Below are 139,067 nucleotides of genomic sequence, written 5' to 3'. Positions count from 1 at the left end.
CTACCATGATGTTTATATGCCATCCCAACTGTTTATAAGTTCATTGCTGTCAGGATGAACATAACATAGAAAACTTTATCGTGATGCAAAACTTTTGCAGCCATATGAATGTTTCAATGGTGGTCGCTTAATTCCCGCTATTTTATCTTGTGTGGTCCACTTGAGTTTTAAATCGACCTCATTTTTTTGGCCGCTTACTCTAAAATGATCTTGTAAAGTAGATGGAGGGGTTGAATTCCTCACTAAGTATCAAGGTGGCCTATACTTCCCTTGGGTGAGAACTTCCTGACTCATGTTTTCAGGAGGAAATCCCATGAATTCTACAAATCCTGATTGGGTTGAGGAAAGCCCTTCCTAATCTAACCTACTCCACGTCCAAAATCCAATGTTGAAAACCCGCAATAAACCAAACAAAGATGATTTTTCAAACTAAGGGATTTAAAGTTTCATCCCACTTAATACCATCTAATCCATGCGCACAATGTCAATCCTTACCAGTGGTACAGCTTCCAAAGGATCTTAAAGATGGGAGCATAGAAACCTTTCAGTTTATATAACAAGTGGTGGGATCTTCCAACCTGGTGCTCTTTTACTTAATGGTCCATCCAGTACAAGAATCAACAAAAGCATGGTCTGGATTACTGGAGCATGGGGCCCACACCCCAGAACTGAAAATGTGCGTGTACAATGCAATGCCCTTTGCACCGGGTCATGTACCGATGTAAATGTATTGGGCTGGACCTGTAGTTGCATACTCCTAAAAAGGCCCAGACCAGACCATCATATCGAGGGTTAGCAATGGGCCGAGCGCCCTGGGTTTGTTGGCTGGGCTTGGGCCATAAACATCGCCTGGGCTTGAAATCAAAACCCAGGCCTATGATGAATGGTCTTGCCCGTCTGTTGTCCAAATCAAATCATTAAGCTAGACCGACCTTAGCCCATACGTTGCCACACCTATTCCCATCAACCATTGGGTGGGGTCAGTATTTGGATGGTCGGTCGACTTAGCCCAGACCGCTTTAGGTTGGGCGGTCCAGATTCATGTTGTGGGCTCATGGGTTGGGCTTGGACCATCTATCCCAACCCATTTTCGCATTATAGTAATTAGTAAAATTATTCAAGGAGGGATTATGGGATTCTCAGCCATGAGTTTGTATGATTATGGTGGATATCAGGATCATCTGGACCATTGATATGGTGGGCCCACATGGATGAAAGATTCTTGAAGTCACATTAACAGGACAATCCTAGACTTTTAGTTTGCAAATTAACAATTAGGATAGAAACTAAATCAACGATCTACACTGGACAAAGAAAGCAAAGATTAAATGGCTGCAATCATCCAACTTAAAAGTCCTTAAGGATTCCCCCATCTACTGTGGCCCATCATATCAATGGTCTAGATCTATGAAACTAGACCCCACTTGATCATACTCAAGGCTAGATTACATATGCTAATCTTGAGACTTAAGCTTCATATAATCAGGAGCCAACATTTCCAAGGGGTTGGTTGGCACCTTAGATTCTGTCCTTTTGGAATTGGAATCTAATTACAAGGCCAGTTTTCAAACTTGACCAAAATTCAATTCATACGAGAATTCAATTCCTAGTTTTAAGTCATGATTCTTTTTTAAAAGCTCGCTTGAAAGTTCTTGAAAATCTAAATCCAATTTTAGATTGCCAAACAGAACTCATACTACAAAACTCTCAATAAAAGAATTAGATTCCTAAGTAATTCTTAAATTCCTAATTACCAAACAACCCCATAAATTACCAGTCGAGAGCCATTCCTCTGCCAGTCATTGTAAAATAAGCTTATCCTACAATGGCTCTTTATGGGCCTGCTGTGGTGTTTGTAGTATCCTCCTGAAAGTTGGACGCTCCGAAAATTCAAGCCAATCTAACCATCATGTGGGCTATAATTTGAATTTGAAAATATTTAGATGGTTGTCCATTGTTTTATTTGGTGTGGCCCACCTTATAATTGAATGGGAGCTATTTTGGGAACTGGCTATCATCATGGTGTAGCTCACTTAATGCACGTAGGTGGGCCTCAAACAGGCAATAGTGAGTAAACAGGTGAACTAGCTTCACAAGGACTTGCAGAGGAATGACCCTGAAACTTATTAAAATTAAAAAAACCCACCTTGATAATCACAATTAGAAATTTCTAACACTAGAATACAATTACAAAATTATCCTCAACCAAATTTACAAATGACAGTCATGTCCCAAAAGTTGGTTTTTAGACATTTTTAGGCCTTATATAATACCATTTTTACATTTCCTTTTTTGAGCAATGAAGATGTGAGTCCTCTAAAAATGGGTAAGGCCATCCGTATCTTTGGCCATTTTTGCATTGGAAAAGGCTTTGATACTCTGGCAGGCTATGATGGCTCATGATCACGCCCTTGGAAGTTGCACATGTTGCATGTACACGTAATTAAAATGAACCATCCAAACCACATGCCCCACTTTAGATTGATCAAAGCCAAATAATTGAACCTAACTAATTTCCTAACTGGCTTATTGGTGGACATCTAGTTGACGGTTAAAATGAAAAACAGTCAAGGGTCCAAATTCAGCAAATGAAAGCTTGTTAATCTGAGGTCAGGATCGCTCAATTTATGTGATTTTAGGGCTATGACCTACTTACATGATCATCAGCATCATCCTATATATCATCTTCAGAACTTATCTAATCTTGATGTGGGCAATGTTATATAAAGAAAAGTGCTCATTTGCTATATGTTAAAATATAAGAGATTATATTTTGAAAATTATAACTTATTTATTTTATTTAAAATAATAGATATATATATATATATATATAGATATATATATATATATATATATATATATATATATATATATATATATATAAAGCTCTTAACATATACACATCTTAACTAAAAATGAAATATCGTAGTCTAGTGATATTACTTTGATAACCTGTTTGGATGGAGCTTGTATCACAATACTTCATAATAAAATTCTGCTCATTGTGTTTGGATTGTTTGCAGATTATTTCATCCTTTCAATTGAAAATTTGCAACTCTCAATTTAAAATTTCCCCATAAGTTACCAAAAGGCCTCACCTATCAGATTGTAAATTTGCTACTGTATTATCTCACGCACATCTATTAGATATTGGACATGTTTGGGATCAGAGATTTGATTTAGAACATTTGTTTATTGTTAATAGGCAAAAACAATGCTCATGAAATCCATGAATTTCTAACTTAATTATTGAATAGCAAACTTCAAGACTGCCAAATTCTAGGACTACTATTCTCTAGAGCTCACCCAAGACTTGGGTTATTACATTTGTAGAGGGGCCACTTTTTATAAAATGAATTTAATATAGACGAACAAACATCAAGATACACGGGAAGATGAAGATCTTTCCCCACGTATAAATCTCACTAAGTAAAAGTTACTATCCACATTCTCCTCTGGTTTAAATCTTAAAATAAGAATTGTCCTAAGAATAATATTTTATTATTATAATATATTTCTAAAAGATCTTCATGAGAATATTTTAACATTAAACGAGAGGGAAAGGAGTATTCTTCTAGTTGGTGATATTAATACGTGACAAAGGGTCTTCATGTGTATCATGATGTTTGTTCCTGTATAACATCAAGGCCCACCTGTTGAATGGACTTGCTATATGTTTGGGTTTGAACATTTACAATGTCAGACCTAGTGATGAACTGCCCGTAGTTTGCACCTGTCAGCTGTACGTGGTAACATGCATCAGTGATGGGGTGTACATGACTGCCTTTCGAAAAAATTAAAATTAAAATAAAGAGGTTCCAATTTATCTGGTTTATAGTCACAATTCAATTCAGTGGTGCATCTAAACATCAAATAGCGATTTCGACCATAGTTTATTAGCTAGCTATATAGGAAGTTTATTCCATCCATGACATAATCCTTTAAGTGGAAAAAACCATAATTTAAAAACCTGGAAATTTGAGTCGATCGTCCAGTTTGGTCAGGTGAGATAAACATTGGTTAAGAATAGGAGTGGCAATGGACGGGTTGACCCGTGGGCCAACTGGCCCAACCAGTTAATGGGTAGTGGGTCTGGCTCAGTCTAGAAATGTGACCCATTTATGTAAATGGGCTGGTTGAACCCTCCTAACCTGACCTGACCATAGAGGTTACCTATGGTAAGGCCGGACCACTTCATCCAACCTTAGGCAAAGCCCAAAACAAAAAAAAAGAAGAGAAGTATAGATGAATTGTTTTTACATGTATAAGTATGCCTTAGCTACCCGACCCCAATTAATTGGGAAAAGGCTTCGATGATGATGGCTAATGCCTTTTTTAGGTTGTGGATTGCATTAGTGTCATAATCCATTCTTAAATCTAAGTTGGATTGTGGTTGGTTGGGTTGAGCTTGATTAATTTTTAAGCTCGGGTCAGGTTAGAGGGTAATGGGTCATGGGTCAGGTTTGGGAAAGACTTCTTGACCCATTTATTAAATGAGCGGGGCTTGGGCTAACCAACCAGACCTATTACCAACATAGGTAAGAAAAACACAAACATACCAGATGGCCTGTTGGTAGACGCTGTTGTCTTTCTTGTGCAAACCCACTTTATGAGTTTTGCGGATTCTGATTCCCTTGCCTCTTAAGGCCTGTTTGGATACCACCAAATAAGTTACTTTTTTTTTTCTCACTTACACCAGTAGATAAGTAACTTATTTGAGGTAAGTAAGTTTGGTTTAAGATCAATTATAAATAACTTTTTTTACTTAAAGGTGCTTAATCACTTTAGCTTAATAAGTAAATTAAAATGAAGATAGGTGATCCAGGGACCGTGGCATTGAAAGGTTGAGCAGGGCAGTTCAGCACTAGTGCTCGTCTCCATCCATCGTTATTTGAATTAAAATTTCTAAAATATGGGCTTCAGTTACATGTATCATGAGCCAAAAATTATGCTTATTCTGGGAATGTGCTGAGTTCACCCATGCCTGTGTATCAAGCGTCATTTTCGGCCAGAGCATCAAACAACTCTTCTTTTCCAAAGGTGATCAAAATTCATTAGCTTGCAAATCATATGATTCTCTTTTTTGAGTTCTGATAAATTTTAACATAATTTCAATAATTTCATGTGTGAGTGGGAAGTTGATACGGTGGATCTGCAAGGACTTGAATACAGTAGAGCCATCTCTCTACAGTATACTTGGCAGCTTGGTTTATCAATCATGACGGTCCATCTCGTGGGCCCTACTATGGGTGGCAAATAACTAAAGATACACACGAATCAGATGATCCTAACCATCTCATCATTTGAGTGATGGAAAGTGTCGAAAAGTGAGAGCTAGGCTTGCTGGTGGGTGAGATTCTGGAATATCAACTGCCCATGCACGTACCCCACTAGTTTGGAGTACTATACTGATTTGCACGTCACCCTGCCACGTGTACTGTAGATAGGCTGAGATTGGTCTGCCATATTCGGGTTCTTCCGGCTCTACCATGTCCCATGTGAGTGACCCACATGCATATTGCCTTCATGCTGGATTCCCGTATAGATTACGTTATCTTAAGTTATTTTTAATGTTTTGATTACCTTCATGCACATGTTATTATATACATGTACGTACACATGCACAAATGCATGCATCTGATGGACTTGCATGCTTTCACAATCGGACCTGGGCAATAGGTTAGTGGGTGTTAACCAAACTGTCTGTATATCCATGTCATATATATATATATATATATAATTTTAGTGTGTGATCCCAAACCTTAAGAAGATCCAACTCTCAGGTAGACCATACCACTAAAAATAGTGATGAATGATCATTAAAAACTTTTCGTAGGCCACAAAAGTTTTGGATCAAGCTGATTTTTGTATTTTCCCTTCATCCGGATCTTCTTGACATTATCAAAAGGTTGGATTGGAAATAAACATTAGGAAAACCTTACAGGCTCTTTGGAATTTTTTATGGTGAGACCCTCAATTACCACCGTTTCCCCTAGGTGTGGTCCACTTGATATTGGGATCTGCATAATTTTTGAAACCCAGTCTAGAATGGGCTGGAAAAACGGATGTATGGCTTGGATATATGTACAAAAGATCATTAAGGTGGGCTCCACCGTAAGGGTAACACCCACTAAGGTGTTACCGGGGTAACACCTCATCTGCTCTCAACCACGTGGGCTTCAGACAAAAACCAACAACAGATGTTCTAAGAAAGAGGTGAGTCTGGTAGACCTAATCTGGTTTAATGCCAGCAACTTAAAGATGGATTTTTTTCTTTTTTCTTTTTTCTTTTTCCCTTACATGTCAGCCCAAGAAATATTTGATGCAACTAATATATGTACAGTCCCGATTGATCAATTGGACTGTCCAAGTGCAGCGATGCAACCGAGAGCATTAAAGCTTTCAGTGCTCTGGGAGAGTGCTGGATATTTCACTTTAATATAAGTTTAAAACTTCATGGTATAAACTGTTATTGGTTCCTGCGCCTTCTCTTTATATGATAATTTGCCTTTTGGCATGTGTTTATGATGTACTTTTGTTACCAAAACTGTCACTGAAATTGCTAGTCTATCTTTGTCCCTATTCCTAGTGACAAATATTATTGAGAGTTTCAAAATCTTATGAAATTTTGAAATATTCATCAAACAATATTATCCTATTTTCAAAACCTTATCTGCTTTGAGTTCATCACCTTTTAATCATGAATTTATCCTGATCTTAACATGACTTTTATAAGGTGGGTCTACATGATCAATAGCTTAGATTAATTAAAGAGGAAATCGAACACTTGATCTTCTACTCTAATACCATGTTAAAGAACCAATTGCTCTAAAAGCTCAAGGTGTATGTATGATATATTAATGTATATTCTCTTGCCTATTTATTGCTCCTGGGATTCAAACACTTGACCTTCTCACTCTAATACCATATCAAATAACCAATTTATCTAAAAGCTAGAGTCCTCATAGGATGGCATGAACATACTATACAAGAGTTATAATAGGCGGAACTACGTGCTCCAACCGTTTTCTTCTATTTGAATTGAATTTCCAAAGCCTTCTTTTGTTCCGTTATATTCTGACTTAATTAATATCCAACCATTTATACCTATATTTTTAAATCGTTATTAATTTGTAATAAACATTATTTAATATTTTATTTTCAAGGTATCTCGAGAAAAAACATCAAAATTTGAAATTCTAGTATTATTAACGTAGCCATACTATGATATCATACGGCATTTTAAAAATCGAAAAACTCTCTTATATTTACTTATGGATCACTGCACCTTTTAGCATGGCTGTTATCAACCCACATTACGTGTTTTCACACCTGTTGCCTACTCTCCTGTTTTTTGGTTAGCACGTTAGTACACTCACCCAACTGTTAGTACACAGCCCACATGTTGCCTATTCTCTTTAACTAGATAAGGTCAGAAATAATATTTAAAATTTTCTACCTGTCCATGACTATTTCTTTTTGTCATTTATATATGTCCAGCTAGCACAACACAAGTACTACATGAGGGTGTATTTTTCGTAGTTTTAAAATGCAGAAGCTTATTTAGGAATACTTTAAAAGGTAGCTAAGGCCAATTTGGGTATAGGCCAAAAGGGCCTTTTTATTTTTTATTTTTTTTAATAAAAGAAAGCTCAAATGTTACTTTAATATTTGAAACTGTGTATTTTGTTCTCCAAAGACCTAATAATCCCTCCACCAACCAGAGTGCTTGGGAAGAGCTCTTTGAGCAGTGAAATTATCTTAATGCCTATTGTAACAATTTCCTTTAGAAAGTGGTGAAGTAGAGAATTGAGGGGCCCACATGATAATTTTACAATATCCAACCCTTCCAATGATGTGATTTGCAATGATGTTACGAAGAAACGAAAATTTTCATCAATCTAAGTATAATGTGAGCCACACCAAAAACAATAATACGCATAGCCTAAAAACATTAAAATGTGCATGCAGCTCTTTTGATGATTCGATCGGAAAGATTTATGGTCAGTCTGTTTATTATTGTGGGTAAGATGTCGTGCAATATGTGTGGTCCCTACAATTTTCTAACTTTGTAACTAAAAAAAAAAAAAAAAAAAAACAAACAAAAACAAAAAAACAATATATAAGAGTATACTTTGGTAACGACCATTCTCAAAAAGTACTATGGAAGCATTTTGATATTTGGAAAGATTCTTTGGTAAATTTGTGATTTATGTTGAGGGTGAGCCCCCACCTAGATGATAATTCATCCAAGGTGAGGCACACCATGATGTATGGGTTTTATTTATGCCTGTCATTCATTTTTTCATCATTTTCGGATATAAACCCAAATATGAGGTAGATTCAATGCTCAAGTGGACCACAAAGTGGGAATTGAACTCCCTCCATTAAAAATTTCTTGTGAACCGTTGAAGTTTTGGTGGCCCCCACAAAGTCCTGCCACCATGGTGGCGATGGTCGGTAATCCGCAGCCGGATTTTCATGTCTACTCGCGTGGCGCGCCAACTGCACTTCTCTACGCTGATATATACTTGGGTTCTTCGAATGTCTCTCCCACTCTATCATCTAAATCATTCCTTAAAACTTATAGCTCTCCCATTTGCAGGAATCTCTTCCAAGCTTCCATATCTCATCTTCTTACAGTCTAAGATCTTAGACGGCCCATCAATCACGGAGTTCATTTTAAGCAGATATGTTTGATTTCTACACAGTATCAAGTAAGCTATCTTGCATGAATTTCAATTGCAGATTGCAGAGATTGTACATGAACATCACTAAGTTCATGTGTGACTCTATACACATCGCTGATAATCTAAAATCGTAATAAACCCATGTGAAATATTCATGATTTGAATATGTATCTGAGATTACATTCAAGTGTACTGCAACAGATAGAACAAATATCCAAGAGTAGGACTTACAGCTGGTTAAGGAAAGGTTGTCTTGTTTACATGTATATGAGGTGGGCACTTAGCAAAATCCAAAATCCTAGTTGGTCCAGATTGACGATGATCGTCGCTTTCGTGGCCCGGTAGTGGGTTCCGGTTGCCAGTACTGTATCTTACTGGAAAATTATTTTGTGGGGAAGTTGGATTAAGTTAGTTGCTAGTTTTCATTTGAGTCTAGTGTTTTGTATTTGCATGAAATGCAGTTAGAGCATGTTGAAATCTTTTACATAGTTATATCATAGCTGGAATGAGAAATGCTACACAGCTTCATAAGTTCTGTGAAGTATTGTCCCTGTCATGCATGTAGAAAATGTTGATGTGGTGGGCCTGATGGAACACAGCAATCAGCAGCCTTAAATCATGGATGACCTTCTATTTCTATTTTTGATAATCTCAACAGCTGTACATGTAATCCTGTAAAAAAGGAATCATTTGCCACTATGGAGTTGGGGGGATTTGAGGGCATTTCAAATTCCCCGGTTGTTTGGCAGCATAAAGTAACCAAGGGTTTCAAATTCACAGGGTTTCAAATCCATGGTGAGAGCTTGGATTACATCTAAAATCTTTTCAAGAGTTGCATGTGTGTCACGGACTATTATTCTATTGGGCACATGACGACCCACTAATGATATCCCAAAACAATTAGATTATCAACTGCATCACTATAATTACTTTAATATTATGATCAGCACCATCCAAACATTGTCTATGTAAATTAACGGTTAAAAATCGTTGGTTAGTCACGTGGAGATGACATTGTGCTTTTGGCCCATCCGAGACTTAGAATTTTGTCATTTTCGAGCAAACTATATATTTTAGTGGGCTTATTACAACCATTGTGTCAAACATTACATGCATCACTGATTAGAGATATTAAAGTTGATTTAGTAATTAATTTCAAACCCCCGTAAATATACCATACATAGCTACTTTTGGATTAAAGTTGATTCCTGAATCAATGGTGCCAAAGACAAAAGGAGGATTTCAAATCCAAGGGGTTCCAAATCCACGCTCCCAAATAGGCCTGATTGATCCAAAACCTCTGCGGCTCACAAGAAGTTTTTAATGGTGGGAGTTCAATCCCCACTGTGTGGTCCACTTGAGTCTTGGATCTGCCTTATTTTTTTGGTTCATATCCTAAAATTATCTGGAAAAATGTATGGACAGTGTAAATAAAACTCATACTCTACTTTGGCTAGTAAACAAACCTTTGAGGTATCAAACAATGCCATAATGATGTGAATCTATGTTTTTGCTACTGGAAAAATGCTTACTTCTTTTCCAATTTTCTTTGAATAATAGAAAATTTTGTTGCTATCTCCAGTTATAAGGGAATTGATATCTACACCCACACTCATTGATAGATGCACCCTTTCTCTTTTGCTTTTAGTAATACCATTGCAAAGTTGTACCACAGTCCACAGTATTACAAAAAGAAGAAAGATTTATCAAGGATCTTTCATGCCAATGGATTTAGTAAACCATGTTTAGGGGAAAAAAAAAAAAAAGTCCAGCTATTACGGCTGTCTACGGGCCGTGCTTGGGTGGGACCGAGGCCTGTCCAAGCCCAGCCCATGAAGTAAAACCTAGGCCCAGGCTTGTGACGGGTCAAAAGAAACACTCCTAGCCTTGCTAGAATAGTTACACAAGGCCTCTGCAGGAGGCCAACGTCCCACTTTTGTGCAAAAGATCTGGGCTGTTCATTAAGTGACCCACCACGCATGATATATGAAAAAAATGCCCTTCGAACCGTATATGGCCAAGCTGGGCTGGGTCAATAGGCTCTTGGGCATATAGTCCGAACCCAGACTATAATAAACAGTAAAATTTATGACTGGGCCTCGACTACGGCTTGTATTTCAGTCAAGCCCAACCCAATTGCACTAGGCCCAGAAGCCCGTAGGCCAGCCTGGCCTATTGACAACCCTAAGTACAATCACAAGGGAAACATTGACGTACTGAAAATGCTTGAAAGGAATTGTTGTTGAGTTGTGAACGGGCGAGGCTTGGTGAGGTGCCCAGCTCATTTATTTCTGTGAACCTTGGGCTCGGACTATGCCTGCGATCCATGGAAACATAGCCACGTCCCAATAGAAGATGCCCTTACATCTAGCCTTGTGTATGGTCCATTTGGGCCTACAATGGGCCCACATATTCCATTAGCCTAAATTCAAGCCAAGGTCCTGATTACAATGGACGTAGGTGAGAACCAGCCGGTCCCGCCCCACCTGTTTCTATTTTGGGCTAAACTACTATGAGCATTTTCCACCATTTCCTCAATGACAGTGACTCATTCACCGGACATGCAGATCACCGGTGGGCCATTGCATGAGCTCCATTGTTGAAGAAGCATATCCCAAGTGCCACACTGATTGGACTTTCTTCACCATTCATTAAGAAGAATTCAATCAGCAGTCCAAATCAGTAGCTTAAGATCATCAGATCAGTGCCATTTGGGCAGTCTACATCGACATACAGTGAGTCACCGCCTGCCACTCAAGAAATGGTGGAACATGTACATAGTAGCACAGTCCTTCATTGAATGTTTCTAGTCAGTAACAAGAGCCATGATCAATCACTTTCTTGTGTTTAAACAGTTTTCATTTTGATCAATCACATTCCAATATGTAATTCACCCATGACAGATTCGAATCAAATCAAACAGATATAACAAACCCAGAAATATTTATGAAAAAAAAAAAAAAAAAGAGGAAAAGAAAAGATCATGCTATTAAACGGTGATTCGTTGAGGAGCTTACAGCATTTTCATTTTTTGGCAGAATTCCAATCTCTTCGACATTGGCTAACATGGCCGCTGTTAAGCTCGCCCTGTTTCTGGAAAGAACTAGTTGTATTTCTCCAGCTCGCATTCCTTGGTAGCTCATTCATCCAATTCCTACAGAAAAGAATCAATGTACCCCGCAAACAGAGATCAGCATTCAAGGAAAATGAAGCACAGAATCATGCGGCCAAGAAGCATTCACTGTTCAGCTTGAATGTTAGTTTCACATACAAAGCCAGCATTGTCTGCTGTTCACTGCCATTGGCAATACACCTGCTGATACCACTGTTGCTGCTATTGGTAGGCAATGGTCAGCGCCGTTGCGGATCTTCACGATTAGTTCTTTCAGCAGAAATAGCACAAGCACTGTCGTGGTTGGTTACATTAGTTGAGGTTTTGAATTTTCAGAAAACAAGATCTGTTATGCTTCCTTGGATTATTCGAGTGTGGTAGGTCTGCAGCTTCTTCCAGTCAGTGATCCATGCAGCTATTGATTTCCATGCAATTCTCACACACCATGGATTCCCAGGCAAAACCGAATATGCTGATTTTCTCAGTATGCTTGCATGCACCTACCTATTGGGTATTTCTATCAGAGGAACAACAGGCATTAGCTTCTCTTCAAGCAGCATCACAGACCCGCTTCTGTATGCTTCTGCAGAAAAGCGAGCAGAAGGCAAAGTGCAATCCACATATGGAAGAGCGACTCTCCTACAACTCGTCACCTTCTCCTGGCTCAATCCACTGTTTGTCATTGGTAGAAAGAAGCCTCTTGAACAGGATGAGATACCAGATGTTGATATCAAAGACTACGCTGAATTCCTCTCCAACGCATTTGATGCTGAACTGAAAAGGACCAAAGAAGGAGACGGCCAACAGACTCCATCTATCTACAAAACCATCTACCTGTTTATTAGAAAGAAGGCGGCAATCAACGCAGCTTTTGCGGTGGTCCATGCAAGCGCCTCCTACGTCGGTCCTTACCTGATCAACGACTTTGTGAAGTTCCTAAGTGAGAAGAAGCAGCGCAGCTTACAAGGTGGTTACGTTCTGGCCCTTGCATTCCTAAGTGCCAAGATGGTCGAGACAGTCGCACAGAGGCAATGGATTTTTGGCGCCCGGCAGTTGGGTCTGTGCCTAAGAGCAGCTCTTATATCCCACATTTACAAGAAGGGCCTACATCTATTAAGCCGATCACGGCAAAGCCATACGAGCGGAGAGATCATCAACTACATGAGCGTCGACATCCAACAGGTCACTGACTTCATCTGGATGCTGCCGATAGAGATTTCACTCACAATCTATATTCCCCACATGAATTTGGGCCTCGGGTCTTTGGCGGGATTGGCGGCAACAGCGTTGGTCATGACCTGCAATGTGCCGATTACCAGGATACAGAAAAGACTGCAGTCGAAGATCATGGAAGCAAAAGACGAGCACATGAAAGCCACATCGGAGGTTCTCAGGAACATGAAGACTCTGAAACTTCAAGCCCGGGACACCCGATACCTCCACAAGCTCAAAAGCTTGAGGAAGATCGAGTCCCACTGGCTGTGGAAATCGTTGCGGCTGTCGGCAATCTCAGCGTTCATTTTCTGGGGGTCACCCGCGTTCATTTCAGTTGTGACATTTGGTGCTTGTATGCTGATGGGCATCCCACTTACGGCCGGGAGAGTGTTATCTGCACTGGCAACATTCAGAATGCTACAAGATCCAATTTTCAATCTCCCAGACTTACTGTCCGTTTTCGAATAGGCAAAAGTTTCAGTCGATCGAGATGCGGCGTATCTCCAAGAAGATGAAATCCAATCTGATGCAGTTGAGTTCGTACCAAGGAACGAAACAGAGTTTGAAGTCGAGATCGATAGTGGGGAATTCAGCTGGGACGTGGACTCAAGAAACCCGACGCTTAGCGGATTGCAGTTGAAGATCAAGAGGGGAATGAAGGTGGCAGTCTGTGGAACTGTTGGTTCAGGAAAATCCAGTCTGATTGCATGCATACTCAGAGAAATACCGAAACTTTCAGGGACCGTGAAAATCAGCGGCACCAAAGCTTATGTTCCTCAGTCCCCGTGGATACTGACAGGCAATGTTAGAGAAAATATCACCTTCGGAAACCCGTTCAACAGCGACAAGTACAATAAAACGATCCAGGCATGTGCCTTGACCAAGGATTTTGAGCTCTTCTCCTGTGGGGACCTGACGGAGATCGGAGAAAGGGGCATTAACATGAGTAGTGGCCAAAAACAGAGGATACAAATTGCACGGGCCATTTACCAAGATGCTGATATATACCTTCTCGATGACCCTTTCAGTGCTGTGGATGCTCGTACAGGCAGACAACTATTTGAGGTTGGTTTCTTCTTCTTTGAGACGATTCCAACATGGAAATGCTTTTCTTCTTCTTTGAGACGATTCCAACATGGAAATGCTCACAAGCAATAGAATTCAAAATAGAATCGAAGTTGAAAATTAAGGAGAGCTTGAGGTTCTAGCTTGATTCTACAAACCTCCTTGTAGACCAATGAGCTACTTGTAGCAACTCCCAAGAAGAGCCAAACAAGTTGATGTAGGACAGGTCATGGATGACACATGAAGCCTAGGATTGCATGAATTTGGGCCATAAGGGCCCTAGGCAAAAACAGCCTAAACGTGCACTATAGCTTATGGTGGTTGTAACTTTGCAGCCGATCATCAGATTAGAATGCATAGTTTTTGAAAAGCAATCGAGGAGCTCTACATCTTAGCCAATCAACCCAGGTTCATTGGCACCCGAATGGCTTCACAAAATTCAATCTTTTCAACTGTCAAATTTGAGTCTGAAGTTAAAAATTACTGTTTTTAGTTAGTTTGTTTTTGCACTTTTCAGGGTTTTAAGAGTCAAGTTCTAGTCCAAATTCTTTGTTTCATCCATATAAGAGTTTCTCATGAGAACCCAAATGATAAAATGAAATGGAAAATAAAAAATTTCCATCCATTTGGCATGAATCATTTCAATGAATGTAAGTTCTAAACTTTCAGAAGGTCTAGCGCTTGTCGACTTTCGTATAATTTCTATGTACTATGTATATAATGAAAATTTACAATTATGTAAAACCACATGATCATGGAGCCTACCACTATCCATCATTTTCTACATGGTTCTTCCTACTTGGCATACGGAAAAAAAATATATAAAAAAATCCACTTTCCACTTGATGTCTTTCCTAAACTTGGGTGAAATAAAAATTCCAACTGATCTTATGATAAATATACAGTTTGGCATTTTAAGTGAATGCAGCATCTCATCAAGATAGAGAATGTTGTGTGTACAATAAGGCATATATTTGTTATGCAGGACTGCCTGATGGGGATTCTAACGGACAAGACTCCACTGTATGTTACCCACCAAGTTGAGTTTCTTCCAGCAGCAGACCTCATTCTGGTATGTACGATCTCTTGTATTTAGCTTTGCACCTGTTTGATTGATTGCCGATCTCTTAGGATAACAGAATGATGTTCGATACTCCACAAGTAAAATGCATGACGTTATTGCAACCTATGTTTGTATGGCTCAAAGTTCTAATTATCACAGTCTAGAATCTAAGGTGGCAAAATCAAACAGTTAAGGGCTTGTTTGGTTGCTCAGCTGAACTGAATTGCAATTCCATGCATCAATCCCTTATTACGAGTTGGGTGGGGCTAGACCCAGTTGATTTTTCCCCCCGCTTATTGAATTGACTGATTGAAAATAAGCTCAATTGAGCATCCAAACACAGCCTTTCTAACTGAAGAGTACATAACTGATTAGGACAGAAGCTTTTCTTCAACAGGTAATGGAAAATGGAAGGATCCCACAGGCGGGTAAGTTCGAAGAGCTTCTACGACAGAATATAGGATTCGAGGTGTTAGTTGGTGCACACAGCCAAGTGCTAGAATCAATTATCACAACTGAAAATTCAAGTAGAACATTCCAAGAACCCAAAATAAAGACAACAGAATCCTCAAACGAAAATGAATCTGATGCGGAAGCTGCATTGGAGACCCAAATTGAGAACTAGAGATCATGGATGAATCGCGTAGAATAATGCAAGACGAAGAAAGAGAGAAAGGGAGCATAGGCAAGGAGGTTTACAGGGCTTATTTGACTGCGATGCGGGGTGGTGCTTTGGTTCCGATAATACTCATAGCACAGTCAATGTTCCAGATATTACAGATAGCAAGCAACTACTGGATGGCGTGGGCTTCTCCTACTACAACAGGGACGGCACCGACGATGAAGATGAGCATTGTTTTTCTTGTGCATATACTTCTCTCGGTTGGAAGTTCGCTGTGTGTACTCGTCCGATCAATGCTAGTAGCAATAACCAGCCTTCTTACTTCACAAAAGTTCTTCAGCAACATGCTTCATAGCATCCTCCGTGCACCGATGTCTTTCTTCGATTCTACACCAACTGGAAGGATCTTAAACAGGGTTAGCATATGTATAAATCCCCAAAAAAGACAAGTCACATATGAAAGTAAAATTACATTACAATACTATTCAAATACAATAATTATTATTTAAAATATTACTATGGACATGTTGAGGAATCTGACTTCTATGTATAAGGGTGTGTTTGGATTGAGGGTAAACGAAGGAAAACTAAGAAAACCATACAGTTTTCCTTTGATGTGATTCCTCTGTTTGAGAAACAAAAAGAGAGAATTAAATTGATTTCCATTCCACGCCAAGGGAGTAAAACCTTCTTTTTTCCTTCAAAAAGTAAAGTGGTGGGAGAAGAGGTTTCCTTCTAATGTGATGTTTTAATGAAAAAATTGGAGGGATAAATGTTTCCTTTGAAAAATTGCAACCCAAACACTAGAAATGCAAAGGAAAAGCATTTTCTAAGACTTTTTTTTTTGGTAAGAATACAAATGAATAATGTTTCCTTTCCCAAGCACTGATGTCAATTTATCATCCGCTTATGTAACACTCTTACTTTCCCTTTCCTTCCCCTAGTTTACCCCAATCTAAACGCACCCTACCATGTCTGGCACTCCACACCTGTGCCTAACATCGACGCATGTGTTCATGTCCAAATGACATAAATGTATGGCATGTATGCATGTGTCTGGAGAGAGAGACAGAGAGAGAGATACCGATAGAGAGAGAGAGAGAGAGAGAGAGAGAGAGAGAGAGAGAAGAAAGAATTAAGTTCAGATTATCTGTAGCCTTTTAACAGTCTTACTCACAGGCGTCTACAGACCAAAGCGTACTAGATTTGGAAATGGCGAACAGGTTGGGTTGGTGTGTTTTCTCGATAATACAGCTTCTGGGGATTATTGCAGTCATGTCGCAGGTAGCACGGCAAGTTTTTGCCATATTCTTTCCCGTGATGGCGATCTGCTTATGGTGCCAAGTAAGATACTGATGTTCTAGGATAGTGATCTTGTTTGGTGATTATTACAAAATATCTGCAATCTAAGATTTGATTATGGTCATTGCAGCGATACTATATACCAACTGCCAGAGAGTTGGCCCGCTTATCTGGAATTCAAAGGGTTCCTATCCTTCACCATTTCGCGGAATCACTTTCCGGAGCTGCAACCATCAAGGCATTTGGCCATGAAGAACGTTTCATCTATACAAACCTTGGCCTTATAGACAACCACTCAAGGCCATGGTTCCACAATGTTTTGGCAATGGAATGGCTTTCCTTTAGATTAAACCTGTTATCGAATTTCGTTTTTGCATTTTCGTTGGTTTTGCTCGTGAACCTCCCTGATGGAATCATTAACCCAAGTGAGTTTTGAATACAAGTTTTAGTCTGTGTTTGGATGCAATATTCAATTCAATTGCAGCTGTTAGTTCGACAAAGCAGAAATTGCCAAATTGTAGTTGCATTTCTCAGTACTAAAATTTCTGTGTCTGCACTCTAAATTGCAATTACATTACCTTCAAAATGGACTAGAAAGAAGTGTAACCGCAATTCAGGGCACACCCACAACACAGGTTCAAGGCAATGTCTTATTTCCTCCTGATTTAACTAAAAGTTCACAATTCAAATTTGGTTGTGCATCCAAACACACCCTTTAGAATCCCCCTAAGAAATTGTTCCTGATAATATATGAGAAAATCCCAGGATATCTGATCAGAAATCTTGTGGTATACAGGCATCGCAGGGTTGGCGGTGATGTACGGACTGACTCTGAACGTGCAGCAAGCCTATGTTATCTGGAATATATGCAACATGGAGAATAAAATTATTTCCGTCGAAAGGATCCTACAATATTCGAGAATTAAAAGCGAAGCTCCTTTAGTGATTGAAGAATGTAGACCACCAAACAACTGGCCTACAATTGGAACAATATGCTTCAGAAACTTACAGGTATGGCCTCTAAACACATCCATTTGTAGGAAATCTGAGCTGTATATCAGGTGGGCTCCACCTTGAACTGTCCCACAAACACTAACATGCGCTAAACCGAAATCATAAAATTGCATCATGTGACCATCCATGACGGATTCATGTTCTATATCATTTAACACGAGTTTGATTGTGCTACAGATCAAGTATGCTGAACAATTGCCGTCTGTTTTGAAAAATATTACATGCACATTTCCAGGAAAGAAAAAGGTGGGAGTTGTAGGACCGACTGGAAGCGGGAAATCTACTCTCATACAGGCTATATTCTGCATCATGGAACCTACGGAAGGGAGCATTGTGATCGATGATGTGGACATCTGCAAGATAGGCCTTCATGACCTGAGATCAAGACTCAGCATCATACCACAAGACCCAACAATGTTCGAGGGAACCGTGAGAGGAAACCTCAACCCATTAGGGGAATACTCTGACATTGAAGTATGGGAGGTAAGTCTTCTAGATTCACCGCAACAATTTCAAATAACTACTTCCTTACAAATATACATTGAGTAGAACTCATGACTTGGGATTGGCTCATTTGGATTCGAAAACTAACACAATTAATACATGCGAATATACATATATACAATGGCATTGGCATACAAAAGTACTGCAGAATGAGCAAAAACTGCACGAGGAAATGCCTAATTGGATATGAAGAAGTTGATAAGAGGAATTATACAGACACACAAGATTCCCCCTCATGTGGGTCCCATCCCATGGTTCGGAGGTCCAAACCATTGATCTGATGGGACTTAGAGTGGGATACAACCCTTTGATATTTTGCATTTTCTCCATTGAATGTGGACAGTTGCAGTATTTTCTTGTGTATGCTAATGGAAGGGTTGTCATCATTCGATCTTGGTGATTTACATGACATCCCTTATCCATGATGAGGGTTCACCACATAAGCGGTTCGGATCACTGGGCCATGGGACCCACATGCAGGGTATCCTGTGAGTCAGCAGGCTGTAAGTTTATGATGAAAATAATTACTCCATCCATAAAAGTTTTTTAAAAAATCTATCTATTTTGCTAATTTTTTAACAAGTACAAACAGTGATTTTCTAATAAAATCACCCAAATCTGACAGGCCTGCACAATATAATTTGAAATTCTGGGCACCCAAGAGCTTATTCTTTTAAGATCTTGATATGATACTGCCAAGAGCTTATTTGTTTAAGATCTTGGTATGAGACTAATTACATTGGTGGCTTGTTACAACTATTCAGGTGCTGGATAAATGTCAGCTTGGTGATTTGGTGCGCGAAAAGGAAAAGAAGCTGGATTCATCAGGTAGGGATAATACACCATACTCTAGTGTATAGAATGATGCAAGTTACTGAGTTCTCAAGCTATTTTTAAGTTCAAAGTTGCTGACAGATAGCTTACTTACAGTGGTCGAAAACGGACAAAATTGGAGTGTCGGCCAGCGGCAGCTGTTCTGTCTTGGAAGAGCCTTGCTGAAGAGAAGCAGCATTCTTAACCTTGATGAAGCAACTGCCTCTGTAGACTCTGCGACTGATGGTGTTATACAGCAGATCGTTCGTCCGGAGTTCAATGATCAGACGGTGGTAACCATAGCACATAGAATCCACACGGTTATAGACAGTGATCTTGTTCTCGTTCTCAGTGAAGGTATGGATCTTATAAGGCATTCTGCAATGGAAATTACCATGTATCTAGACTTTAGAAGTCTATGATCCAGTTCAAATTCTTTGAACCTTACTAATGTGGGGCCCACCCAAGTGATCCTACATTTGATCAGCAAAGAACATTGGATAAGAGGAATCCACCACAGATTGCTCATGAATTAAGGATAACTATGATTAGATAGTTACAGACATGCAATAAGGCCATGCAAAAGGATAGTAAGATCTTACAATCCATTTTGTAGGCTCTTGTTTGAATGGATTTGATCAGCCAATCGTGGTGAGATTGGGGCCATGCAACATCCACAGTGGACTCCTATCTAATGGCACCATGATAATAGTTGGGTCCATCTGGCCCTATAAGGTAGAAAGAATTTGCATTGGATCTATGACTCCCTACAAACCTATAGCCCATGGTTCGGTGATCCAGACCATTGACTTGATAGGCCCCACCGTGGATAGGGGATCCTCCAAAAACTCCCAGGTTGGATGAACATAAGCTTTCGACCTATCGCCTGCAAATAGACATTAGAGAGATAAAATACAGCAATAGCCCATGATCAATAGAACATAGACAAAGGACTGAAGGGTTTGTACCATCCAACCTGGAGATTTTCTCGAGCACCCATCGGATCAACAGCCTGCATAATTGAACCATGGGCCCTATAATTCACATATACAATGATTCTACATGATTTTGATTTAAAATCAATGTCATATGAGCAGGGCGGATTCTGGAATACGACACGCTGGTGAAACTGCTTGAACAAGAGGATTCATCCTTCTCAAAGCTTATAAGGGAGTACGCCTTAAGATCGCAGAACTTCAATAGCTTAGCGACTTCACAAAACACAACTAGCATACCTTAAAGCCTATATAAGAATTTCGGGACACCACGGCGAAGGCATTTGATAGCATCTGGCCCAGCAGTGGGGAACGCCATTTGGTATGATCCGTTCAATTCAATTTTGATGCCAGCTACCATGATCTCCCGGGTTGACTACTCAAGATCAACGTTGGCTTTGGGAGAAGAAGATCATATTTCATCGTATCTCTTCAGTTAGGAAATATCTTGACCGTTTTGAAAATGTAGCGTTTTGTCTATGAGACCAGAAGGACAATGAAATTCGAAATCATGCATGACCATGAAACTTGTTTCTTTTTTTAGTGCAGTAGATTGGCTCTAGTAATTCCAAACTAATAAATTGCGGGAATTCAATTCAGAGCACTCTCCATTACAGAAATGTTCTATTCGAAGACCGTATCTTATTTTCACAATAATCAGAGAATACGCGGCATTGATTACAATGCAAATTCTCCAATGTAAAAGGCGGTATCCTATCTTATTTTGAATTCTGTCGAAATCAGATTGCAATTGTATTGATATGCTTTTCTGTTCTGATTGCTACCACAAACTCCTAATACACTTCTACTCTATGAGGAAGCATAGAAAAAATTCCTACTGAAAAACTGCTAAAAACAGCAAAGATATGAACAATTTGAGGATTATTTCAAACTAGAATGAATCTCCTCAAACATTGAATTACCTTAAGCTCAGGGAAATAGAATTCTTGTGTTTGGATGCAGCATTGAAAGGAAATGTGTTTCTGTAGCAAGGAAGTGCCTCTTAAATTGTAGTTACATGCCTTTCCAGTTTCAAGTCCAACCTGAACATGTATTGAATACTCAACGACTCAAACTGACTCATTCTGTGCTGAGTTGAGCTGGGACACGGCCAAGTGGGGAGGGGGGTAACTCATCCAAGTCAGGCCGAGTTGGGCATCTTTCAATGGTGACTCATGGTGCCAACTGGATCGGTGTAACAAAAAGTCCGAGTCAACTCGAACAAATCATCAAGCCATGTTCCCTTCAAGTAACACAATTGCAATTTGGAGCCAACTCCCTCAATATGAATACTAAGGATGATAACTCCAATTGAGTTATTTTTCAATCGCAATTCAATTGAATAGTGCGTCCAAACGCAGCCTTAAACAAAAAGTTAAAACTGGATACAAGTAGAAGAAAGAAAGAAAAGAAAATCTGAAATTTCTACCTAAAACAAAATTCAGTATTGCTCAGGTTGGAGATATAGAAGAGCAATGACACAGTAGAAATTCTTCTCATCTAGTCTCTGCCCACATCCAATGTGGGCCACTGGTGGCCCTTCCTAAATCCATCATACATGCCCTTGATCAGATGGCATGTATTATAGTTTGTGGTGATTTGGGGCCATGTGCAATCCACGGAAGATACTTCCTATCCAACGGCTATTGGTGATCATAGTGGGCCACCTGACCCATTGAACAAGAGTCTGGATCCTCTATTTCTAGCAAACAGGGATTGTCGGTTCCCTGCATTTTGATTGGGCCATGTCATCCCTGATGACGTCTGTGCTGTAGCCTTTCAAAAAAAATACAGCTATTATCAAAAGAAAAAAGAAAAAAATAATAACAGAGAGAGAGAGAGAGAGAGAGAGAGAGAGAGAGCCGTTTCCCCTTCTCTCACCAACCCCTCTTCTCCCATTTTGATTTCCCATACCTCCTCTCCCAACTTCTCTCGCATCATTTTTCACATTTGTGAGTTGAGCTTCGGGTGCATTGACATTTCTTCCTCAGGTAAGGGTTTATTTAATGATTTGCATTGTTTTACTGTTAAATGGTTTCAAAGATGAGTGAGTAGTGATATTGGTTTGGAAGTGGCTCAATTTTTGTATGTCTGACTCGTATCATCCATTAGCCCTTCACGTGATTCTCCCTCCATGGATGTAAATACCCCCAACACTCCCATCCAATCTTCTCTTTTTCTTTTTCTTTCATATTCTCTCTATATGTTAGCCCTGCCCCACAAGCTCTCCCGCTACAGTCCCTCCCTTTTGAATATTTCATCCTCTGATGGACTGTCATGGTTGATAAACATGCACATACAAATCCTATGATCCACCACTCTTTAATTAAATAGGCCATAAGTATGGGATTTACTACTGTAGGACATTTGTTTGTCAAAATTTCACTGCTAACTATTCTCTATTTTGGGTTAGAGCATCATCTTAGTGTAATCATTTCATTTTAATTTTTTGTATGATCCACCTAATGTGGGATCTACTACTTGGACAGTTCAATTTGTTGCGTTTGCGCCCATGTTCATGTACAAACTTGTGTTTCCTGTTGGTGTTTGTAGTTCGTACTCACATGAGAAGTCGGTGTTTGTAGGCCATTGATGAAATGTTTAAGATCAATGAGATGTCTGAGATCTCCCCATTCCAAAGATTTTTTTTAATGCAGCCCCACGTGGATAACAGAACAGCCCAAAGATTCCTACCATTCCAATATTTAGGTGGGCCACAACAATCAATTTAGTGGGTTTAGGCATGATTTATATTGTTCCTAATGCTCTAACCAACCTGAGTTCCACATTTGTCTGAGTTTGTAGGGTCACGCATTATTATTTAAGACATGGCATTAGTACATGTGCTTCATGGAAGTTTAATGACATGTAGTCCGAGCTATCATGAACATGGCAAGTATGTCCACCAGACAGTTGACAATGACTTAGACAGGTAATAACAGGAAAACTGAAGTGTTTTGATGCTCTCAATCAGTGTTTTAAGTATCAACAATATCGGCCGATAAATCTTGTATCCCACCTGTGCAATACGAAACCCACAAGTAGTGGGATATATCCCACATGTTCAATTCGGTGAGCATTTTCGATTTTTGATCCCTTTTTCCTATAAATCACGTTAAATCAATGTCAAATTATTTCAAAACCATGATTTTTTCATGTTTTGCATGAAAAACCATGGATTGGGAGCTTCAATTTTAAGATGTGGAGGAGATGGGCCGAGTTGAGGAAAATTGAAAAAAAATCAAAATTTCCAATTTCTCGCAAATCGGTGCAATAATTGTGTCCAAACATGCATGTAACCTGATCTAGTGATTCTTCTTTTGAACGCATTACTTGTGTTTCCAGACGTATTCTTACATTTATAAATTATATGAATAGACTTTGAATATACGTGCATCAATTCAGTTAGACAACACATAGATTAGGACCCCATACAAAGAAAACCTATTATGTGCACTTGTTTTTTTGTAGTGTTTTGATTTATAAGTGTGTATTGATGTCTTTTTTAACAATCACTGAAGTTTCATTGAAAATTTCGACCAAATTCCTAATGTTTCCCCATGTTTCCAACAACAACGATACATTACGTGATACAACTGATATATCCCATGCGATAACCGATATGTATCTGTATCCCAAGGGTGCGATACGTAATGCGATACCGATATTTCGAACATCACTCTCAATCTTATTTATGAGCAATTGATAAGATATGTTTAAACAAATGTGAGTTCACATATGGTTGAGCCTTTATAGGGCCCGTTTAATGTGTGTATCAAATATGCCACCTCATGTTCAGGATGTGGCCTAAATGTTAGCAATTGGTTCATTGTACAGTAGGCATACACTCGTGCAAATCCAAATGGCCAAATTTAGATGCAAATCTAGATGGAGCACATCTTGTATCTAGTCAGCATCCAAATTTAATGGGTGAAGTCAAGATAGTTAGGATCTACCTACCAATGTTATTCTCAGCCTATGCTTCGTCCACTTTCGGTCCATTATTTGGATGATTTTGGTCAGTCTGCATGCATTGCTTGTGCATGGTGGGTGATTTGCCACGATTTAGTGAATTGGGGCAAATGCAAAACTTACATCTACTGATGTTTGCAATTCTCATTCTTCTTACGTAAAAATGTGCCTTGTACAAATAATAGAAGGGAGAAATCACTCGGTCATCTTACTTGGAATTTCATCAGCCTCTTTCTCACTAGAATTTCATAGGCTACCATGTACAACACCATGCCGATCTAAACAAATATAAGCCATTTGATCAATGGTCTTTGAGTATGATAATGAGATTTTTATTGAATTGTATTGCGCGTTACAATTTTGATGCTTTACCATATTCTCTTTTGTTGAATGGAATGTATGCATGTTAATGGAATTATATTTAGTATTTAACATGGTCTTCTTATTTGTTGCTTTTTACAAAAATTGGAGGGTCTGTAGTCTGCTCTAGAGGTTTGGATGGTGTTTGCATCCAATGCCATCGTTTACTCCATCTTACCTAGCAAGCAAGTGTTGGAGCCAAACGCCTAATCGAATGGTTGGCAGCTGCTGGAGGTGGTCTGCTATTATTAATGTTAAGGCGAACCATTGGTGATCATTGTTGGTTGTTGATGCATTGGCGCTATTTTTGTTTGTATTTATCAGAGTGGCTATGCACAAATGTAAAGACAAGGATCTAGCTAGCTAGGAGACGGGTCAGTTTCATTCCTTCTTTACTCAGTCTCTTGTGAGTCTGGATCTTATGTTCCTAGGAAATACATGTTCACAACAAAAAGGAAAGTAAACTAGTTTCTAAAAAAGAAAAAGGAAAGGAAATTAGTTTCTAAAAACAGATTAAGAAAGTTTCTAAAAACAAATTAGGAAAGTTTCTATCCTAGAATTAGAAAGTAAATTAGTTTCTAAAAACAGAAAAGGAAAGTTTCTAAACCTAGAAATAGAAAGCTAAGTTAATTTGTAAAATAATTCAGAAAAAACCCTTACCTAAAAATAGAAAGTAGAAAAACCCTAATCTTAAACTAATTCCAAAACTAGTTAATCTTAGAAAAACGCAACCGTTAGTCCCCGACAACGGAGCCAAAAACTTCTTCACAACCCCAAGTGTAGGGTCGCGATGTAGTAATAATCTCATTGAGACCAAGGTCGAATCCACAGGGACTAATCTCGTGTATATTCTGAAAGCAACTAGGAGTAGAACTAGAAGAAGATGTAAATCTAAATCTGGAATTAAAGGGAGTAATTGTAAAGTGTGTAATTAGAAACTTAAGAAATTCAAAGGTGGGAACTATGGTTTCCAAGGATCCACTTGTAGCAATCAGGGAAATCTATTACTTGATTCAAGGACACAACTGGAATCGAAGTCCTATCCTATCTAATTGGAAGATATCTCAATAAAACCAAACCTGAACTTCCCTTGACCTAATTCTCAATGGATGAGAGTCATGAGGATTGAAGTGATTCCATCACCTAGCCATGCCCTGGAGACAATGGCAAACAACAAAATATACCAATTCCCACAATCAATCATAAGAGAATTATGAAGATTAAAAGGGATTCCATCATCCCACCATGCCCAAGGGACGATGGTGAACAACAGGATTTCCTAATTTCACAATCTCAAAGCTTGAAAAGAAGATACTCAAAGCTATTACAGATCTATTGTAATTTGAGTCGCAACAAACCATTAAAAACTGAAAGTATTCCTTATAATCAAACTAGAATCAAAGAGAGTTCAACATAAACATGAATCAAAGCAATAGAAACATCTCATTATGCCACAAGCTTCACCTCTTAGCCCTAACTAAGAGGTTTAACCAACCGTAAACATGATTGGACTAAGGTCTCTTAAGAAAAACATGAAAACAACTAAGGAAAAAGAAGAAAAATTCTTGGCGACAACTTCTCCACCCTTTTGCTCCACTCTTTAAATCCTATAAGATACCTAGGAACATCCTAGGGAGTCCTATTTACAGTTGTGGAACTCCAACTTTAGCACCTAGTTGGAAAACTCTAGAAACTGCCTCAAATTTACACAATTTGCTAAAATAGACTTCACTCTGCGCAATTTTCCAAAATAGACTTCACTCTGCGCAATTTCACAAAATGAACTAGAGTTTCAGAATATGCTTTTTCACGACGATTTTAGGATTCCCTTTCTTCACTTCAAATCTTTGATTCTCTTCATTCCTCACTTGGTTTTCTTGGATCTTTGGCATGTAAATTCTTCAATCTTGGTCTCCTAAGATCCATCCCTTGCCTTGGTAATTCTTGAGCATCAAATCGATGCTTTTAGCACCATTTTCAATTCAAGCTCTTAAATTCACCTTGCAACACAAATATGAGTGATTCTCTTCATTCCTCACTTGGTTTTCTTGGATATTTGGCATGTAAATTCTTCAATCTTGGTCTCCTAAGATCCATCCCTTGCCTTGGTAATTCTTGAGCATCAAATCGATGCTTTTAGCACCATTTTCAATTCAAGCTCTTAAATTCACCTTGCAACACAAATATGAGTAAAATAGAACATTAAGCATTATCATGTTCATAAAACCAAGATATAAATGGGGGATAATATGCAACATTTGACCCTTAACAATACAAAACCCATGTTCCCCGGTTTCTTATTCAATTTCCAAAAAGAAAAAAGAAAAAGGGAAAAGAAATCTCTACTTCTCTCATTTCCCTCACTGCAAGGTTCGAGCATCTTCGACAACATCCACAACAAGGTTGTTTTCATTCTTCTTCCTTTTCCATCTCTTCCTTTATTTCTAGGAAACTATTAATAACCTGTTTTGAATGAGCACTCAAAAAAAAAAAAAAAAACCCACTCTCCTTCCATTTATATTTAATACCCACATCACAACCATTGCTTTTCAAGTCCCAAAAGATCATTTAAGATTCTCCTCTTTTGTGATTTCCTCTCTGTATTGCTCTACCTCTTCTTCTTCTTCTTCTTCTTCTTCAAGTTCTTTAAAAGAGGAATTCAAGGTCGCGTTCTCTTGTAGCGAGTGCTTGCAGTCAGGTGCTCCTCTCCCTTTCTCACTTGTTCTTGATTTTTGTTTTTTCTGCATCTAGGTATTGGTTGTCATGATGATATTTTGGTTTCTGCCATCTAGGTTTTATGAATTTTTTGTTCTTTTCGTCTAGGTTTTCTATAATTTGCATTTTTGTAAGGGAACTTTTTTCTTCCAGAAGTAATGATAATTTTAATGAAGAAAAAATGAAAATAGTATGAATAATCTAAGCCACAAAGGCCCCATCCAACCATACAATCATGGCTATCTATCAAGTGACTCAAATATCATATATAGAAAAATAAAAGAAAATGAAAAACAAATTAAACATGGACGGAAAATACATTTAGACGGATCCCTCTCTATCTATAGGTTTTTTTTTTTTCCAGGTTTCTGTGGATTGATATCTACACCACCATGATTAATCTACAAACCCACATTTTGTATTTTGGGTATTGAAAATGGTATGCATTTGTACAATTTCAGTACCAAAATGAGAAATTGATTGTACTAAAATCAATGTGGGATGGATGCAAATAGTTGCTCCATTTTCCTCTTTTATTGATTTGTGATGTTATGTGAGCGTATATATTAGTCTTTTTGTGCATGTATTATTATTTGATATTAAATAGACTTGGAGTGTATGTGATTTGTATAGGTTGAGTCAATTTTCTTAACTCTCGCATTTCTCTCACACATAAAATAGGGCTCGAGTCCCAGTCTCTATGGAATTGAATAACATAAAACAAAATTGAAGATTGTAGTGCTCTAGACCTGTTGCATCATAATTTCTCTCCCTCTCTCTCATCCATTCAAATGTGTGTATGATAGTCATACATTCAATAACCTTTCAAACCACCATTTTTCAAACACCACCAAATCACACTACCTTGAAACTAAATGAGAGAGAGAGAGAGAGAGAGAGAGAGAGAGAGAGAGAGAGAGAGAGAAGAGGGGCATCTTGAAGGGCCTTTGTTTTGTTTATTGACATTTTTGCCATTGGAGAGGGAACCCTACATATTGTTGGTGCGAGCATCGCATGATCTAGAAGCATGCTTCTCTTTTTCTTTCCTTTGCTTTCTACATGTCTAAAAATGGTTCTTTAGATCAGATGGATTGATGTTTTCTTGTTCTTCCACATTTTTATATCCTTTTGGTTTCCAATTATTTTATTAAAAAATATTATATGCATGGTGTATCGTAGAGGCCATTACGTAAAGGTAACAGTGGCAACCGTTACATGTTACAAGGTCGTAATGGCCGTAACAGCCATCATGGAAAAAAAAAATGACCTGTAACCATCGTTAATGGCTCGTTACACCCTCTGTAAAGGCTGTAACAAACCTGTAACGGTTTGTTATGGGGCAAATACAGGTTTTTCATATTTTCTTCAACTTTAAGGGGCAAATACAGGTCTTTCGGGTTTTTTCTTTTCAATAAAAAAGAGACCATAATGGCCGTTACAGGGGCCGTAACAGTCGTTATGACCCTTATCATAAAGGTAATAGTGACGGTCACTATGGCTACCATTACCATTACGAAATACCTTGATTATGTGATATTTTTTCCATGTGATATTTTTTCCCATAAATTTGGTAGTACCACCCTCACGAGAGTAATGTGGTTGTGATAGTGTTTGATTAATAGCCATAAGGCCTTCTTGATCCTAGTCATTTGCGGTGGAGATGCATTTTGTGATAGAAGCAAATTACAATGGCCAAATTATCCCTGTTGGGGTGGAGATATCGATTTAAGGGTTGAAGATGATAAACACTAAAAAATTTACGCATCTATTTTTTAAGCAATAAGAACAAAAATTTATTGAAAAAAGAGGGCGAAGCCAGAATATATAGACATGAAAACCTATACAAACACCCCAAGAACTTTTATAGCTCAACCCAAGTGGCCAAGAATTGATCAACGACCTTCGTGGCCACTGCCCATTCTCTTACTTGAGATTTCGCTACCCTAAACACCTCCTCTACTCATCCCAAGCGATTTCTGGATGTTCTATTGTTCTTTTCCAACCATAAGAACCATATACCCGCCAACACCACAAGCCGCCACACCTTTCGACCCACATTCCTGGTCACCCGTCATGCCACATAAAGAAGAATTGACTGATTGATTTAGGTGAGGCCCACATTATGCCAAAGAGGTTGTAGAACCAATGCCATGTCTAACTCGCAAAGGTGCAATGAATAAAAAGATGGTCCACCATTTCCTCATTCTGAAAGCACATAACACAGACATTTGAGAGAACCATATCTATTTTCCTGAGGTTATCAACCGTCAGAACCTTGCTGCACCCAACTAACCAAGCAAAAGCCGCCACCTTTGAAGGCATACCATAATGCCACACTTGGGCGGACAGGCTTATACCATTACTTGTATCCCCTCCCTCCAAGTACCTATAGAATGATCTTATTGAAATTTTCCCGGATCTATCTTTGCACCACACCAACGAGTCCGCTTCTAATAGCACCGGCCTTACCTTATTAAGCAAGGCCAGCAAAGCCACTAGCTCCTTAACCTATTCATCATATAAATTCCTTCTACAAGGTGGGGACAAAATGCAAACATCCCCTAGTATCGAGCAGCACTTCGCCACTAGCATCCCCTCCCCCAAAGCAACTAAAGCCAACGTCGGAAATACCTCCCCAATTTTTGCTCCCCCACCCAAACATCTTCCCAAAACTTGATTTTCAGCCCATCCCCCAAGGAGAAACCAACACCTTCCCACACCTTGTTCCTCAACTGGGCAAACCACTTTCCACACCAAGGAAGCCCTATACAAAGATGAGGACCAAGTCAACTAACCCCCTTCTTCCACCCCATACTTCCTTTCCACTACTTCTTTCCATAAGGAGTTCTCCTCTACCCCAAAATCTCCACACCCATTTTCCTATCGAAGCATCATTAATTGTAGCCAAATTTCTCAAACCTTCGCCACCTAGTTCCCATGGCTTACAAACCTCCTCCCACTTCATAAGCTGAAACTTGTGTTTTTCTTCCGCTTATGCATCAATGTTAACCTTTCTATCTACCTAATATGTCTAATTTTTGTTTTGAGGATTGAAATTAAGTACATAAATGTAATTACCTTCCCCACCATCCATGTTGAGGAACTCGGCTCCAATATATAGTAAGTATTACTTCAAAGTTGACCTAGAATGGAATCTAGCTTGGATTTGCTAGAATATGTGCCAATCTGCCTTATTACAATTTACAATAGCCAAAGACCTTAGCTTTTTATTAAGGGTTGCCTTTCAATGATTGAAACTATTTGTTTGATGTTTCTCACATTGTATGGAGGATGAAGAACAAATAAAAAAACTCTCTTTGGATTATTTTAACCCTTTGATGTTTTGGCTCTTTTGCTTTGAATATGGATGGTTTGGGGTGAAGTAATTCAAAATTTAGACATAACTCGAAGCATTTTTTTTCTTATGTTATCATTTATTTTTTCTCTCATCATTTATGTCTTATAAACATAAGTGTGCAGATAAGACTTAAGTATTTTCTCTATGTGGCAATTTGTATGATAAATAATTCTAACAAGAAGACTGTTTAAAAATGTGCATTGAACTGGAAACTTTGGAAAAACACACAAATCCTTTAAAAGGAGTATCTACTATTGCTTTAATATGTTCATCCTTCAAGTTTAGTTTCTTAATAAAATTATAAAACTTTGATGGAGCATATCTAGTAGTATAATTGACATTTTGTGATTGAACGATCTCTTCCTGCATTCAATGAGAAACAATCACAATGAGTTCATTCCATACTTTTTTACCCATTGCATCTTAGATCATTTTAAATTTGATCAACATTATCCGAGAGAAGGAGACATAACTCAACCATGTCATACTAAATATGGCTTCAATAAGATGTCATAATACGATAATATACTTTTGTATTCATCAATATTGTGTCTAGATATATAGTTATATTGATGTATTTATCTCTATCAGGTTATTAAAGATAAAAGCCCTACAAACAAGGATAGCCACCTACTACCTCCCACTATAAGTGCTTTATATCCTTCTTTTTTTTTTTAACCTATTATGTGATCAGTAACTGATTTCACACTTGATTATATAAGTCATTGTTGTAATTGGCATATAAGAGACATCAAATACAATCAAAGAGATACGTCGGTGGTTGGATAAATACATTAAATTGAATAGAGTAAAAGAACTTTAGATCTTCAACTTTCTTTCTTTTGAAAAATTCCAATAGATCTTTAGCATCAAATTTTTTGATAACAGTGCCTGAGTTTACCCCTGATTCAAGTTGTGAAGCCAACATATCTACCTCTGATGCCCCACACGTAAGTCTGTCACCGCATGCGCATCAGCAGGTTCTAACATGTGTCTCGAATTGGCAAGTGCTTCGCTTTCTAATGTCAAGGCGTCTTATACGCCAATTCTACGAAGTTCCTCACCCGTGCCTCCTGAAGAACACGTTTCACCCCTTTTGCTTAATAATCACATATCTTCTATCAGGTGGCCTTCCTTGCCTATTTCAAATCGTCAAGAGATAGGTCAAGCGTCTTCTTTCTCCTCTTCCCCCATCGCACCCTCAATCTCTAATGCCCTCCCGATAGTGGCTATCGATGACTCAACATGTCGTGGGGAGGGGGAGTCCCATGCTTCGGTCTCCTCTTCTGCAAAACAAATTTGCGTCAGATAGAATGGCATCGAGGTGGCATGGAATTTTTCGCGGATGCCCTTGACGTCTCCCCTCTTCAGGCGGCTGAAGATATTCCTCATCAAGACAAGACCTCTCCCATCCCCTTCTTTATCGATGAGGTCCCATCGATGTCCAAGGCGCTATTAGAGGCAAAGATCAATTGGTATAAAGACATGCTTAGCCGTGTGGGAAAATCTATCGACCTAACCTTTGGTGCTCAAGACGACAATGTTTGGACCTTTATGAAATTTGTAGAGGATAGAAGCAATCTCAAACAAGGGGAGGTGAGTAAAGATCAATCGAAACCAAAATTCCCAAAGGGGTGGAGAGAACTTCTCAGCCTAGAAAGCTCGGTGAATTATGATTATCCTAGAAGCAACGGCGAAGCCCAAAAGGGCAAGGGTCTCAGACAAGTTTGCCAATGAAGGTTCTATGTTGGAATATCAGGGGGTTGGGCTCCCCCGATAAACATCGACAGATCAAAGAAGTATACGACAAGTACAAAATTCAAATTTTGGCTTTGCAAGAGACCAAGTTAGACGCGTTCAATGATATCAAGTTGCGCTCTATCTGGGGGATTGAGAATGCAGGTTGGGCATCCTTAAATGCTAAAGGCATGGCGGGTGGAGTGTTGGTCGCATGAAACAAGGTCTTCTGGGAGGTTGAGAGACCATATTGGGTCATTTTCAGTCTCGGTTTGCTTCAGGGACAAGTCTACGCAATTCAGGAGGCTGAGAGACCAATCTTCTCATGTCAAACAGCGACATATTAACCTAAGGAAATATATTTTGTGCTCCTGCCATCCCTAAGGTATTTCTCGACTCTTAAAGACTTAATCACAAGAGCAATGAGCTTGGTAGGTCATGCCACACGCATTGATATGGTTTGGAAGCCGTGTACACCAGGGGAGCTCTTAGGCAATTTGGGGTTGGATGTTGATTGTCAACATGGACTTCAAAATGTTGGTTGGTTTAGCTGAGCTTCTCCTCATAAGATTTTTCAATTTGTTGTCCCATATACTCAATAGAGAAGAGCACAACAATCAAGAGAAGGTGACAGGAATAAAAAATAAAAAAATCAATCCATGGACAAATAAGGACTTGAATGATGCTTTTCCGTACTTGGAAAATCCTATGTCGACATGGATGTGGGACCATAAATTAGTGGGTCCATTTCATTCAGGGGAATTCAAACTAATCCCAAGGAACAACAAAGCAAAACCACCCAATTAAAGGCAAGGAGAAAGAAATCATTTTTCAATTGGCAATGAACAATCAGTTTAAAGAAGAGGCAATGATCTAACCATAATGATGCAGAGGCAGAAAAACTGAAAAAAATTAACCCGATGCCTTTAACCTTATTCTTAAGGGTTTACTGTTAAGAATAGCCTGATGCCAATCTGGAATATTGTCTGATGCCTGATCTCTACTTGGATGATATTTGGATGAAAATGACATCATCAATCAACCTTTTAGATGCCTACCGTTGAAACATTCATGAGCGGCCCATGAATCCGGAATGTCGTCTATTGTCTGTTTTATCGTCCATTAGATGATGTCCGCTAATCAGCCAGTTACCATCATCTTTTTAGCAGATTTTTTAGTTAAAGCACATGATAGGGCCCAAGATTTATGGCTTGGTTTAAGTTAATTTTCATATAGGTATCTGTTTTAACCCTTTTTTTACTAACTAACATTAATGTAAAATTCAATAATCATTTTTGCAGGTTCACAGATGTATGTAAGGCTCCAATACACTTTCCATGATGTAAAACTAGAAGTAATGTGAAGTCTTTTTTCCAAGAGAGTGTTGGTGTTATTGGGTTATTAATGCAGGGGCATTTTCACACCGAGCTCTAGTGGGTTGACCTGTGGGATGCAGGGGCACACTCGGGGTGGGTGGCTTGTGTGAGGTGGTACCCATGTGATGTGGGGCCCACGAGGAGGGTTCAGCCGAGGTCCTAACCCATGGGATGTGGGGCATGGGCTATGAGATAAAGGGATTGATTCGCCATGCTCTATCAGTTTGAGCTTTTAGAGCAAGTGGTTAGTTGTCCTGCATCAGTTATGTGGACGAATGTCTTCATAATTGTATTCACTCACTCTTCCCTTTCTTAGTTGTTTCTGTTTGAAGGCTTAGTCTAACATTAGCTAAGCTGTTCTTATTATAGTGTGTTTTTTGTAACTCATTAACATTAGCAAAATGAATTAATTCAATTCTCAAACTTTTTCTTTTAGGGCTTGTTTGTTTAGAATGAAACCAAAACGAGGAAATGGAAAACCCCAAATGGGTTCTTGAAACTTGGAAACTTGACATCAGGAATGGGGGAGGAAGAAGAAGAAGATTCCCTTATTGTTGTTTGTTTTACAAATCATGTTAAAAGGTTAATGGTCAAAAGGCAAGAGCTGTATCTCCTTGTTTTTTGAGGAAAAGCTAGGAAAAGGAAATTGAGTTCCCCATCTTTTCTTGTGAAACAGAGGCAACTGTTGCATGGGGGGAATTCGTATTCTTTTAACTGGTATTTCAGAGTTTTCTCTCAAAACAAATAGGCATTTATGGAATTCTGAATATTGGCAGCTTTTGTGATTCATCACCATAAGTAGACCTCACATGTTGAGAACTGGTTTCTTGATATATGCTGAAGTAAATAAGATTGCTGGATCAAGTTGAATGTTCTAAATAGAGATGATCTTATGTAGACTATTACCTGAAGAAGAAGAGGGATTGACGAGAGACGATCCGACTCAAAAACAAATTGCTTCCAGAGTAGAACCGTTGATTGGATTACCCGATTTTTTATTTTTTTTTTTTTATTTTGAACGGGCCGTACTGATCATGGGCTTTTGATCTTGTTCAAGGGCATTGTGGCTGTGTGGGGTTCACAGAGATGTCCTTGTCAAATCCACTCCGTCCATATGTCTGGAAAGGCCACAATAGGGTAGGATTCTAAAAATCAGTTAGAACCAAAACTCACGTAGGCCACACCAATACAACAGTGGGAACAGCAACGTTCACCGTTGAAACTTTCCTGGAGTTGAACATGATGTTTATATATGCCATCCAAACCGTTCATATAATTATTACCACTCAGATAAATCGTAGGAACAAATATCATTCTGATAGAGAACTTCTGTCACCACCGGGCGTTCAATCCCCACTGTTTTGTGTGGTATGGCCCATATGAGTTTTCAGAATCCTGTCCTATTGAGGTCTTTCAAAACAGATGGACGGAGTGGATTTTTCATGGACATCTCTATGGGCCCCACACAGCTCCGGGTACAGATATATCTCTGTGGTAACTGGCAATGAAAGCGGATTGCGTACTGAGTAAATTCTGTGGGGTCCACCGTGATTTATTTATTTTATCCACTCCGTCCATCCATTTTAAAAGATAGTTTTAGGGCTTGAACCTAAAAGAGAAATATATCCAAATCTCAAGTGGAACACACCATAGGAAACAGTGTGAATTGAACATCTACCGTTGAAAATTTCTTGGGGGCCATAGAAGTTTTGGATAAAGCTTCTATTTGTGTTTTCCCTTCATCCATGTCTTTGTGATCTTATGAACAGGTTGGATGAGAAATAAACATCACTGTGGGCCCTAGAAAGGTTTCAACGGTGGAAGTCATTATTCCAACTGTTTCCAATGGTATGGTCCACTTGATCTTTGCGTATGCTTTCATTTTGATCTCAACCCCTAAAATAAGATGGAAAAACGGATGGACGGCGTGGATGTACCAGATACATTCACTGTCGGCCCAACAGAGTTTACTCAGTACGATAAGAGCGTACTGGGTAACTCAGTACGCAATCCGATTTCACTGGCAATCCGCTCCCCCGTGGTGGACATAAATGGACGGTTTAAACGAAACGCTTGCGCGACTACGCGCAGGCACGTGGGTGTGACTATTCGGTGACGTGGATTAAGGACTTCATGTGTATGAGATCTACCCCGTCCATCAGGTGTGCCACCTTGTGTTTAGACCGGGCCCCTAAAATCAGGCCGATTCAAAAGTCAGGTGGACTACACCAAAGGCAACAGTTGAGATGGGAAATCCTACCGTTAAAATCATCCACAGTGTGTGGGGTCGACAGCGGTGTGCATATGCCATCCAATCCATCCATCTGACCCACCACACCAGTATGAATGGATTCCCCCAAAATGAACACATTCCAAGACTCGTGTGGTCCACACCACGTGCATATAGAGTTCTTAAGCATGACTTTACATTGTTCCATATAGTATGGCCCACCTAAGTCTTCGCCTCTTGGACTTATTTTTGAGATCTATGGTGAAATGTCGCAGTGCACCTGGTCAAATAAGAATTATTTTAATAAGTTTTTTAAAGATCTATTTTAATGATTTTTTTTATTCTAAAAATTATATTTTCAAAATAAATAAATAAATACTTTTACTTGAAATAAGTATATTTAGTAAAACCTTCTAATAAGTTTTTATAGGTAGTTGATGTCACAACCTGACCCATAACTCAAGTGGCATGTTGAGTGAAAATATCTTGTTTTAACGGTTGAGGTCTTGGTATCGATTAAAAGGTAGTTAATGTCATTATTAAAAATTATAATGACTTCATTATAAAACTTAAAAGCAACCCAAATAATTATTTTAGTGGATCTTACCATAGATAAACATGGTATCGATTAAAAGGTAGTTAATGTCATTATTAAAAATTATAATAACTTCATTATAAAACTTAAAAGCAACCCAAATAATTATTTTAGTAGATCTTACCATAGATAAACATGCTGATGGTTACAATCTTCATGTTGTAAAACATTTGGGCCACCCATTATGATCATACATTAGATGTGGTCCTGTGAATTATATATTGTATGGAGCCCACCTTAGATGTGGTCCTTTGAATTATATATTGTATGGAGCCTTTGAAGCAGACCATTCATCATTAATGGCAAACCTTTCATGTGGACCTCCGTTATGTGGGGCCCACATTGATGTAAGTTGTCCATCAAGTGAGGCCAGCATCAATGCTAATTGCCCTTTATATGAGGCTACTCAATGTCTACTATCCATCACTCATTACACTGAGTTCACGTTTGATGTGTTCATAGAATAGGCCTTACCTTTATAGCCACCATATGGGGCCCACTTTTTATAGTCACCATTTATTGTGTGGGACACACCTTTTATGTGAATCATCCATCATATTGGGCAACTTTAGATATAAGTTGTCCATCATGCGAGACCTTGGATGTAAATCCTTCATTAGGTAAGGTCCACTTGATGTGGATTAACAATCACGAGGGGTCACACTTTGATGCAGTAATCCATGTCCATTATGTGAGCCCACCTTATTAATTTGATAACCTGTTTGGATGGAGCTTGTATCACAATATTTCAAAATAAGATTCTGCTCAATGTGTTTGGATCATGAGAAGATTATTTCATTCCTTCAGTTGAAAATTTGCAACTCCCAATTAAAGATTTCCCCTTGAGTTAACAAAATGGCCTCAACCATCAGATTTCAAATTTGCAACTGTATTATCTCAACCATTCATGGCCACATCTATTAGATATTGGACTTATTTGGGATCAGAGATTCGATTTAGAACGTTTGTTGATTGGTAATGGTCAGCAACAAATGCTTGCAAAATCCAGGGATTTCTTAGTTATTGAATAGCAAAACTTCAGGAATTCCAGCTGCCCAGTCCAAAATTTCTCCAGTATGAATTTACAAACTCTATATTTCCATTTCTCTAAACCCAAACAAGCATTGGCAGTTTTGCAACTATAGTATCTATGTATGCCTTCACTAAACCCACACGCATGTACAGAGCAGGTCACATGCATGCCACACATGTACTAGCATGGCCCATTGATGCTAGATCCAAACCATTCATCAAAGGGATACCACTATTTAGATTTCACCCAAGAATTAGTTTGGTCCACTATTTAACAAAATGAATTAAGGCTGAAAATCCATGGCCAAAATTTTCTTACCCGTCGAATTGTTTCTAACATTCATAGAAGAACAAACAACAAGATACCTGTGAAGATACTCTTGCAGGAGTCAAATCTCACAAAGTAGAAAATTACTCTTTACCTTTTCCTCTTGTTTAAATCTAAAAATAGGAACCGCACTAAGAATTATATTTTATTATTACAATATATTTCGAAAAGGATAATCTTCTACTCGGTGACATTGACATTGACATTATTACAATATTGGAAAAGAATAACCTCCACATGTATCTTGACGTTTCTTCCTCTATAACAACATGGCCCACCTGCTTAATGGACTAGCTATATGTTTGGGCTTGAACATTTACAATGCCGGACCTAGTAATGGACCACCTGTAATTTGCACCTGTCAGCCGTGGAAGCACATGTGATGGGACGTACATGACTGCTTTCGATAAAAAAAAAAATTAATAATAATAATAATAAAGAGGTTCCAATTCATCAGGCTAATAGTCATAATTCAATTCAATTCACCATGCTAATAATCATAATTCAATTCATTAGTGCATCTATGCATTATATAGAAATTTGGACCATAGTTTATTAGCTATATATGACTTGGTCTATCCATAACATGATTCATCATCAACCTTCTCATCATAATAGGCGCTTCGAGTGAAAAAGACTATAATTTAAAAACCCGGAACTTGACTCAGACATCCAGTTTGGTCAGGTGGACTCAGTGACTCAATTCAACTTGACTCCATGTGTTTAATAATTAGACTAAAAATAATATTTAACTAGAAATGGATATTTAGAATAGTACAAGTATAAACATTGGTTAAGGATAAGGTTGGCAATGGGTTGGGTCGACCTGTGGGTCAACCGGCTCAAATCACTTTTGAGGTGGGTTCAGACCAAGCTAAATGAGTAGTGGGTCAAGCTCAGGCAAAAGTGTGACCCATTTCAGTAAATAGGCCGGTTGAACCCCACCCAACCCGGCCTGACCATAGAGATTCTGACCCAAAATCCAAAACAAAATAAAGAAGAAAAGTATAGATGAATTGTTTTTACATATATAAGTATGCCGCTACCTGACCTGAATTAGTTGGGAAAAGCCTTAGATGATGACGGCGAATGCCTTAGCTAGGTTGTGCATAGCCCTAGTGTCATAATCTATTCTTAAATCTAAGTTGGATTGTGGTTGGTTTGGTTGGGATGGGCTTGATGAATTTTTAAGCTCAGGTCGGGCCAGAGGCTTGTGGATCATGGATCCTGGGTTGGGCCCATTTAGTAAATGGGTCGGGCTTTGGCAAACCCAACCTGATTCAACCTCAGCCATTGCCAACCCTAGGTAAGAAAAACACACCCATACCAGATGGCCTATTTGATAGATGATGCTGTCTGTCTGGGTTAGATCACTAAGTTCTAGAACTATGTAGAGTGGCAGATAGTGTAATCAGCCATATGCACGCAAACAAGTACTTTCAGTTTTCACATGGTATACATGTATTGATGGACAACAGTACAAACCATTCCCAACTAAGTATTAAAATTGGCCGTACATGATTGATTTAGCAAACCATGCACCCATGATCCGAACCGTCCAAAACTTCGGCCATGCTGCACTTTTGTGTACATACCCAGTATCAGATTGAACGGGGACGAACAGAACCTCTAACTGACAAATACGACTCAATGCCAACTCAGCAGTTAACAGTTAAGCATGGAAGCAAAGTAGGCCCAGTAAAAATGTTTAGGAATTTTCATTTTGCTTATTTATACTGCATTAGATTAATAATCGCAATCTGATTTGATTGTGCATCCAAACACGTCCTGAATGTTATATAAAATCGCTGCCAACATGGGTTCTCTAGATTTACAAAAGAGAATTTGCTAGCAGCCCCTCATGCACTTTCATACATAGCACAAGTGTAGGTGATAGGTTCTGATGGTTTAACCCATAGAATTAGATGACATCTACACGGCGAAGAACAGAAGGATGACTTTCGGACACAATCAATGATTTAGATCATTTATACGCGACCTGACCTAATTAATAATAAATATCAATTAATTATTTTTTTCTTAGATTCTCTTACATGGGTTGCATTAGGAGGGAATGCCCATCTTTTTACAATGCCAAGGATGAAGAGATTTAAGTAGAGGTTGAACAAAAACATTTGATTTCTCATCTTACCCCAATCTTCTTTAATTTGAATTTGAATTTTAAGAAAAAAGGAGGTGGAAAATGAAATATCCAATTGAGAATATTCTGAGGTTTAATCCCGTGAGACTTATCCATTGCTGTTGCCCATAAGTGGGCTGCAGAGGCCATTCCAACACCAGGTTGGAAAGCATATGGAAGATCTAATTGTAGTGGACAAGGTGGGCCCCACCATGAAGATGACCACCTGAAAAAGGTTGGTCCCATTAAGAAGAATAGTTTAAATACATTTATTTGTGCCGTCATTGTGGGGGCCACTTTAGGATGGCATCTGTGATGCGCACAAAGGCTCACATGGGGCAAACAAACCTTTATTGATAATGTGTGCAAGATATACATAGGTGCTGACTGTGGGGCCCACCGTGATGTATGGTCCTTACATTCACGCCGTCCATCTATTTTGCCAGCTCATTTTAGGGCATTATCCCAAAATTTGAAGCAGATCCAAATTTCAAGTGGACCACACCACAGGAAAAATAGTGATGATTAACTATTAAAAACTTCTTGTGGGCCACGGAAGCTTTGGACAAAGCTGATATTTGTGTGGTCCCTTCAACCCACCCAATCTTTGTGGCCCCAAGAAGTTTTTAATGGTTTCAATCACCAATGCTCCTTGTGCTGTGACCCACCTAAGAATTGGATCTACTTACATTTTTTGGATCATGCCTTAAATGAGCTGTCAAAATGGATGGAACGCATAGTTGTAAAGCGCATACATCATGGTGGGCCCCACCGACCACAGTGGATCCGGAAATCCAACGAAAGCCTCACCCGATCTAATTTTGGACCAAAGGTCCATACATGTCTTAGGATATCTCAGTCAATAGTGCCAAAAAGAAAGCTTTCACTCTCATGTAGGAATCTACAGCATGTTCCAAGTTCTGTAGCCCTCTTTAGTTGGAAAGGAATTTCCAACAACATGAGAGATGAAAGTCAAATCAATACGGCCCATTTCACCAGCACCACTACATGGCCTGATTCTATCCCTTTCAAAATCCACTGGCCACCAATACCTACATGGGTTAAATGCACGCTACCAAAATCTTATTTACATTGTCCTTTTCTTTTTAGGGCCGGTTTGTTTTCTAATTTACCACGTAAATTAAGTATAAATAGGTAATTATTATTTACCTTTGTATTTACGGTCAACAGCCGTCTTTTGATGTTAACTTGATGGTGACAAAAAGCAAAGCTTGTTGGGAAAAAGCTTCTGTGTTTGAGTGGAGCTAATAGGAATTTTTTCCACTGTTACGTGTGTGTTTAATCCACCCCCACTCAACCATTTTTCCCACTCATTATAAAGCCTGAGTCCAAAATGGAGGCATATCCAAAGCTCAGGTGGACCACACTATGAGAAACAATGAGAATTGAATGCTTACTGTTCAATTCTTCTTCGGGGCACGACTTTTGGATCGAGCTAATATTTATTTTTTCCCTTATCGGTGTGACATTATGGACAAGTTAGATGACAATTACACATTTTTATGGACCCTGCACTCATTTTAACATTTAATAATAGGCGTTTAATTCCCTGTCTCCTGCACTGGGGTCTACTTGAGTTTTGCATTTAACCTTCTTTTTTTTTTTTTTTTTGCTCATATGCTAAAATTCGCACATGTAACAAATGGACGGCGTGAATCAGATATGCATAATGGTGGGGCCCACAAGTTTTACGGCCACAATTTCAGTCCGGTTTCAACATTTTTTACCCACTATTCTTTAATTAAAGTATAAATCCTTACTTTTCAAATGGGTGTAAACAAGAGCTTTAATACTCTGACAGAATTTGACGGATGACATACAGCCAGCTAGAAATTGCTTTGAAATTGCTTATGTGGCATAGTTATCTGAATTAAATTGTCTAAATTATAGGCCCCACTTAAATGTATCACGAGCCGAAAATTATGTTTATTCTAGGAAAGTGCTGAGTCCACGCAAGCCACATGTACAACTTCTGAATGCTTCTGCATTGTAGAGGTGACAATTTTCTTTAATGTGAGTGTGTGAATGGGGGTACTCTCTACTCATGCATGGTGGTAAACTCACAATAGTTTCAACAGGGGTACTCTTTACTCATGCATGTGAGTGTGTCTTAAAAAAATTAATAATAATAATAATAAATATATAAATAAATAAACCAGATATGATTTTTTTTTTTTTTTTTTTTTTTTTTTGAGTTTTAATAAGTTTAAACTTGGAGTGGGGAGTTGATACGGTAGAGCCGGGAGGACCGAAATACGGTAGAGCCATCTCTCTACAGTATGCTTGGCAGGTTGGTTTATCAATCATGATGTTCCATCCTGTGGGCCCTCCTATGTATGGTGAATAACTAAAGATACACATGAATCAGATAATCCTGGCCGTCTGATCGTTGGACTCCAGAGCAACGACCGAAGAGACTAATGGTCAACATTGGAGTGATGGAAAGTGAGGACTAGGGTTGTTGGTGGGTGAGATTATCGAAATATCAACCACCCATGATTGCACCCACTAGTTTGGACTGTACTGATTGGCACGTCACCCTGCCACGTGTACTGTAGATCGACTGAGATTGGTCTGCCATATTGCGGTTCTTCCGGCTCTACCATGTCCTATGTGAGTGAGCCACATGCATGTTGCCTTCATGCTGGATTCCTATATATATTACGTTATCTTAAATTATTTTAATGTTTTGGTTGCCTTCATGTACGTATTATTATACACGCACGTACCATACGTACAAATGCATGCATGATGTGTCATGGACTCACATGCTTTCACAATCATGTGAATTTTCGATAAATTTCTGTAATTAGATGTTTTTTGAGACGGGGGCGAGTCTGGTGCAACTTGTCTGAGTCCACTCCGACTCGACTCAGTCAGACCTGATCTGGTTTAATGACATTAATTACCCTGGTCCCATGGTGGACGAGCTATGTGGGACTACCTTGAAGCGAAATTCATATCTTTTTCAAATGATTTAAATATACGATGGGATATTATAAGTTTCTAAATGAATTTTCTAACTATCTAATTCATTACTTGAAAAACCAATGGTTAAAAAAGACCAACTCAAATGGATGGTTTTTTTTTCCTTACATGTCAGCACATGAAATGTTTGATGAAGCAACTAATGTATGGTCCAGATTGATCAACTGAACTGTACAAATGCAGCGATGCAATTAAGAGCATTGAAATATATAGTGCTCTGAGAGAGCACTGGGTTATTTCTCTTTATTATTAAGTTTACAACTTCATAAAATAAACTTTATCATTGAAATTACTAAAGTCTATTAGTGATTATGTATAGGGTGTCAGTGGAAGAGGTGAGGGGCATCTTCTATCTTTCCACTCAGGCCCTTATGACAAATATTACTGTGAATCTTGCATAAAATTCATCTAATGATGTTATTGTAGTATTTTCAAAACCTTGCCTATTTAGTTGCAGTAGTTTCAAAACCTTGGCTGCTTAGAACTCATTGTATTTCAATCGTGACTCCATCGAGATAAGATAAGCTACTCATGTAAGACTTCTATTAATAAGGCACATCGAAAGCTTTACCTCAACATTGTAGGCTATGAGCCCCACCATGATGTATGTGACATATCCACACCACTCATCTGTTTTAACAAAACATTTTAGGTATGAGCTCTAAAATAAGGTAGATCCAAAGCTTAAGTGGCCCGCACCACAAAAAACAAAGGTCGCCTATCATTGAAAGGTTTTTACTTCATATGGTTCACAAAATTGTTTATTTGTTATCTAACATTTTCATAAGGTCTCACACACATGGATAATGGAAAAACACAAATATCAGCTTGATCTAAATTTTCGTAGCGCCTTAACCTAAAAAAAAAAGGTGTGAGGAGAAATATCACTATATATCTCAAGCATGCAAAACCTTTAATAAGAAAAGTTATTTTTGAATTCACCATATAAAAAAGAAAAATTCAAAATTTTATTTTTTTTCAATAATGCTCGGAGTTACCCAATTACATCATTTATAAATAAAAATAAAAAATCCCAATTAAGAGTTTTACTTCAACTAAATTAAAATTTATTTGAAATAATAAAATTTATTAAAATAAAAAATCTAAATTTAATTATGTCACATAATTCCTAGCATGATTAAAAGCAATTCTTAAGAAGATTGTATATACTAATACTAAAACTCAAAAACAAATGAGATGTGTCGATATTAAAACTTATTAAAAATATTAAGTTTTTCCTAAAACAACAATTGTGAATTGGATGAAAGTAGTTTCCCACAAAATGGATTGACGCAACCCGCTATAAGGTTAGTTGACCTCGAATAGACTATTACAATGTGTGTGTGTGTGTGTGTGTGTGTGTGTGTAATATAATATCATAGATCATGCGTCCCATAATGACATCTGGATTAAAAGTTATGGTCGATAAACAATTCACACCCTAAATGGTAATTTATCCTTATTCAAAATGAATTTCTTCAATCTAAACATACTTGGGCTTAAATCTAACAGACTATGTTTGTTTACATTAGGACTTTTTTCGGTCCAGTTATGCCAAGCATATTTATGTGGCCCACTCTACATCAGCCCCAAGAAGTTTTTAACCGTCGATGTTCAATTCCCACAGCTCCTTGTGGTGTAGGCCAATTAAGCTTTGGATCTGTCTCATTTTTTTACCAATATCCTAAAATCAACTGGTAGAATAGACGTACTATACGTGAATAAGCCATATACATCGCAATGGGCCTCATATAAAATTTCACACCCCTTAATATTTACATTAAAAAAGCAAAGCATAAACATTTGCCCTAAAAATGGTGATGTAATTATAGTGGTAAATAATTATTACCTGTTTATATGTATTTACAATGGTGAATTAGAAAACCAACAGCTTGAGAATTTTAGTGCAATGTAGATAATAAGGATAAGGAATTGTAAAAACTCCTAGAATGTGTTTAATTTTCCAAATCAAAAGGTAACTATCTTGTAAATGGGTAATTGATTATTTACCTAAGTAATTAGGGCATCACTCCTTATGCAAACGTTGACATCCAACCTTATAAACACTAAAATTGAGGGTGGCTACCAAATGAATATAGGGCCCACTATGATGTATGTGGCTTACCCACACCATTTATCCGTTATGTAAGCTGAATTTAGGGCATGAGTTCAAAAATAAGCCATATTGAAAGTTCAAGTGGACTTGGGAAATTGTGATTAATCAAATACATACCATTAAATACTTCTTAAGACCCAAAGGTTTTGGATCAAGCTGATATTTGTGTTTCCCCTCATCTGTATCTGTGCAACCTTATGAACAGCTTAGATGACAAATAGACATCAACAAGAAATCTATTAAAGAAACAACTTTCAATGGTGAACCTTTTATAGATTTGGTTTCCTTTGATGTATGCCATTTGAGCATTAGGTATACCTCTTTTTTTTCAGCTCATGGCCCAAAATGTCATGCTAAAACAAATGAACAGCATGGGTATGTCAAATACATCATAGTGCGGCTCACAAATTTAAATCAATTCTTTGAACCGATTTTCAAAATGAAAATAAAGTTGTATTATCAGACATGCTAAAAAAGTAGTCATTATCTATGGCTCCATGGGGATATTATTAACTAGTGTGAAATTTGAGACTATAGCATGTGGCGTCTTTGGCTCCATATATTAAACTGGATCTGTAGAAGCCCTCTTGCGTCCTACAGTTTTTACCATAGAGCCCCAGTTTTGCATCAGGACCATGTGAATCCCGCTTAGCTCGTTCCTGTTCCTGTACTTGGTATCTAAGGGCCCGTTTGGCCGGGTGGATTGGAAGGGATTGAATGGTAATAGGGTGGATGGCATGGATTTCTAGGTAATTATGGCGTTGTCAGTGAATTGTCTGGAGATCCATGGGATTGCTATATCCCTGGATTGCTGAATCCGGTCTGTTTGGCATGCCCGGCTAATCCCGGGATTAAACCTTCTCATCCCTTCCAATCCCTCAAACCAAACACGTCCGGGGCAAATTTGAACGGTTTAGGGTGGATTGGATGGGATTTAAAGGTAATGATGGTATTGTCAGTGGATTGTCTTAAGATCCATGGGATTGGGATCACAACACCGACTCTGTTTGGCACGCCCGGCCAATCCCGGGATTTAACTTCCAATCCCTTCCAAAACCATCCAATCCCTTCCAATCCGACCGGCCAAACGGGCCCTTATCTGCGTTTTGGTTCAAGGGTTGGAAGGGATGGGAAGGTTTTACCCCAAGATTGGCCAAGTGTGCCAAAGAGACCGGATATAGCAATCCAGGGATAGAGCATAGATCTCAAGACAATTCGCTGAGAATGCCATCATTACCTAGAAATCCATGCCATCCACCCTAATACCATTCGATTCCTTCCAATCCATCCGGCCAAGCTGGCCCGAATTGAATGATACTAGGGTGGATGGCATGGATTTCTAAGTAATGATGGTGTTGTCAATGGATTGTCTTGAGATCCATGGGATTGCTATATCTAGTCTTTTTAGAAAGCCCGGCCAATCCCAGGATTAAACCTTCTCATCCCTTCCAATCTCACAAACCAAACACGTCCCAGGTAAATTTGAATGGATTAGGGTAGATTGGATGGGATTTAAAGGTAATGATGGTGTTGTCAATGGATTGTCTTAAGATGCATTGGGATTGGGTTTTGTACGGATTAGGGTGGATCGCCAACTCTGTTTGGTATGCCCGGCCAATCCCGGGATTTAACTTCCAATCCCTTCCAATACTATCCAGTCCCTTCCAATTCGACCGGCCAAACGGGCCCTAAGGCGATCGTATCGGGATCTGCGCCCTGTCGACTGACGTGTCATGTCTACCATCGGACATGCGACCGTACGAGTTCGTTTTGCATCTGTCGCGCCCGAGGTTCAATTGTGTGTCGTTTCCCATTAGGGCTAACATACTAAGTTCTCTTATGATCAGAACCGTCCATGTGATTTTATGATATAGAGATCCTAGGAATCTTACTTTTGTATCATTTTTATCATGTTAATCTTTCGATGAATTTAGCATTATAAAATAAAATTTTCAATGGCTTACATTCAACTGTACAAATTAAAGGCTAGAAATATCCCAAAGAGTGATTGCAGTCCAGTATCTTACCTTATTTATGGTAGTAAAGATAATATGGAAAGTTCAACTCATTGGATCATCTCAGCATGTGGGCTAATGGATGGCGACACACCTGAATAACGACTGGGGCAGAACAAACATGCTATACAGCTTTTCATTATGCACCACCGAAAAGTAACTAAAAAACAAGGCGTGCCTGTATACCAGTAACGATGGGGTCTAACGAATGCCGTGTCAATGGAGCGAGATATATATATATATACACACACACACATATATATCCTCAATTGTGTTAATTTGGGCTGCATTCAACTCCTACATTGATCTACTAACATATATTTTTTGCATGCAAGTTAATTCTAAACTAATGATAAATAGATGCTCAAGGTTATATAATTAAAGTTTAAAGGAGTTCAAGATAAAGACAACGAAAATTTAGAGCTTAAAATAAAAGATTTGACATGTCAAAGATCTTAAACTGTTTGGTCTGATCGAGTATTAAAGACGGAGAAAAGACTTAAAAATTAAGTGCTAAAATAACAAAATTAATAACCTGTTTGGTCTGATCGAAGTCAGGTTTACTCTGACCAAAAATGTCAAAAACGGTTCAATAATAAAACAATGAGTTTCAAGGATAATTCGGTTCAACTAAAGGCGTCTTTGGTGTAACCAAATGAGGTTTGATTCTATTGGAAAAGGACACAATCTGGACAGCAACCTCAAGATGTAATTCACCTACAATCAAAGTGAAATTTGGCTGCAACCGAAAGTAATGTCCAATCCAATTGAAGATCAATTAATTAGTCAAATTCATGATAGGAATCCTCCCAAACAGTTAATTTACACATTTCTATTTGTGGCGAAGTTTGATATTTTGGGTACTTTTCATTGTGTGTAAAATTTATCATTTCAGGTAATTTCTATTCTTTTGGAATTAATACTCCTAATAAGGTTTATGGATTTTCAATATGTCAATTAGTGAATAAACAGACCCTTTTAAGTTAAATTTATTTAATTTACCATTTTTAGTAGTTTTTATTTTTTGTGTCTACTCATTTTTTAGAGTTGTAGAACTTCATTCTTTTTAAAATTTACTAGAAATCAAGATAGGAATAATCTGGAACAGTTAATTTACACATTTTTATTTTTGGTTAAAATTTACTATTTTAGATTAAAAAATTATTTTCTTTTTTTTGTTAGCTTGTTAGTGTACCCACAGTAGTTCACACTTCACTATTAGCCACCTCCTCTAGAAAATCGATACCAAGACCTCAGTGTTGAACACGAGGTATCTTTCACTCAATCTACGACTTTGAATCGATAATTTTTTTCTTATAGCTTGTTAGTACACCCACTGTATTTTAGATAATTTTCTATTTATGGTAAAATTGCTATAATAGAGGCTATAGAACCCAAATATGGCATAGGCAACTATGCACCGTACAAGTGGAGGGTAAGGAATCAATCAGGGTACTTTCTTATAGAAATACAAAACTATCTGATTATCCTACTGATATAAAAAGTGGCTTTGAACGTGACGGTGTAAGACGAAAATAGTAATGGCCAGACGGTGTAAGATAAAAATATTAATGGTCAAAGACTCATCATTGCAAAATTGGAAAATTTTGACTGATAGTTTTGGGTTTGATATGTTGACAGGATGCCTAAGTGGCGGCAGCCATACGGTGCATCTTCATGACAAAAATCATTTGAGAGGTGAAGATTAAATAATCACTCGGAAAGTGTAATTTACAAAAGAAGGCTCTTTTATTTTTTTCCATGATGAGGAACCGTAGATCCTGAGCACTACGAGCTTGAATAGTCCCGCCGCAACTTCGTGCGCGCAGGACCAATAGTTCTGTAATCCACCACTGATTTGAAGCAAACCACAAGGATCTTCTATATCAACGGTTGTTACCCTTTGGATCAGCGTCTGACAAACAAACCGTCTTGGAAAAAAAAACATAACAACGGTCCAAAATTTATAGTCGTAAATGAATGGTTATGATCATCTAATCACAATTTTCTTTGGGTGAATACTCCATCAGAGATGGATCATACCACATCAAACCGTCGGGATGCGAAAAACAGCAGCCCCACCAATTTTGCATCAGGACTATGTGAATCCTGCATAGTTCGTTACTGCTCCTGTACTTGGTATCTAAGCCGATCGGATCGGGATCTGCGCCCTGTGGACTGACGTGTCATGTCTACCAGCGGACATGCGACCGTACGAGATCGTTTTGCATCTGTCGCGGCACATGTTCAATCGTGTGTCGTTTCCCATTAGGGCGCACATACTAAGTTCTCTAATGATCAGAACGTCCATGTCATTCTATGATATAGAAGTCGTATGGGAATATTACTTTCGTATCATTTTTATCATGATGATCTTTAGATGAATTTAGCATTTTAAAATAAAATTTACAATGGCTCACATTCAACTGTAAATATTAAAGGCTAGAAACATCCTGAAGAGTGATTGCAGTCCAATATCTTATCTTATTTATGGCAGTAAAAATAATATGGAAGGTTTAACCCATTGGATCATCTCAGCATGCGGGTTCAATGGGTGGCGACGCACCTGAAAAACTACCGAGGCAAAACGAACTCCTGCGGTTATGCTTTTTACCATGCCCAACCGAAAGTAGCAAGAAAACAAGGCGATCCCGTGTACCTGTGACGATGGACGTCTGACGATTGTGGTGTCAACGGACCTGAAACGGTTCAAAATCCACATTACATGTTTAATCTAGTTTAAGGGCAGGATCAAGTGGTATATATATATATATATATTTCTATTTTTGTTGTATTAATACTCTTAATGAAGTTTGTTAATGCAAAAATCTAATTCACCTTCTTTAGACCTTTGAGTATTTGTACAAGAAGAAGACAAAGGAGACCCTTACTAGATCAGGGGACCCTCCAATGCCAAAGTCAGGGTAAAAATCTGGGTCTTACGGTATTGAGGTTTAGGAGAAAGAATTTTTGCGTACCTTTCACCTTTGAAGTATCTCTCATTTATATGAGAGGGAGGATCCTGCTGTATGGATATTCTCTTTCTGATTTTTAGGAGATTTGATTTAACTATAAGTTTATGAATTTTTAATATATCAATTAGTAAATAAGTAAACCCTTCTAGGTTAAATTTATTTAATTTACTATTTTTAATAGTTTTATTTTTTGTGTCTACTCATTTTTTAGAGTAGTAGGACTTCACTCTTTTTAAATTTTACTAGAAATCAGTATAGGAATAATCCGGTACAATTAATTTACACATTTTTATTTTTGGTTAAAATTTACTATTTTAGATCATTTTCTATTTATGGTAAAATCGGTATAATAGAAGCTATGCACCGTACAATTGGAGGGTAATGAATCAATCAGGGTACTTTCTTGTAGTTTTCCGTACTTTTGATCGAGAGTGTGTAGAAATAAAAAAAAATATCTGATTATCCTACTCATATAAAAAGTGGCTTTGAACGTGACGGTGTAACATGAAAATAGTAATGGCCAGACGGTGTAAGATGAAAATATTAATGGTCAAACACTCATCATGGAAAATTGGAAATTTTTGACGGACAGATTTGTCTGGTTGGTTTGATTTTTGAAACTTGATCTATCCATGATAGAGTTCACTATATGGATGGCCCAGATCGATGCATCTCCCTTCAACGTGTACTGTGCAGAGATGGCTCTACCATTTATCCAAGGAAAATTGATCTATTGGGCTGTTTGCACGTAGCTGGTTGGGGCCCACTGAGATGTTTTTGACAAATCTACCCCGTCCATCCGTTTTTCTATCTCATTTTAGGACTTTAGACGATAAATTAAGTGTATACAACACTCAAGTGGGCCACATGAGAGGAAAGAGTTGGCATTCAGTGAGCACCATTGAAGCATTCTTATAGTCATAAAAGTTTTGTATAAGGTTATCTTTTTGGTATTTTTACTTCATCCCATTGGGAATGCCCTTTATTTTTCCTGGTTAGCTTGTTAGTGCACTCACTGTCAGTTCACCTTCACTGTTAGCTACCCCCACTAGGGTATTGGTACCAATACCACATGTGAAACGAGCTATCTTTCACTCCATGTACTACTAGTTTTTTTTTTTTTTTTTTTTTTTGTTAGCTAGCTTGTTAATACACCCATTGTCAGTTCACACTTTCACTGTTAGCCACCCCGTCTAGGGAATTGATGCCATGACCTCAGTCCTCCAACTAAGTATCTTTCACTCAGTCTACCACTTGATTTATGGATTAGGGTGTAAAAATAAAATTAAAATGAAGCTCAAATACGCTTGCATCGACCTTATAAAGGATTCGGCTGGTATATAAACATCAAGGTGGAGCGCGGAAGGTTTCGACTGTATCAATTTCTTTCCCCAATGTTCCCTCTCGTATGACCCACTTGAGTTTTGTATATACTTCATTTTTGGTCACACATCCTAAATTGATCTCTCAAAACGGATGGACATAATGGATTTCTCACATACATTTCAGTGGACCCCACCCATCATCCTTGCGATTTGTGCTTGTTGGCATTCACAAGAGTCATCTGAACCGTCCATTCTTCTTCGGCTGTAGTACTATCATGATATCTGGCAGATTGCATTATTTCTCAAAGTATTGAAAATGTAACTTGGTGAGACCAAACACACCATTCTTTGTTAGTATAGTGTTGATCCATGTGACCTTCTTATTGGTTTTTTTTTTTTTTTTTATAATTTTTTACTTTCATGTGTATTGTATTTGGTAGTCTGTGAAATATGCTTCTATTAATCTAATAAACTTAGGGTTAGAGAACATATTATTCTGTAATCACAAATTTTCCCCCACAACTGTTCGATAAAATGAATTTCCTTCCCCAATAGTGGGGATTGAGAAATTTCTTGAATTATTCCGGGTTGTAGGGAATATTTGCAAATTCGCATCGCTACATATAGATGATTCCTTAAGGAAAAAGTTAAAAGAGAAAAGTGTCAGAGTCATGTTGAGAACCAGCATTAAGAAAAGAAGTTTTCTTGTGGGGTTGAACGCATCGTGGCTTAGTGGTTAGGACGTTAGTGTCACAACATCCACATCGAATTATTCTAACAATCAAAACCATGGATTGAAGACTCAACGATTCAGGCCAACTCGTCTAATTTGGAGTTGAGTTGGGACTTGACTGAGTGAGAGGTGACTCTCAAGGTGTTCCATAACTATAACGGGTCGTAACAACCAAAATCGTTACTATTATGATATGGGCCATAACATCTATTACGATTCCTGAAACAACCGTTATGGCATTTTTCTTTACTTGTTAATTTTATTTTTTTTTAAGAAAAAAAAAAAACCTAGGCCATAGGAGCTGTTACAGACAATTTTTCTCGTAACGTCTGTTACAGCCGTAAAACATAACAGTTATGGCCGTTACCATAACATAACAACTACGTAACTATTTTCTATTTTTGTATACCTTAGTGACTCTCCCATTCAGCCTAAACTGAGCATATTTTTTATTTTCTCTCCTAGAGCTAAACTGAATTGGACTTGGATGAGTCTAAGCCAATTCAAACAAGTCATCGGTGGAATAATTATGAATCTTAAGCTACTTTATCTAGTGGAACCAAAGATAAATTATTAAAAGGATACAGTAGCTAATTGAAGGTGTGTGGTCAATTGAGCATATTCTCGATTTTAACTCCAGTGCCAAATTAGTTGGAGCTTAGATGAGTCTGAGTTGACTTAGACAATTCGCATTCATTATCAAAACTTAAGGAAATAATTTCGTTCCTATACTACTTTTCCTAGTATCTAATGTGTTGGCCAACCGTTTCTATAGTATACATAATCCAACCAAAATAAATTAATATTAAAAGGATACAGTAACTAATCAAAGGTGTGTCGTCAATTGAGCATATTTTCAATTTTGACTCTTAGTGTGGTTGTGGTTCGATTTTAAATTTGATCACGTGAATAACGCAGGCGTGTCATAATTGAATGTGTGGCTCAATTTAAATCGAACAACCACAACCCCAACCGCTAAAATAGGCATATATGTCGAAAATCGACTGTATATGACCTAATTCTAATAAGATCGATCGTCTATTTAGCCACTTGCACAATGTTGCATAAGATCATTAAGTAATAATCAGAGGGTGGAATTCTTCTTCTGAAAATGGGTCACACATCTACCTTTCGTACGAAAGAATTTTTTCTCTTCAATACAGCTAAAATAAAAAAGAAATTCTTATAGTCGGCTGTAAAGAACAATTGCAAAACGTCTCTCTAGTTTGAGAACTTTACTTGATACTCGAATTAAATTCATCGTATGAACGTAAATTCGAATTACAACAAAGCTAACAGCTATTTAATTACCGCTACGGATTACACTAAGGGCGTGTTTGGATGCCAGGCCCATGATGTAATGTACCGTATATGTCAATAAAATACATCATTCAAATCGACGCTATCCAAACATTGCCACGTGATACGCTGGCGACTCGAGTACGTCGCCAGTCCAGTTTCTCGAAACAACACGTCTCGTAAATCACTGCTACCACGCAAGCGTGTGTGCAGTGCTTTCATTGCACTGCACCGCCATAGTAGACAACAGTTTTTTTTTTTTAAAAAAAAAAAAATCTCCTCCTTTAATGGTAGCCTCGACCAAAGGTCCACCTTCCAAACTACAGATATATCTCCTCCTTACACCAGATTCCAATCCAAACCCAATTTCAAAGACGGCTCCTTCTCTTCACATATCCGTCCTGATATTGCTACAACCGTCGCAAAACCACCCCTCAAACCTGCCATTGGAAATCGAGCTGACGACACCAAAATCAACATATTCGACGCAAAGTAGTATTTCGATGAAAACCCAGATCAGAAACAGATCAAGACATCTCAGCCACTCGATCGAATTGCAGAAAGATGCGATCTTTCTACCGCTCCACGCCTGTCCTCTGTTTCTTCTGTAGATGGGTTTGGGAGAATTTGCAAAAGCGGATCTTTCCATGCAACCCTGACAGCTTCTTCAGAAGCTAGTTAGAATAGTCAGTCAGGCCTTCTTTCAAATCTGCCTGGTTCGATTTCAATCTCCATGAAAAATCTCCCTTTAAATAGGCAGACAAGAGGGTCATCTTCTTCTAGAAAATAGCTCTTTGGAAGAAAATGCCTCTATTCTGGAAAGAAATCCGTCGATGTCGAAGAGAAAATCCCAGAACCCAAACACCCAATTCATTTGAATTCAAATCCCAACGGTTCTGTATATCTTAAGAAACAGAGTTTCAAACCAGGGGAATCTTTTCCATGGAGAAAGGGGGTAAAGAGAGCGAGAAAGGAATTGGAATTAAGAAACAGGTGTACGGAATTGATGTTACTTATGTTATCATGGTGGGGCCCACATTGACTTTGGTATATCATCTAAGGGCCAGATGTCTATATACAATTTCCTTTTCACGACGAATTACCGTTAATTCCATACATAGTTCATGCTTGGGAAGCAGTGCGGCTGATGAACACTCCATTCTCAAACACTGATTTTGGAAACCATGGTCTCTTGTGATTACAAGTGCACTCTTATCCAAACATTGTGAGTGGTTTGCAATTTACAGACGCATTACCGCTACAGGACCACTAATACCTTGATGGGACAGTTTTACTTCCCTCTAAAATACTATACGCGAATCCAAACACGCCCTAAGGAATGTAAATAATAGATAAAAATATGGATTACACAAAGGAAAGTAAATAATCGATAATTGAAAAATAGATTTGATTTGGTTGGTATGAGTTAATTTTTTCTATTAACTTTCTTTACTATATATATCCTTAACCTGGTCATCTACATACTTTTCATATTCCGACGATTGCTATAGCCATTTCAACATTATTAACATTCATGTTCTGACCGTTGTTGTAACCATTTCAATCATATATGACCTTATAGAGACTTCCTTGTCACGTCCTAATAACCGCTCCTGGCCTCCTTGTTGACTCAACCGCATTCCACTCTGTCACTCGGTCAACCTCCTAGATGACTCTCGGCCACTTGGTTTGCATTTAAATTCATTTCAATTGCTTCATGTCTTACTATTATGTTAGTTGTGATTTTATAAAAAACACTTCAAGTATCCTTTACGATCTTTAACATATTATATATTTCCCTTGTTATAACACATATCATTTCTAATTGGATTTCCCAATAACAATAAAAAAATAAAGTATAACAAGTGTCAAAGTTTATAAGACTAGATGAGTCTGAGCTATTCGGCTCATAGAAGTCACATCCATGATCAAAACATAAACCATCGGTGGAATAATTACAATCTTAAGCTACTTTATCTAGTGTCAAGCATGTTGACCAACAGATGCCACCATATGCATGATCCAACCAAATATAAATTGCTGAAAAGATACGGTAGCCAATTAGAGGTTTGTCGTCAATATAGCAAGATGGACATTTTCAATACAAGCCTCATTTAACGAAATAAATCAGCAAGCAACAAAGATGGGTAATTTCAGAGAGGTACATCTTTACCAAGTGATCTACCCATGTGTTAGCATATGCGAAAAGATATCGACAATGATATATGATATCCTCTATGGGGAAAAAAAGAAAATATACTTATGTTGGTATAACAATACTTAGATTTATTGTGGTTTATTTGTGGTTTTGAACATGGTTTCCAAAAAATCTTTTTTCAAAAATCCATATTCTATTTTGACATGGTTTCCACAAAGTCTTTTAACATATAAACCCTACCTTTGCTTACGCCCAAATACTTTCTACCTTCTTAGTATTCATAAATAAACTCCTATCTTTTTAATCATTACTAAGAGAAAACCCTATCATCCATGAATCATAAGTATGATTATCATATGTAAAAATTTCAAAAGGTGGGCCTAATTGATCAACAGTCTGGATCTCTCTAAAGGTTGGATAATGTGATCGGACATACTGGTGGACCACACTCAAGTTGTGATTAATCACTAACAATATTTTGGTTGGAGTAGGAATACTAAATTTATGTAGAGCCTAAGGAAGATGATTTTTGATGGTTTCAAATTCCTCACCATCAATAATTACTTATACACAGCTGGGTCCCAGACCTACACACATCTGGAAATTTATTTTTCATCCCAACACTTCTCTAAAGGTGTAAGTTGTGGAAGACTACATTTGGTCCATGGAGATGGCATCTCAATCATATATGGATTTCAGTTTAGATTAATCGATCCTCATTTTTGATGCAATGTTCGATCTTTTTTAAATATCGCAAGTTATAGTTTACACCATAACCATACGTATAAATACCTTACTTTTATAATCCAAAAATTGTATTATAGTTATTTATTGGTCATTACACCTTTTACCATAGTTGTTACCAACTGCCATTACACGTTTTCACACGTGTTGCCTACTCCCTATCGTTCAATAAGGTTAGAAAAAATATTTAAAATTTTATGCCTGTCGTTAACTATTTCTTTTTGTCATCTCTGACACAAGTCCTACAGAGGGGTGTATTTTTCTTTAGTTTTAAGATATAAAAGTTTATTTAGGAATACTTAAAAAGGTAAGGGAAATTTGGGTATATGCCAAAAGGTCGTTTTATTTATTTATTACTCAAATATTGCTTTAATATTTGATACTCTGTATTTTGAAAGATGTGCAGAAAAAAAAGCTTGTTTTTGGATCAACTGAACTATAAACTCATTAATTTCATTGTTTTAATAATAAAATATCTCCGAAAATCAGATGATCCCTCTTCCAATCAAAGTGCCAGAGAAGTGCTTTTTGAGGAGTGAAATTACCATAATGCCCATTGTAATTTTTTCCTTTGGAAAGTTGTGAAGTGGAGAATTGTGGGTCCCTATGATAGTTTTATGATATCCAGCCCATCCAATGATGTAATCTGTAGTGATGGTGGGAAGAAAAAAAAATGGTCAATCTAAATATAAGATGAGCCCCACCATAAACAATAATACACACCACTTAAAAGCATCAAAATGCATGTGTAGCCCATTTGATGATTTGATCATAAAGATTTTTGAATAGTGTGCTTATCATCGTTGGATGCATATGTTTGACAGGTTAGATGTCATGCACATGCATGTGGGCCTTAAAATTTTCTAGAATGTTTGACAGGTTAGATGTCATGCACATGCATGTTGGGAAGATTCTACGGTAAATTGTAAACTTTTGAAGAACTTTCCTATGAAAAAATCCCCTTTTCTTCAATGGCAGAGGTAAAAAAGAATAAAGATAACAAACATGAATATTTGCCTAAAGACATTTGAGGGTGATTTAAAGGTCGGATTGGTCAGACTGATGAAGGGTTATCTGGGGAGGAAGGATTTGAGGAGAGAGAGAGAGGTGATATTCCGTTTTTGTTTGATATTTATATGGACAGAATTTTATACTGTAATGAAATTTTATAGTTTGATCTATATATATATATATATATATATATATATATAGAGAGAGAGAGAGAGAGAGAGAGAGAGAGAGAGAGAGAGAGAGAGTCATGCTCACATGCGCACTTATGCACGCGTGCACTTTTGTACAAGTGTCATGGGCGTCTAATCTCAACGGTCCATGTGATGCGGAATCCTATGAAATCCCAAGGAACAAATTTTCGTCCTAATCGCCCTAATCTAAAATTCTGGTAGGCCTTGGCAAATAGAAATGCACATCAAGGGAGGAAAATGTTTTCATTTTTCATGGCTCACCAAAGTTTTGAATCAAAGTAAAAAAAAAGTTAGGCCTGGGGAGTTTCATGAGGTGCTGCTTCATGTGAACCGTTCAAATTTTAGAGTCACGTCACGTATGATGAGTTCTCAAAAAGTTTACACGAGTTCCATGCGACCAGGGAGCAGCTGAGCATTATATATATACACACATCAGGTGGACATACCCATGACCAAACTTCTCTCCACTTTTCTTGCTTGAAATGCAAGTTTCCTCTTTCCATTTTTGTTACATTTTTATTTTTTTTTCCAATTTTTAAACTATTTTCTTAAGGTATTTTAAAGCAAAATTCTTCACGGAATTGTATTTTAACAAATAGTGTCCATGTAACTAATATTCCTGACCAGTGCTTTTAAGAGAATAAATTACATTATTATCCTCTTTTTTTTTTTCTTTACAATAAATTGATAAAGCAAAAGTTATGAAGCTCATATAGCATGTATCTCAAATTCAACCTGTCCAACATATGAACAACAAAATGAACTAATAATACAGTAGATCTAATTGTAAGGTTGGCCAATCCATAAAAAATAAAAAATATATACACTATTTAAAATACTATAATTCCCATTTGTTAATCCAATTGACCCAATGTTTTGTTCTTGTTATTATCATGGTGCGGTACATATGTTTAACAGGTTGGATATTATACACACACCGCATCGCCCTCGTGATTCTTGAATTTTACTATTTTAAGGAAAACTTTAAGTACACATTTGTATAATTTCTCAAAAAGCACAAGCACATCATTTCTAACATTAAAGTAAAAACAACCTTTTCTTTTATATATATATATATATATATATATATATATATATATATATATATATATATATATATATATATATATATATATATATATATAGTGGAACGCCCACTAGTGAGGACTACCTACCAACTATTTTGAGAACTCATCATATCTAATGATTCTCGAAAATCTGAATGGTCCACATGAAGCAGAACCTCATGAAACCCCCTGGTACTAATTTTTACTTTGAACCAAAACTTTGGTGGGCTATAAAAATGCAAACAGTTTCTTCCCTTGATTTGAATTTTTCTTTACCATGGCCCACCAGAATCTTAGATCAGGGTGAAAATTCACCCAGTAAGGTTTCATGGGATTCCGCATCTTATGGACTGTTCGGATTCGACACCCATGACACGTGTGGAAAGGTGCACACATGCATAGGTGCGTCGAAGAGCATGCCTCTATATATATATATATATGGAAAAGGTTCTATATGGTCGAGCTCATGAGAACTCCCCATTAGGTCGAGCCGTGTGGGCCCCACCATGATGTATGTTGAACATCAACACCCTGCATTTGATGGGTCCCCTTTAAATTATGGGAAAAATCATCCGTATGCGGAACTCAGGTGGGCCATACCATCTAAAATCATGTAAAGACATGCCTACAATATATAAAATCACTTGGTGGGGCCTACCTGAAATTTGTATGTGTCTGAAACTTGGTCTGACCCCTCATCCAAGTGGGACACACATAATGGATGAGCTTGATTTGTAAACCACATCTCGGTGGGCCCAAAAAAAGATTATGAATGTTTTAATGGAGGGTAACCCCTCTCAACTTTTGAATGTGGTGTGGCCCACACAAGTCACGGATTGACTTGATTTTTAAGCCCCAGACCCACTATGGAATGGTGCATCTTACTGATGGTGTTGATGTTCAACATACATCATGGTGGGGCCCACACAACTCGACCTCATGGAGAGTTCCCATGAGTTATATATATATATAACTCCCAGACTACAAATTGATCCATATCTTAAATGGTACAAAAACAAAGTCCTGTTAAGAAAATAGGAGGCCATCTTGGAAGGCGCTGGATACGTTAAAGCATCCAGTTCGTCAATTTGTATTCAACGTATCTGACAAGAATATTATAAATAATAGATAATAAAAATAATTTAAAAAATGATTAAAAAAAGAAAATCCCATCCTATTAAAAAAAACCATAGACAAAACAAAAAGATCCATGTCACAGCTTCTTTTTTTTTATGAACACGCAAATCATAGAGTGATCAAGACCCCAAAATTCTCTTCCATTAGAGAAACCACTCCTTTCCATCTCTATCATGCATGCATTGGGATTGAGAAGCCAATAAGGCATCTTCCATGCTCTCGATGTGCACTCTACCAAAACAATACCCGTCCCTCCTTTGTATGTATTCGCACAGCCCACCTTAGTGGGTGTTACTCCAACCGTCTGGGGGCCACCTTTATGTATCTTTTTCATATCCGCTCCGTTCATAGGTTTTTATATCTCATTTTAGGATGTGATAATAAGACTTGAGAAGATCCAAATCTCAGATGGATAATATCACTAGAAACAGTGATGAATGACCATTAAAACTTTTAAGGTGCCACAAACATTTTGGATCAAGCTGATCTTTGTATTTTAACTTCATCTAGGTATTATTAACATTATCAATAGGTTGGATGAGAAATAAACCTTACGATGGGTCCTTTGGAATTTTTAATGGTGAGGCACTCAATCAACATTGTTTTCTGTTGTGTGGTCCACATGAGACATGGATCTGCTTAATTTTTGGTACCAAGTACTAAAATGATCTGGAGAAACGAATGGACGGCGTGGATATACAACACATCATCAAAGTGGGCCCCACGCTAAGGGAAACACCCACTTAAGGTGTTACCCGATAACACCTAATCCGCTTCCCTTGACACAAAACGACAGCAACATCAGTTCAGACAATCTGCCAAACTCCTTTCTGCCGTCCTCACAATCCTATCACGTGATGATTCCACCTTTGCTATGGCCCAAAACCCACTACCAAACAAAACCGTACATGAACACTCGCGGGAGTAGCCTTCCCTATTGTACTCTCTCGCCCCAACACGTGCCGCACGTGAGCTAGATCCTGTCCGTTTATTAGGTGGGCCCCACTGCAAATATGTGTATGTCGCATGTACTGAAACCCGGGCCGATCCGATAATCAGGTGGGGCACACTTGCACGTTGAATGTGGAGAGTTGGTAAGTTTTCTTACTAACCGTTCGTTTTCTTCTTTATGCAGGTATGTCCCAGGAAACCATGATCTTTGAGCCACAGCACATATAGGGTCCGCTTCATTGCCAGATGAACGGTCCGGATCTCACGTGCCATGTTGGAACACGAAGGTAGGGTAGGATTTTGAGGACGCGGATTGCGGGATGACACTACCACCACGGAATCCTTGTGGCAGGACTATATGGGACCCACCGTATTGTATGTATTTTATCCACGCCGTCCATTCGTTTTTCCTGGTCATTTGAGGCATGATCCCATAATTAAATCACATAATCAATGCTCAAGTGGACCACACCACAGAAAACAGTGGAAGATAATGACGTACACCGTTGAAACCTTCTTCGGCCCACAGAAGTTTTGGATCAAGATGATATTCGTGCTTTCCCTTCAACCAGGTCTGTGTGACCTTATGAACACGATGGATGGCAAATAAACATCACTGTGGGCCCTAGAAGGGTTTCAACGGTGGACGTTATTATTTCCACTGTTTCCTTTGGTGTGGTCAATTTCACCTTTGGATGTACTACAATTTTAGGCTCACAGCCTAAGATGATCTTTAAAAACGGATGGACGGCGTGGATAAAACATACACATCAAGGTGGAGCCCACAGAGTCCCGCCACCGTAGTGGCGTGGTCACCACGGTAATCCGCGTCCGAATTTTCAAGGCAAACGAGCACCAATTGCACTTCTCTACCCTGATATATTCTCGGGATTTCAGAATCTCTCTCCCTCTATCGTCTCCATCCTTCCTGAAAACTGATAACTCTCCCATTTGCAGGAATCTCTTCCAAGCTTCCATATCTCATCTTCTTACAGTCTAAGATCTTAGACGGCCCATCAATCGACGGAGCTCATTTTAAGCAGACATGTTTGATTTCTACACAGTATCAAGTAAGCTAATTTGCATGGATTTTCTTGGTAGATTGCAGAGATTGTACATGAACATCACTAAGTTCAAGTGGAACTCGATAGACATCGCCGATAATCTAAAATAATAATAAACCCATGTGAAATATTCATTATTTGAATCTGTATCTGAGATTACACTCAGGTGTACTGCAACAGATAGAATAAATATGCAAGAGTAGGACTTATATCAGGAAAGGTTGCCTTGTATACATTTGTATGAGGTGGGCACTTAGTAAAATCCAACAACCTAGTTGGCCCAGTGGCGCGATCGATGATGATCGTTGCTTTCGTGGGCCGGTGGTGGATTCTGGTCTCCGGTACTGTCTTACTGGAAAATTATTATGTGGGGAAGTTGGATTAAGTTAGATGGTAGTTTTGATTTGATTCTTTAGTGTTTTGCATATATTTGTATGAAATGCAGTTAGAGCATGTTGAAATCTTTTACATAGTTATATCATAGCTGGAATTAGAAATGCTACACAGCTTCGTAAGTTCTGTGAAGTGTTGTCCCAGCCATGCATGTGGAAAATGTTGATCTGGTGGGCCTGATGGACCACAGCAAAAAGAAGAAAAGAAAAGAAAGAAAGGGGAAAAAAAGTGACCGAAAGATCCTAACCATTCTCTCCTTGTAAATTCTGGTTGTTGAATGTGCACCATCACAGGTTTTATTTCCATCCATTCGCCGGCTGCGAATCTGATCCCTACCACAACAGGATTAGGCTGATTTTGGGCTATGGTCCATTTATACAATGGTTGATGCTAATTCTCCAGTGTTGATTTTCATATGATGATCATGATAGAATGGATGACATACCTACTCATTTCTCTAATTCAAATTCAAATCAGCCCAATCTTCAGGCATACAATTAGTAGTCTTCTCATGGATATTATCCTTCCGAAAATCAGCAGCTTTAAATCATGAATATTCTCCTTTTATTTCTAATTTTTATAATCTCAACAGCTGTATGTAATCCTGTAAAACTATACATAGTACACATGCGAAGGAGTTTAACCTTAAGCCATTAACACTCATCTGTTCAACCCCGGAAGTGATCGTGTGAAGAGTAGGCCCACCATGGGTCTCAAACGAGGGTCCTCTGGTTGAATCATTTTAAGTCATGATAATTGTTTGGGGAGAGATTTTTTTCCCTAATTTTTAATTATTTAGATAGAGTTTTAAGTTTTTTAGTATTTTTGTTACTCTTTTCATCGAGGTAATTAAACAAACTTTTGAGATATCAAAGGATGCTAAAATAATGAAATTGATCCTATTTAAAAGCCTATTAAGTTAGCAGTCAACAAGCACAAGATCATGTAATTCTAACGTTGTAGGAGAAAATTATGGTTGGTAGCATATGTAGGGTTGTAATGGGATCAAATGATTTTTTTAATTTTTTTTTCCATTTTTAATATTCTATAGAAATGTTTGTATTAGAAGTTGGGATGTCAAATGAAAGATCTAGATTAATTAAGGTTAGGAGCCGGTATAAATAAACTCATTATATTATAATCTGATAGTTTACTTATTTATAAATAAATTAAATATGTAAAATTAAATGTTATAAATTTTAAGAAATTTTGTTTTTCCTATGTGAGAGGAGAAAAAGCTCTATATCCCTTGAGTTTTAAGTTTTGCATTCTTGGCACTGAGCTGCTTGTCGTATGACCATATCACCTCAACCAACATGATTTTATTACTGAGTTGCTCACCAAATCATGGCATGGTTTATCAATTGGCAATCATTGCCGTCGACCTTTGCTATTATCACAGACAGCTGCACATGTCGTTTTGGACCATACCAACAGTCATTATCAATGGCCCACTAAATCATTGGTGTTGGTCATGGCACATAATTCTCATAGTAGATTTCCTCTAACAAGTAGAGTTTTTCTCGAGTCATGGTGAAATCTGGTCAAGTTGAGTCGAGTCGACTCAGGCAAGTAGAGTTTTTTTTTTTTTTTTTTTTTTTTTTCTGGTTTTACAACTATGCAAAAGACTACCCTCATAATCATGCAACAATCACCATTCAACTGGTTGCTCTCAAATGGATCGTTAAAAGTAAAACTGTGTGATCCAAATTCAAGGGAAGAAATCCAATCAATGATTTGGAGGGTCTGGATTGCTTTATGCTGGTTTGAGTAAATACCATAAAAATTTCAGCTGCTAATATCACATGAATCTATGCCTTTACCACAGGATAAATCCTTCTTTTCCATTTTCCTTTGAATAATATAAAACTTTGTTGAAGAATTGGTTTTATGCTATCTCCAGTTTTTAGGGAATTGATATCAACACCCACACTCATTGATAGAAGCACCCTCTCTCTTTTGCTTTTAGTAATACTACTACAAAGTTGTCCCACTGTATCACAAAAATAGAAAGATTTATCAAGGATTTTTCATGCCAATAGATCAGTAAACCATGTTTAGGAAAATAGTCCAGCTATTAGGGCTGTCTATAGGCGGGGCTCGGGTGGAGCCAAGGCCTGTTCAAGCCCAGACCATGTAGTAAAACGTAGGCCTGGGCATGTTACAGGTCAAAATAAACGGTCCTGAGCCTGAGCCAGAACAGTTACACAAGGCCCGAGTGCGAGGCGGGCCACCTACTTTTGCGTGCTAGGTCTGGGCTGGGCCAATAGGCTCTTGGGCACATAGCCCGAACCCAACCTAATAAAAAACAGTACAATTTAGGCCCTGGCCCCTGCCCCGACCACAGGCGTAATATTTCATCCACGTCCGGCCCAACGTGCACTAGAAACAGAAGCCCACGGGCCAGCCTGGCCAATTAAAACCCTAGCTATAGTCACAACTCAAAAGGGAAACATTTCCAAAAGGGGGCCTCAACTGAACATGTTCAAAGGTATTATTGTTGACTTGTGAGCGGGCCGCGCTTGGGCCATGGTGAGGCGAGCCAACCCAGCTCGTTTATTTCCGCAAACCTCAGCTCGAACTATGCCTGCAATCCATGGAAACATAGTTGGATCCCAATAGAAGATGCCTTTATATCTAGCCTTATGTGTGACCCATTTCGGACCTAACAATTGGCCCACATATTCCATTGGCCTAAGCCGAAGTCCGGATTATATTGGACAGGACCTGAGAGGGAGATGGGAAAACCAGGTCTACCAACAGCCCTACGTTCAGCGGACAATGGTATGGACCTAGGTGAGAACTAGCCCCACATGTTTCTATTTTGATTTGAAATTCAGGGTAGGCCTGGGCCACATACCTCGATTCAGGGATAAGCCCAAACCATGACATATGTAACTGGGCTTAGACCTGGATCTGGTCAGTCTTGAAAAGTTTTCAAACTTAAACCTAAGTCAGCCTGTTAATCTATTCGGCCTAGTATTTAGACCCAGATGCCTAAAGGACAACCCAAGCTTGGACCATGATGGGCCAAGTCCAACAGGCATTCAGGATTACTGGGCCTAGCCCATTAACATCCATACGCTCTTGGAGTCTGTCCAACTTAATTTTGATGCAACACCTATGGAATTCCTGGGGTTCAGAACTTTAAAATTAATAATAACAATAATAATAATAAATAAATAAATAAATAATGGGTTCCATGTAATAACATAATTGTAGTTTAAAATCATGAAACTCGATGACTTGAAAACCCGAGCAAGTTTCTTGAAAGCTCATACAAGTTTTCTGTGTTTTTTTCAGTATTATGTAATGTTAGAAAGTATAAATAATATATACATGATGTCGAGTAGTACCGAGTCATATAGAGTTTTATTGAGTTTTGTGATGAATCGAGTTTTGACTGAGTTATGACCAGATGAAGTTTTTCTCGAGTCTGAGGGAAATCTAGCCGTGTCGAGTCAACTCGGGTGAGTCAATTTAAGTTTTTTCAAGTTTGTAAACTATGAATAGAATTAGCATCCTTCTCAAGTACGCCTGAAATCAAAATATTCTGCAATTCTATTTTTGGGTTTTTACACCAAACCCAGCATTATATGATGCACTTCATCAATTAAATTTATATTTATATATAATCAGATGAATGTATGTGCACTTACAAACTGGTCTGCCCCTTCATATGGTGGTAAGAGTAGCTTCCCTGAGTTATAATCCTTTGATTTGAGATTTGCCTGCATCCATATTCCAGACTGAAATTTACTTCCCATTGCATGATGAGTAGCAATGCAATATCTGCATAAACACACACAAGTAGTATTCTGCTATAAAAGATCGCATAGTGCAGAAATAAAGGGGAACAACATATGCATTTGAATCTATGGTAATTACCATCAGTTCAAGCTGTGGGTCTACCCATGATGTGTATGTGGAATACAAACTGTGAAACTTCCGAATGGAATGTCAGCTCCATGGCATTGGGTATATGTCATCCAATCCATTCATCAGGTGAACCCCATAAGGACGAACGACCCAAATGAAACTCAAGCCATTAGGCAGGCCGCAACAGGTGAACATATAGGTTTTAGGCGAAACTGCCCATTGCACATTGTGGGGTGTCCACCTGAGTTTTTTATAGGGATGGTTCTTGGAATGTACAGTTGCCCATGAGGAGGCTTGCCCAATGCACGGTTTGGATTGCACATACACATCACAGGTGGGAGCCACACAGCTCAAATGTATGATTACCTGGCAGCAATCCCACATGCATCCGGTAATATTTAGGTGGGGCCACATATTTTAATTCTGGGAATGTACCATTCTACACAGTAGAATGTATGTGATCATTTCCAGAAAGAAACGGTGGTAGCTTGGCATTTTTATCAAAGGGCTAGACTACTCTGAGCAATTTCCACCATTCATTCACCGGACATGCAGATCACTGGTGGGCCATTGCATGGGCTCCATTTCTAAAGAAGCATATTCCAAATAACATACCGATTGGACTTTCTTAACCATCCACTTGGCTGAAATCAAATGGACCGTGATCATCGGTCTAAATCAGTAGCTTAACATCATCAGATCAGTGTGATTTGGGCAGTCTGGATCAACGTATAGTGGGTCGCCGCCACTCAAGAAATGGGCGAACATGTACATAGTCGCACAGCCCTTCATTGAATGTTTCTAGTCTGTTACAAGAGCCTTGATCAATCACTTTCTTATGTTATAACAGTTTTCATTTTGATCAATCACACTCCAATATGTAATTGACCCATGATAGATTCGAATCGAATTGAATGGATATCATATAACAAACCAATTAATATTTATGAAAAAAAAAAGATCATGCTATTAACGGTAATTAGTCGAGGAGCTTACAGCATTTTCATTTTTTGGCAGAATTCCAATCTCTTCGACTTTGGCAAATATGGCCGCTGTTAAGCTCGCCCTGTATCTGGGAAGAACTAGTCATTTTTCTCCAGCTCGCATTCCTCGGCAGCTCATTCATCCAATTCCTACAGAAAAGAATTCATGTACCATGCAAACAGAGATCAGCATTCAAGGAAAATGGAGCACAGAATCACGTGGCAGAGAAGCTTCCACTGTTCAGCTTGAATGTTAGTTTCTCATACAGAGCCAGCATTGTCTGCTCTTCATTGCCATTGGCAGCTCACCTGCTGATACTACTGCTGCTGCTATTGGAAGGCAATGGACAGCGCCATTGCGGATCTTCCAGATTGGTTCTTTCAGCAGAAATAGTGCAAGCGGTGTCATGGTTGGTTACATTGGTTGTGGTTTTGAATTTTTGGAAAACAAGGTCTGTTAAGCTTCCTTGGATTATTCGAGTGTGGTGGGTCTGCAGCTTCTTCCAGTTGGCGATCCACACAGCTATTGATTTCCATGCAATCCTCACACACCATGGATTCCCAGGCATAACCGAATATGCGAATTTTCTCAGTATGCTTGCGTGCGCCTACCTGTCGGGTATTTCTATCAGAGGAACAACAGGCATCAGCTTCTCTTCAAGCAGCATCACAGACCCGCTTCTGTATGCTTCTGTAGAAAAGCGAGCAGAAGGCAAAGTGCCATCTGCATATGGAAGAGCGACTCTCCTACAACTTGTCACCTTCTCTTGGCTCAATCCACTGTTCGTCGTTGGAATCAAGAAGCCTATCGAACAGAATGAGATACCAGATGTTGATATCAAAGACTCTGCCGAATTCCTCTCCCACGCATTTGATGATGATCTGAAGAGGACCAAAGAAGGAGATGGCCCACAGACCCCATCTATCTACAAAACCATCTACCTGTTTATTCGAAGGAAGGCGGCAATCAACGCAGCTTTTGCAGTGGTCCATGCAAGCGCCTCCTACGTCGGTCCTTACCTGATTGACGACTTTGTGAAGTTCCTAAGCGAGAAGAAGCAGAACAGCTTACAAGGCGGTTACGTTCTGGCCCTTGCATTCCTAAGTGCCAAGATGGTCGAGACGGTTGCACAGAGGCAATGGGTTTTCGGTGCCCGGCAGTTGGGTCTGCGCCTAAGAGCAGCTCTTATATCCCACATATACAAGAAGGGCATACATCTATCTAGCCAATCGCGGCAAAGCCATACGAGCGGAGAGATCATCAACTACATGAGCGTCGACATCCAACGGGTCACTGACTTCATCTGGTACTTGAACATAATCTGGATGCTGCCGATACAGATTTCACTCGCAATCTATATTCTCAACATGAATTTAGGCATCGGGTCTCTGGCGGGATTGGCAGCAACAGTGTTGGTCATGACCTGCAATGTGCCGATTACCAAGATACAGAGAAGACTGCAGTCGAAGATCATGGAAGCAAAAGATGAGCGCATGAAAGCCACATCGGAGGTTCTCAGGAACATGAAGACTCTGAAACTTCAAGCCTGGGACACCCGATACCTCAGCAAGCTCGGAAGCTTGAGGAAGATTGAGTCTGACTGGCTGTGGAAATCGCTGCGGCTGTCGGCAATCTCAGCGTTCATTTTCTGGGGGTCACCCACGTTCATTTCAGTGGTGACATTCGGTGCTTGTATGCTGATGGGCATCCCACTTACAGCTGGGAGAGTGTTATCTGCACTGGCAACATTCAGAATGCTACAAGATCCGATCTTCAATCTCCCAGACTTACTGTCCGTGCTCGCACAGGCAAAAGTTTCAGTCGATCGAGTCGCGGCGTATCTCCAAGAAGATGAAATCCAATCAGATGCAGTTGAGTTTGTGCCAAGGAACGAAACGGAGTTTGAAGTTGAGATCAATAGTGGAGAATTCAGCTGGGACCCAGATTCTAGAAACCCCACGCTTAGCGGATTGCAGTTGAAGATCAGGAGGGGAATGAAAGTGGCAGTATGTGGAACCGTTGGTTCGGGAAAATCCAGTCTGATCGCATGCATACTCGGAGAAATACCGAAACTTTCAGGAACCGTGAAGATCAGTGGCACCAAAGCTTATGTTCCTCAGTCCCCGTGGATACTGACAGGCAATGTTCGAGAAAATATCACCTTTGGAAACCTGTTCGACAGAGACAAGTACAATGAAACGATCCAGGCATGTGCCTTGACTAAGGATTTCGAGCTCTTCTCCAGCGGGGACCTGACGGAGATCGGAGAAAGAGGCATTAACATGAGTGGTGGCCAAAAACAGAGGATACAAATTGCACGGGCCGTTTACCAAGATGCTGATATATACCTTCTCGACGACCCTTTCAGTGCTGTGGATGCTCATACAGGCAGACAACTATTTGAGGTTGGTTTCTTCTTCTTCTTTGAGACAATTCCAACATGGAAATGCTCTGTAACAAGTAATAGAATTCGAAATAGAATCGAAGTTGAAAATTAAGGAGAGCTTGAGATTCTAGCTTGATTCTACAAACCTCATTGTAGATCAATGAGCTACTTGTAGCAACTCCCAAGAAGAGCCAAACAAGTTGATGTAGGACAGGTCATGGATGACTCGTGGAGCCTTGGATTGCATGAATTCGGGCCAAAAAGGCCCTAGGCAAAAACAGCATAAACGTGCACTATAGCTTATGGTGGCCATAACTTTGCAACCGGTTATCAGATTAGAATGCATAGTTGTTGAAAAGCTATCGACGAGCTTTACATCCTAGCCAAACAACCCAGGTTCATTGGCACCCGAACAGCTTCACAAAATTCAATCTTTTCAGGGGTCAAATTTGAGTTTGAAGATAAAAATTACTATTTTCAGTAAGTTTGTTTTTGTTCGTTTCAGGGTTTTAAGAGTCAAGTTCCAGTCCAAATTCTTTGTTAAATCCATATAAGAGTTTCTCATGAGGACCCAAATGATAAAATGAAATGGAAAATAACCAATTTCCATCCATTTGGCATGAATTGTTTTGATGAATGTAAGTTCTAAACTTTCAGAAGTTCAAGCACTTGTCTGGTGTCTGACACACATTGGCACAGTTAAACCCCTCAATTTCTCTCTTTTCTTGTCGACTTCCATATAATTTCTACATACTATGTATAGAACGAAAATTTACAATTATGTAAAACCACATGATCGTGGAGCCTACAACTATCCATCATTTTCTACATGGTTCTTCTTACTTGGCAAACCAAAAAAAATATATATATATATCCACTTTCCACTTGATGTTTCTCCTAAACTTAGGTGAAATAAAAATTCCAACTGATCTTACAATAAATCTACAGTTTGGCATTTTAAATAAGCACGGCATCTCATCAGTATAGAGAATGTTGTGTGTACACTAAGGTGGATATTTGTTATGCAGGACTGCCTGATGGGGATTCTAAAGGACAAGACTATTCTGTATGTTACCCACCAAGTCGAGTTTCTTCCAGCAGCAGACCTCATTCTGGTATGTACGATCTCTTGTATTTAGCTTTGCACCTGTTTGATTGATCACCGATCTCTTAGGATAACAGAATGATGTTCAATACTCGAAGTAAAATGTGGGACGCTATTGCAACCTACATTTGTATGGCTCAAAGTTCTAATTATCGCAGTTTAGAATCTAAGGTGGAAAAATCAAACAGTTAAGAGCTTGTTTGGATGCTCCGTTGGACTGAATTGCAATTCCATGCGTCGATCCCTTATTATGAGTTGGGTGGGGCTAGACCCACTGGAACTTCTTTCCCCCACTCGTTGAATTGACTGATTGAAAATAAGCTCAATTGAGCATCCAAACACAGCCTTTCTAACTGAAGAGTACAAAACTGATTAGGACAAGCTTTTCTTCAACAGGTAATGGAAAATGGAAGGATCGCACAGGCGGGTAAGTTCGAAGAGCTTCTACGACAGAATATAGGATTCGAGGTGTTAGTTGGTGCACACAGCCAAGCTCTAGAGTCGATTGTGACAGCTGAAAATTCAAGCAGAACATTCGACGAATCCAAAAGAAAGACAACAGAATCCTCTAATGGAAATGAATCTGATGCGGAAGCTACTTTGGAAACTGAAGTTGAGAATTGCACCAGGCACGAGTCTGATCTAGAGATCACAGATAAATCAGGTAGAATAATGCAGGACGAAGAAAGAGAGAAAGGGAGCATAGGCAAGGACGTTTACTGGGCTTACTTGACTGCAGTGCGGGGTGGCGCTTTGGCACCAATCATAATCATAGCGCAGTCACTCTTCCAGATATTACAGATAGCAAGCAACTACTGGATGGCTTGGGCTACTCCTCCTACAACAGGGACGGCGCCAACGGTGTCGATGAGCATTGTTTTTCTTGTATATATACTTCTCGCAGTTGGAAGTTCACTGTGCGTGCTGGTCCGAGCAACGCTAATAGCAATAACCGGCCTTCGTACTTCACAGAAGTTCTTCACCAACATGCTTCATAGTATCTTCCGTGCACCGATGTCTTTCTTTGATTCTACACCGACTGGAAGGATCTTAAACAGGGTTAGTATATGTATAAATACCCAAAAAGACATATTACATCTGAAAGTAAAATTACAGTATAATAGAATTCAAATACACTATTTAATATTTAAAATATTACCATGGACATGTCAAAGAATCTGACTTCTATGCAAAGGAAAAGCATTTTCCAAGACTTTTTTTTTTTTTTTTTTGTTAAGAAAGCAAACAAGTGCATAGGGTTTCCTTCCCCAAGCACTTTTACTTTCCCTTTCCTTCCCTTAGTTTCCCTCAATCTAAACACGCCCTACCATGTCTAGCACTCCACATCCATGCCTACCAAACACGGAAACGTGTGTGTCCAAATGGCATAAATGTATGGCATGTATGCATGAGGGTGTGTGTGTGGAGAGAGAGAGAGAGAGAGAGAGAGAGAGAGAGAGAGAGAGAGAGAGAGAGAACTAACTTCAAATTATGTAGCCTTTTAACCATCTTACTTGCAGGCATCTACAGACCAAAGTGTACTAGATTTGGAAATGGCGAACAAGTTGGGTTGGTGTGCTTTCTCGATAATACAGCTTCTGGGGACTGTTGCAGTCATGTCACAGGTAGCATGGCAAGTTTTTGCCATATTCTTTCCCGTGACGGCGATCTGCATATGGTACCAAGTAAGATACTGATGTTCTAGGATAGTTATCTTGTTTGGAGATTATTACAAAATAACTGCAATCTGAGATTTGATTATGGTCATTGCAGCGATACTACATACCAACCGCCAGAGAGCTGGCCCGCTTATCGGGAATTCAAAGGGCTCCAATCCTTCACCATTTCGCGGAATCACTTTCCGGAGCTGCAACAATCAGGGCGTTTGGCCACGAAGAACGTTTCATCTATGCAAACCTTGGCCGTATAGACAACCACTCGAGGCCATGGTTCCACAATGTTTCGGCAATGGAATGGCTTTCCTTTAGACTAAACCTGTTATCAAATTTCGTTTTTGCATTTTCGTTGGTTTTGCTCGTGAGCCTCCCTGATGGAATCATTAACCCAAGTGAGTTTCAAATACAAGTTTTAGTTTGTGTTTGGATGCAATATTCAATTCAATTGCAATTGTTAGTTCGACGAAGCAGAAACCGCCAAATTGTACTTGCATTTCTCAGTATTAAAATTTCCGTGTCTGTACTCTAAATTGCAATTACATTACCTTCCAATTGGACTAGAAAGAAGTGTAACAGCAATTCAGGGCACACCCACAACACAGGTTCAAGGAAACGTCTTATTTCCTCCCGATTTAACTAAAAGTTCACAATTCAAATTCGGTTGTGCATCCGAACACACCCTTGAGAATCCCCCTGAGAAATTGTTCCTGATAATATGCAAGAAAATCCCAGCACATCTGATCAGAAATCTTGTGGCATATAGGCATCGCGGGGTTAGCGGTGACGTACGGACTGAATCTGAACGTGCAGCAAGCCTCTGTCATCTGGAATATATGCAACGCGGAGAATAAAATGATTTCTGTTGAAAGGATCCTACAATATACAAGAATTAAAAGCGAAGCTCCTTTAGTGATTGATGAATGTAGACCACCAAACAACTGGCCTACAATTGGATCAATATGCTTCAGAAACTTGCAGGTATGGCCTTTAAACACATCCAGTTGTGGGAATCTGAACCATATATCAGGTGGGCTCCACCTTGAACTGTCCCACAAACACTAACATGCACTAAACCAAACTCGTAAAATTACATCATGTGACCTTCCATGAAGGATTCATGCTCTCTATCATTTAACACGAGTTTGATCATGCTACAGATCAAGTATGCTAAACAATTGCCGTCCGTCTTGAAAAATATTACATGCACATTTCCGGGAAAGAAGAAGGTGGGAGTTGTAGGACGGACCGGAAGCGGGAAATCTACTCTCATACAGGCTTTATTCCGCATCGTGGAACCTACAGAAGGAAGCATCATGATTGATGATGTGGACATCTGCAAGATAGGCCTTCATGATCTGAGATCAAGACTCAGCATCATACCACAAGACCCGACAATGTTTGATGGAACTGTGAGAGGAAACCTCGACCCGTTAGGGGAATACTCCGACATTGAAGTATGGGAGGTAAGTCTACAAGATTCACCACAACAATTTCAAATCACTGCTTCCCTACAAATATATATCAAATAAAACTCGTTACTCAGGATTGGCTCATTTGGATTTGAAAACTAATACAGTTAATACATGCATATATACGTATGTACAATGGCATTGGCCTACAAAAGTATTGCAGAGTGAGCAAAAACTGCACAAGTAAATGCCTAATTGGATACGAAGAAGTTGATAAGAGGAATTATAGGGAAACGCAAGATTCCCCGTCGTGTGGGTCCCACCCCATGGTTCAGAGGTCCAAACCATTGATCTGATGGGGCTCAGAGTGGGATACAACCCTTTGATATTTTGCATTTTCTCCATTGAATGTGGACAGCTGCAATATTTTCTTGCGTAAGCTAATGGAAGGGTTGTCATTGTTCGATCTTGGTGATTTACATGACATCCCTTGTCCGCGATGAGGGTTCACTAGATAAGCAGTTCTGATCACTGGACCATGGGACCCACATACAGGGGATCCTATGAGTCAGCAGACTGTAAGTTTACTGATGAGAATAATTAATCCATCCATAAAAGTTACTTAAAACAAAAAAACAAACAAACAAACGAACAAACAAACAACTTATCTATCAATTTCGCTAATTTTCAAACAAGAACAAACTATAATTTTCTAATTAAATCACCCAAATCTGACTTACCTGCATAATAGAATTTGAAATTTTGGGCACCCAAGAGCTTATTCTTTTAAGATCTTGATATGAGACTGCTTACATTGGTGGCTTGTTACAACAATTCAGGCACTGGATAAATGTCAGCTCAGCGATTTGGTGCGCAAAAAGGAAAAGAAGCTGGATTCATCGGGTACGGATAACACACGGGATAGATTAAGCCAAAACGCAGATATGATTCGGGGTAAGTGAATAAAGCAAGCGGAAGACTTATAGTAAAATATGTGTACAAGTGTAAGTCACTGAATTACATATACAACCGGATCGTGTAAAAGTGTTATTTATCAAAATTTATAAGTACAAGTTACATCATTTCGGTTCCCAAAAATAGTAATCCCATAGATCCGCGCAATGACCGAGGCTCGCTAGAACCCGTCAGAAAACAGAGAAGGCAGCCTCGTCGTCATCCGGCTCCGCTCTACCTCGGGCGTCACATCCACATCTCGCAACATCGGGGCCTAAGCAGTCCGGTGGGTGTGAAACACCGCCAAAGCGTGGGAGTGAGTGATCAACTCGGTGGAACAATAAGGCACTGGTTAATATGTTATCGTTCAATCAAACAGTAATGATAAAGCCGGACAATTAAATAAATCCTAAGTACTCTTGTTAATGCAAGTATGAATGCAATATGATGCGTGCCCTCACGCGTACACCCTCGGCGTCTTCATCTTACGTTACGCATGACATCGCCTCAAAGTGCGCCACATCTACAAAGCACATGCAAATGCGGTGCATGGATATGATTACCAAGTTGTTATTAGTCCATTTCCACACAGCAGGATTGGGAAGCTAAGATACCTTCCTCATATCATCATCAAAACAGTGATCCATACTAGGGTCGTCAATCCTAGACATCTCATTCGATCATATGTTTGAGGTCGTAGCAAAGGGCTCATCACCAATCAATGCACGCCTTTCATGCCTTTACTACCACAGTTAGGCTCATCACCTCCTTGTGGTATCCAGGTATGCTCGAGGTCACTACAAAGGGCTCGTCACCAATCAATGTAGGCCGACACGAATATAGTGTCCCATACCACCATAATCGGCTCACATGTCTGGTGTGCTCCCTGGTCACTATGGGGAGGCTCGTCACCACAGCTCGACCACGGTGTCCCATACCACCATGTCTGGCTCATGAGTCTTAGCGGATCAGGGTACCATGGTTATTAGGATTTCACTGGTAAGTTCGGTACCCTAGATTCAGGTAGTAGCGGCCATACATGGTGAACATACATCGAACAATCGGGTTACTTGACGAACTCGACTAGCACGAGCACACATTGAATTGAATGACATAGAGTGCGCAAACACTCCGCATGGCCAAATCACTGCCGACAACTCTAATACGACTCGGGTTCGTCTAATACATCCTATGTGGTGAAAGCAATCTCAACCACGACAAAAGGGTCAATTACCGATTTCCTGGACTAAGGCATAGTCTCAAACATCCTACACTACGACAGATATTCATATGGAATGTAAAACAGTAATGGAACAATAACTCAAATCATGTTACATACACATCTGAATAATATCAACTTAACATAAATGTAAGCATAGGAATGCTTGAATTTAAATAACTTGGAATGTAAATGCATAAGGAAATCATGCGCATCCATAGGAGTATTGAGAATCACTTCTCAACGCCCACACTTAGTGTAATCAGTTACACTTAGGTCATTCATGCATTTCTACAAACACTTAGCATACAAGGAATAACATACATGACGTATGTTGGAATACATGCACTTAGACAATTCCCTTTACCAAGGAGTTGTCATACATGCATCTAGCATACATACATGACCAATAATCATGGCAAGCACAAGTGCGTATTTTATACGTATACGGTACTTTATAAATACACTTAGAATACACAAATCTCAATATAGCACATGCATATCGGAAAGCAATGCAAACATAACATTTGACATGTGAAATCTCATCCATAACAAGAATAAATCACTAAGGGATTGAAAGCCTAGAAAACCATAACCTATACACTTAAAGACAGCACCTTAAACAAAGAAAGAACCGCCGAACAGATTTAGACGAGATGTCTTCGTCAAAGGCGCAAGAATACCCAAAAAAAAGGATAGAACTGAGAAACAACAACACCAAGTCTAATCTAAGCTCTAACACGGGTTAGGGTTAGGTTAACTTACCCCAAAAGAACTCAGAATCGTCAGAAGAACGATTCAAAGTGAAGGTTCAAAGGTGAAGAAGAACAAGGAAGAATCAAGATGATTCACCAACCAATCTCTCTCACTAACTCTCTATTTTCCTCTCTCTCTCCTAGCTAGGTTTAGAGAAAATTCGTATGGAAATGAGAGCTAGGTTTTAAGGACTTTATTTAGGCCTTAAAATGATTGTAATAACCCAGTGGTCAAGGTATACTTAGGTAATAACCAAAGTACGCCTTTCTCGATCCAACGAAGCACTTGGTGGGCCTATAACCACGAAAGGTCGGACTTAAGCTCACCGACCATGGATCTAGGTCGGCTGATTTGTACTGACCGGCTCTTCAGATCAGCGTGGCGGACCACACTCAATTCAACGGTCACGAAACTCGATCAGTCCACAAGCACTAGGATATGCCTGGGCCAACCATCCCGATCGGAGGGTGAAATTGGGTCAGAGAATCCAACGGTGAGATAGCTTAAAATCGTCGCATAAGCCACGACTCAATTTCATAAAAGCTTATTAAATTCCAACCGTTCTCACACTCTTTACTCCGAACTCAACCAAATCGACCCGGAACATCGGATCGACTTGATTTTCGAGGTGAAGACCAAGCCCAACTCGGTGACAAACAGGCTAAGATCATCGCCATCGGACTTTCGAGCGCGGTCTAGGTCCGATCCAAGATCTTCCAAAAATTCCCCAGAACAGCTGGATTTAGCGATGGATCCCGATTTCGGAGTAACGTAGCGCTCACTAATCTACACGTTTAGAGCCATGCGAGATACAATTTAAAGTGATTGATGCGAATTTCACAAGCAATCAAGTAGCGCTAATTACCCCAAAACAACTACTTAAGGAAAGATTAGCACAAAAATTCCAAGGTCGTTACAATCTACCCCCTTAAAGAAAATTTCGTCCTCGAAATTCATACCTTCATATAATCCTCGAGGATCGGAGGGTAGGTCTTCCTGACCTCGGCAGATTCCCAAGTAGCCTCTCCTACGCCATGATGCGTCCATAACACCTTCACGAGAGGGATAACCTTGATACGCGATGCACTGCTCCTTTCTATCCGAGAATACGTGTCGGTTGCGATACATAAGTGGCATCCTCACTTAAGTGCACCTGCTCCCAACGATAATATGCGAAGGATCGAGAACGTACTTCTTCAGCATAGAAACGTGAAATACGTTATGCACGCCCGCAAGAGGTGTGGGCAAAGCAAGGCGGTAGCTACCGCTCCCACTCGATCCGAACTTGAAATGGACCAATAAATCTCGGCGTCGGCTTCCTTCTTACCGAACCGCAAAACTCCTTCATAGGAGAGACCTTGAGAAAAACATGGTCTCCCACTACGAACTCAAGCGGTCGACGCCTCGTATCGACATAACTCTTCTGTGCTCTGGGCTGTCAGAAGTCGGCGTCGAATGATGTCAACCTTCTCTGAAGTCACTGCACCAATTCGGGCCAAGCAAACTACGCTCACCAATTTAGGCCAACAATGTGGTGCTCTGCACGGCGACCATACAACGCCTCGAAGGGAGCCATGCCGATACTCGCTGAAACTATTATTATACGCGAACTCTGCATACGGAAGACAATCATCCCAACTGTCTTTGAAATCCAAAACACAAGCTCGCAACATATCCTCCAAGACTTGATTCACGCGCTCCGTCTGCCCATCTGTTTGCGGATGAAACATGGTGCTGAACTTCAGTTTCACACCCATCGCTTCCTAGATACGAGTCCAGAAGATAGATGTAAAACGCGTGTCTCTATCAGAAACAATCTCCAGGGGAACTCCATGCAGATGCACTATCTCCTTGATATACAACCTAGCCAACTCGTCTGCAGAATAAGTGACTCTGATCGGTAAGAAATGCGCCGACTTCGTTAATCGATCGACGATCACCCAAATAGAATCAAATCCCTTTCTCGTCCTTGGCAACCCGAAATAAAATCCATAGAGATGAAATCCCACTTCCATTCGGCTATGGGCATGGGCGTCATGACCCAGGAGGTCGGCGATGCTCGCTTGACCTGCGGCACGTGAGACAACGAGAAACAAATTGACAATCTGGACCTTCATATTGTCCCACCAATAAGACCTCTTCATATCCCTGATACATCTTCGTGCTACCTGGATGCATCGCAAGCTTAGAACTATGGGCTAACTCGAGAACCTCACGTCTCAAGTCGGGGATGTCAGGAACACATAACCGCCCACGAAACCCCCATCAGAACTAACACTCCGGTCGGAGTTCCCATCTGTACCAACCCCGCCTCATCTTCACCAAAAGCTCATCATCTGCATGAGCCGCAACGATCCTCTCGTCGATGACGGGGTAATCGAATGTGTGCGATAACCTCATACGGCTCAACCACCGTAAGCTTCGCTCAAAATCGCGCACGAACTCCAACATCTCCCACTCTGCTATCATCGGCGGAGCCGCAAACTCCAAAGCCTTCTTGCGACTCAACGCATCTGCCACAAGGTTCGCCTTACCAGGATGGTAAGAAACATCGAACTTGAAGTCCTTCAATGTTTCCATCCATCTGCTCTGCCTCATATTCAAATCACGCTGCGTGAAAATATACTTAAGGCTCTTGTGGTCGCAAAAGAGCTCGAACTCCTCACCATAAAGGTAATGTCTCCAAAGCTTTAATGCGAAGATGCCGCCAATTCCAGGTCGTGCGTAGGGTAATTCTCTTCGTGTTTCCTTAACGGCGCGAAGCATAAGCAATCACCTGTCCTTGCATAAGGACACAACCCCGGACCAACGCGAGAGGCGTAAATATAATATACTTAACCCCTTGCTCTGGCAATACTAGCACGGGGCAGACGTCAACTTGTCCTTACCCCTGAAAAGCTAACTCCGCCCGCTCACTCCAAGCAAACTTCAAATCCTTCCTGTCAGCGACAACGGTCCGGCAATCTTCGAGAAGTCCTGAATAAAGCGTCGATAATACCTGCAAGGCCAAGAAAACTCCTCACCTCGAAAATCGAACCAGGCTGCTTCCAGTCTGCACTGCAGCTGACGGCTATCCTTTCCTTGGACACCACATGTCCCGGGAACTTGACTTCCTCTTTCCGAAATCACACTTCTTGAACTGTGCGAAAAGCCGATGCTCCCTAAGAGTACCCAAAACCGCTCTTAAGTGCTCCTCGTGCTCGTCCGGTCGCCGAATAAATCAAGATGTCATCAATAAATACAATGACGAATCAAAACCAGGAAAGGCCGAAATACCCTGTTCATCGGATCCATGAACACGGCCGGTGCGTTTAGACAACGACATCACAAGGAACTCATAATGGACCGGCCGGTCCTGAAGCGGTCTTCGCACGCCCCCATCCTTGGCGCGCCGATGATACCCAATTCGGATCAACCTTAAAAGTACCCTGCCCCCTTTGATCAAACAGATCATCAATCCCGGGCAAGGGGTACTTATTCTTCACGATTACCAGAAGTTCAACTGCGATAATCAATACACAATCGCAAGGAACCATCCTTCTTCTTCACAAAGCGAACAGGTGCTCCCCAAGGAGACACCTGGGCCGAATAAAACCCAATTCTAGCAAACCATCTATCTGCTTCCTCAACTCCTCCATTTCACTCGGAGGCATCCGATAGGTGGGTAAAGAAATGGGCGCCGCACCATGCATAAGATCGATAGCAAAATCAATCTCACGCCGAGGAGGTAATACAGGAATCGACTCAAAAACATATACAAACTCCTGAACTACAGGAGTACTAACCAACGCAAACTCGGACGAACTAACCAAAAGAGAAAAAAAAAAATCAATAAGAATAGGGTAACTCACCTGAACCGTGAAAGTAACAATCTCGTCCTGATCGTCACTGATCTAGCTTCACAATCAATCTCAGCCCGCATCCTCGTGAGCCAATCCATACCCATAATAATATAGTAGTGATAAAGCGATGAGACTATCAAATCAAAAAGGATAGATCCACTACCATGATCTATCACAGAACAACTCCAAAAACAAACAACATGCATTCCATTAACCAAAATCGTAGCAATACAAGTAGTGCAGCAATAGATGAATCACGACTAGGAAAGCATGAAATAAACAACATCTAACTCTTCAAACAACCACAACTTCTACAACCACTAACAGCTACCACACTACAAATACTCCAACTACAAGCCAACAACGGCTACACACAGGAAAGAAAAACACAAACAAAGCAAAGACGGCCACGACGATGCTACTCGTCGGAGTCAGGAGACGGAGGCGGAGCACCCTTATCCCGCAAGCAACACAGGATAGACTTCAAAGTCCGGGACATCTTCTTGAACTTGTGCTTAACCAAGCCTCGAAGATCAACCATCTCCTGGCGTAAAGCGGCTTGCCCTTCTTCAAGCCGTTTAAGACGGGCATCTCTGGCAACCTGCGCTGCCCGGCACCACAGGAGGAGAGCGATCACTCGAATCCGTGCCCCACTCTCTTCCTCGTCTTGCTCTGCTTCTTCTCAGACTCCGCACCACCTTCAGAATAACTCTCATCATCACCACTCTCAGACCCGGCCTCACCCTCGGAGGCAAGACCAGAACCAACCTCCATCGGCTTAAGGGTCCTCAAGTTGATATAGCGAACAGCCGGCTTCTCTCCTCCAAGCCTATAGCCAAACTCATGTGCGATCTTGCAAATGAGGCGGCCAAAGGGAAGAGACTCGGTCCGTCTACTCGAACGAGTGATGAGAATAATCTGACGCAGGACGTACGTCGGCACACACAACTTCGCATCCTGCCCCACCTGATATAGAAAATCTACCATCAGGCGCGTACACTCGCTGCGGTTGCTCCACCTGGGATACACATTGAACGTAAAGATGTGGTGAAGCAAACGGAAGTCGTCCGTCATGTGAGAAGCCAAAAGACTCCTATTCGGCTGCCATTCGACCAGACGACCACACAAGGATCGGGTGCGACGTCCCTCTCGCGCACACTGTCCACATTCTTCTCGCTGGCATGCACTTCTCCAAGTGGCACCTTCAAGAGTCGAGATATCAAAGCAACATTGACAATTCCAACTCGACCGCTACCACAGGGAATCTTGAACTGCAGAGGATCCAGCGAAGGCTCCAGAATGTTGGCATAGAAGGCCCGAACAGTGCTAGCATTCGCGCGATACTCGCCTTCGAACAAGGGACTCCAACCAGACCCTTCTAGGCGCTCCAACAAGAAGAACTCACCAAAGAGCCGCGGATCAACATGAGCCTCAAAAAGGACTTTACGCCCCTCATAGACTCCATGCGGGAGCTCGAGGATCAAGGTCCCACTAACAGGAGCTCGAGGATCAAGGTCCAGCTCCATCTGGAACTCACGAGTGGCTGACGTGCTTGCGGCGGCACCTCTCGGCCTCCGCGCACGGGTTGGGCGGCTCGGCCCGGCTTCATCCACGGGCGCTCTCTTCTTCCCCATCAAGGAAAGAAGGGAAGAAATGGAAAAGATGGCCGTCACAATCTCAAAGAGGGCCATGAGAAATGAGAGAAAGAGAGAAATAGGAAGATGGTGAAGCTTCCACACAACTATGAGCCAAAAAGGGAATGAAATGGCTCAAATGAGAGGGAAAGATGGAGAAATCAGCGATGGAATGGAAGATTTGAGAATGGGGTGATGGGTTTGCACGAAAATGGAAGGAAGATGAAGATTTGGGAGAGATTTGAGAGAGTTTGGAGAGGTTGTTAAGAAAAGGAGAGCTTGGAAGAGGGTGTTGTGAAGGAAATAGATGAAAGGAAGGGTTTTAAAATGAAAACCGTGGAGGGGTGGGCCACACAAGCCTCATGGACGATCGGCCCGACCGGCCCGCCTGGCCCGCCGACCGCCGGCGATGGCATCGCCGGTCTCTGGACATATCGGCGATGCCTCGCCGATTTGGCGAGGTCCTCCTGGTCCTCCTTGGTCCAAATGATGTGGTTCCCCCACTGGGTCCCACAGAAAATGCCCCGATTGGCCCCTTGTGTAATTTGAAGCTTATCGGGTCATTTTGACAGAAATCTGATACAAACAGCTCTGGAAGGTTTAAAAATGAATAATGGGAGGGTAGACCATCTACACTCATTAATAGAGGGTCTAGAACAGGTTTCGGGTCGCTGTGTGTGATCAGGTAAGGGACAGACTCGATCTCGGCAACAGTTTTCAAGAAACTTTCGCCGATAGAAACTATAGAGCACAAACACAAAGCGATGATAGACCCGCACCCAATTACACTATAGTGGTGACAACGTGCGGTGTGTGACCATAACCCAGGTCCGGTTTAATCCAAATCATGCTCTGATACCAACTTGTAACGCCCGGAAATTCGGAGGTTGAGCATAACTCAGCTCCCGAGTTCCAAATCATCACTTATGCAACATAATTAATGAATGATGTATGTTGGCTGTATTAGCACATAAACATGGGATAGATTAAGCCAAAACGCAGATATGATTCAAGGGTAAGTGAATAAAGCAAGCGGAAGACTTATAGTAAAATATGTGTACAAGTGTAAGTCCCCGAATTACATATACAACCGGATCGTGTAAAAGTGTTATTTATCAAAATTTATAAGTACAAGTTACATCATTTCTTCCCAAAAATAGTAATCCCATAGATCCCGCGCAATCAGTCCGAGGCTCGCTAGAACCCGTTCAAAACGCATATAGGAGAAGGGCGGCCTGCGTCATCCGGCTCGCTCTACCTCGGGCGTCACATCCACATCTCAACATCGGGGCCTAAGACAGTCCGGTGGGTGTGAAACACCGCCTAAACGTGGGAGTGAGTGATCAACTCGGTGGAACAATAAGGCACTGGTTAACATGCTATCAGTTCAATCAAACAGTAATGATAAAGCAGGACAATTAAATAAATCCTAAGTACTCTTGTTAATGCAAGTATGAATGCAATATGATGCGTGCCCTCACGCGACACCACTCACAGTCTTCATCTTACGGTACGCCTGACCTCGCATCAAAGTGCGCCACATCTACAAAGCCCATGCAAGTGCGGTGCATGGATAGGATTACCAAGGTGTAAGTAGTCCATTTCACAGCAAGATTGGGAAGCTAAGATACCTTCCTCATATCATCATCCAAACAGTGATCCATACTAGGGTCGTCAATCCTGACATCTCATACGATCATATAGTTGAGGTCGTAGCAAAGGGCTCGCCCCAATCAATGCACGCCTTTCATGCCCTTTCTACCACAGATCGGCTCGCCACCTCCTTGCGGTATCCGGTATGCTCGAGGTCACTACAAAGGGCTCGCCACCAATCAATGTAGGCCGACAAAGACGAATATAGTGTCCCATACCACCATAATCGGCTCACGAGTTTAGTTGCTCACTGGTCACTACGGGGAGGCTCGTCACCCCAGCGTAGGCCGACAGCTCGACCACGGTGTCCCATACCACCATGTCCGGCTCATGAGTCTTAGCGGATCAGGTACCATGGTTATTAGGATTTCACTGGTAAGTTCGGTACCCTAGATTCAAGCAGTAGCGTCCATACATGGTTAACATACATCGGACAATCGGGTTACTTGACGAACTCGACTAGGACGAGCGCACGTTGAATTGAACGACATAGAGTGAGCAAACACTCCGCGTGGCCAAACCACTGTCGCCAACTCTAATACGACTCGGGTTCGTCTAATGCGTCTCACGTGGCGAAAGCAATCTCAACCACGACAAAAGGGTCAATTACCGATTTCCTGGACTAAGGCATAGTCTCAAACATCCTACACTACGACAGATATTCATATGGAATGTAAAACAGTAATGGAACAATAACTCAAATCATGTTACATACACATCTGAATAATATCAACTTAACATAAATGTAAGCATAGGAATGCTTGAATTTAAATAACTTGGAATGTAAATGCATAAGGGAAATCATGCGCATCCATGGGAGTATTGAGAATCACTTCTCAACGCCCACACTTAGTGTAATCAGTTACACTTAGGTCATTCATGCATTTCTACAAACACTTAGCATACAAGGAATAACATACATGACGTATGTTGGAATACATGCACTTAGACAATTCCCTTTACCAAGGAGTTGTCATACATGCATCTAGCATACATACATGACCAATAATCATGGCAAGCACAAGTGCGTATTTTATACGTATACGGTACTTTATAAATACACTTAGAATACACAAATCTCAATATAGCACATGCATATCAGGAAAGCAATGCAAACATAACATTTGACATGTGAAATCTCATCCATAACAAGAATAAATCACTAACTGGGATTGAAAGCCTTGAAAACCATAACCTATACACTTAAAGTCCGCACCTTAAGCAAAGAAAGAACCGCCGAACTGATTTAGACGAGTTGTCTTCGTCAACGGCGCAAGAATACCCTAAAATAAGGATAGAAATGAGATACAACAACACCAAGTCTAATCTAAGCTCTAACACAGGTTAGGGTTAGGTTAACTTACCCCAAAGGAACTCAGAATCGTCAGAGGAACGATTCAAAGTGAAGATTCAAAGGTGAAGAAGAACAAGGAAGAATCAAGATGATTCACCAACCAATCTCTCTCACTAACTCTCTCTTTTCCACTCTCTCCAAGCTAGGGTTAGAGAAAATTCGTATGGAAATGAGAGCTAGGGTTTAAGGACTATATATAGGCCTTAAAATGATGGAAATAACCCCTGTGGTCAAGGTATACTTAGGTAATAACCAAAGTACGCCTTTCTCGATCCAACGAAGCACTTCGGTGGGCCTATAACCACGAAAGGTCGGACTTAAGCTCACCGACCATGGATCTAGGTCAGCCTGAGTTTTGTACCGATGGCTCTTCAGATCGCCGTGGCGGACCACACTCAATTCAACGGTCACTAAATCTCGATCATGTCCACAAGCACTAGGATATGCCGGGGCCAACCATCCTGATCGGAGGGTGAAATTGGGTCGAATCCAACGGTCGATAGCTTAAAATCATCGCGCAAGCGACACGACTCGATTTCATAAAAAGCTTATTAAATTCCAACCGTTCTCACACTCTTTACTCCGAACTCAACCAAATCGACCAAGTCCGATCGACTTGATTTTCGAGGTGAAGACCAAGCCCAACTCGGTGACACAAATGCCTAAGATCATCGCCATCGGACTTTCGACGCGGTCTAGGTCCGATCCAGATCTTCAAAAAATTCCCAGAACACCTGGATTTAGCGATGGATCCCGGATTTCAGAGAACGTAGCGCCCACTAATCTACACGTTTAGAGCCATGCAGATACAATTTAAAGTGATTGATGCGAATTTCACAAGCAATCAAGTAGAGCGCTAATTACCCCAAAAACAACTACTTAAGGAAAGATTAGAACAAAAATTCCAACATTGGTGGCTTGTTACAACAATTCAGGCACTGGATAAATGTCAGCTCAGCGATTTGGTGCGCGAAAAGGAAAAGAAGCTGGATTCATCGGGTACAGATAACACACCATACTCTAGTGTATAGAAAGACAACAGTTATCGAGTTCTCTAGCTATTTTTAAGTTCAAAGTTGCTGATAGATAGCTATCTTACTTACAGTGGTTGAAAACGGAGAGAATTGGAGTGTTGGCCAGAGGCAGCTGTTCTGTCTTGGAAGAGCCTTGCTGAAGAGAAGCAGCATTCTCATCCTTGATGAAGCAACTGCATCAGTAGACACGGCAACCGACGGTGTTATACAGCAGATCATTCGTCAGGAGTTCAAGGATCGGACGGTGGTAACCATAGCACACAGAATCCACACGGTTATAGATAGTGATCTTGTTCTTGTTCTCAGTGAAGGTATGTATCTTAAAAGCCATTCTGCAATGAAAATTACAATGTATTTAGACTTTAGAGGTCTATGATCCAGTTCGAATTCTTTGAACCTTACTAATATGGGGCCCACCCAAGTGATCCCACCTTTGATCAACAAAGAACATTGGATAAGAGGAGTCTGCCATAGATTGCTCATGAATTAAGGATAACTATGATTAGATAGTTACAGCCATGCAATAAGGCCATGCAAAATGGATACTAAGATTTTGAGATCCATTTTGAAGGCCCTTGTTTGAATGGACTTGATCGCCCAAATCGTGGTGAGATTGGGTCCATGCGACATCCACAGTGGACCCCTCCTATCTAATGTTCCACCATGGCACGATTATAATAGTTACAAAGAATTTGCATTGCATCTGTGACTCCCTACAAACCTATAGCCCGTGGTTTTGTGATCCAGATCATTGGCTTGATAGGCCCCACTGTGGACGGGATTCTCCAAAAACTCCCAGGTTGGATGAACCTAACCTTTCAACCTATCACCTGCAAACAGACATTCGAGAGATAAAATACAGCAATAGCCCACAATCAATAGAACATAGATGAAGGGCTGAAGGGTTTGGACCATCCAACCTGGAGATTTTCTCGAGCACCCATCGGATCAACAGCCTGCATAATCAAACCATGGGCCCTATAATTCACATATACAATGATTCGACATTATTTTGATTTAAAATCAATGCCATGTGAGCAGGGCGGATTCTGGAATACGACATGCCGGTGAAACTACTTGAACAAGAGGATTCATCCTTCTCAAAGCTTATAAGGGAGTACGCCTTAAGATCGCAGAACTTCAATAGCTTAGCGACTTCACAAAACACAACTAGCATACCTTAAAGCCTATATAAGAATTTCAGGACACCACGTAGAAGGCATTGGATAGCATCTGGTCCAGCAGTGGGGAACACCATTTGGTATGATCCTTCAATTCAATTTTGATGCCAGCTTCCATGATCTCCCGGGTTGACTACATGAGATGGGTGTCGGCTTTGGGTGGAGAAGATCATATCTCACTGTATCTCTTAGTAGAGCATTTAGTATCATTGAAAATGTAGCCTTTTTTTTCTATGAGACCAGAAAAACGACGAAATTGGAAATCATGCATGACTATGAAACTCGTTTCTTTCAGTGCATTGGCTCTAGCCATTCAAAACTAATAAAATGTGGGAATTCAATTCAGAGCAATCTCCATTACAGAAAACATTCTATTTGAAGACCTATCTTATTTCGAATTCTGTGGAAATCAGATTGCAATTGTATTGATATGCTTTTCTGTTCTAATTACCACCACAAAGTGCTAATACACGTCTACTCTATGAGGAACAATAGCAAACATTCCTACTGAGAAACTGCTAAAAACATCAAAGATATGAACAATTTGAGGATTATTTCAAACTGGAATGAATCTATTCAAACACTGAATTACCTTAAGCTCAGGGAAATAGAATTCCTGCGTTTGGACGCAGCGTTGAAAGAAAACAGGTTTCTTTAATAAGGAAGTACTTCTCATATTGTAGTAACATTCCTTTCCAGTTTCAAGTCCAACCCGAACATGGATTGAAGACTCACCAACTCGAACTGACTCGATCTAGACCAAGTTCGAGTCGACTCGGACGAGTCATCAATCCATGTTCCCTTCAAATAACACAATTGTAATTTGGAGCTAACTCCCTCCAATTGGGTTATTTTTAAGTCGTAATTCGATTGAATAGCGCATCCAAACGCAGCCTCAAACAAAAGATAAAATTGGATACAAGTAGGAAAAACAAATATAAAAATAAATAATAAATAAATAAAACTGAAATTTCTGTCTAATCAAAATTCGTAAATGCTCAGGTTGGAGATACAAAAGAGCAATGACACAGTGGGAATTCTTCTTACCTAATCTCTGCCGACATCCAATGTGGGCCATTCGTGGGCCTACCTAATTCTATCATGCATGCCCTTCATCAGATGGCAATGATTATCGATTTGTGGTGATTTGGGGCCACGTGCAATCCACGGTAGATCCTTCCTGTCTAACGTCTATTGGTTCTTGGTCAACGGCATGGCGGGATCCATCTGATGAATGGCTTGGATCTCTCGTGCCGAGCATACTCGGGGACGCGGATTAGCTACTAACAGGTTGAGTAGCGAGAGGCAAGTTATGTGGGCCCGATCATGACGTAGGTTTTATAACCACACCGTCCATCCATTTGGAGAGATTATATTAGGATACTAGGGTATGATCCAAAGAATAAATCAGATCCAAAGCTCGAGTATACCCCACCACAGAAAACAGTGGGGAGGGTAAAGGCCACAAAAGTTTTTGATCAAGCTGATATTTATGTTTTCCCTTCTTTCATGTCTTCTTTAACACCTGAATAGGTTGGATCTCAAATAAATATTATGGTGGTCCTTCGGAAGGTGTCAACGGTGGGCGTCACTCTCCCCTACTTTTTTCTGCGGTGGGTCCACTTCAGCCTTAGATCCGTCTCATTCTTTGGATCACGCCCTAAAATGATTTCTCTAAATTTATGGACGGTGTGGATACAAAACATATATCATCGTAGGGCCCACGTAACTTGGTGACGTCACTTCAGTAACGAGTCTCGCTACTCAGCCTGTAAGTAGCTAATCCGCGTCCCGTACGGAGGCATATGCGGTCTTCCAGATCATGGGCCCTGTGTGTTCCAACAAGAGCGTATAAACCATCCAATGACGGATGCACATAAACGGACGGTTTAAAGGTAACGCTTGCGCGACTACGCGTAGTCAGGTGGGCCGTGGGCATCGCCCACCTAACTATTGAATCATTCAATCAATTTATTTTTAAGGTCCCACAATATTAACAACCTAAAATAGAGATGCGTGTAAATAGCAAATGGTATTAATGGATGAGTTGTTTCATTCCACTTTCATCTAGCCATATGCCATGTGTACAAAATAAAATATGAAAACATCTTTAAGATAGTCTAAGTATCCCAATTATATAAGGGATTCAACCACTCTGCCTTTGGGATTCAATTAAGCTATGCTTTATCTAATTTTTCAGTGAAAACATAATATTTAACCTTTGCTTTAAATGTCCAAAATGAGATTTTTAAAAAGTGAAAAACAAAGTAATTCAAGTACATATTTTCATTCAAAATTTCTTATAAAAAGGAAGTTAAGTATATAATTAATAAAATACGTGGTTCCAATACGGCTATCCTTACTACACTGTTAATAAAATCGAAAGTAATAGTCATGTAAAGATAATCCTTTATATAAGGATAACCATATGTAAATGTTAGACTTTGTAAAACAAGTTTTCAAAACAAAGCTTATATATAGAAATTTTAAAAACTAAGTCAAAACAGTATCTCCACACGACACTTGACGGGGTATTTTATAGATTCCACCAAAATGAATGTCTTGCATTTTAAAATTAAAACCCCTAAGAAAATTCTATCCATTTACATTTTCTATAATTTGTCCTGCTGCATATTTGAGGATTAACTGTAATAACCATGGTTAAGATGAATCTTTTTTTTTTTTTCATACATAGGCCATCAATGCAGAGGCATGAACTGACCTGATTTGTACATTGCCCTGCATGTAGTCTGTGGAGAGATGGCTCGACCATGTCACATCTCTCAGGACTCCACTATGTCATCTCCAGCTATTTGACTGGAAGTGGCTGATTGTTCTAGGCCTGAGTATATAGGGTGTCCCACCTAATGAAAAGCTCTAATTTCTCAATTAGCACTGTCCACTTGTATATACTCATCTCAATCCAAACCACTAAAACAACAGAGCCAGTGCTACATAAAACAAAAGGTATGGTTCTAAATGTCTGATTGATGGTAATTGAAATCAATCATCAAGTAAGTTTTAAATTTTGATTTTATAGTCATGCAATGCAATTGATCTTATTCTGCTATGTTTTGTTAAAAAATGGGTCCTCGGTCCAATCTGATTTTTGAATATTATAATTCAAAAATCTTAATAAATAAAATTTGCAGAGAAGTGATCATTAGAATATACAAAACTTCCCTCTTGACCATTGTTATTGCCCGGAACATCTTCCATCATAGCATCTACGTTGACCATTTGATCAACATTCATCTCCCATTACATAATCATGACTAACAATCCTCAAAACCATCATCGATAGGTGATTAACCAGGCCAAACCACCCATTGAAACCACTTCAAGCCACAACTCAGATAAATTTGTACGTATAGCTCAATCTGGGTCTAGGCATATTTTAAAAATGTTTAAGGCTTTTTAAACCTCGCAGCAATGTTCTTAAGCGCAAAACACAAAGTGCACCAAAAGCACCCAAGTAACCCTACCATACTTCATGTGCATGCAAACAAACTAAGCCATCCTTTTCAGATTTGAACCTTACCTTTTGATAGCAACCAATTTTTTATTGGTAACTTTAGGCGGTAAATACTTATTAAATTTATATAAAGAATCTCTATGAGGTTGATTTTACAAACCAAAAGTTATGCCCCTTCATTTGATAAATAACCCTCAAAATATTTGAAATCTATTTTTTTTCTTTAGTTTTTACCTTTCAAAATGTCACATGTGAGAGAAGTAGAAAGTTTTTCTTCTTTTTGTCAAGATGGTAAAATGTACTTATTTGTTTTACTAAAATAAAAGTCTTAGATAATTATTTCTCATTGCATCTTTTATCATTTGAAATGCAATTTTAGAGGTAGATCCAAATATCAAGTGAATTACATAAGAAACAGTAGAAATTGAACATTTACATTCAAGGCTACAAAAGTTTTGGATCTAGCTGACATTTATGTTTTTCCTTCATCCATATTGATATGACCTACTCAGCAGTTAGATGGCAAATAAATATTACAGTAGCCCCTAAAAAGGTTTTAATGTTGGAAGTTCAATCACCACTATTTCTTATGTTGGGTTCACCTGAGATTTGGATCAACGTTATTTACAGGCCAGTGCCCAAAAATGATTTGTAAAAATGGATAGGGCCCGGTATAAAACATATACATCGTGGTAGAGCCCACCGAGCTTTATTCCAGTATCCGCGAATACCAAGCTTCGTGAGAGGGGTCAGTACATATGTCAATTATATTTAAATAGCATATGGCTTATGGACTTTAACGCATGGGCGACAAAACTTCACGTCGTCGATCTATTTTTGTATTTGCTTTTTAGAACTTATAAAAATCTTTTTAAGTGGCACCACTCTCATAATTCAATCCACTTTCAAGAATTCATCTGGAATGCATGGAAACCAAAAAGTCCTCCACCATTATTTGCTAGATGGCGTCCATGTGCAACCATCATAACATCATTGGAGTAGTCATTTGAACACAATCATTTTGATTGAATGATCCCAGCCATCAACCCGTTAAATTCACACGAATGCTTGAAGACAAAAACAATCAACGGCACACCTCCAACGGGAATAAGTCCGCTGATTGGTTATAAAGACTTTTATATACGCATCATTTTAGAAAATGGTCCATCCACGGCATTGCTCTAGCAGATGGACGGTTCGGATCCACGAACAGTGGCTGCACATGCATCTGCATATGACCTGCATCGCGACGCATGCAAAAGGAAAACGATTAAAAGTGACTCGTATGGCTGCAATTAATGCCACTAAATTATATCTGGCAAACTGGTAATGCATCGCGACGTATTGTAATTAATACGTCACGACTTTAGCCTTTTAAATGTGGATCATCTTCGAATGATCCAAACCGTTTATACAACGAGTCTTAGTTTGGAATGTTGGAAAGTTAACAGATAAAGCTCTCGATTGGATTATTTCAATCCTTCGGTAATTTGGCTTCTTCTTTTTTTCATTTGAACATGAACGATCACCAAAATTTCGGATGAGATCCAAGCCATCCATTGGAGTGATCCAAACGATGATTTCTCTTGAGAAAACAGATCGGTCCATTGATTTGGGAATACTGCGGTTCATGAAACAAGAGGATTGACCGCCCCATTTGTTTCTATTTCCTGATCTGATCGTTGGGCAAGGTATCCACATCATGGATTCATATGATGTATGGCTTCGTGGGATTCATCTGATGAACGGCTTGGATTTTACACCAGCGTCACGTTTGGCGTCTAGATGAGCTCTCTAATACGCGTGTGCAAACAAAAGCACGTGCATACCCCTTAAATTCGGTGGAAATATTTTAAGTACATACGGTGGCAAAGATAGACATTCAAAAGCATACGCTCAGTAATCGTACGGTTGGCATAATGTTATCAGGCCGTCCAAATAATGGCTTTAGATGGATCCTAAGCACACATTTGACTGAATTGGGACCCATCACTATTTTTTCATCTGAAGAGTCCACGGATTTCCATCGGGCTAGTTACGACGTTAGTTGGGCGAGGGGCCCACTATTTGGACGGTTTAGTTTGCCTTGGATGCACTCCATGTCGACAGTTTCAAAGTGCGTCCCCCATCACCAAAAAAAAAAAAAAAAATCCCTTTCCGATAAGAATAAAATGGGAAAGAAATGCTAGCCCACTCAAGCGTCACGTGACAAGGTGGTATGCCGCAGGTGTTCATGAGATCCCAGCCGTTTACCAAATGATTCACGGCTTGAACATGACCTAACCCAGAGATCAGACCAATCCACTCGTCACATAAGCCACACATGTGCTTTGAATATAGATTGTACATTTTCTAAGGAGAGTGGGACCGCCGGTTTGGCCGAACTGATCAAAGTATCACAACAGATGGTACCCTACCAGACATCAGTACCATGAAATGCTGGCCCCAATGTGAGATCGCTTGGCACAAAAATAAATCCCTCTCACTTATCAGGTGGGCCACACTGTTGGAATCAATCGTCTGGGTCGACATACAGGTATGGCCCACTTAGTGAGTTCTTCCTAGGGATGCCCTGCATTTTCACGGTACTGATTTCCTACACAAATGTATGTGTTTGTGTTACCTTGCCTGTAGGTGATCAGTTCTATTTTGGTCCAGGCCATGTTCAAGTTGGTCCCACTAAAATCAATGGTCTAGATCTGGATCACGCACTTTACATTGACAGTTGTTACTGACTCTTCTATCTCTCTACGCGAGAATCGCCCCGGCGCTTCGAGACGTGGATTAGATCGGATTGTTCGTTGCGTTTGTATATAAATGGAACAATACAATAATTGCGGTCGCGGACGGGACTCGAACCATCCCCTTCTCTCTTTTAGAAATGCCGAGGCCATTCGCGGGAAGAGAGATGGAAGAAACGATTCTGAGCGCATGCGCCCCTCTGACACACGTGCAAGAGATCAATGTCACTCATCAGGCGTCCTCCATCGTGAAATATATAAAAAAAATCCATCTTGGCTGTGCATCAACAGGACCACACATATACCTTGAATATCGAGTATTTTAGTGCCATTTGGCTGCGACCCCATAACCAGCGACGTGGGTGAGACCCTGACGTACGGCCCACCTCGATCAATGAAATATATATCCACGCCGTCCATCTGTTTTTTCAGATTATTTTATGGCCTGTTTGGCCGGGCAGATCCTATGGTATTAGGAGGGATGGGATCAATTTTAAGGTAATGATGATGGTGTCAGTGGATTGTCTTAAGATCCATGGGATTGCTTATATTCCGGGACAAGTTCACTGGGTCTGTTTGGCACGCCATGCATATCTCGGGATTTTACCTTCCGATCCATCCAACCAAGGGATAGGATCAATTTTAAGGTAATGGTGGTGATGTCAGTGGATTGTCTTAAGATCCATGGGATTGCTCGTATCCCGGGACAAGTTCACCCGATCTGTTTGGCTCGTCATGTCTATCCCAGGATATTGCCGATCCCATCCCTCCTAATACCGTGGGATCTGCCTGGCCAAACAGGCCCTTATGACATGGTCCCAAAAATGAAGCAGCTTCAAATTCTAGGTGGACCGCGTCGGATGGGGTTGATCTTTTAATCTTTCATCGCGCGGGTCGCCTTGCCGCGTCCGATTTCATTTTCCCTTTTGGAAATTTGAAAGGTAGCTGATGTTTTTGAACGTTAGGTGCTGTAGTCGGGTCCCAGATGCTGTTGCCTAAAGACTAAAAGTGCGAGCCTTCCTTTCCAGCAAAGCAAGACTCCCGCCAATTGCATTGTCAGGCCCACAGATCGACATGCACCTTAATCATTGAACCCACGTTGCGCTAGCAGAGAGACGGGACGCGGAACCTACCGACGCTGTCAATAACCAGTAGCTATTAGACGGTGCTCTTTGAGATCCACCGTTATGTATGTGTTTTATCTCCATTTTCTCATATAATTTTAAAGCATGAGTTCAAAAATAGGTAGATCTAAGTCTCATGTGGACTGCACCACAGGAAACAGTGGTGATTGAATGCTCACCATTAAAATCTTCATGGGAGCACAAAAGTTTTGGATGCAGCGGATGTTTGTGTTTTCCTTCGTTTAAATTTGTGTGACCTAATCAACTCGTTGGAAGGAAAATATATAGGGCTGTCAATGGCCGGGCCTGGGGTAAGTCTCAGTCCGGATTTTGAACTGTTTCAAGCTGAGCCATCAGCTGACCCTATTTATATTTATGTTTTTTCAGGCCTGAGCCCAACTCATCGATGCCCCTACAAACAGACATTTAAAGAGTGTTTGGTGAATGGATTTAACCAGAATTAGGTGGGATAGAGTTACTTTAGTGCAATGATTTCCCAAGGTTAGAAATTGTCTTGAAAATCCCTGGTTTGAAACGACATTGCATTCCATTGTACGTTATGTTTACATTGAGACATGAATGCAATGAAAATTCATCATCCCAGTAACTACTTTGTTGGGAGAAATTATGCGTCACCAGCTTTTCTTATGTTGTTACGAGGTTAACAATTGTTATGAACCTGTCGTAATGTATATCTTACGTATGCACTATCGATTCATTTCGCGATGTTGTTTTATAGCATGGGCCCAAAAATGAGGCAGATCCAAGGCTCACATGGACCACACCGTGGAAAGCAATAGGGACAATGACACTCACTATTGAAACCTTCCAGGAGCACATTGTGGTGTTTATTTTCCTTCCAACCTGTTCATAAGGTCAAACCTGGATAGAAGTAAAACGCAAATATTGGCTTGATCTAAAACTTTTGTAGCCATCAATAAGTTTTCAGTACTTGCCGTTCAATCCCCATTAGTTTTTATAATGTGGTTCACTTGAGCATTGGATTTACCTTTTTTTGGTTTAATATCCTAAAAAGATTTTGAAAAATGGATGGATGGTATGGATATAGCCCATACATTATAGTGGGACCCATAAATCTTGTTGACAGCCACGCCACTTTTTACTAAATTTCAAATGTATTAGGAATATCTTTTATTAGTGGTTTACAAAAATACCATGAAAATCCCACATGGATTAAATGCAATGCTATCCCAGCTAATCCTAAGCTTTCCCAACCCTCAAAACGTGAAATGGAATTTGCACGGGACCAAATGCAATTCCATCCCACCTAATTTCATCTAATACCATGCGCCAAATGCCTCCTTAAGATGAGATTGTGAAGTTTTTACAGCGTGCCACATGTGCCGACCCAAGTTGTTGTGCCCCTCACGGTAAAAACCTACAAGGGGTTCACTTAGGGCGTGTTTGGACGGGCACGTTGCATTGGAGTAGCTTGTATTAGGCTGGATAGGGTACTCCAATCCTATGCCGTCAGAGCAGCCGCTTGATTGGACGGGCGGTGGATTCGAGCTTGGAGAGAAAATCCGCTGGATTGGGGCAGTTTTCATCACTGGATTCGAAGGGTTATCGCCCGTACGGCACAATCCCGCGGGATTCGACGCTGGATTTCTCTATTTTGTGGGTCGGTGCTCTTTGAAAACCATAATGTATGTGTTTCAATACTTGTGGGTCGGTGCTCTTTGGAAACCATGATGTATGTGTTTCATCCTTTCCGTTCATACATTTTTACCAATCATTTTATGGCTTGATCCCAGAAATGAGAGGTATATACATTTCTGGTGGACCACACCACATGAAAAATATAATGATTGGACATGCATCATTAAAGTCCTTGGAAGGCCCACTGTACTGTTTATTTGACGTCCAATAAGTTGATTAGGTCCTATAATCCCAGATGAATGGGAAAAAAAAAATGAGCTTGATCAAAAATTATCTACACGGTTGATGCTCTCTCAAAACTGCTTCCTGTAATCTGGTCCATTTAAAATCGAGATATAGGAATATTTGACTTCACACCATCTTAAAATGATCTGTTAACTGATGGACGGCATGGATGGGATATGTACATCATGGTGAGTCCCACAGAGCAACGACCACCAGCCAAAGGCTGCTGTTAGGTGGAGTACCCAATCCGTAAACTCGGTGCATTAGGGCGTGTTTGGCGGGAGACAGTTTTATAACCATCCTTTGCACCTGACTTATCAAGTGTTATAGTTGAATCCAATCGGTGGCTTACAATTCCACTCCTGTCCAAACACGCACGCACTCGACCCAATCCCATCCAAGCCGCCCGTCCAAACAGGCCATGGGTTGGACGCTGGATACAGCAATCCTGTGGGATTGCATGTAATTCACTAACACTGTATTGGAAGGCGTACAATCCACCCTAATACAACCCAATCCCATCTAGCGTGCCCGGCCAAACACGCCCTTAGATGTCCGTGAGAAATTCACCCCATGCTTCGGTTTCCTCCAGCTATATATTCAAATATGAGTCATATCTGAAGCTTAAAGTCAACCCGCTATGAGAAACTCTGAGGATGGAAATGCTCACCATTGTAACCGTTTGAGGTCCACCATCATATTTATATGTTATCCAAACCATTAATAACGTCATTTTAACTGATATGTATTGCAAACAAAAATATTAACCTAATCCAAAGCTTTTGTGTCCCCACTAAAGGTTTTGATATTGTGTTTCATTCCCACTGTTTTTAGTGTGGTCCACTTAAGCTTTAGATTTCGCTCATTTTTTAAATCACGTCTTAACATGAGATAGAAAAACTAATGGATAGATGAATTTCTTACAGACATCTCGATGGGTCCCACTATCTTCTGTCTATGTTGCTTCCTACAGTAGGTGAATTGTGTCCAAATTCATGTTCGACGACAGGTAGACATGTGACCCGACAAGTGGTAGGTGGATTGCATACAACTTGTGTCCTATATTTACATTGTGTTGCTTAGGGCCAATATGATCGTGTCATCCATGTTTGATATACCAACGTCTACTATTAGATACTTTTAAAATAGATAATAATTAGAGAGTATATTTTAAAGACATGAAATTTTGTTATTTTATTTTTCCACTAAAATTTTAAATATTAAAAAAAAATTACTTCTATGATTTATATGATACATTTTCTTAAGAAAGATTTATATGATATAGTTGAGATGGCAGTTAGGTAAGGTGATGGCCAAGGGCGTTGACTGATTTTAGCCGACCATTGTAATTAAATTATAATAATCTTTTGGTTTAAATTTAATATATATATATATATATATATAGAAGTGTCTCCTGTCAATAGACATATGACTCTCCAAGTCACCATCGCAAGTACTCCTGATGTCCACTAGAAATCAACGTATAAAGGTTGCTAGAAAACCATTCCACATAGAAAAATAATCTCTGTTCATTGTGGACCTCACCTAAAAATGACTCAGATCTAGCACGCCTATATTAATGACATGCATTATACCCATAGATAATGGAAAAGTTATCGGCAGTTGGCCAATCTTCTGGGGTCAAAACATGCAAGATGTGCCAGCTTGATAAACATGTGGAATTTAAGGGCATGTTTGTTTTTCAAAATACACCATAAATTAACTGTAAATGAGTAATTATTACTTTTTATAGATTATTGGAAAAGAGGATTTGAAGATGTAATTTGACCTCAAAGACCGTGGGACAAAGAACTTCTTGAGTAAAAATTTTGGTGGTAGATTTTGTGGGAGCCATTCTTATGCATGTGTATGAGATCTACTGTTTGTATGTTTTGAGTGCTCATTTTAGGGCGTGAGCCAAAAAAATGAGTCAAATGCAAGGCTTCAGTGGACCACACCACAAGAAATGGGAGGAATTAAATGCTTACTATTGAAAGTTAAAATGAGCCTTCAGCCATAGGGATGTGTACCTGCCATCCAACCTATTCATAATGTCACACAGACATATTTGAAGGGAAAACACAAAAATAAACTTGATCTAAAGCTTTTGTGGTCCCAAAGAAGAAATGAACAGTAAATGTTCAATTTCCCCTGTTTTATATGGTGTGGTCCACTTGAGTTTTGGATCTGCTCATGCCCTAAAATGAGAGGAAATAACAAATGGATGGCATGAATCAACCACATGCATAATAGTAGGCCCCATGGATTTTAGAGGAAAAAATCCTCATTGTCTTAGTTTTAGCACACTATTAACGTCAATTCAATGTCAAGGGATTACTGTCTAATGTAAATATAAGGGTTAATAATAATTACCCATTTACACCTTATTTACCCTATGAATTAAAAAATAAATAACCCCTAGAGTTTCACAAAACAATATCCAGAGTACATGATCTCTGCCCTAAAAATCAAGGTGGTCAATCATCAAGCACACAACATAAGTAAATTGAATGTAGACCCTTATCATTGTTGAAGCATCAATTTCTACATTCATATGTCACCATCATTATCTAAGCCTTATCTTAACTAATTTAAGCCTTATTCTAACTAATTAGGTTCAGCAACACAAATCCTTCTCCACCATTCCACTTTATCAGGGTCATAACTTTAATTAAACCATATATGTTAATGGCATAGTTCTTAGTCTTGTTGCACATGACTAGACCATCCAAGTCTAGTTTCCCTTGTCTTGTTGACTATCAGTGCTACTCCACACACACAACTCACACAAGCACACACACCCCACAGTCTCATGCACGCACACCCCAAGGAATGCTTAAACATGTGACCTCATGTTGAAACTCTAAAGAGTCCACTGATAAGGCACGGCAACAAGTGTGTCCTTATTGCAATCTCATCTTATGGACATGTTGTTCCTTAATTAGCCAATATTCTATCTCACAAGGCATAGCTAGTCTTATAGCCATCTAAAAAATATACATATATATATCACTTTCAATTTGATGGGTACACGGCAATCATATGAAACTCTTAAGGAGCATCTCCATTTCTTCTACTCCTCTTGAATTTTGTAGGCAGTATCCTTCTCAATCTCTCCACTCTCGTGAATTATCAATCCATGGCATTGAAATTACTAATTTTAAGAAATTTTTGAATAAGTTGTTATTAATTCTTTGTTCTCACTCTTATTGCTATTAAAATTGACTTTATATATTCCATTTTAGTTCTAACTAATTTTAAGTTCTTTAAATCATAATATCCTTTTCCACAAACCTAGCTTTGCATTTATGCCCTTATTCACCTTGTCGATTAAAACCATGTCATCTACCAAAAAAATGCCATGGGAGCTATTTTTGCAAATGCCTCATTTGCTTGTCCATGAATAACACGAAAAACTAGAGGCTAAATACCCACCCCTGGTGCAAGCTTAGGATTTGACCATACAGGTCTGTCATTGCATGGCCTGCCCTGTTTTTGCCCTAGGCTTGAAAATGAGCGTATGTACAACACAACCGCAATAGGAAGGAAGCCTTCGATAATAAACGCACAGGAAAATGGAGGTAAATATAATTTTATTTTTAAGACGGAGTTGTGAGTACTTTAAAATTCACAAGTAGCACAGTGTAAAAACTGTTAAATAAGTTTGCTGGAATACATCCCGATGTATTGCTCAAATGATACGTTAGAATAATAGTTGCCGGATCTAGTATCAATTCAGTAATCGAAACAGATGATCCGACGAAATAAAAGGATAAAGGTAGCTGCCACAGAAAATTTCAAGATTAGAAAATCCTAGACTTCGGAATCAATGGACAAAAAACCAACGGTCAAGAAAACTGTCATAGAAAAAAAAAAGTAGGGAACATTGTAATCTACAACTTCACGATTATACATCCACCATCGACAATGAGGCCCATCTTCTAAACGGTTTGGATCACTGAAAACGATCAAACATTCAACTGCTACATAGTCCAGACGAGTTGTATAGCAACACGTGGAATGTATTCTAGCAAACCTGTAGGCTGCATACAATCAAACCGTCCTGGGATTTTTTAAATGGCGATAATGAGGTACCAAAATGACTTCAATACCCTCGGATAATGCGCACATTTGGAGCTTTCTCAAAGAGGACGCAACTTTCTTCTCCCCCTCACGTGGGCCACAGTACTTTGAAAGTACCCACCGTTGAAACCTTCCCCCGTACTCACCATGATTTTTATATGCCATCCAAACCGTTAATAAGGTTATTCCTAATAAATATTATCCTGATGTAGAAATTCCGTGACACCATGGAGGTTTCAACGGTGGTTGTTCAATCTCCACTGCTTCTTATGTTGTGTCTCACTTGATTTTTGGATACACCTCATTTTAAATGAGCTGTAAAAACTGATGTACGGATTGGATTTTACATGGACATCACGTTGGGGCCCACATAGCTTCTGCTTACAAGAACTTCCTGTACGTCACAATTCATGCGCTTGAAACGAGGAGATTTATGTAATTTAACAGGGAATTGGAATGTCCCTCTCTGCTCACGGTAGCCGTGGGCCGACCATGTTTATCTACAAGAGGCCCTTCCCCTCCTGGAACGGAATCCTCTGCAACACTGGTTTTATGCAGCGCGTACAACACCCAAGCACGTGGGATCCATCATGTATGTATTTGAAATCCATTCCGTTCATCAGGTTTTTTACTTGATTCTAGGAGCTGAGTAGAAAATTCAGCAGGATCCAAAACTCACATGGGATACACCAAAGGAAAAAAAGGAATCCAACCGTAGGTTTCTGTGTGGGTCTGTTATGATGTATCTCTTTAATCAAACCCTCTAATCAGGCGTACTCAAGGGGATAAAGTGAAAATTCAAAATTCAGTCTGAAAAAATATCAGGTGGGCCACAGCATGTGAACTTAGAAGTAATAGGACCTATTTTATATTGTTCCCTTGGTGTGTCTCATGAGAGTTTCTAATCATTCGGATCGTTTGTCTGTGCGGTTAGAATAATGTTTCTCACCTTATGGACGGAGTGGATTTACACACAAAAAAAAAACGGTGATCCCCAGATGTTTTACAGAGCTGCGTAAAACAGGTGCGGTGGACGATTCTGGTACTTTCTTTCCCACCGTCCTCCATCCATTTTCTTCGATATCAGCCGTCCATCTCCACTTACCCTCTCATCTCTGCCACGTGTCGAATACATCTGGCTTTCCACTTCCTTTCCAGCAAAAGGCAGAAGCCTCTCTGTCTCTTGTTCTTAGCTGCTTTTGCAGGCCTCCGAATTTCAGATCGTCAAAACCTCCGGTAATTTCTTCGAATTTTCTGAATTTTCTATTTAAATTTCTATTTTCTGAAAAAAAAAAAATCGCGATTTGTCTCTTTTTATGCGATGATATGAAACGAATATCTGGAGAAAAAAGGAAAAAAAATCGTGCAATTTTCGTCTGTCGATTTCTCGATTCGTTCAAAACCCTATAAATCACAAAATCCTGAAATATCTGTCGCATTTTCTTCTCTATTTGGACTATCCTTACGAATAGGAAGTAGGATTTTATTTCAATTTCATCAGATTCCGTGTTCCATACCAAAACCCGAATTCTCATTTTTTCTAGGGTATCTGCATATGCAGATTTCGTCCAGCGGTCTGTAAGGTTATTGAAATTGGGAGGAACTCAAATTCTGCGCCTGCGGTTTTAGTGGATTTCGGAATTCGAAAGGATGGCGTGCAGAGGGTGCTTGGAATGCCTCTTGAAGCTTCTGAATTTCCTGCTTGCAGTCAGCGGATTGGCAATGGTGGGTTACGGGATCTATTTGTTGGTCGAATGGAAGAAGTATTCTGATGTCGATCCAGTCTCGCCCGTGGGTGCAGAGGATCTTGAATTTATAACTCTCGGTCGGCCGATGCTGCTGGTCGCATCTCTATCGACGAGTATTCTCGACAAGCTTCCGAGAGCTTGGTATGGCTATTTCTTCCGTCACTTGTAGATGAATCTTTGAGATGATGTGGTTACTGTCTTTCGTAGATGAAATTTGAATGATGTTAGTTCTGATTTTGTTACGTTCGGTTAGGGGCTATCAAGGTTTAAAGTATATTCTTCGAAACCACTACGTATCACCTGATACATACCGGTATCGCTCATGACCAATATGGCTGTATCTGCCTGTAACAGCCCGAAACAGCCTGATACAGGGGCAACACAGAGCTTTACCCGTGGTGAACGATATGATACCCGATTCACCGATTTAAAACCTTGAACACCATTAGATCGAATGCAGATTAGCTTAATGCATCGAATCTGAGGTTCTGAGCTGATTGATAATATTTTTTTTTAAAAGGCAACCGCGAAATATATTAAAGAAGAAAGGAGAGAATACAAAAAACAGAAAGAAAAACAAGTCTGCTGAGGAGGCAGACAACAGCTAAAAGCCTAGGAAACTAAGATCACCATCTCTCTAACCCTTTGAGATTACAGCCCATTCGATCAGGGGCCTTTTGGCCCTGGAACCGACCGTGATAACAGGGGACAATTTATCGTTAAAACATCTTTTGTTTCTCTCTTCCCAAACACACCACCAGATTGCTAAGATTGCCATTCTCCAAATAATGGTTCTGATTTTTCCAAGATTGAATCCTTGCCAAGATGATAGCATTTTGAGGGCTGAATCTGGGATGCACCAACTGATCCTGAATCGCTGGCTGACGTCAGCCCAAATTTGAGAGATGAAAGGGCATTGCACCAGGAGGTGGTTTACCGTCTCTGCCTCTTGCATACAGCACAAGCATATATTCACTATCTGCCTTCCCATTCATCTGGAATATGAACTTTTTATACAGGGACAGGCAGAATCCTTTGATGCATGTTTTTCATTTCAGATGAAATTTGGATTGAAGTTCAGTTTGTTTCAGCAGCAAAACCCTATCGAAATGAAGAGGAATCATATGATGCGGCCTACATTTTTGCACTGTATGCATGGGTTTTCAGTTCTGATAAGTTGGGTGCATGGTGTCGTTAATCTAGACCATTGGTCTTTCGAGTCCCACCTTGTATGGAGCATCTGTCGATGCTTTTCCAGATGGAAGATCCTAGTAACCACTGCTAGAATCTTTTTCAGTTGAATGTAGACCGTTGTTTTATCTCATCTAAATTGTCTATCAGGCTACAAATCGAAAGGTTGAGGTTGTCTTGTTAGGAGATTTTTGAGGTATAGTCCATTCGCTGTAGGACACAACAGGCCAGGGGTCTCGACTACTAAACCTCGGGTGCCACTTTTCAGACTTGAGAACCCGCATACACTGCACAAAGATGGGGCCATCATTATTATAAAATTCCTTCCGAAACAAATACGGGGTTTTTTTCATGCAATAAATACTTTGGCCTAACTAAACTGAAGACCTGAACTTCTGTCCTTGGTACTTTGGTAATCTTGGCAGAAATTGTTACTCGCATTGAAAAACCAAAATTTCTATAGAGATTTGTGGCACTTTCAGTTGAAACTTCAGTGATTTTGATCCAAAATTGTGTTTGGTGGATTGGTCAAATTATTTTTACTGATAGAAGCTATGTTAAAGCTGAATTTTAGTCATTTCAGTTTATTTTAATTAAAAAAGAAAAAGAAAGAAAGAAAATGCAAAAGATACATTTGACATAAACTGAAATTTCAGTTGTTTCAGTTTCGGTCGCTGTCAATTAACTAAGAGAACCAAATTTAAGAGCTTGCTTTGTAGAAAACTTAAGTATGTGGTTATATTGTAAACAACAGAGTGATCTTGATATACGATATTATGATTGGATTGTATTCATAATAAAAGAATTTTTTTGAAAAAAATCATAATTTTCTTTTTGAAGGGTAAATAAGAAAGGGAAAAAAGAAAAATCATAGTTAGATAGAGAAATGTTAATAATTGGAGTTTTCCGTTTGGAGGATATTATGGAGAAGGCCCCATACCTTCATATAGTAATTCTTCATCTTTGTTCTTCTGTCTCTTCACCTTTTTGTTATACCTTGTTGTTGGGTCAGTTTCTGGGTTGTTCTGACTGGAAATGGTGTTGTGAATAAAATGTGAACCAGACATGATTGGTTGTGGAAGGTGGTCCGAGCATTGATGAATATATAATTGAGAAAAGCTGATGTTTTCCTTTACTTTTAATTTCTCGACTTTCACACATTTTGTTGCGAGGGTGTGCCCATGGAGCTAGTAAATTTATATCACAATACAATGATGTTTTGCAGGTTCATTTACTTATTTATCGGCGTTGGAGTTATTCTCTTTGTCATATCTTGTTTTGGTTGTATTGGAGCAGTAACTAGGAATGGATGCTGCCTGACCTGTGTATCCTGATTTACAAGACATTTTTCTTTTTGAATTTGTTCAATAATATGGGTGACCCTTAATTCCTGGTAGAAATTTGAAATGACTCTTGACTTCTAGGATCAATTTTGTAACTTGATTTCTCTCCTGATAATTTATCCACTTGATTTTCCATGGCAACTGAAATACTTCTGAGTTGTTCATCAGTGTCAAACAGAGTTAGATTTTCTGAAGCTGGGTCTTTTGCCGTAGTAAACCACAGACTAGAAAGAATATCAGTTTAAGAATTAATCAATGATACTCTTTTGTCATTATAAAGAACAAGATTTCCTGCTTGTAAAGTTCCTGTTCTACATGAACCTATAGAAAAGTTCCAGTTTTTAAGTTAAAGAGCCGTTAGTTTGTATCAGATTTTGCACACTGTTAAATATTGAATTTGTTTAATTTATTCAGACTATTCTAAAACTTTTGAGAGTTGTGTGGTCCTTTTTGAGCAAAACCATGTTAACAATGACATGTAGGAATTATGGAAAACAGATCTGGCACCCCCAAAGCACAAAATTGTGTATGATGATCCGAACCATTCGTTCATCAGGTGCAACCATGAATGACTCATGAACCAAAAATTACAATAATTGGCCAATCCTCACCATTTAAAAATAGGCTAAAAATCATTAAAATGTGGTCAATGATTTATGCCGCATGTGTGGGATTAAAAGTGAAGGCATGTAAATTTGTGCTTCTGTGAGCATTGTATACCATCCCATCGAACATAAAAGGAGTAATTTTGTTATATGAATTTTGTTATTTAACTTCATAATCTAAAGGCATATTTTACCATTCAAAAAAATATCTAAGAGCATTTTCCTATTTAGTATTATTTCTTGGTTGTGCCAACACATCTTGAGTTGCATGCATTCCTTAAACCAACCACAGTATTCTGTACTGGTGATCTTGTTGATCTTAGCAGAGCTAGGATGTGCAGCTTTCATATTCTTTGACCACAGCTGGAAAGAGGTGGGTGTTATTTTGTCAGGTGGCAGATTATCCCTCTTTTTTCCCCTTTTAAGAACATTTGTCTAATGAAGTAGTTAATTCCCCTTGCAGACAATTCCAATTGACAAAACTGGAGATTTTGACATGATCTACAGTTTCTTGGAGAAGAACTGGAAAATAGCCAAATGGGTCGCTCTAGGAGCTGTTGTTTTGGAGGTACTCCTGACATAGATATCCACTTCCTCATCACAATTCATGATCACCTTCTTTTTTTAATCACAACTCTAAACTAGATTATCAATGTAGCAGACCAATGCCTAAAGGCCCTAAACTGTAGTTTTAGTTTATTGTTTTTCCTGAATGTGATCACTTGCAATGACAAACTGATGATTTAACATCTCCATAAAGAAAAATAATGATTGAACACCTACAAATGCATGCTTCTTGCAAGTTTTCTTACAAATGGCTCAATAAATGATGCCACGACATGCTTGTACTTGTAACATGAAGTCATGTGCATGCATTAGATTGTTTCATGGATGCACAATATCATTTCCTGCTGCTAATGATTTGTATCACTTTTTCATTGCATGCAGGCGTTAACATTCTTGTTAGCTCTTATTGTAAGGGCAGCCAACAGGCCAGCAGACTATGACAGTGATGATGAGTACAGTGCCCCTAGGCCCAACATCCGTCAGCCATTGATAAACAGGCAAGGTGCTCCAACAACTGGGGTGCCGGTAGCTGGGGGCCTAGATCAGCGTCCAAGCAGGAACGACGCGTGGAGTACACGGATGAGGGAAAAGGTGCAATTGGCTTGTCCTCTCTCCACTTGAAATTGTTGGGTTCTTGCATATTTCAATCCTTATCATTATTCTTGTTCTGATTTGGATTCCCTTGCCTCAAAACAGTACGGGCTCGATACCTCCGAATTCACATACAACCCCACGGAGTCAAACAGGTATCAACAGGGAGCCGCACCACCGGCAGAAGAAAAGAGGCGATGCATCATAATGTGAAATAGTGGCACTGAAATTCTTGAGAGTGGATTTTACTGACGTTGGTGTGCATTCTGATCTTCTCCTGAATTCTTATCTTTTCCCACTCTTTGGGTTGTGTAGAATTAGACAATTTTAAGAAGCTTCCACCTTTAATTTCATGGAATTGACATCATTTTCTCCTTCAGGCAGCCGCCATTCTATAGATAACATGTCTGAGAAAATCAGGCCTGTCTGATCACCGGGTGGCCCACATGTGAATAAAATTTGGACGGTCAATTCAGTCTCGGCTGTTCATTTTGTACACTGGTGGATCTGTTATCTACCCGATGATGATGATATCCGCCTGGTTCTACAGACAGGGTATCTTATCAGTGGACAGCTGGATGAGCAATTCCGTGCGTGTCACGTTTTTCTGTTTGAGCTGGGAAAGTAACCTTGATTGAACTGTTTTGCATAGTGAGGATTCATGATATGATTTTCGACCCATCGTTTGGTGGCTCTTCGATATTGTTGAAATATCTCCAATATTATACATATCTCTAGCTCAGCAATACTGATAACACTAGTAGCGCTGGTGATAACACTGGTAGATACCAATTACACTAGTAGTATCAAACATTTTAGGGATCACCAAGCATCACCAATGTATCACCAATATTTTCAGTGGTGTAAATTTCAGTTGTTGCTTGTATTTCCAATGTATCGATATCGTCAATATTTTCAACTGTCTAAAGTCTAGGTGTCACTTGTATTGCTAGTGTATTAGTGAGATTTCAATAATATTGTCAATATATTAATACCGCTTAAATTTTGTTTATTACAAAAAAAAAAAAAAAATCATTTCAGGTTGTTTTTGGGCGCATGGTTGTAACTAATTTGTAGTGTTTAAATTGACGACAATAATATCTATAATATCATGATATTGTTGTTACTGCAACTTGTGCAATATCAAGGCCATTGTCTTTCAGTTTTTTTTTTCTAATCATCAACGATATCGGTGAATGTTTGGATGGAATGTTGGATGGATGGATAGTTGAATTGATTAATGGGATTTGTGGGATGGTTGAACTAATTTCTTGCAATAACACTCTTTTAGGCCCTTTTGTATGCATATTTTTGTAATTTTTTATTCTTAAATATGCAAACGTGTGTATTTTTGTGTTTCTTGAGATTTCATCGAAAAATTCCATTATTTTCCACATGTTTCCCCACATTTCCAGCTATTGGCCATGTTGATATTGTTTCCATATCCTCGGACTATGAAACTTGTAGCGACGCCAATACTTGGAACACTGCTTGGACCCAAGTGTCTGCAAAGTACACTTAGTTTTCAGCTTGAAGTTTGTACATGTCATCCCGTGTCATGCCCATGGATCAGTCATCCAGCATGGTGTTAGGATCTACTCGTCTGATTTGACTCAAGTCTCAGTCAGACCTGACCTGGTTCAATACCGCAAGGCACCCCTGACTCAGGTGAGTCAGGCTGATTCAGATCTGGCTCGGGCGAGTTGCAACTCGATGAAGGGCGGAAGGAGTTGGGTTGAGTCACCTAGTCTTTTAAATGATGATCCAGACCTTCCGGCTATATCAGAAGGAGATGTACCGCAAGTAATGGTTTGGGGGGGAGGGCAGGCCTGATAACTGCCACGAGGAGGGGGTACGTAAGTGGCCAAGCTGGCCTGATAACTACCACAAGCACTGGACGTAAGTTAGGCTGCGATGGCCTAACTACCAGCATTACAATTTACATCCTGACCTGACGCTATTGGACCTTGTATCAGGTTGACAATAGGTGCTCATCTAGTGGGGCAATGTATACTTGAGCGTGTCTTTTTAGCTTATATGCGTCAGACCAACCCAGCCGGATCCTTTTGGATCCCTAACAGATGGTCTGCATTCAATCTTGTGGGAAAGATGTTCCAACTTGGCAGATTTTGTGGATCAGTCCATACATGGTGGGTTCCTTGGACCCACCCATTCCTTTGGAAGGGGTGCCATCGACCATCCTAATTCAACTCTTAACTAGTGAGGCCCATGGTTCAGTAATCCAGATTCTGACCATTGTTCTGCTGCATCTCATCCTGGATGGACAAGCTCCAAAATCATTCTTGACACGATGACCTTAACCTTTCGATTTGTGCTATAGATGGACGTTTAGGAAGAGAGGCAACAATGGTTCCATCACCAGGCGAGTCCCTCATTTTGAGATGCCGCTTAGAACAGCTGGTCCACTCAGATATGTGGGTCCATGTGCACCTTGAGTGTAGACAGCATTTTGTATATTGTGGCTAGAGCTGACCAGCATGACTTAAACTGGTTTTACTATTCAAGCAACATAATAACCTGTTAGGGGTGCAGGTGGGCCCATGGTTCAGTGATCGAGATGATTATTCTAATGTGTCCCATCGTAGGTCCCATCGCAGATGGACCGTGCCCATAAAATATCTCAGATTGGAAGACCCTAACCACCAATCTTGGGCCCTTTTCAGCTGAATGTAGTCTGCTGCTTCCTCTTTCGAACAGCCTATTTTACAGTCCTTCAATGGATGGGATTGGCCAAAGGAGATTTTCAGAGAATCGCACATCTATGACAGGCCAATGATCGATATCACTTAACCATGGAATAAAGACCAAACAGTGGATGGTAAGGGTACAAATATGAAAATAAATGTAGAACCCCACGCTAGGTAAAGTCATCAAATCTCTTCATTTCAAAATCAGGCTGGTTCGATCATCAGGTGGACCACACATCAGTAGAGAATTGATACATGCCATGGGGCCCGGTGACAGTACAAACATAGAGTAGCCCATAGTTCAATGATCCAACCGTCAACTTGTTGGGTCCCACTTTTAACAGCCCATGCCCCCCAAAAAAAATGTCCTCACCGGGACAATCCTAACCTTTCAGTTTGTGGTCTGCAAAGAGACAGACAAGCCCAGTAATATAACCAATATGGTCATATCAGAAGAACGGCCCAGATGAACTACTGCTGGGACCATTTGTCCCAACTGAAACCCTGGGTAGATCATGCACGCCCTTGCACCACAGACTGAATATTAAAGTGCCCATACTTTGCCCCACTAGACCTCTAACGGCCAACTGCCAACTGCCTCCCACGGATATGAACCTTAGGAAATCTATTGGCTGGGACATAGCCCAAGTACCTCAGTTTTCGTTGTTCAACATTGCAAGAAGGTAGGAAGCAGTACTATTCGCCATTCACAAGCTGATGGTAAGATCATCAAACGGGTACAGCTTTTGCCCATCCGGGGGTCTCCCATCAATCAAGTGGACGTCTCTGATTGATTAATCCACACTGATCGGACAACAAATAGAATGAGCTTGATAAACTATAAAAACATTATTCAATGGTGAGGCAACATTTGGTTTCAGCCCTAGGAAAATCAGGGCATTATGGCACTTTTGCCAAGCAATCATGAAAGCGACCTTGGAAAGAAAAGATATGGCAATGATAATGATAATTGTATAAGAAATCCATTGCCAAGCATATGCTACCATAAAGCATAATTCTAAAACTTGGTGACTTGACTTAAAACCCAACTGAGTCATCTTGACTAAGCCAGAAATCAAATCATTATGAAACAAACAACTCGGTTCAGTCTCAGCATGATTCATCAAGTTTTCTTGCCTGCTTGGTCCACTTGAAATTACTCAAACTGAGTCGCTGAGTTGATGGTCCACAGGACATGAATCAAACTGAGTCACTCGCTGAGTTGATGTGTCTTTAAAAAAAAGGTGCTTAGCAGTTGGGATTTGAACTCATGACTCCAAGCACTAAAGAAACAGTCTGTCAGCAGGCTAAGCACTGCTCTGGTGACTATATTTGCCTATTTTGAACTCATACTATAACCAGCTATTATTAAGTAAAAATCTTATTTGTACTGAGTTGAGTCAAATCAAGTCTTCGAGTCAAGTCCAAGTTTTGGAGTCTTTTACTATACTATAAAGAGCTGCCCATGAACCCCCGACTACAGTCGAACATCATCCTCATCTTCAAAGCATTCTAAAAGTAACTGTACAAGCAATCCACTTATTGTGTGCAAAGAAACGAAACACCAGCCGCTCACAATTTACTCTTTTAACAACAAAAGCCCTAAAGCATTCGATATTGAGCATGCAATTGACATTATATAGACAAATGGGACAAATGAAATTTACAAAGGATTACATGTGCAATTACCAAAGATGATTTTATGTCTCCAATGGTATCAGCATGTAGCAACATTGAATGGCAGTGATTGTTCTGCATATTCCTCGGGCTCCCATCTCCCTCAACCCAACTTGAAGACTTGGGTTGCCCCATTTCAGGCTTTCTTCAGCAAGGCGGCTCTGAGTTGTCATTTGTAAGCTCAGATTCCTGAATGTGCATAAATGATAATGAGACAGTCATCAAAACATTTCAATCAAGGAATGTAGATTTTGAGAACAATATGACTAATAGTAAAGATAACAATATAGCAAAACAGATGAGGGAGTTTCTAAAGTAACAATATCTATACTATATACAACATTGTAAGCTCAGATTCCTGAATGAGCATAAATGATAATGAGACAGTCATCAAAACATTTCAATCAAGGAATGCAGATTTTGAGAACAATATGACTAATAGTAAAGATAACAATATAGCAAAACAGATGAGGGAGTTTCTAAAATAACAATATCTATACTATATACAACATTGTGTAGCTTTTGGACATTTTTTGCCCTGTAATTAGTCGGGGGAAGGGAAAATTCCTTTGGTTTTTTGTTCATGTAGCCCTTCATCTCGAGGGCATTTTTGTCCTTTCAACTCTTTCCTAGAGTACCTTGCACCCACTTCCTCTTTTTTTAGTGTAGCCCATACAAAAGACACAAACGCTAGTGCAAAAAAGGGCTCTGTGGGGCCCATTGTGGTGAAACCATAACATCCACACTGTACATCTGTTGTGCCGGATCATGCCTGTATGTCGGCGCAAAAGCGAAGCCGATATAAAGGTAGAGTCCCTCCCTCTCCGTGCCATACATGATACACCTAGTATATATAAATAAAATATAGCTGAGGGATTTTTTCAGAAGACAATGTGTGGGAGATCCGTTGTTGGCCTGGCTTTCTCCTAGACTCAAAACTCTTTCAGAAGAGAACATCCTTGTGAAGGGATGCTTGGAGTTCTGGGGAGCAAATTGGTCTGGGGTTTTGCTTTACGGCCTGCTAGGGAAGCAGGAAACTACTTTGTAGAAAAAAGATTTTCCATATGAAACTACATTTCCAGAGTTTGCAAGTGTAGAAAACATATTTCCATTAAATGGTGAAAAACCACAATTTTCCATGGAAAACCCCCTAAAAGTTTTCCTCGCCGGGATCATCAGAAATTAGATTTCCAAATCACAGGGCAAAGTCACAAAGGTGAGCTTCCCCCTTCTCCATTTCTCTCTCTCTCTCTCTCATATCTAAAAGTTGGCAATCAAAGATGGGCCCCACATCATGGACCAAGTAAGTGATCGGACCATCTCCATTACAATAAATATGGCTCTTTATCCTATCCCCTCAACAAATGGTTAGAACACCTAATCAAAGTGATTTTTTTGAGTATTGACAATCAAAGATTGGCCAGACATGATGGATGATCTAAAGTCTAGACCACTGATTGGACCTTTGTTTGCAGTTATAGACCATCAATTTTCCAAGCCGTTGATTAGATGGTTAGCATCATCTGATCAAAGTAATTTTAAGAGGAACATGCAATCAATGTTGTGCCCCACAATGTGGACAATCCACATAAATGAATGGACCTCTCGTATAATCAATATGGACCATCCATTTTCCTTTCCATTGATTGGATGGTTAGGATCACCCAATTGAAGTGATTTTCTGGGAGGGATCTATAATCTGAGATGGCTCAACGTGATGGACTGTCTAGATCACTGTCAAAAAAAATTATTGTAATAAACATGGACCATTCATTTTCCTAGACATTGATCCTATGATTGGGATCATCCAATCAAAGTGATTTTTAGGATGGATTAGTATGTAGAGGTCGGCCACAGATGATAGACGGTCCAAATCAAAGGTGTAGTGGTGGTTTTAGTGGTGGTAGATTAGGACAAACAGATCCCGATGGAAAACATCGTTACAAAAACAAACAGAGGAAAACAGTTTTCACTTCCACGCGTTTCCACCGAAAACATGTTTCCATTTCCATAAGTTCCAACATTTTCTTTTCCTGGTTCCCAAATAGGTTTTTCTTAGAGATAACGAAATTTATTAATCACTAAGCTCAAAAAACAGCAAGAAAGAAAGAGTGGCAAGGACACTGAAACAGAAACCCAGCTAAACAGCTAAGAAATCCAAATTACAGCTCTTGAATTTGGGGGCGGACACATCCCATTCACAAATCAGCAATCTGGCTCTAAGGGAAATGTTATCCGCTGACTTTTTGGTGTTGCTGAAACACCTAGCATTCATTTCCTCCCAAACCGCCCACCAAATAGCGAGTAAAGACATTCTCCAAAGAATCTTCTTGTGATTTGGAAGACGCATGCGATGCCAAGCAAGCAATGATCCACTGAATTTGGCGTGTTCCACCAAATTTGGAAATGGCCCAAGATATCCACCTATACCGGCTTCAAAAGGGGGCAATGCAAAAATAAGTGATCCACAAACTCCCAATCTTGCATACATATGCAACAAACATTCGGGATAACCATAGCCCTTTTTCCCAAGTTATCAATTAGTAAGAACTTTGCTCCTGCCTACTAGCCACCCAAATGCAACTATCTTCGGGGGAACATAATAGGACCATACAAATCTAGCGCAGCCCTCCTCAACAGGATGCACAGACCTGCCCAGAAGGGAAAAGAAGGATTTCACCGAGAAACGACCAGAACTATCAACTTTCCACACGCATTTGTCCACTTTGGCTTCGTTAGGGACGCATAAGTGGATATGCTCCAAGAGGGCAACATAGTCTTCTACTTCCACAAGAAGCGCCTACAAGGGGGTTCCCAAACTACCGCCCCTCTAATACGAGAGAAGCAATTTACCACGAAAATAGAAGGATCCGGTGCCAAGTTGAAGATGGAGGGAAACTCATTTTTTAATGCCTAGGAGCCCACCCACTCATCCTCTCAAAATCTGATTTTTTTTTTACACCATTTCCTAAAGAGAACCCAACTCCTTGAAAGAAAGCCTCTTTGACTGACGAAACATCTTTCCACAATACAGAAGCCCTATAAAGCGATGATTCTCTTGTCCCCCATCCCCCCCTCAAGAGACCGTATTTACAAATGAGAACCTCTTTCCAAAGGGCAGCGTCCTCCTCCCCAAACCTTCAAAGTCATTTCCAGAGTAGCGCAGTATTCATGGACCTGAGGTCCTTAATTCTGGCCCCTCCTGCCACATGTCTTGCAAACCTCGTCCCAGGTAAGAGGTGAAACTTCTTCTTATCCTCCACACCTTGCCAAAAAAAGTAAGGCCTAAGCTTCTCAAGTCTTGAAATCACTAACGCTGTCATTTGAAGAGCAACATGAAGTAAACAGGAAGATTTGACAAAGCCACTTAAAAGAAACTGTGGGATTTTGAACTAGAAAGCATGGAAAATCTCCCCAAAGCTCTTGACAAGGCTCATCTCCCCAGTGATAGGACCCACGTATCTGGGCTGGTGTCAAGCAGAAGATTCTCGACTAAGGAATTTCTGTAATTCTTTCCTCAGGTGATTGTGCTAAGGTTTGCTGGTCATGCGCCCCTCCACATATGCAAGTTCTCTGTTGGACTGCTGTAGTAATCATGATCCTCGAGTTGGATCACTCTGCAAAGAAGAAAATCTTCCCTTCCAGACGCATGTTTGATGTGTTGGGAAGATGTGGAATCAATGGATCACATATTTCTTCATTGTGAACAGCTTGGAAATTTGGTGTTTTGTTTTCTTTCATTTATTCAAAATATATTTTGGGTGCTTGTTCTATGTGGGATCTTGTGGTGGGTTGTAAAAGTAGTTCATTTAGGTCAAGAGGTAGAGTGTTGTGGAGATCTCTTTCTTTGGCCATTTTTGGGGCATTTGAAAAGCAAGAAACAGAACCTTTTGTGTGTGTGTGTGTGTGTGTGTGTGTGTGTGTGTGTGTGTGTGAGAGAGAGAGAGAGAGAGAGAGAGACTGGGCTATCTTGTCTAAAGAGCTTAAAGGATCTTAAAAGAAATTGGACTGAGTTATTCAGGGAGCTGATGTTACTGGAAGGAAATCGTTGTCTTGGACTCTTGGTGGAAGTTGGATGGCAGAAGAATCATTTTTGGATATCCTAGATTATCCAACATACGTTGAGCAATCTGCAACCACTAACAGGTAATACAGCTATCTTTCTTGGGCCTACAGCTTTTGTGACATTCACGATGCAGAACTGATGGCGATTAAAGTGGGTGTATCTCTTTTCTCTGAAAGATTTGTGGGCCTTCATTTTAAATGATATTATAAAAAGATGTTCTTCTTTGAAAGTTGTGTCTAATCATATGCCAAGGGGAGTCAAGTCCGGACAATGGTTTACTAATACAGACCATTAGCATGTTGGGCCCCCACCATGGATGGACCATGCCCCAAGATTCTCACAGATAGGAACAACCTAACCATGAATCTCCAGCCTTTCTTCACTTGAACACGGACAGTTCCCATGTTTCTCTTCTTAAGTATCCATTTGCAGGCATCAAAAGCAAAAGGTTGGGATTGTCCAATTGATGAGATTTTCAGGGAATGGTTGTTCCATTGTCATTCACAATAGACCGATGGTCTGGATCAGTGAACCAAGGACCCCAAATCTTAGAGATTTTATTTTTATTTTTTAATACCTGAGAGAAATTAGCCAGCATAAAGAAAGAACTCGCAGAATAGGATATGGATCCAATGGCTACCTCAGGAGGTCGATGTGCTTGAGAAGCAGAGTTGAGCTGGCAGCTTTCCATGTTAGAAAGCAACTGGATTACAGTCTTTAGATGAGGAACACTGAAAGAACCAAAACTTGCATTAGCCAAGCAAAAGAACTCAGAGACCAGAACCCATTTACTTTTTAACAGGCATTATACTACCATCAAGCTGGGTACATGCATCGTATTATTAGGTTTTCAGTTTTTACAATTGCAACCCATGGTTCAAAGGTTCAGGCTGTTGATGTGAGGACCCTAGCCCTACATGGACCATGCCCCAAAAATGTTCTCGATGGGAAGATCCTACCCCAGCCATCCATTCTTTAGTATTTTTTAAGTTGAATATGGAATGTTGCTGTATTTCTTTTCTGAACTGCCCATTTGCAGTCCACATGTGGAAGGGTTGGAACTTGTCCCACCCAGGAGATTTGTGGGCATGGTCACCATCCACTAGCATCCATTGGATCAACAATCTGGCCACCTAACCATGCAACTTGTACAAACTAAGGACCTGGGGATCATAGCATATCTATCCATAACCTCAGATGATCATGTAATTCCACTCATTTCAAATTAAACAGATACCCAACAGCTCATCGATGAGGAAATAGGTGCTTGGTATGTGCCATATGCTAGTGTTGGATAGGAAAGTGGAAAGAACATCTCATTAGTAAATCTAGGAAAGATTCAAAAGCCCAAACAATTCATAGCCTGTGTAACCTAGGCATTGGCAGGTGGTTTGGAACAAAAACATGATGATGAAAGAAGGCCAATGATCCGGCACATCAATAAAGTCATAGTAGTAATATAAGGATAGGTTCTTAGACAGACATTTAGTCCACAAAAGCATGGGATGTAGAAAGATCTACAACAACATAAATAGAATTATATAAATTATATTTACATAGGGATGATTATATGAGATTAGTCACACTAATAAAATGAGAATAGTCAGATTCTTGCATTCCCAGGAGGATATTTTATATTCCAAAACATACATACAAAAAGGAAAATGTCATTGTTACATACGTAATGGCAGATGCCAAAGTGCATAATAATCACACATATTCAGTTATGGATTTATTTATTTTTTATTGGAATAGAACCAAATTGGCATTTGGCATTAAGTGCAATAATCCAGTCACCCAAAGAACATTCTACTATCATACATTTCTTGATACAGACAGAGGAGAAAGCAGAGTCCGTGGCCCTTCTTCATCACATTTCAAACTGCAAGCTGGATCTTCTATCTGAAGATAAGATTAGCTGGAAGGCAGACAAATCGGGCATTTTTTCTGTCAAGTCTTTTTACAAATCCATAGACATCAGCCCCACTCAAGTGGTTGAAACAATGACTAATCACATCTACCAGTATTCGGCTCCTCCTAAGATAGTCTTCTTCGGATGGCTGGTTGGAAAGAACTTACGGTTGATAATCTAAAGAGGAGAGGGATGAATCGGATGATCCTCCCTAAGGTTTGCCTTTGTTGCTTGACTGAAGAAGAAACAAACAATCACTTGTTTGTGCACTGCCCATATCAACCAGATTTGGCCTCATATCTTATCTGCTTTTGGCATTTCCTTGTGTTTTCTGAACTCTTCTGGTACACTCTTGAAGGCGTGGGATGGTGTTTGTCTTGGTAACCAAAGATCCCCTATCTAGATAATAGCCTTTCTGGCTGTTTGGTGGACTGTTTGGGAAGAGAGAAACGGCAGATGTTTTAGAGATAATTCTAATTCAGCAGCGTCCCTAGTGCACAGAGTTAAGCAGCTTATTATAGAATGGGCTGCTAACGTAGACAAGCTTAAGGGTTGTAATCTCCTTTTCCTTGGAGTGTAGTCGGTCCGCTATCTCAGCGGCCCACTCCCTTGTTTTGTTTTGTATCTTGTTTTCTTTCCTTTTAATATAATTTTCGTGACTCTTCAAAAAAAGAACCAAGCTGTTTTTCATTTGTAAATTAGAGGAGCTTTTCGCAATCTAAGCGTACCCGGGTCATCTCGGCAACCAAGAGTGTGGCTGATTGCCAAACGGAACTAGAAAACCCACCTTTGCAAGCCGCTTTCCATGTATGCATCCACTGAAGAAATTACGCGAGGCATTTCATCTATCGCCTGATTCAAAGGCCACCGAGATGACAGGATCAGGAAAGAGAGGTATTATATCAGAATTCCTTATGCTCACTATTGAATAGTTAGCCAGATATATACCTGTCCTGTGTTCTTGATAGTTGAGGCTTTGTCCAAAAGGGTCTTTGGAAGCTTTATAAGGAGGGCCTGCAAATAAAATAAAAATGGCAGTGAGCACTCACATACAAAATGTAGGGTGGCTGCATCAAACTAGTGTGACAAATATTGTGGAGATTTTGAAATTCTCGTGATAATATCAGTGATTTTGAAATTCTCATGATAATATCGCAAACATACAATAAACAATACCATTGCAAGATTTACAAAATATCGGCAAATTTTACAATCTTGAAACATTAACTCAAATAAAACCTTAAGGAATTTGTGTTATATATATATATATATATATATATATATATATATATATATATATATATATATATATATATATATATATATATATATATATATATATCAATTTTAAATTTATTAATTTTCAATAAATTTTATCGAAAGGTGCAATTTTATTAAAGGCCCAAGGCCAACTAAAAACATGGAAAAAGAAAAGCAAAACAAAAACGGAAACTAACCTAAGAACAACAAAGCAACAAAAAAGAAGAAAAGTACAACAAAAAACAACAACAGGGAAACTAACCTAAGAACAAAAGATCAAAACAACAAAAAAGAAGAAAAATACAATACAAGAACAGCCGAGAAAAGATCTCAAATTTTGAAAATTTCCTGAGAAATTTCCTGGCCAAGGAACTGCCGAGAACAAGATTTGTCACTGTGCATCAAAATAGGCTGATGCATGCACATTTCGTCATTTACTTGAAACTCAAGGATGTGTATCCTTCTCTGGAATGCATATGTTGGGCATTTCCATTTCTTCGTGTCTCAAAACGAAAGCAGAGCACGGAAGTACCAGAAATTGACTTTTGGTTGAATATGTTGGTGCAACAACTTCATTTTGAACCAACTGCACGTCTGGCACAATGCAGGAAAAAACTAATGGTAAGTTGTTGTTTCTCTATTTTGCACACCCAAAATAACAGTCCATTTCAAATGGTATTTGAGACAAACCAAATACTTTCGGTGGAGATGCAACACACCCACTCCACCCATGGTATCTCAAAACATACCCTAAAGCAAAAAAGGACAGGATGAAGGGCACTTGGGAAGAAGTTTTCCTTTTTGAAGTTGTGGGCTGAGTCTCAGTCCCAGAATCAGATTGGTTAAGTAAAGAGGTTACCTAACCTCTGGTTCATGGACACTTGTTTGTTGAAATAGGACCATTGGATGTTTTCAATTTAACCATCCAATAAATGTCCACCAATCCAATGCTAGGATAATCAAATAAGCCTTTTTTTCCCTAATGGCAGCATAACTTTTACTGAAGAAAAGAACAAAAGGAGCTGAAATGGCTCTACATGCTAGATAAAGGTGGATGATGACAGATAATCCAAAGAGGAGGGCTGAATCAGGTCCCACGAAGTAACAAATGAAGAGCGATTACAACCAGAGAAAACTTTCAAAACCAACACCCAGGAAATACCCCAGTTCCAGTATCTAATCTCTATCAAAATGTCCAGCCACGAACTGAAAGTGATGACAGATCATCCAAAGAGGAGGGCTGAATCAGGTCCCACGAAGTAACAAATGAAGAGCGATTACAACCAGAGAAAACTTTCAAAACCAACACCCAGGAAATACCCCAGTTCCAGTATCTAATCTCTATCAAAATGTCCAGCCACGAACTGAAAGTGTTGAAGGACCTCGTCATTCCCATCTTTCTAAATGGCCTATAGGCTAGCCAAAAAAAAAAAATGCTCCAAAGAGACCCCTTTCTCTTTCCTTGCCAGACCTCCCTACAAGCCAAGACAAAACTAGCTATGTTTCCAAGTATCACCAATTGAATCTCAAAGCAAATCATGATGCATAAACAAGTGACGGACGGACTCACTGTCACATAAGCAAAGGATACAAATGTTGGAGATTATCCAATTCATACTCCTCAAGTGATCAAGCACTCTAGCTCTCCAAACGACAACAAGCCAATCAAAAGTAGTCAACCCCAAAGGGGTAGGGATGCTCCAAATGAAAGCTAAAGAAAGCTGCAAATTGGCATTGTGGGGACCACCTAAGCTTGTGTAGAAAGATTTAACAGAAAAATTCCCACAGCTATTTAAAGTCCGCAATTTCCTCTCTTGAAAGATCCCTACAGAACCAAGGAGACCAGGCTCCTTGGCAATGCACCAAAGGCCTGGGAAACCGAGTAGCCCTTGTCAGCTACTGACTAGCAACAAGGGAACACTGACTCAAGCTAAACAAACACAACCCATCAGATTTGTGAAGTCTGCAATTTCCTCTTTTGAAAGATCCCTACAGAACCAAGAAGAACAGGCTCCTTCGCAATCCACCGAAGGCCTGGGAAACTGAGTAGGCCTTGTCTGCTACCAACTAACGACAAGGGAACACTGACTCAAGATCTCAGTCAAGCACCATCACACAAAATGCTTGCCACCCCCTAGCAAACTCTTCACTCCCATGATTTGTCTCCATAGTATCTGCAGCACTCTGCAAAGAGATGAGCTCCTAGCATATGACCTGCCTTCCTCCATCCCATACTTGCACATAACGATCCCCGCTACACGATCCTTCATCTTCCCTTCCAAATCACCATAGTCATTTGCTAAACAACGCTGAATTCATTAGCTTTAATAATGTAACACCCTCTGCACCCATACTTTTCGGTTAGCACACTTCCAACCATTCCAACAAGTGATACATGTGATTATGAACATGTTGATTGTAATCAACTTATGTAATAGTCAATTGCATTGCGCTCTTGGGAGTTTAGTGCTCTCATTGAAAGTCCCAAGACCAGATAAAAGAGGATTGTGTCAGATTAGCAGCCGGCATCAAACTTATGCCATAACTTCCATCGTTTAAAGTTATGGCCCTTGATAGAGTGGTGGCAGAATAGGATTCATGTAGCTGACCCCAATTAATTAGTATGAGGCTTAGATGATGATGATGATTGAAGAGGGAGAAACCAAAATGTGGAAGAAAAAAAAAACGAAAAAACAAAACAGAAGCCTCAATTCTGGGAAATGACAGCAGCATTGTGGGATATCACAATGTATGTTTCACACCGCCATTTGCATTGACAAATCAAAATGGAAAAATCTAAAAAAAGATAAATAAATGCCCTTCCGCTTCCAACAGTCAAATAAATTCCCCACCGGCCGTGGAAATCTGATATAACAGGTTTTTTAGAAATGGTAGTACTCAATTATTTGAGACAATCAGAGGAAAACGAAATCAATTTCTCTACCTCTCTGAGTTTCTCAATCAGAGGAAAATATAAAATCAGTGGAAATCATTTTATTTTCCATGGCATTCCACCCCTAAGTAATATCTAAGTGCCAGCATATCATCCATCACACTCTCCCACAGTATCGAAGTTCTTCTCTAAATCAAGCGAGCTGATTTGCAACCATGTAAATTCACCGCCACTTGGACGATGTCAGTGACTTGTCCTTCCCACATGTGGCATTCAAATATACCCATCCGAACCACCCAAATTGCGGGACACATGGTGGACGGAGCATATCTCTAAGATCACATTGATTATGAAATCATAACCATTGATATGAACGGTTAGGAGCCTAGATTGGGCGTATCAGCTCGATGGGCATCGGTTTCAGTGGTGACCGATATGATATATCGAAACCGATATTTAATGTGTATACAAGTGAATTGAAAGTGAGAAATGAAAAACAAAGGGCGCGTTTCGATTCAACGTATTGAAATAGAAAACGAGAGAGAGAGAGAGAGAGAGAACCTGAGAAGGAGAGGATCGTTGCATGAGTTGGAGAAGATTGGAAGTGGATTGAACAGCTTGTGATATCTGATCGGAAACCGTTGCTTTCGCTGTTCCTTCTCTGCTTCCTCCGCCCGCTCCTGTCGCCATTCTCTCTCTCTCTCTCTCTCACTCTCGGTATCCAGTCCGCGTCCGCGGAAACAGATTGGCTAATCCCCTGCCACCGGCCAATGTCTGATGGTCCGGGATATGTGGGCCCACCATATGTATGTGTTTCATCCATGCCGTCCATCTATCTTTTTAGATCATTTTATGGTACGAGACCAAAAATGAAGTATATCCCAATCTCAAGTGGACCACATTGCAGGAAAACATTGTTAAATGAACGTCGACCATTAAAAACTTTTTGGGTGCCATAAAAGTTTTGGATCAAGATGATCTTTGTTTTTTCCATTCATCTAGGTCTGTATGACCTAATCAACAAATTGGATGTCAAATAAACAGTACATTGGGCCTTAGTAGAATTTTAACGGTGGATATCCAATCACTACTGTTTTCCTGTGGTGTGGTCCACCTGAGATTTATATTCCTCTCATTTTTTGTACCAAACCCTAGAATGATCTTTAAAAATGGATAAATGGAATGGATGAACACATACATAAGAAAAAATATAACCATAGTAACTTTAAAGGGGGTAATTTGGAAAGCAAGAAATTTTGTTTAATGAAAAATTCACCGACTGCATTTCGCATTCACCGGACTCCTATTATAAAAAGAATTCGATGGAAAACTATTCAGTGCTTTCCTGCTTCCTCATTTTCCCAATTCCGGATTAAGCGCAAAACTTCAGCCTTAACAAACAGCCCAGAGTCTCAGTACGCTAAAATGTGGGACCCACCGTCATGTATGTGTCTTACCTTATCCATGCCTTCCATCCGGTTTATCATCTCATTTTATGGCATGCCCCAAAATTGAAGCATATATCAAAGCTCAAGTGGACCACACCACAAAAAACAGCGAGGATAGTGACGTCCACCGTTGAAACCTTCCTCGGACCTACAAGGATGTTTATTTGTTCATAAGGGCACACAGGCATGGATGAAGCGAAAACACAGACATCAGCTTCATCCAAAACTTATGTAAGCCCAAGTTTTCAACGGTAGGCTTTCGATTTACCACTGTCACCGTGGTCACTCGAGGTTTGGACATGCTTTAATTTTGGGCTCATGCCCTAGATTGAGCTGGAAAATAGCGGATGGATGTGGATAAGACACGTACAGTAGGGTGGGCCCCACAGTTTACTCAGTAATCTATAGCGTACTGAGTTACTCAGTACGCAATCCACGTTGGATTGCAAGTGCAACACGAAAAGTCCAATCTGGTCCTTAAATAGACGGCTAAAATTAACTGGTCACATATACAAGTTCAATCGGAAAAAATGGATGGTGAGCATCATCACATCTGCAGTGGTTTCTGGCCTATGCTCTTTCCACAACAGAGTCGTGACTTGGACGGCCTAGATTGCCTTAGACACATCCCACACGTACGGTTAATGAGTCATCAGGAAATTTCATGCTGTTAAACACGGGAGCGGCTTAGCTGTTTAGTCTGTTACCGGTAACAACTTAGTGGGTATTATCCTAACCTATGGGGCCCACCTTGATGTATTTTTTGTATATCCACGCCGTCCATCTGTTTTAAAATCTTATTTTAGTACTAGATCCAAAATATTAAGAATATCCAAATCTCAAGTGGTCCATAGCACTAGAAAGAGTAACGAATGACCATTAAAAACTGATGAGCAGAGGGCAGAAAAGAAAAACGACGAAAGAATAACAGTTCAGATTCATGATTCAACAACAATGCACAGATCGGATGGTTAGGACTTACGATCACCTATCAAAGTGACTTTACGCATTCCTAAAACTCAACAATCACAACTTACGCCCTAAGCCCTATGTTATTTCCGGAAACTGATCTAGCAGAATCATCCCAAAGCCTACAAATTTTCCAAATCTTTAGCTGGAAAAGCTCTCTGCTACACACTTCTTTGGAGTAAACCTTTAGGCCTTGTTTGGTTGCCACTTAAAATTGAGATAATGCTATTTTAATTGACAGTAACTATGTATTAAATATCATGGTTTAGCCTGCATTTGGTTGGATCAAATTTCATGAAATATCATGATATTTGGCACCCAATTAGATTGATTAATCATGAAATATCACGAAATTTGGTACAACCAAACACACACTTATATACATTATGGGTTATCAAGATTATTTTTTAATTTTACCAAAATTCTATACAAAATTACTATTAACTAAAATTAGACGAACTCATTTTTAAGTGGCAACCAAATAGGACCTTAAATTTTGATTCCAACCATTCATCAAAAACATATTGCAAATGTTACATGTTTGAATGCAGATGTCCAGAAATTGTTAACCAGATAAGCTGCAATTCACATGTGCAAAACCTAATAAAGTGTGCATTTGCTTGCACCGAATATTGTCAAATTTCATGATCAATCGGGCTAATTTGGTGCATGACGAAATTTCATGATGTGGTACAATCAAACGCACCCTATGTTACAAAAATTATTCCAAAATCAGCACCTGAGAGAGAGAGAGAGAGAGAGAGAGAGAGAGAGAGGAGAATGGGGAAAAAAAACATGTTCCTTTCATCAGGTATGAACCCAAGAGGAAGAAGCGCTCGTAGATCCTATGCTGTAAATACCATGCATCTGCTTCTTGTGTTCTTGGCCAACACCGCTAAAAGGGTTATGGATAGCTTTCCTGGAGATATAAAAATAAAACAAAATAAAATGCAGTTAGCAAATGAGCTTATTGAACTGCAAAGATAACCTTGAATAATGAGGCAGTGTCTACCAGGTGGGCCCAGATGACGATTCACGAAGAAACTCCATATGGGAGCATAGCAGCTGCTACCATTCTTCCTTCCTCATTCAATATGTTGAAAGTTGATGCAGCATTCCTCTGTGAATGAACACAAAATTAAAAATCGAAAACAGTAGAATATGCAGCAGTACCAGTAGTGCAACAGCAACAGACTGTGGTAGGAAAGCTAAGAATTGCAATGTAATCAATACCGAGTCAAGGACTTCTAATTTCATGCCGGTGGACCGAATGAAGCGTCGGAGTTCAGGATCTACTTGCTCTATGTACCGTCCGCAGCCAAGTATCAGAATCTCTGAATAACAACATTAAAAAGCATATGTCTTGATAAAAAAAAAAGAATTGCACAAAAGAAGTTAACTGATGAGACAGTTCGTTAATGGCAAATGTAAATATAGAGTCATTGAGGGAAAAACAAAACCGTTAAAAGTACAGAAACAATTAAGGGGGGAAAGGAAAGAGAGGACTTTTAGAGTAGTCATGTTGGGGAGAGAATTTCATTAGTGGATGTCCACATCCAGTTTGGTCATCTTCGATGGCATTAGAAGGGTGAGCTCTAAAGCTGGTAACTCTCCAGGAAGAACAACAAAATATTACTAAAAACGAGATAAGCATGCATATACAGATGAATGTATGAAGGTGGAAAAAGAGAAGCTCTTTAGTCTGGGTGGCAGTACAAATGCTTGAACAAGTCCCTTTTTTCTTCTTCCCTTTTTACAGAAAATGCTACTTGTAGCTGAATAGATTGTTCCAAAACAATGGTTCCACTTTCTGAAAGTTTAAATGCGAGCAAAAGCAATACTTTGATGTCTCATACATATTCTTTTCAAATTTTGGGTAAATTTATCTGCCAAAGGAAATGAAAACCACAGCACTCCCTTCCTAGTCAATAAACATAAATCTAAGAGGGTGCATGTTAACAATCTTTGATGCACCAGCCCATTAACAGTTTTTACAGGTGCCACCATGAATTAAGCCACGAACAGCTTATTCTCTTACTCTGATTTTTATTCATACAGCAAGAAGGTAGAAATGACATCATTATTAATTTTTTTAATCCGCAATAATATAGCTGATGGATTAGCAGAAGCTTGAAACGTAACTGGACTGAAAAATACATGTGACTGGGAGCACAGATCTTGTATCATTCTAGCAAGAGCAATCTGAAAATTTTAGTTACCAAAGCACTGGTGAGTTCTGGGAAAACAGTCTGAAAAGAAAATCCAGGTGAGATACTCACCAGGTGCAGGCCGCAGAAGTTGGAACATGGATAAACTGCACAAAGAAATTTCCAAATGTCAATTATGGTAACTATGCATATGCGTGCCTTCTCTCTTTGAGTCTTTAAGGAAATAAAATGTTTCCATCATGGAAGTGAATACTAAATGCGGTAACAAATCCTTAGGAGTTCTTTCTGACCTTGGCCTACAAAATCCCATTAAATACCAACCCATCCTACGGAAACACAGATGCCTACAGTCCAAATGTGGTGATCCTCATATCTCAGCCAATGGAAGACTTTGTCAGTGACTGACGAGTTCAGCTTACCCAAGAAGGAAACTAGAGATATTGTGCAGAAATAGATGCAAGGTTTTCCAGAAAGGAAAGAATAAATCCACTCAGAGCTAGTTCTTTATTACAGAAAGGAAAAAATAAATCCACTCAGAGTTAGTTCTCTTGTGACATATCATCCGTTACGGGAGTAAACCATGTCTAAACCAGTCATGACTTTTTGGGTTTTGAGTCGAAACCCTAAAAGTCATGAGGAATTTAGTGTCAAAACTTTTGACACTGAATTCCTCTTGAAGATTAATTTCCTCTCTAGCCCTTAAGGTGGTCCTTGCTCCTACCATAAGCTTCTCTTGCCAATAGGCATCCTCAAGCAGATCTGGGAGAAAATAGTTTGCAAGGCTACACAAATTCTAATAATAACCACCTTAGAACTTAAATCATGCAAATACTGAAAAAAAAAAAAAATTTAGAGAGAGAGAGAGAGAGAGTAAATGAGCAATGCAACAAACACCGATCAAGAAGCCTCCGCTGAGAACTACCATCCACCTGGTTCTGTATTGACATAAGGTGGATAGGGTTTGTGGGAGTTAAAAAGACACACTAGCCTCTGTTGACATGAGGTGGATAGGGTTTCCAAGCCATATGTCATCTTCCATAACAAGTATTAATTTAAAGAAAACCTAACCTAAACTTAATTTCCACCAGTAATCTATACTAAATCTCAACTTTTGATTATCTCTAAAGAAAACAAAAACTACAGTAGCATGCTGTGGTGGCCCCAATTCACCTCTATAGATAGGCCTGATTCAGACCACATATGCACAATTCTCATCCACCCAGCCTCTATTGAAACAAATATTGATCCATCCTTCTCATGTGGCCCCAATCCTTCTCTAATGATGTGGTCATGGGTTCCCATCAAACCAAGTGAACCTTGATGCAATGATCACCATTACTCCCACCTTAGGTGTGACCCAACTCCTAATAATGACTCATCATTGCATTCTAAAGACCTGCAGAGGTCTATTGAAGAAAAACAAGTAAACCAAGAAATAGGCGAATGGGGGAGGATGAGCTTCCTCATGACCACATCAGGATTTTCAGAAGGTGTGATGAGTAGTTCTTTTTCCTTTCTTTTTCTTTTTTACATTTCAGGTTCCCAGTCGACGATTATTTCAAATTTCTTTTTACCTGGGCGTCTTCTATTCAAATTGGAGTAGCTTTCCTCCAAAAACTTTACTATCATTACATTTTTGACACATCACAGTTCCTAACTTTTTTACCAAATATCAGTCACTAAGAATGCCTACATGGGTCAACCATTTGATCCAGATGGGATTAGAGCATGCAGTTTTTTGTTGTAACTAGATCTCACAATAGAAAGCCTATGATAAATGCCAATTCCAAACACATCTTCTCTTCAATTTTCGCCCTCTCCCGAATTAATTGAAAGAAGAAAGGCCCACCACTTGTTGGAAAAAAATGAGTATAGATTAGCAAACATGGTGCAGATGGGTCCCACTGATAGACGGCTTGCCTTCATAGGCAATCACCTATGGAGTGCATTAACATAAAGAAACAGTCTGAATATACACCTATCTGGGGCAACCTCTGAAAATCTTTTGGGACTCCATGACAAGAGCAATTTGTCAATGATAAGCAAGCTGCCTTCATAGTCAACGCCATTTACCGTAAATCCCGTGTCCAAGTACCTGGAAAAAAAAAAATGAGTAAAGCGAGTGAAAGTGGCAAAGGTCCAAAAAATTATATTTGTGCACCAAAGTAGACTTAAGGAGGATCTTAGCAAAACCCAGAATTTCTGACTAATATATGTCAAAGTAACATTTCAGAATCATTCAAAGAAGAAGAAAAGGCAGAATGCAGAAATGAGGAACCCTGCCTGTAAGATGTAGCATCACTTATGAAAAGATAATTCATAAGTATCCAAACTGAAAATTAGATTAGAGATGAGCAGAAAAGAAATTCTAGACTAGAAAATTAGGTGAATCAGCAGCATGAAACTGGCTTGGAATATATTCAACCACAGAAGGTTTGTCTCATTCATGCCAACGCAAACACGTGAGGGGCTGCATATTATGTTTCTTTGAGCCTCTTCTATTGATGGAGAAGGTGAAGGATAGGCCACTGGTTCTCAATCCTCTTCCATTCATGCATGTCCCATGGTTTGGTGATCCACACAACTGATCTGATGACCTCCACCATGGATGGGGAATACCCCAAAATCTCCCACATCGTGAGATCCTAACCTTTCAATCAATGGCGTACAAATACAACATTAAGAAAAATACAGTAATGGTCCACATTCAATGGCGTGGCACATCCGATCAACAATCTGGATCCCCGAACTACAGGAACTGCATGAACATAATCCTGAGCCTAAGCATTAGACAAGTACCCATATGTTGAGGTACTGGAGTTAAAATTCGTTTTTTTGTAACTTCTAACCATGCTGACCTCGGAACTAATGCAACTTCTGACTAATTCTTCCATTATGACGAGAAAACTCATAACAAAAGTAAACTAAAAAAAGCAATGCTCTGATCGACTGAGGCTGTTTGGATGCACAAAGGAATTGAATTGTGAATAATTCAGTTTAATCAAGATGGTATGTTTTCTTGCATTCATAATGAAGGAGCAACCCTTACATTGCAGTTGCTTGCACTCCTTTCAATTCAATACTGCATCCAAACACACCACTATGAAATTGAAGCGGGGGGAGAGAGAGAGGATTGAATCAATGGGCATGTTTGGCTGCAATGTACTGAATTACAACTATTAATCTAATGCATCCAAAATGACCGAATTGCAATTTCCTTCAGTAACATTCAAAATTGAATATCTAGGCTCCAGAATTGCTATTACATTACTTACAAGCTGAACTCGAACGAACATAACCGCAATTTGAGGTCTACTTGCTACTAATGCAACAAAAAATAATATATTTTCAAAATTTCCTCTTGTTTAAACCGAGGATCTGCTTGTACATCCAAACGCAGTGAAAGAGTATACGAGCGAGCGGATTCAATGCAGCGATTTAAAAGAAACGAAGGAAGCCGAGAAAAATACCCTTGGAATCGGAGTTGGTCTTCGGGAACGCTGTCGATGAGATTGATCTGATCGTAGAGAGAAAAGGCGCGCCTGCCCTCATAACATGGAAAGGGAGAGTTTTAAAATAAATAAATTAATTTTTTTAAAAAAAAACGAAAAAAAAAAAAAATTAATATATATCGGCTAAAAAGGGTTTTTTTTTTTTTTTTTTTTTTAACTAATTTAAGAAGCCAAAGAAAAATTACAGAATATATATAAAAAAAAATTTACAGAATATATATATATATATATATAAAGAACCTGAGGGATGGGAGTGGTCGATTGAGGGGCTTGGCGTTTTCTTTCTGGAGGTTTCTTATCAGGTAATGCAGCGTCGTCGCTGCCTTTTGCCGCGCTGCTGCCATCCTCTCCTCTCTCTCTCTCTCTCTCTCTCTCCGGAGGGAGACGAGAACAACTATCGTGTGCTGGGGGAACCAGAGAGGTTTTTGCTAATGTGCGCCTAATGGCATATACCGCGCGTAACGGTGGAAATGGGCGGTGTAGCCGGCCCGACCGAGCCTTGGGCCTGGCTTGGACCTAATAGCTGTTGGTAACCGGGAGCGGATTGCCTGTGACCCCGAGCAAGAGATATACTTGGAATCACCTACGAATTAGATTGACGGATTAAGGGGCCCAGTCAATACAATCTTAATGAAAATACCCGTGTCTTTTAACCAGTCGAGATGCACACCACGCTATATAAAAATACTCCTAATCAAAACAGATGGCCCAAAAACCATCTAGATGTACACCATCAGAAGAGTTTTCCCGTTACATGTCTCCAATCTAGCCACATTTCTTAAACTCCAGCGGTAGGGAAATCCGAGCCAATCAAGTCAAAATGGCCCCGGGCGCCTCTCAGAGACAATCGGATCCGATCAACCCGTGCTAAATCCAGTGAATAGCTAATCGAGGCCGTGCATCTTGGCTCCTCAAACCCCTGAAAATCCCAACAACAAGCCACCAGACAGTTTATAAGAGGTAAAAGGAGGCTACGAGGGAGAGAAGACAAGTTAGAAAGTGTTTTTTTGGTTATTATTTTGGGGTGTGCAGGGTGCATATGTAACACCTACCCTATGTTCCAAAGCATTCAGAGATTTCTCACCACGTCAAGGTTCTGCCCAACTCAAAAGGCGCTGCTAGGAGCCAATAGTTGGGTTGTAGTTAAGGATATAAGGCTATCCCTTCTGCAAAGAATATGTGTCTGGTTTCTCATTTTTATTTCAAATAAATCTTTTTTATATTTCACACATTCAAATAAAAAAAGCAACACACTCATTTCTATTTCATTTATGCCATCCTCATCCCTGCCTATATTCTTATTTTATTTTATTTGCCTACCTGAGATCTTAAGGTCTATGAAGTAATGCTAGACATAATATATTTTAAGTTCTATTGAATCCCTACAAAATTATTAAATCTTATAAAATAAAGATCACATGTAGTGTGGGTGGAAAATGGTGTCTAATCATTTCCTTTTATGACATTGAGGCCCTTACTCGGAATTTATGGTCACATACCAACCGTGGGAGTCACATGAGTTAGGGAATTACGACTCTCCGACCCTTAAACAATTATATGGTTTTTAGTCGGCCATTGTTTCTAAGATTATTTTGATTGGTGGTGGCTTCAATTCAAATGCATTATTATAACTAGGTCTATTCACCCTAACATAAATGAGCCAGAACAACACTAATTCATACCAAACAAAGGCAAGAAAGTGGGTCCCACATGCATCACGGAACATTTGCACCCATACTATTGTTCTAATCATACTCAATCGATCACCATTAATTCCATACGTCCAAAGCATATATCTCAATGTTTTGATTATGATGCACACTTGCCTACTTTTTAAGATCAAATGGCTTTTAGCTTTGTAAGCTCAATTAATCAAATAGATTGGAAGAAGTGTTATGGACAGATGCCTTAAACCTATCTGTTGGTTTGTCGATGACATCGACGGGGTCTTGATGACATCGATGACAGTCGTCGATGACATCAAAGGTTGCTTGATGCCATCGACAATTCATGAAATTTTTCACCCCTGGTCGCTGGACATTTTTCGATGACATCGATGGACCTTCGATGAAATCGAAGATGTTACGCAGATTTTCTGCAGAAACGCAGATTTTGCGATTTTTGTTTCCTATTTCAAATCTATTTCTTTTTAAACTTATATAAAAGGTGTATGCGGGATTGGGAGGTATTCTAAGGCTTTTTAAAGAAGTTCCAAGGGTTCATAAAAGGATTTTAGGGTTTCTAAAGAGTGTAGTAAGGGTGAGATTCGAGGTGGTTCGAATCGGATAAGTCCTCTCTCTTTGTAATTTCTATTTTCATAGTGGAGATCTGTCGCTTTGTGCCATGATTTTTTCCCGCAAGAATTTTTTATGTTAAATCTATGTTCTCTTATGTGTGTTTGGTGTCATTGGATTACTATCCTAGATCTAGATCTGTGTGATTTTGCAGTACAAAATCCCAACAAGTGGTATCAGAGCAATCGTTGGGGCACAGATCTGAATCTGAGGGACTAGTAATAATGGCGAGCACCAGGTATGATATTGAGAAGTACTTAGGAAAAAATAAATTTGAGTTATGGAATATCAAGATGATGAGTTCCTTAATCAAGAAAGGCGAAGATGGTGCTCTTGAGGAGCGAAAGTCTACTATGACTGATGATGAATGGAATACTCTTGATGAGAAAGCATTATCATCGATCCGTTTATGTCTCAAGAATGAGGTTCTCTACAACGTCATGAGGGAGAAAACTGCGGCTAAGTTATGGGCGAAGTTAGGGGATATCTATGCGAAAAAATTCTCTGAAAATTGCCTACACTTGAAGTGGCAGTGGTATAACTTTAAGATAGCAGAGGGGGGAGATCTAGAAGCTTACATCAGTAACTTTAATAAATTAGTTTGCAATTTGCTGGATATAGAGGAAGTGATGAAAGATGAAGAACAAGCATGTATGTTGCTGAATTCTCTTCCGGCGTCGTATGAGTCATTCAGGGACACTATGTGTAACACGAATAAAACCCTGAGTGTTGACACCGTTATCTCAGCCTTTCAAGGGAAGGCTATGAGAAAGCTAAACGGTGATATGGGGACATCTTCTGAGGCATTGTTTACAAGGGTAGGAATTCTGAGCAAGGTACAGGTTCTTCGGGTTATAGATCTAAATTCAAAGGCAACGGCAAAGGAAAAATAAAGTGTTGGAATTGTGGGAAGGAAGGACATGTGAAGAAGGATATGTGAAAATCTTAAATCGAAGAGAGAAGATTCTGAGGCTTCGTACGGGGAGGCCAATGCTGCCACGTCAGCTAGATCGAGTGGATGTGATGGTAATATTTTGTCTGTGTTTACTATCAGGCAGTCATCCGATGATCGTAAGGACGAGTGAATGCTAGACACAGGAGCATCTTTTCACATGACTCCTTATCAGAGTTGGTTCACCAGCTACAGGGAGTGCGATGGTAGATGGGTGTTTATGGGCAATGGCTTTGCCTGTAATATTGTGGTTGTTGGTATAGTGCGCATCAGGATGTTTGATGGGTTGGAGCATACATTGATTGATGTCAGGCACGTTCCTGATTTGAAGCAGAATCTGATTTCTTTTGGTGTACTTGAGGCAAAAGGATGCAAATACACAGGTATTGATGGTGCTCTTAAGGTATCTAAGGGGGCATAGATAATCATGAAAGCACAATGACTCGGGAACATGTACAGGTTGATCGGGAATACTTTAAAAGGTGGAGCTGCAGTGGATGTAGCGGAATCCACCTCTGCACATGTGTGGTATGCTGGGCATGTCTACATGAGCGGGCAGGGCAGGAAGGCTGAGACGTGCGGACAGGGATACAGAGCAGGTGGAGCAGCCACCTGTGAGAAGAATCACATGGAATGATCACAGGATATCGGTGAGGTACATGGACGACTCCAATATCGCAGGGGATTCATCCTCTATTCAGATGGCTCTAGGTGAATCTAGTGCCCATAAGTGAAAGGTGACTATGGGCGATGTGATGGATTCGTTTTACTAGACCAACATATGGGAGCGGGTGGAGCTTCCAGTGGGCCAGAGAGCAGTTGGATGCAGGTGGATCTTTAGGATGATACAACATAGATACAAGGCGAGGTTGGTAGCGAAGAGTTATGATCAAAGAGAATGGAACGGCTTCTTAGAGATATTCATGCCAACGGTATAGCAGGTGTCTATTAGATTTGTGATTGGCGTTAGTTAGCTAATGTGATCTTGAGTTGGAAGAATGGATGTGAAGTCTGCACTTCTGCAAGGGAAAGTGAAGAGCAGATCTACATGAAGCAACCAAAGCGGTTTAAAGTTAAAGGGGTTGAGAAAATACTTTGCAGGAGGTCGTAGTTCGACTTGTTGCCTAGGCAGTAATTTGATTCCTTCATGGTGAGTCAGGAATTGAAGACATGTAGATCGTCAATTATGACATGTCTGAAATCAATGTACTGAAGACTCGGTTAAGTGAGACATTAAGGATGAAGGATCGAGGGGCTACAAAGATGGTTCTCGGCATTAAGACTGAAGGAGGAGTAGGCTTTGGTAATCACAAGAGGAATACCTTGTCTGTAGGTATTGATCAAGGATGTGATGGGCCAGGTAAGGCCGGAGAGCGTTCCCTACGCGTCTCTCCTCAAGTTTTCCTCAGGACATGTCCAAAAACAGATGAAGAAAAGCAGGATATCTCATGAGCATTATTTGAATGCGGTTGGCAATGTATGTCATAGTCTGAATTAGACCGGTTATTTCACAAGCTATCAATGTTATGAGCAAGTACCCCGGCAAGCAATATTGGGTAGCAGTGAGATGGTAAAAAGACTACATCTTTCCTTTTGAGAAGACATGAGCAAAGGTGGTTGAGCATGTGGATTTTGATCCGGCAGACATGCTCACCTGGATTGTTCCTACAGAGAAGTTCAAGTTATATGCAACTTCTCTGGGCTCGACGATGGCGTAAAAGAATGACAAAATGTGCAAAAGAAGCTATGATGTGATGTAGAGATAAAAGAAGATAACAATAAGTTACACGAATGAAGATTGAAGACACGGTGGAGATTATTATGGACAGATGTCTTAAATCTGTCTGTTGGTCTATCGATGACAGTCGTCGATGACATCAATGGTTGCTTGATGTCATCGATAATTCATGGAATTTTTCACCCGTGGTCGCTGGACAGTTTTCGATGACATCGATGGATCTTCGATGACATCGAAGATGTTACGCAGATTTTGCGATTTTTATTTCCTATTCCGATTCTACTTCTTTCTAAACTTATATAAATGGGTGTATACGGGATTGGGAGGTATTTTAAGGCTTTCTAAATGAGTTCCAAGGGTTCCTAAAAGGATTTTAATGTTTCTAAAGGGTATAGTAAGGGTGAGATTCGAGGCGCTTCGAATCGGGTAAGTCCTCTCTATTTGTAATTTATATTTTCAAAGTGGATATCTGTCGCTTTGTGCCGTGGTTTTTTCCTGCAAGGGTTTTCCACGTTAAATATGTGTTCTCGTGTGTGCTTGTTGTCATTGGATTACTGTCCTATATCTAGATATGTGTGATTCCGCAGTACAAAATCCCAGCAAGAAGTATTCACATAATAATACATAAATATATTTTTAAATAATTTGCAACAAAACTTCGACCGTCCATTCAATCCAACATATTAGATAAGTTTCATGTACATTATCATAATCATATGATAATCTACAATCTTCCTATAGTTGTACACGAACCAAGTTAACTCGGTTAACTTGCTCGATTAGACTCGAAAAAGCTCGATTCGACTCGATTCAAAATTGATTTCAAGCTGAGTCGAGTTGAATTTTGGAGCTCGGGAAAATTTCGAGCCGAGTTCGAGTTTGTCCGAGCTCAAATCGACTCAGATCAAACCTTAACTCGAATCAAACCAGTTCAGTAACTCAATTATTTTGATATTGATGTTGCTCACAAGTGTTTGATGAAATGACTCAGCAAAGTATTATTTTGAGAACATGCACTGTCACGCCTCGAAATCCAGGTACAGAGTGTGCATCCTCAAACCTGAGTTTTAGTTCGTAACTCGTATACAAAGTGTATTAATTTAATTCCTTAATCAGTTTTATCAGAGATGATAATTATATTCAGTCTAAGTTCCACCATAATCTCTATCACGCATATATAACATTTAGCACCAATCAACTGGGCATATATAAATCTTAACAACACTTAAAATAAAACTTAAAAATCATTCATTTATTATATCATCGTATTATAATTAAGTTTATTCCATACTAACATTGTTTCAATAAAATGAATCTAAATAATTCATTAAAATCTAAAAATCAATACTAATATGCATTATACGTTAATCAAACTATGCTAACAAATAAATCACATAATCAGAAATTGTCTAATGCCGCCACCTCATCTTCAAATAAGTATGACCGCATTTCACATGAATCATGTTCAAGTACGGTAGATCCTTCCGGTTCTTGCGCCACATCATCTACTAATGGCTCCCATGTACGATTTTTTCATCAATAAAAAAGGTAAGGTGGTTAGGCTTAGTGAAATAACTCAGCATGATTCATAATCATAGCAATTCAAATAATATAAAATGGATGTACAATTATATTGATGCAAAAAATGTATGAATGCTTCAGATAGAGTGATCATCCATCTGCTTAGGTTGTAGGTTGTCAACCCGCATCCACCCGTTGGGTGGGCTTCGACCTTTCGATAGGCTTGGGCATAGCCCGCATCTGGTAACGCTCTACCAGGATTGACATTTCTTTCAAGGAAAGCCCCTAGGATCGACCATGCATTATGCAATGCAATGAATGATGGATGATATGTAAATGCATATTTTTCATATTTGGCATAGTTGTTTTGATTAGAATATTCACATATAAATTTAGCATACAATTATCATGATAAGATTCTCAAACCAATATATCAAGCAATCAAACAATCACAAATGATTTATTTTAATTTTAATGAATTATGAGACAAGTTGGGTTGCTCACCTGAGTTTGATAGTGTAGAATCCACAAGGTAAATGGGTTAGTTTGAATTCAGAGATCCTATTAGGTATATCAACAATGTTATTATTCATCTAGTTATTTTATTTGGTGGGGCCTACCTTTGATATATATCCTAGGTGACCAAATCTTAAATAATCAAATAATTAAAATTATATATTTATTAAATTTAATTATCAAAATTTAGTTTTTTTTTTTTAAGATCATAAAATTGAATGTCAAATAATTAATCGAAGTGGCCCACCGGATGATTAAATCATCCAAATTCTTGAGGTCTTGTCATGTTTTACCTCAACATATTGGATAAATGGTGTGGATCTAACCACACGTACACCAATGGCCCATTTCGACCTTCTACGCCAAGTAATATCATCACTTGCGAAAAAATCTAAGATTCCCTTATTAAACACTTATAGATCTGACTAATGTGGCCCGTTTGATGGTTAGATTGATTTGAAAATTAGGTCCCTTATATATTTTGGCCTTAGGAAGCATATGATCCGTACAGATCTAGTATAATTCGATCAGATTGCACTCATTAAATTTATTCATAGAATAATACTGAACATATCTAAAATCATAAAACATCATTTTGTTAAAATTGTCTCTGCATATCCATACAATGATCATGTGGATGATCCACACCATCCATTGTATAGATCAAGAATAAATTAAAACATAATAAAAAATTAAAAAAATTCGAGGGTTGAAACTTACCTGATCAAGTTCTCTTATAATTTCCTCTTCATTTTATTTTAGGCTTCCTAACTCCTTTTTTTTTTTGTCCTTCCGCATCCCTTTTTAAATAAAATTCTGATAGGATGAGCACATCCTCCCTTATCCTGAATTTGAATTTTTTTCTGACATTTGATAAAAAATTATTATTACTATTTCAAGAATTAATCCCTAAACCTCTCTTAACTAAGAATATCTCTACCAACTCAATTATTAACTTATTCTTATTTTTTATTTAAAAATAAATCTTTAAATATTTAATTTAGTTTTTTTATAATGTACCAAAATTTAGGGTTATTACATACACTCTCCGTGGAATCAGCTAGTGATAAGGAAGGTATGGATATGAAACAAATCACTGCAAATAATAATAATAATAATAATAATAATAATTATTATTATTATTAAATAAATTACATGATAAAACTACCCATGTGTCTTGATTTTAATGCTGCCTACTGAGTGTTTGATGAATACCTGTAAACCGTTGTCGTTGTTTTGCATACTGTGAGAAATTGAAGGTGCACTCCATGTCTTTGAGAAAATGCCGCACATACTGCAAATGTATAATAGAAATGGATGCTTGTAAAAAAAAAAAAAGTACAAACACATTCTGCCTAACAATAAGTTCGACCCAGTTTCGGTTGATGGCACGGTCGAGGTGGGCCCCCCCAGCGAATACCTTGGATCACATACGATGGGCCTCGCATGAACACGGCTCAGGTTTCGTTTGCTTGATTCCTCGATTTTCGGACACAACATCTCTCGGTTGTATTTCAGTCTTATGTCTTTTCCCGCTATATACAAATCTTGTACATCTCTCTCCCCTATAAGCGGATTGCGCAGTGTGTCACACACCACACCACCGACCATGTGGTTTGTTGAGGTAACCAAAGTTTGGTGGGTCCCACCATAATGTATGTATTATATGCACACTGTTCATCCATTTTTTAACATTAGTATAGCTAATAAGGCAAAAAACGAGGTAGATTTACAGCTCAAATGGACCACACCACCAAATGCAATGGGATTTGATTATCTACCATTGAAAACTTCTTGGGGCTGTGGAAGATTTCAATTAATTTAATATTTCGTCACCGTGTGAACTTATGAACTGGTTGAATGGCTAATAAGTATCACGGGGGCTAAGAAGGTTTCAACTATAAGAATCATTGTCTCGCTGCTTTTTGGTGTGGCCCACTTGAGCATGTATGTGACTTATTTTTTATTCTCATGTTAAATTATGTTTTTTAAAAAAAAGGCATGAACAAATTGGATATAACATATGTATCATGGCGGGTGTCACACCACGTAATCCGCTTCGTACTCTAATTGCGCTCACGGCCTGTTTGATTTTCCAAGTTCCGTGCAAATGCCTTGAAAATAGCCGATTATTACAATTTTACCAGTTTGAATTTACGATGGTATTTTTGCTTCCAAAAACGGTCCAAAATGACTAACATAAATTTGTGAGCCCCATCATCATGTATACGACATATCCGCGTCGTCCATCCATTTCACCGAAACATTTTAACATATGAGCCGAAGAATGAGGCAAATCTAACATTCAAGTGGCCCACAAGAAAGTAAATAGTGGGCCCAAAAAGTTTTTAATGATGAGTGTTCGAATCCATTTTTACTATGATGTGGTCCACTTGAACTTTGAATCTACCTCATTTTTGGCCCATGCCCTAAATTCATTAGTCATGATGGATGAACGGTGTGAATAATTTACATACATCATGGTGGGCCCCACATATATTTGGCAGCATCTTCGGGTTTAGCGTTGGAAAAAGTAAGAGTCAAATCAACCATAGGAAAGGGCGCAGT

At 39.6% G+C, this 139,067-nt stretch overlaps 4 protein-coding genes, 5 long non-coding RNA genes and 1 pseudogene across 19 annotated transcripts; 4 read left to right on the top strand and 6 right to left on the bottom strand.

Annotated features, from left to right (window-relative positions):
- Positions 1–8,579: 8,579 nt before the first annotated feature.
- On the top strand, positions 8,580–20,994 carry LOC131232803 (putative ABC transporter C family member 15; annotated as a pseudogene).
- On the bottom strand, positions 13,329–15,554 carry LOC131232805 (uncharacterized). Its single transcript, XR_009164942.1, has 2 exons — positions 14,167–15,554; positions 13,329–14,128 (listed from the first exon to the last, which is right to left on the bottom strand). It is a non-coding gene; the product is annotated as an uncharacterized LOC131232805 (long non-coding RNA).
- LOC131232806 (uncharacterized) lies at positions 16,024–20,500 on the bottom strand. Of its 2 annotated transcripts, none has more exons than XR_009164943.1 (3): positions 20,003–20,500; positions 19,516–19,873; positions 16,024–16,163 (listed from the first exon to the last, which is right to left on the bottom strand). It is a non-coding gene; the product is annotated as an uncharacterized LOC131232806 (long non-coding RNA). The 2 variants fall into 2 exon arrangements; XR_009164944.1 differs by having other exon boundaries at positions 19,516–20,286; positions 20,377–20,500.
- A 1,254-nt stretch (positions 20,995–22,248) lies between the features above and the next one.
- Positions 22,249–34,346, top strand: LOC131232804 (uncharacterized). Its single transcript, XR_009164941.1, has 2 exons — positions 22,249–22,386; positions 33,839–34,346. It is a non-coding gene; the product is annotated as an uncharacterized LOC131232804 (long non-coding RNA).
- Positions 34,347–49,759: 15,413 nt separating this feature from the next.
- LOC131232243 (uncharacterized) lies at positions 49,760–67,737 on the bottom strand. Of its 6 annotated transcripts, none has more exons than XR_009164820.1 (5): positions 67,598–67,737; positions 67,302–67,438; positions 66,921–67,111; positions 66,086–66,218; positions 49,760–50,077 (listed from the first exon to the last, which is right to left on the bottom strand). It is a non-coding gene; the product is annotated as an uncharacterized LOC131232243 (long non-coding RNA). The 6 variants fall into 6 exon arrangements; XR_009164824.1 differs by having other exon boundaries at positions 66,086–66,157; XR_009164823.1 differs by lacking the exon at positions 49,760–50,077 and adding an exon at positions 64,024–64,419.
- Positions 61,846–87,837, top strand: LOC131232242 (putative ABC transporter C family member 15). Of its 2 annotated transcripts, none has more exons than XM_058228449.1 (11): positions 61,846–62,039; positions 67,323–69,694; positions 70,704–70,790; positions 71,177–71,839; positions 72,301–72,465; positions 72,554–72,848; positions 73,220–73,434; positions 73,614–73,919; positions 74,705–74,768; positions 86,383–86,622; positions 87,353–87,837. In XM_058228449.1, the coding sequence occupies exons 1-11, from the start codon at positions 62,015–62,017 to the stop codon at positions 87,493–87,495; spliced, it is 4,575 nt and encodes a 1,524-aa protein (XP_058084432.1). In that variant the 5' UTR covers positions 61,846–62,014; the 3' UTR covers positions 87,496–87,837. The 2 variants fall into 2 exon arrangements, with proteins under 2 accessions (XP_058084432.1, XP_058084431.1); XM_058228448.1 differs by lacking the exon at positions 74,705–74,768 and adding an exon at positions 86,213–86,276 and having other exon boundaries at positions 61,848–62,039.
- On the bottom strand, positions 86,514–87,359 carry LOC131232244 (uncharacterized). The gene is made up of 3 exons (XR_009164826.1): positions 87,232–87,359; positions 87,033–87,141; positions 86,514–86,643 (listed from the first exon to the last, which is right to left on the bottom strand). It is a non-coding gene; the product is annotated as an uncharacterized LOC131232244 (long non-coding RNA).
- Positions 87,838–101,917: 14,080 nt separating the features above from the next.
- On the top strand, positions 101,918–107,218 carry LOC131232460 (tobamovirus multiplication protein 2A). Of its 2 annotated transcripts, none has more exons than XM_058228696.1 (7): positions 101,918–102,056; positions 102,393–102,709; positions 104,985–105,084; positions 106,000–106,080; positions 106,171–106,275; positions 106,656–106,865; positions 106,971–107,218. In XM_058228696.1, the coding sequence occupies exons 2-7, from the start codon at positions 102,471–102,473 to the stop codon at positions 107,076–107,078; spliced, it is 843 nt and encodes a 280-aa protein (XP_058084679.1). In that variant the 5' UTR covers positions 101,918–102,056; positions 102,393–102,470; the 3' UTR covers positions 107,079–107,218. The 2 variants fall into 2 exon arrangements, with proteins under 2 accessions (XP_058084679.1, XP_058084678.1); XM_058228695.1 differs by having other exon boundaries at positions 101,924–102,056; positions 102,365–102,709.
- A 3,833-nt stretch (positions 107,219–111,051) lies between these two features.
- Positions 111,052–122,091, bottom strand: LOC131233211 (tobamovirus multiplication protein 2B). 3 transcript variants are annotated; one of them, XM_058229851.1, is made up of 5 exons: positions 121,943–122,091; positions 118,177–118,242; positions 118,016–118,080; positions 115,930–116,047; positions 111,052–111,439 (listed from the first exon to the last, which is right to left on the bottom strand). In XM_058229851.1, the coding sequence occupies exons 1-5, from the start codon at positions 122,069–122,071 to the stop codon at positions 111,398–111,400; spliced, it is 420 nt and encodes a 139-aa protein (XP_058085834.1). In that variant the 5' UTR covers positions 122,072–122,091; the 3' UTR covers positions 111,052–111,397. The 3 variants fall into 3 exon arrangements, with proteins under 3 accessions (XP_058085834.1, XP_058085835.1, XP_058085833.1); XM_058229852.1 differs by having other exon boundaries at positions 115,957–116,047; XM_058229850.1 differs by lacking the exon at positions 115,930–116,047.
- A 2,191-nt stretch (positions 122,092–124,282) lies between these two features.
- LOC131233239 (uncharacterized) lies at positions 124,283–129,976 on the bottom strand. The gene is made up of 7 exons (XM_058229886.1): positions 129,719–129,976; positions 129,437–129,508; positions 127,945–128,061; positions 126,078–126,112; positions 125,032–125,132; positions 124,811–124,918; positions 124,283–124,717 (listed from the first exon to the last, which is right to left on the bottom strand). The coding sequence occupies exons 1-6, from the start codon at positions 129,820–129,822 to the stop codon at positions 124,832–124,834; spliced, it is 516 nt and encodes a 171-aa protein (XP_058085869.1). The 5' UTR covers positions 129,823–129,976; the 3' UTR covers positions 124,283–124,717; positions 124,811–124,831.
- Between the last annotated feature and the right edge of the window lie 9,091 nt (positions 129,977–139,067).

The sequence above is a fragment of the Magnolia sinica genome, chromosome 18 (assembly GCF_029962835.1).
Source record: "Magnolia sinica isolate HGM2019 chromosome 18, MsV1, whole genome shotgun sequence".
Taxonomy (NCBI): Eukaryota; Viridiplantae; Streptophyta; class Magnoliopsida; order Magnoliales; family Magnoliaceae; genus Magnolia; species Magnolia sinica.
This window is presented reverse-complemented; position numbering and strand designations above follow the sequence as displayed.

What these genes read in the sequence shown, in the direction of transcription:
- LOC131232242 (XM_058228449.1), top strand. Translation starts at nt 62,015, where the DNA reads ATGTTTGATTTCTACACAGTATCAA. An exon ending in CAGGCAGACAACTATTTGAG is followed by an intron (nt 69,695 to 70,703) that starts GTTGGTTTCTTC and finishes TTTGTTATGCAG; the next exon opens with GACTGCCTGATGGGGATTCT. An exon ending in CTGGAAGGATCTTAAACAGG is followed by an intron (nt 71,840 to 72,300) that starts GTTAGTATATGT and finishes TCTTACTTGCAG; the next exon opens with GCATCTACAGACCAAAGTGT.
- LOC131232460 (XM_058228696.1), top strand. Translation starts at nt 102,471, where the DNA reads ATGGCGTGCAGAGGGTGCTTGGAATGCCTCTTGAAGCTTCTGAATTTC. An exon ending in TTGACCACAGCTGGAAAGAG is followed by an intron (nt 106,081 to 106,170) that starts GTGGGTGTTATT and finishes TTCCCCTTGCAG; the next exon opens with ACAATTCCAATTGACAAAAC. An exon ending in TAGGAGCTGTTGTTTTGGAG is followed by an intron (nt 106,276 to 106,655) that starts GTACTCCTGACA and finishes CATTGCATGCAG; the next exon opens with GCGTTAACATTCTTGTTAGC.
- LOC131233211 (XM_058229850.1), bottom strand. Translation starts at nt 122,071, where the DNA reads ATGGCGACAGGAGCGGGCGGAGGAAGCAGAGAAGGAACAGCGAAAGCA. An exon ending in AACGATCCTCTCCTTCTCAG is followed by an intron (nt 118,243 to 121,942) that starts GTTCTCTCTCTC and finishes TTTTATTTGCAG; the next exon opens with GCCCTCCTTATAAAGCTTCC. An exon ending in ATGGAAAGCGGCTTGCAAAG is followed by an intron (nt 111,440 to 118,015) that starts GTGGGTTTTCTA and finishes ATGCACATTCAG; the next exon opens with GAATCTGAGCTTACAAATGA.
- LOC131233239 (XM_058229886.1), bottom strand. Translation starts at nt 129,822, where the DNA reads ATGGCAGCAGCGCGGCAAAAGGCAGCGACGACGCTGCATTACCTGATA. An exon ending in GACCAACTCCGATTCCAAGG is followed by an intron (nt 128,062 to 129,436) that starts GTATTTTTCTCG and finishes TTTTTTTTCCAG; the next exon opens with GTACTTGGACACGGGATTTA. An exon ending in ACTTCTGCGGCCTGCACCTG is followed by an intron (nt 125,133 to 126,077) that starts GTGAGTATCTCA and finishes GTTGTTATTCAG; the next exon opens with AGATTCTGATACTTGGCTGC.